The sequence below is a fragment of the Sciurus carolinensis genome, chromosome 10 (genome assembly GCF_902686445.1).
Source record: "Sciurus carolinensis chromosome 10, mSciCar1.2, whole genome shotgun sequence".
Taxonomy (NCBI): Eukaryota; Metazoa; Chordata; class Mammalia; order Rodentia; family Sciuridae; genus Sciurus; species Sciurus carolinensis.
Window position 1 is genome coordinate 126326951 of NC_062222.1, and position 144179 is coordinate 126471129.

Here is a 144179-nt window from a genome sequence, read left to right on the forward strand (position 1 = left end):
TTACCACTCCTTAAAGCATTTAATATTTATATTGTTATCACTTTTCTATAAATGACAACACTGAGCCTTATAGAGATTAAGAATTTATTCATTATCACACAGTTATAAGGTGGGATAGTTGGGAATCACGCCCTTTTATTCTAATCATAAAAAGCAGATACTTCGCCGGGCAAAACAGTTACCTAGGAGAAAAATATCTGTAAGTATTGTTCACATTGTTATTATGCAGATTTGTAGAATTCTCAGAAAATTCAAACAGGCATCTGATTTGCTAATAAGGAAGACTATGGCATTCTTTTTGATTTTTATTCCTGAAAAGGGAAAAATAATTTCAAGAGAAAATAAATAGAGGTGGTGCACGCCTGCAGTCCTAGCTACTCGGGAGGCTAAGGCAGGAGGATCCTGAGTTCGAAGTCACTCTGGGCAATTTAGTCAGGCCCTTTCTCAAAATAAAACGTAAAAAGGACTGGGAAGATAGCTCATGGTACAATTCCCCTGAGTTCAAGCCCCAGTAGAAAACCAAACTAAAACAAAGAAGAATGGAGAAACTGCAGCTTTACCATTTTATTAGGGACACCATATGTCTTATTTTTAATGACAATGTTTATTTCAGCTACTGCTATGAAATCCTGACAGTCAAAAAATTTCTATGACTTAAGCCTTTCCATTTTCCTTTTCTTTATAAAATGTAAGCAAGCTACAGTTGCTTCCAGCCTCTCCCTTTCCATATTTCATTATATAATTTTTTCATTTGAACCATGATCTCTGTTTCATTTCCCATAAGCACAATTGCAGGCTGTCATGGGTCTGTAGAAAAGAAGGAACACAAACTATTTTAACGAGTTTTTGGTCAAGGGACTGAGTTAATGAAGCTTGGCGTCTTTGGAGCCAAGTCTCAGAACACATCCGATTGTTCCTTCAGAATTGGTTTTATTGGTGGAAAAAAGTCATACTCTATAAACAGTCTTCCTACTGTTATGAAATTTATAAGCCCCCCCCCCCCCCGCTTCACCTCACTTTTCTCTGTCCTCTGTCAAATCTGGATTGAAGCAAGCTGAGTGATTCAAAATTGTCTAAGGAAGTATTGAGATTGGCACACAGAAAAATGCATAAGTTACCATTTTACATTCCATCTAGCTTGTTCATTATTAGTAAGTGAATTGCTCAAATGCAAATTAATGAGCAGTTGCAATCTCCTCCCTCATGAAAGCCTTAAGAAGAGTGAACGACATTTATGAAGGTATTTATGTGTTAATAACTATGAAAAGGGCTTGAATCTACCCCTTTCTTTAAAATCCAAAAATGCATTATACAACAGTTTCTGATCAAATAATACTAACGCAGGGGACGGACTGGCAAGTATAAGAAATGCACAAAAGTTTACATATCCAGCCAGTAACAATAGCATGGTGAGAACTGAAGTCAGAGGCCAAGTCTGAACCATTAGAATTGATGGAGGGGATTTCTGATGTTGGTAATCACATTACTTTTCCGTAAGACTTCCAGAGACGATATCAGCATTTTTATCTTTGGAATTATGCATTCCACCTACTAGTCTATCACAAAATTAACTGTATGACTTAGTAAATTAAAAATTTTTCAATTAATTAATGTTTGAGACACAAAAATTATGTGTACAGGTAAAATTTTAGGCTCCATCAGATCCTGCAAAAACAACATTTTTTTCTTTTACTTTTTCATTTTTTGGTACTTTGAATTTAACCCAGAAGTGCTTTACCCCGAACCACATCCCCAGATCTATCTATCTATCTATCTATCTATCTATCTATCTATCTATCTATCTATTCATTTATTTTGAGACAGGGTCTCACTAATTTTCTGAGGGCCTTACCAAGTTGCTGAAACTGGCCTCCAACTTGCAATCCTGCTTCCTCAGCCTCTCAAATCAATGGGATCATGCACTCCCATGTCTGGCAAGCACAATATTTTTGAACAAATAGATTCAGCTATTATTTGCAATATCTATTAGATCATGACTGGATGTCCAGCACTCTGACCAAGTCAACATTAATAAATACTTATTTATTAGAAACGTGTTCTATATTTCCACTAAAAGGAATAATTCATCAAATAAAATTTTACAGAATTGTTAGAGTGCTAAAAGCTGATGTCATATATATATTTTTTAACCTTCCAAAGAAAGTATTTATTTTTTGAACTATAAACCAGAGAGAGAGAGGAATAATAATTTCTACAAATTTCAAGGCAAAATGCTAACTGAATAACTTTTTAGAACTCAGAAATAAAGGATGTATTATAGGAAGACAAAATTGTTTTTTAAAAATAAGTCATAAAATGATCATTCTTTTCATATTTTGCATGGGTTGTTCAATCAATACCTGCTTCTTTCTCTTTCTCACTTTCTTTCTTTCTCTGTTATTCTCACATTCCACTCTGTCATCATCCCAGAATTTGAGCTACCCTTACAAATAGGAACAACCAGGTAGGATTAGTTGACAATGGCAAAGAAGAATTTTAAGTGCAGTTGATTCTGAAATGCATGGGACTCTGAGAATATGGCACTTGAACCTTGGGTGTTCTGTAGTGGGTTTCCTCCAGCAACCTCTTCCTCAATATCCTGTGTGACCTCTAGAAACCACACAAGGGTGGCTTGTGCTTTGGAAGATTCAGAATCATCTCAAGAGATTTGATCATTGGATCAGAAAATATAAGACAATATGTAACAAGGATAAATGACAATCAAATCACAATTTATTAAAAATGTCAATGGTATACACTGGTGGGGAGGAAATAGATGGGAAGTTATGTGATGATGGGAATTAATTGCCTACAAATTAAGTATGCTGCACTGACTTTATGACATACTGGTCAGAGAGAAAAAAATGTATAATTCATAGATGCATTAACACCAGCAGAGCATCTAGATTAAAGAAACTGGTGGAATTGCTGCCCACTGCACTAGCTGGATTATATTCAGAATCAGATATTTATTTTGGATGATGTACTTACAGGAGGATATTCACAATTTATGTTTGTTTAGTCATTTGGGCATTTACTTAATAGATATAAAGGACCTTATATATCTCAGAAACAGTGCCAAGTGCTGGGTTGCATAATGAAAAATATATTTAAAGCTTTTCTAATTCATAATGTTTAGTATATGAGAAAACTTGACAATAAATATATGAGCAAGGACATCTACACATAAAATGCAACACTTTTTGTGCATATGTTGTGATTTTTTTTTTAAAAGCCTGGAAAATAATGCCAGAAAATGGGAGAATCCATATTTGATGATGCAATTTTAAATTTAAGATATACAGCACATGAAAAATTCGCCTTTTGAGATTGTGTATGTGGTGGTGGAAAACTAAGGCATAGTAAGAAGACTGTACAAGACATTTAACAGATATTCAGATTCCATGAATAAGTAAATGAGAGGCGATTTCTAATGATATCCCCCAAATTCCTACTGGTTGAATTATAAGTACAAATCTTCAGTCACTTATCACACAGGTAACTAACTACACAGCAGGACCAGAATAAAATCCCACCCCAAGGACACAAGTTCGTTTAGTGAATAAATATTTAAGTGCAAAAAGGTAGTTAGAGAATTATACTGGGATTTGACATCGTGGTTGATGAGGGGTTAGATAAAATTTCAGGGACAGAAAAGGGGATACTTGCAAGTAATAGGAGGGAAGGAGGACTAAGTTAAGTCAAAGCCAACATATGCTCTTTATTTCCCCCAAAAATGTTTCATTATTTTTGCTTCATAAGTATTATGGGTGAAAAATCACCTTCTGATTGAGGAAAGTCACTTTTTAGGAAATTGAATTGTATAGAAAGAAGTCAACTTGTACTTAGTAATAACGTACATGTCCTATGCCTTGAAGATAGAATACCAAGTCACACTCTCACCAGTATAGAAATTACCCAGTACATTTTTCCTTGCTGCAAGTTGATTATGTATTTTCTTTCTTTAAATCTGTAGTTTCTCACTCCATTGTTTGTTTTCTTCATTTTACCTTCCAAAAACCAAGGTCCTTTGGCCTGTGGAGTTTCTCACAGTCTGTATTTTGTTGATTGCATGTCTGTGGTGTGGTCCAGCATAGTCCTGTGATCTCTGCATTTACTGTAAAGGAGTTGCTGAGTCCAACAACTGGACTCAAGTTCCATCCTGACAATACAATTTTAGGTGGCTGTGTCCTTTTGTGTCATAATATCTGGGATTTACTAATAATATGTGTTGTTAGCAGCTACTGATATTCAATGCCTAGATTGATTCATTTGTTAGGTATTATAAAATGTTCATATTGTAATTTTTGTGGTTTAATTTTCATTTTAACAGATACTTTTATAGAAAGTAATTTTATTTAGCCACTATTTTGTTATTTAGTTGTGATTTTCACCTAGTAAAAAGGAAAACTGATTTCCTGACTTTCTTTTTATTACCTGTTTCAAGATGATAAATTTGTGTCCTGTCATCTTCATAAATTACCAGTTTTTGTTAAATGTGATTATTTACATGTAAATTTAAACACATTACATGGATTTCTATCCATTGCCATTCTCATTCTATTGAAGTTCAATTTATCCCACATGATCTGGTGTTGACCTTTTCAAGTTTGCTTCTGATCTACTAATAGGAACCTGGTATTCTGACACCCTGTAGTGTGTAAAAATGTTCTGGGTTCATTTGCACATTCCTTGCTCCAGTCTTGGAATTGATTCACTTTTTAAGAAGCATCTAATTCTTTTAACAAAAAACAGTAGTTCAAGATCCAAATAAGAATGCTATTGATAATTGAGTTATTGGTTGTTTATGGATAAGGGATATATACTGGATTCAACAGATACATTTAATTCAAATTCCAGGAACGGTGTTTATTTAATCTCTTCTATGTTACATCTTTAATTCCCTTCTTCCACACTGAGAAATTCTGTTTCACAAGGGTACAGAAATAGTTTTATTAAAAAATTTACATTAGTAATTACAAAAGCAGTTAAAAATTGTTTATGTATCCTATTCCCAATCCCCTTTTTTAGATTTTGCCTCTATCTGTATTGTCAGAAAACAGTCATTGCACAGTGTTCCCTGTTTAATCCTCAATTATTCTCAATTCTATAAAATGTTAAACATTTAATTATCACCAGTAGTCTTAAAATACTTTACCTCTAATCACCTTGCCTTCTTATGCTCAGTCTCTGGTGATTAGGTAATTATTTTTTGTTTGTTTGTTTGTTTGTTTGTTTTCAGTTCACCAAACCTATCACTAATACAGTCTTACCAGACTCAGACTTGACTAGACTTTTGCATGCTGACCACAATTTATTTGTGCTCTTTACATAGTTTTGCTGAATATAAACTATTTGTTTTACTTGCTTTTTCTTTGTCTTGAATATTTTACTCCATTATCTTCTGGCATGTATTTCTGTCAAGCTCTCTTATCTAAATATGATGTTCTTTCCCTTAAATATCATGGGCCATTTTTGTCTCATTCAGAGGATTTTCTTTTTCTTCATCATGAGTGTACTAGACTGTGTCTTGGTAATGATTTTTCTGAGTTGACACATAATGTATGCTTTTGACATACTGTGCTATTCTCTTTCTCCATCTTCAACTTTAGAAAAGATTTTAGAATTGTCACATTTAGTATTTCATGTCTCCTCTTCCCCCATCCATTTTTGTCTTTTTTTGGGAGACTTCTATTGTCTGTAATTTGCATCTTTTTTTTTTCTACTTCCAATATTTTCTCCTTTCTTGAATACTTTTAGTTTCATTTTTTTCTTTTTTTAATTTTCTTTCTTTTCTTTTCTTTTTTTTTTTTTTTTTTACTGTCAATTCTCTGGGGTCATTACGTATGACAAGTTATTTTTTCCCTTAAATTTTTTTCTAGTTTTTTGTTTATGTCTGAAAAGAAAAGTTTTACTTTTAATTCTTTGTGACCCATCAACTCATTTCTAAGGTTCCTTATTGTAAAATTAAGATTTATATTGTTTTATCCTTGTATAAATTCATAATGTATTCTAGCTTGTCTTGACACTATATTTTTATCTGGTATGTTTTCTTGATTTCTAGAGATATTATTTTGCTCTTATTCAGTTTTCCTCCTATAGTGACTTTGAGTTATTGACTTGATAAATTAATGTTCCTTTTTAATGTGATTTTAAATTAAAAAAACTTAGATATTTTTGTCAGGGTTCTCTAGAGGAAAAGACCAATAGGATATATATATATACATACACACACACATATATCCTATATAGGTATATGTATGATTTTTTATATGTATATATATCTTCATATATACATTTATATGATTATAAAAAAGGGATTTATTAGATTGGCTTACCCAACCAGAAGCTGAAAAATTCACAATGACTGTCTGTAGGCTGGAGAGCTGGAGGGACCAGTAGCTCCACAGTCCAAGAACCTGAAGTCTCAGAACAACAGGCATCAATACTGCAGCCGCAGTCTGTTACCATAGGCTGGAAAGCCCCCTGGAGAATCACTGGCAGAGTTGGCTTTAGAAGAGTGAAGGAGCTATTGTCTAATGTCCTTAGACGCTCCCAGCAGCAATCAGGACCCCTTCAAGAGGAATGGAATTTATGTCAGCTGCTACTCCCTTGTCCTTCCAACTTCTGATCCATTCAACTTCCGACCTATTGGACAGTGCTGTCCACACTCAGGGTGGGTCTCCACCTCAGGTTGCTCTCCTACATTCCAGTCATTCCTAGGAACACCAATGTTGGCACACCCAGAAGCCTCTTGATCTTAGGTGTTTCTTAATCCAGATCAAGTTGACAATTCAGATTAACCATTACAGTGGAGTTATAGTTCAGTCAGATTATTCCCTTTTTGTTTGGTTCAGAGTCCTCTAAAATACAATGCCTTGGATTCCTGAAATTTCTTGGCTCCGATCCCTTCTTTCACTCTTACATTGGTCATTTCTATCTATTTTTATCCTGTCCTGCTCATTTGTTTCTCCTCACAGCAAGTTCCTCAGTATGAGACCCTGTCTTCAAACAGCTCCCCAGCTTGTCAGTGTCCAGTGACCATAGGATATAATGACCTCAGTCCCTAAATTCCCTGACCAAGACTCCTGGTGCTCACCCACACCTTGAGTGGGCAAAGTGCCTTATGCACTCAGCTGATATGGTCAAGTGCCCTGACAGTGTATCCAGTGATAATGTGTCTTACCACTAACAACAGTTTCTGGGCATCTTGTCAAATTTTGAGTTGCACGAAAATAACTTATCATGTGTATTATTATTTTTTTACAAACATTGCTAGAGGTTTCTGGATTTTCTATACAGTTGATCTTTTTGTTTTATGTGAGGATTTTTTTGAATTTTTAGTATCTTAGGTATTAGAGAGAGATTCTGGGTTTTCTGATTTAGAACAACCATTTCATGTTGGAGTTTCCAGACCTCCTTTCTGTAGCAAGATGATTGTGTACTATTAGACACCAAATAATGACTTTGACATATGTAAAATGTCAATCCCTCAGTTTCTCCACACAAAGGTTCAATTTAGGAAAATGGTGTTGGTTATTGTAATCATATTACATCCTAACTAAACAGAATGTCTTACTATGAGTTACCAGTCTCTATTATATAAACAAACAATAAATTTCATAGTAATCCAATTATCAAATTTATGTGAACATCTCTCATCTAAAATCATTTATAGCCCATATTCTTATTCTTAGTTCATATTCTTAGACCTAGAGCAATGTATGGTTATGAGTTGTCATTAGTCCTCCCACCGTGAAGGAATATTGTGGGATTTGGGGCACATATGAATGAGGTGAATATCTGATGGGTTCATTTTAGTTATCAGGCTGAATTTTTATAAGAACAGAAGCAGCCAAGTCCCAGAATATTTCCTCAACCCCAGTCAACCTATCCAGTTTCTTTACAAACATGAGTTCCCTGTTTAATATAAGATAGCAGAGAAGGCTTCAGTAGTTCATGTTTTTTTTTTTTTTTTTTTTTTTTTTTTTTTTTTTTTTGTTAGAAACTTCTCTGCTTACCAATGCACTCTTCCAGGTCAGAGTTGTTAAGGAAGAGGTTGTGATTCCAACACCCACAGATGTGGAAGGTACAGGCTACATAAACAAAGTGGAAAAAGATAACAAAAACTTTTTCTATTTTCAGCCCAGACACACTTTGCATATTAAAGACAACAAAATCTCCTCTTCCATGTATAGTGTGCTTTCTCACATTTTGTTTAAATCACAAGTCCTCTTTATCCTCTATGTGTCCACTTTTTATAGAGACACAGGGGAGAATATTTGTCATTCCTCCAAACTCAACCAGTCTGACTAAACAACAATGACCACAACCAATGGTCCTTGACCCCTAACCTTACAAAATACATAAAAGAGACTGTAGAGATATTTAAAACTGTTGGTCTGCATCCCATCCAAAAGGAACACTTCTGCTTGGCTCCAGCTGACTTTTGTCATGCACTCATACAGACCCAATATTGCTAGCTCTTCCATTTTTTCAAAAGTAGCAGGAAATCCAGATTATTGTGTGAAATGTTCCAGGATTTAAATGTTGACAACTAATTCAATTAATTTTTAAACATTGTGTAGGCAAATATGGTGTGGGCCAAACAAAACACATCTGCAGTCCATGGATATAATGCATTACCTCAACTCAAGAAGTCCAAGGAGGTTTCTTTTCTTTCTTCCTATATTTTCATACTCCTGTTTCAAGACCAAGCTCCAGACCTAGCTTCCCTGTGAAGACTTTTTCAAATTCCCTCCAGAGGGCATATGTTTTACTCCTTTTTGTCCCCACTCATCCCTTTGTGGACTGCTGCCCTAGTATATCTATACTTTGTTGGTTCACCTGTATTTGCCTGCTGGTCCTTCATATCACACTGTAAGCATCTTCAGGTGAGGGACTGTCCTGGATTGCTGGTGGCCTTCCCCCAAAGCACACCAATCTTCATATCATGTGAATTGACCTTGTTAGCATAGAAAAGGGTTTTTTACAGATACAATTAAGTCAAGGATCCAAAGATAAGATCATCCTGAATTATCTGAGTGGTCTCTAAATCCAGTGACATATGTCCTTATAACAGACAATGAGAAAGAACACGGAGAAGAAGCCCATTAAAACCAGTGACAGAGGTGAGAGCTATGTGCCCACAGGTCAAGGAAAGATTGGATCCCTAAGAAGCTGGAAGAGGGGAGCAGGGATCTTTCTTCTGTCACTGTCAGTGTATGGTGCAACTTATACATTGATGTCTGATTTATTTCCTGCAAAACTGGGATAAAACATTTCTGTGGTTTTAAGCCATCTCATGTATGATGATTTGTTATACTTGCCCTGGAAAGCTAATGCAGAGTCTTTGTTTATATAATTCTGTAGCCCAAAAACACCTTCCATACAGTCTGGCATATTGAAGGCAAGCAAGAAATGGATGTTAATTCTTTGGAATCAAAAGTGTAATTTGTCACTCTTTTTGAGCTTATGAGTTTCCTTGCACACTCCATACACTGTAGCAAATGATATTATTTCATGCTTCATAAATAAGATTCTTCAATGGGCTTATTTAGGCTCAGTAATCAAACTAGTAGCACTTCGTTAGTGTTAGGAATCTCTAGAACCCATTCCTCTTAGCAGAAGTATAGAAAGTGCACCTCTATAGATAGGAAGAGAAGAAATCACTTCTATCTCAGGTGTTGCTGTGCTGCACCAAAATGCAGAAGGAAAGATTCTTGTCTCTTTTAGAAGTGATCCACTTTCATGGAAGGCAGGATAGTAGGCCAGAGCCAGTGGGCTGGCTGTGATGACCAAGGACTTGGATTTGGACCACAGTGCTACTGACTACAAGCCTTAAGATCTTAGGTAAATGACTTCAGCTCGCTGAGGGGTAGCTGTGGTGGTGGGAGGTCATAAGCACTGTAAGTATTAACAGAATTAAGTCTGTTAAAATTCTTACTGAGTATCTGAACTCAGGAAGAGCTGAAAATATTACCTGCTTCCCACAGATTTCCAGAATGCTGTTTTCTCCTGATTGAGGAATTAAAGTTTGGGAAAATGGATTCACTTAGCCTACTGGTTTGAATTTAAGGGTATTAAGTTGGATTTCCTACTCTTAAAATGCAATCCAGATTTCCCTAATTCCTAAAAAGCTGCTTGGAAAGTGGAACCCTTCGTACCACAGATCTATGAAATCCTGGAATTGTTATTTTCCTTACTGAAAATGAAAAGGAAAATCATGTTCTGCCGTGGCTGTCCATTAAACACCCCTCTTGATGTTGATTACTAATTGATGCTCATCCTTACCATTATGATTTAGACAAAATGTCACAAAGATAAAGTCATGTACCCACAACTAGCGTCATTTCAATGTCAAATGACTTTTGCAAGAAAGCAGGTCTTGCCAATATGTTTAGCCTGATCAACTCAATTTTCTCAGTTGGCACAACATGGTTAGAATAGTGCTAGAGATGTTGGTAATTATTTAGGTTTGCCTATCATTCTTTCTAAAAGAAAACACCCACAACACGACCTGTTGAGATCAATGGCTTTTATTCTACTTCTTGTGAACCAGTTCAAAGGCTTATGCAAGCAGCAAGCTGCTGGCCAAAAGAAAACATCTTTGGGCTTGTCAGTTCTGCCAAATTTGCAAAGAGTAATTAGATTCTGTAAGTAATTTGTTTAAATTGGTAGTTCTCAGTTGGGGGTGATATTCCCAGCTGTTGACAATGTCTGAGGACATTTTTGACTGTCACAACTGGAGAAAGTCTGACGTTTCTGGCATCAAGTTGTTAGAGGTCAGGGGTGTATTTGAACACCTGAAAGTGCATAGGACAGTGTCCTTGATAGCAAATTACATGTCCATAATTTGAGTGGTATTATGGATGAGAAACCAAGGACAGATAAACACCAGAGAAGAGTCAATTAAGAAATGCTCATTTCAATTTGTTGCTAAAATAGGTGTGATACCCATGCCAGACCTAAGAGTAAATCCTAGAGTGAAAGACAAAAGTAACTTTTCTGAAGAGAAGTATCTCAGGTTGCTATTTGGCTTTGGATTGTGGGTGTGGGTACTTGTCAAAGCCTAGAGATAGACTATCTTCCTGCTCTGCCAACGAGAAAGAAGAAACAAGCCCTGGATTTATCATAAACATATTTAAATACCTCTGAGTCTTTCCTACCAACAATAAACAAAAGACATTGGCACATCTAAAAATTGATTTCATGAAAAATATATAGACATAGTCCTCACGCATGATCTATTAACTGTATAAAATATTCATATTAAATGGACATTAGTGAATAATTCTTGAAAGCCTAAATTCTAACATCTGTCTTTCTTTAAATAAAATATGAAAATTATTGTTCACATGAGAGTATTTGGAATATAGATACTGCCTGATATGCAATTTCTTAAGTAAAGGCCTTATAATTTTTTGGAGGGCTTTATAATAGTTTCTGTGCCTATTGAAATGAAAAAAAAATCTATTAGAGGTTAGAAAATTTGTGTTTTTAGGAGTTTCCTGGTTCTAGATAACTACGTAAAATGTGCCTTTATGAAATTAAACTTATCTCAAAATGTTTGAAAATATAGTCTTAAATTTTGAAAGTATAATCAGGGAAAGTTTTCTGGAAAAACTTATGTGCCAAGTGGAACAGTTATGTTCTATGTTATAAAGAATGGGCAGTTGATACAGGTTATTCGGTTTGGTTTTTTTTCCCCTTTTCCTTCACTTTAGTTATTAAGTTTTTTTTTCATACTTTCTGCTATCAACCATATTGACCCATGAGACTACCTTTTGATTACAGCACTTTGGATACCCAATATGTAGAATTATGAAATTCACATACAGGATGAGGATTCACAGAATATATAAGATATCTTTTAGTTTTAACATTAGGGAATTGGAATAAAAAGTGCAGTTTGTTATGTACTAAATCCTTGGATACTTATGAAATTCCTGGTTTAACCTCTAATTCCCTGCTTGGGGATATTTGGAGATAGGCCTCTGGGAGTTGAGTAGTATGAGATGAGTCTGTGAGAGAGGGGAAGTCATGATAGGATCAGTGTTCTTATAACAGACATGAGACAGCTTGCCCCCTCTCTGCCATCTGAGTACACACAAGGTGGCAACCTGCCAGCCAGGAAGAAAGCCCTCACCAGAAAACAACTCTGCTGATGCCTTGATCTCAAACCAGCAGCCTTCAGAACTGGAGGAGATAAGTTTAAGTTGCTTAAATCTATGATGCTTTGTTATGGCATCCTGAGCAAACCAACACGAATTTCAATGTAATTGAACCATGGAGCTATTCAGGAGACTTGGGAATAATAAAAATGAAATATGCAGTCTGGTTTTGAATCTGGACCTCAGTGATATCAGCAGGTAAGACTGATATCACACACTAGACCCACGCAAAAAATCTATAGATCACTGAATTGGAAGAAGGGTTGAGTGGGAGTGAAGGGAGGGGAAGGGGTATGGGGGAAGGAATGATAGGAGAAACAGACATTATTACCTCATGTACATGTATGACTGCATGACTGATGAATTGCAATATGTATAATCAGGAAAATGAGAGATTATACTCCTTTATGTGATTTATCAAAAGGCATAAATGCATTCTTCTGTCATATACAACTAATTAGAACAAATAAAATTAAATAATTTTTTTTTTAAAAATCACATCTGAGACTCTGGAGAGTATAGTTAAACAAATATGGAGATAGATATATAAATGAATGGGCAGGTAAGTGGATGGATGGATGGACCCCATTGAAGTCCAAATAGATTAGAATCTCTGGGGGAGGGTTCTATTCATGTGTTGTACATGCATTTGTTTTCATGTTGTTAAGTTCCTTGGGAAATTATCATGTCCATCCAGTGTTGGAAAGAAGCATTGTGCGGAATGAATCCAATTCATCTCCTCTGGTGTTATCATAGCCAAATACCTGATAAATAAACACAACCTTGACCTTGACAAAAAGAAAAAGAAGTGGACTTACTATAGATATCAGACCCAGAATTAGAAGAAAGTAGAGTTAATATGTGAATAGAAGTTAATACAGCTAATAAGAAAATAGAAGAAAAGATAAAGAATTTTTTCTTATTATGAAATCTATAATAAATAAACAAAACCAAATTCCAGATCTGAAAATATAATTAAGATTAAAAACTCAATTGAGAAGATTTGCCTGAGTGGAAGAAAAGACAAAAAGATTTGTGAAAAGAAAGACAGCTCAGGAAAATCAAAAACAAATCAGTAACAACCAGATAGACTGAAGCACAGAAGAAAAATATAGAAAATGAATATTGATTTTTGGGTCATGGTGAAAGAATCTAACATTAAAGTAATTCATAAATATTGTTAAAAGCAGAGACTGTAGCAGAAGAAACTTTTGAAAACATAATAGCTAAGATGTTTGCAAAGTTTACAGAGATATAAACCTATTGATCCACAGAGTTCTGTGAACTCCTTGTAGTGTAAAGCATATTTAGATATCTCTTAGTAAATTTTATGGATAAGAAAAGCACAACATAAACAAAAGAAAAGAGATGTTTCTTTCAAAGGAGCACCAAAAACTGAAACCAAACCAATTACTTATCTGATGGTCCACCACAAAGTGTCAAAATCCAGAAGCAGTGGCATGATAGCGTCAATGAACAGCAGAACACAGTGGTAATGTCTGGTTTCCGAGTTAAAGAATACTGTCTTTCTGTCTTCACGTGAAAGCTGGTCTGCTTGCTAGTTGAATGATATTCAACAAAATTTCAAAAATCTTTGAATCACAGTTGCAGGTGTGTAACATGACCAAAGTATTGACACCTTCTCTAAGGTATTTTCTTAGTGCAGATTCATTTCACAGAATAATGGGATTTGTTTTGGTATATTCATATATGAATAGAACATACTCTGATACCTGCTATATTGTCCTTCCCTCTTTCTTTTCTCTTTTCTAATATTCTCTCCTTAGGGTTATATTAGGACCAAATGAGATGGCATGTGAAACATACTTAGTACTGTACATACAATATCTTGTATTTTTAAGTGTGCATCACTTAAATGTATATGTACATTCTCATTGTTATGAAACCCATCTCATGAACTGTTCTTCTTCCCAAACTGGGGCTCCATACCCACACATCACAAATTCCCCTCCCTCTCACCTTCCTGCCTCTCAAAGACACTATTCTAGTTTCAGTGTTCAGGTACCTGACTACTCAGGAAAGTCATAGCAGTGTGTGAGGTCCATGCAATGTCTGCATTTTTGTGACCAGATTTATTTAATTTAGTGTAATGTCTTCAGGTTCATCTGTGTCGTGGCATGTGAGAGGATTCCTTTCCTTAGGTTGAGTAATATTTCATTGTATGTATATACCACATTTTATTTATCCATTCATCTGTTGATGAGCAATTGGGTTGTTTCTACATTTGGACCATTGTGGATAATGCTGCTATGAACATTTGTGGACAAATGTGCGAGTTGCTTATTTGAACTCTTTGAGTGCATACCCAAAAATGGAATTGAGAGAGTTAAGGCAGGCCTGTTATTTTTTGAGGAATTATTATTATTAGATTTTCAGTTGTTATTTATAGATGTCATTTTTTTTACCAATTAGATTGAAAAGATCATGATGAAAAGTGTAAGGTATGCCACCATATAGTGAAATCCTCTGCACCTGGCCCATACTGTGTATCCAACAAATATATGTGGATTGGTCAATGTTCTTGAGGGTCAATAGACTATGCAATGAAAGTATGTTAGAACATGGACATTCAAATCCAACCAATAACCCAACCCATTCATTGGACCGGTTAGGCACATTCGTTTTTTAATTTCCTGAACCTCATTCTACTTTCATTTATAAAAAGAAAGAGTAAAAGCTCTGTTGTGGCAAATAAATATATGATTTATGTGAAGACAATTCAAAGTACTTTTAACAAACTATGATACTTCAGCCAATTTTTACTATTATTCATCTGAAAACAGCTATTTCAGCATTTTTCCAAAATACATGCATCAATGGTGTGACATTCATTACACATTATTTTTGTAAAGTGTATTTTTAAATTACTCCCTTGTAAAAATAATGAATCCTGGTTCTATTCACTTACACAACTAAGCACATTAAAGTGCTCTTAAAGAATCAAAATATTATTTTTTAGTTGCAAATTTTTCTGAACATCAGGGTTGAGGTTACACTAATTATGTGAGAATGCTGGAGAAAATCTACATAATAATACAGCCTGAAAAATATATGAGAAGAGGAATAATGAGGGAAGATAATTTCTTGCAACTGCATGAGTACTACAAGATGCTTTTAAAACCATATAACTTATCTCCTCATTGTTAGGTTTGGCAACCCTCTAATAAAAAGATAATCATTTAAAAATAAAAGATAAAAGAAGGGACACACATACTCCATATTCAGCTGACTTAATCCTTGACGAGGACATTCAAGGAGATTTAAAGACCAAAGCTTTATTGCATCCATTTTTCTATCTATATGCAGAAGAGAATCTACGAACCTTATCAATACATAACAGAAACAAAACTTTTGAAATCAGTAGGCGACACCTTTCAATATTTATGAATGATCTTTTGCAGAAATCTGGCATTTTTCTAACACTGATGCCAAGACATCAAAGATTGAAAACCCAGGGGAAAACCACATTGAAACAATTATCCAACACCTTGACTTGGGAGAACTGCTTCAGATACTGGAACCAGGCATCTGGACCTTTTTAGAAACAGAACACAGAAAAGTGAATGACTTGTTGGAGTTTACGTCTGAGAAAAAGTCCATGTGCAATTAGGGCCACTTCCAAACCTTGGCAACATCTTTGCCCTCTATCCCCATGTGTCATGCACAAAATCTTGGCAGCTATTTAATTTTTTTAATGCATCCTAAACGTTCTTTACCCTGAAATTTCTCTCATATTTGGTTTTATGTGATTTATGAATGTTCAAATGTTAAAGGTGTGCTGCCCTTCATTTTCTATCAGGGACTATGGCAAGATTAAAACTTAATTAACATCAACAAGATAGTAGGTGGCACACTGGTGCTCAATTGCCTGCCTGAATCAGGGATTCAAGAAGAAAGAATCTGCTAAATAAGAACAAGGCATTGTGCAATCTCAAGCAGTATCAGCACTTTTATCTGTGGGTCAAAAATATTTAATTTTAAATGATGTTAGTAGGGAAATTGAGGGAGAGAGGACTAGTATTCTGACTGCCAGAATCTTAGTAAGGGTGGAACAATGAAACTACTGAGAAGTCAGAAATAAATCTGGACATTAAAAAGCAACTGGAACCAGAGACTCAAATGCCACACATCAACCTCTCTGTTGCTCATGACTTTTATTTTCAGAGATCCACTGTCTTCAATTTCTTTCATATTGGTTTTTCCTTATGTCCCAAAAGGGACGTAAGTCTGCCAAAAGCATATTCCACAGCCTCTCCCCCAAGAGACGGTTGATTTTATTGTTTAAATTAATAGACTTTCTTTATTGTGCAGTTTTAAGTTCAAAGAAAAGGGATCAAAACTTTCAAAGTTCCATATACCCCACAGGAAGATGCCTTCCCATTGTCCCTATTGTTAGTATCTTCAAGTAGTATGGTATATTGTGATAACTAATACACTGATATTCACTAAAATTCAGATTACGTTTGGATTTCTTCTTGGTGGTGTGGGTTTTGACAGATGTTTAATGACCTATATTTACCATATTGACCTATATATACTACATTATAATGTACAGAGTTTTTTCTGTGTTCTTAAAACCTACAGGACTCCACATAATCTTCATTCCTCCCAAATCTTGGACAAATTCTGGTAAGGAAACACTGATATTTTTATTGTCTCCATAGTCTCACCTTTTCTAAAATGTCACAGGGTAGAATCATGCAGGTATAGTGTTTTTGTGTTGGCTCTGATACTCGTCAATATGCATGTAAGACTCCTTCAGATCTTTGCATACTTCAAAGGCTCATTCTCTTTATTGATGAATTATATTACAACAATAGTTGTGATATATGAATTATAAACAACCATAGTTGTCATACAGGAAAGTACATGCCAATTCCTGCTGCACCTGGGTCATGTATCCAGGTCTGTTATCAAATCCCATATTCTATACTTCACTTTATAAATTTGTGTGTATGTGTGTGTGTGTGTGTGTGTGTGTGTGTGTGTGTGTGCAGTGTGTGAATTCACATACAAAAAGGGTTACACATGTGAGCTACTAGGGTTTGAAACCCCCTATACAGTGAGAACTATAGGCAATATAGTTTTATTGCCTACAGTTCTCACCAACCTCCTACCTCAAAATCCTACTACTGAAGTAAAACATCAACCCCTCTCACTGACAAAATAGTGTCCATCCAAAAAGAGAAAAAATAAAATATAATGAGCTTGCGGGTCTTTAGACAGAGCTCCCCATCTTTACACTATGCTTCTTCAAATATATATGCAAAGGAATTGTGAATTTTAAGACTCACAAATAATTTTTCCTTATAAATTTGTGAGGACTTAGACCTTCATGACATCATGGCTGCCTAGAAATAATATTATGTGACTCAATGTTCTAGTTATCTGTGCCACTGACATCAAGGGAGCCTTAGATAAAGTGTAATGCGGTGTTGGGGTAAGGGGAGAAGGAACCACTCCTTAGCCAACCAAAGGCCATGAATATTGGTCTCTGCAGTCTACCTTGGTCCAGTCTTAACTTGGACTAAGCTTGGAGACTACTGTATTTTACCTCAATATCATTTGAATATCCTTTCTTTATTAGGTCTCAAAAATTCTATCCACAGAAATGACCATCATATTGTTTAATCTATGCCATCTCTGCATGTTTAATGACTAACATTTCTACATTATACACTACACTATTTATAATTTTCTACTCAACCCACAGTTTGGAACTGCCAAGCTAAACTGAATGACATTGACAGTATCTCATACATAAAAAAATTTTAATGACCTGTTTAATAAAATTTAAAAATTTATTATTAAAATGTTGCATACTCTAAAGATATGTGAAACATGTCCATATTGAATCTATTTCGTATAATTCTCACTATTAGTTTAATTCAAATTCCTATCATCCCTATTATCCAAAGAATGCTTGGATGTCTTAATTTCTTCTCTGAAAATTATCCTATTGCTCACATACTATAGAAACAGCAAAATTAAAAAAAATATAACTGGCTAGACAACAAAGTAATAATTTTTTATTGTCATTATGCCCTGCTAAACTTGTAAATAGTAATAATAGTATTAATGTTTATTACATTAACACCCCTGAAACAGATATTATTACTACTACTAAAACCATCATTAAAGAAAGCAACTGTATTGAGTTAATTACTCAAAATTTGTTGAAACCATGTTTCATGTGATTACATGTATTTCAACAATTTTAACGACAGAGTATTGAGTAAAGGTTATTATGTTAGTGTACTTGATTGGCTTTATATTTTAAAGTTATGAAAATAGCTCAAAGGCCTTTTCACTTCCATTGTTTCCTAGTTAACAAATGAAAGTTGAGGATTTGTCAAAGCAAGAGTTTCCAGGAAGAGAAATACTCTTAGGAAACCAGAGCCCTAGCCTCCTCTGAAAACACAGGCCCAGAAGCAACTTTAACTCCATCAATAAAAGTGCAGCCAGGGTCAGATGTGGTAAGCAGTGTTTCCTTGATCAGTGTTTGGTACTGTGACTGGTTTCCAAAGAGAAGGAAAATGATTTTTAAGAGCACCATTTTTGTTTATTTGCTTAACCTATTATCAACAATACGAAACAGTGATTAGAAGTTGATAACACTGCTAGAAAACAACAAAGTAATATTCTTCATTCAACCAATTTATGTTTTATGGGTTTCCTTACTTGTTATTTATTGTAATCATCACCATCAGAACTTAAGTGTTTTTTACTACATTCTAGTAAGACTTGAAATTTCCATGATGGGTCATGTTGTAGCAAGACTTGGTGAAGAGGAAAATAATAAACCAGAGGTAATAGGAATATTTGTATAGGGGGGATAAAGGGGTGAAGGAAGTGTCACTATGGAATCATGTAACTAAAACATAAACAATACCTTAAATTTATGCATACATGACTGTTTATACAAGGTATATTTGTCCCCTTTGCATTACTACCATGAAATTCCTGAGACAGGTTACTATTTAAATAAAGAGATGTTCATTTGGGCTCATGGTTCTGAAAGTTCAAGCCCAAGATTAGGTAGCCCCTTACTTTGTCCCATTGGCGAGAGCATCTAATCATCATAGGAGCTCATGTTGGAACACATACCCATATCTTGAGCTAGAAAGAAAGAGAGAGAGAGAAAGAGTAAGAGAGAGAGGGAGAGATAACATCAGTGAATGGGGTCCCACAGTCCCTTCCAGGGCACTCCTAAAGTCCTTCCATTTTATGCCACCTCTTAAAGATTTGCAGTACCTGATCCCACCACCCTGGGGACCAAGTCTGTACATATGGACCCTTGGCAGACACTGCTTATGTTCAAACCACAACACATGTTTATTGGCATTGTAAATTCAAGAATGCAGGAGTATTGGGGTTGTAGGGTGTACCTCTGGTAATACCAATTTAATGAATTGAGAACTTCAATTGCATAATGCGATGCATTCTTTCTACTTTGCCTAAGAAAACTCTGGGCTGGTGAAAGGGGAAGATCTCAGTCTACCTGCATTGGAGCTACCTCCAGAAGGTAAAATAATGGTGTTGATCTGAATACTTGTGACCCCCCCAAAAAAAACATGTGAAATTCTGACTCCCATGGTGAAGGTAGTAGGAGGGCAGGTCATTTGGGCTGCCATTATATGGTAAAGGGTCCTGATACATGAATGAACTTAGTGCCTGCAAAAAAGAGACAGAAGAGAACTAGCTAGACCTTTTGACCATGTGAGGATGCAGTGAGAAAGAAACACCTATGAGACAATAAATGGGCCTCACCAGAAACAGCATTTGGTGTTGTCTTGAACTTGAATGCCCCATCCTCTGGATCTGTGAGAAGTCAGTTTCTATTGTCTATGAGCTACTCAGTCAGTAGTATTTTGTTGTACTAATCAAAACAAGAAAGGCTTATTGTTTTGGGTTTTAAATATTCCTCAAAAAGTCACTTAACTTCATATTTTAACCTTTATCAGCCAGGGTGAATATACCTTCTTTATATGATTGTGTTGATAATTCAGCAATGATATAAGTAAGGACCCTTCACATTTCAGTCATTTATTTACTCTCTTAATTGAGAGCATAGTTCTCAATTTTTTAATTTTTAACTGATTCTTTCTTAGGGGTTATGGGGCAAACAGAATGTAATTTATGGTAAGCTCAGGAGAAAATTTTCCTGAGGAGGCAAGAAATGTTAAACAACTTTATTTAAGTTAACACAAGCTTTATGATGGCCCAGTTGGCAGTGTGTTGGGGGTGGGTGTGCAGGGAAGCAAAAGAATAAAGCTAAAGCCCTTTAGCTTATTTATTCTCCAGAGAAATTAGCATGGTTCTTTGTATATGGAATTTAATTAGTATTTACCCATTGATTGGACTTCATGTTACCATTAGAGACTGAATTTGTCCCCCTTCCCCCAAATCTTCAATGTAACTATACTTGGAGATAGAGTCTTTAAAGAAGAAACTGATATTAAATAAAATCTTAAGAATGGGAACCTAATAAAATCAGACTGGGGTCCTCATAAGAAGAGAAAAAGATATCAGAAATGTATGCAGAGATAAAAGTCAGGTGAGGTCATAAAAAGATTATAAGCTAAGAACAGAGGTCCCAAGAAAAATTAACCCTACCAGACCCTGGATTATGGACTCTCAACCTTTAAATTTTTGAAAAACTAAATTTATATTGTTTAAGTCACACAGTATTATGGTTTAAATCTGAGATGTCCCCCAAAAGCTCATGTGAGATATGATGCTTCAAGAATGCTCAGAGTTGAAAGATCAGATTATGAGAGTTGTAATCTAATCAGTGGACTAATCTACTGATTGGGGTTAACTGAGTGGTAACTATAGGCAGGTAGGATGTGACTGGAGGAGGAGGTCACTGGGGTGTGCCTTTGGGGTTTATATTTGGTCCCTGATAAGTGAAGCTCTCTCTTTCTCTGTGTGCTTTCTGATTGCTATGTTCTGAACTGCCTTCCTCCACCAGCCCTTTCCGCCATGATGTTTTGGCTCATGTCAGGCCCAGAACAACGGAGTCAGTCATCTATGAGCTGAAATCTTTGAAACCATGACCCCAAATAAACTTTTCCTCTTCTATATTGTTCTTGCCAAGTCTTTTGGTCACAGCAACAAAAAAGTTGACTGAAATGCCCAGTCTGTGGTAATCTGCATGGTAGTGCACAGCAGACTAATACTCCCACCCAAATCATCAACTACTATAGATGTTGAAAATCAAGGCCTGCATGCTTTATCTCTATAATTTTCTTTTCCTTGTGGAAGGCCAGGAAATGAGGAATTCAAGTCACTGGGAGCAACCAAATAGGAGGAGGTACTTGGATCAATAGAAAATCTCTCAATTGTGTCTGTTTGCATCAGAAGAAACTGTATCAAGTTATGAACCTCTCTTCCTACAGAGTTTGTAGAAGAATCCTTGCTTTGATTTTACTCTCACTATTGACCTTCCCAGGGGGTTAGGAATTGACATGACTAAAAACACCTCTACTTCATAGCCAAACCTTTCCTATAATATGCTTGAAGAAACCACAACCCTGGGATTCCAGGTTTCAAAGGTTTTGTATCCTCTGTCATGGTCTTTCCCATCTTCTAAGATCAGTCCCAAGACAAGCCCCTTTGCTAATACATGCAACCATGAGCCACAGAAGAGACCAAGAGTGGAATGGACTCTTTTGCTGTGAATTGTTAATGAAGAGTTTGGCATGGTAGTTAGAATGACAACTTCTGTGTATGCATGACCTAATAAGCTAGGATAAACTTGGGGATGGGAAGAAGAAGACAATTTGAGGAGAACTCAGAATTCCAAGGAGTCAGTATTTTTTTTTTAATGTGGCTTTTGAAGGCATGTGAGTCAATATAAGAGGGAAGATATATTAAATTATGGTCTCAACTTTTGAATTATGAGAAATATATATATATATATATATATATATATATATATATATATTCATACTGGATATTGAACCCAAGAGCATTCTACCATTGAGCTACATCTCTAACTTTTTTTTTTTTTTTAATTTTGAGACAGGGTCTTGCTAAGTTGCCCAGGCTGGCTTTGAACTTATGATCCTCCTGCTTCGTCTTCCCGAGTAGCTGGAATCACAGGTATATGTGCCCAGCTCAAGACCATAAAAATTTGAATTTGGTCAACTCTTTGAATAGATGTATTGGACAGTTACCTTTCCCCATTGGGTGGGGTGATTTTTTTAAAATAAAAAATGTAGATGGTTAAAAAAAAAAAAAAGAACCGTTTAAATATTAAAGAAAGATGTCTTCCACTTCCTTAACTTCTAGTCCCTGTCCTTAAATGTAATTAGTGTTAATAAATATTTATCCCTCGAGAAATTGTTATAGAAATATTGGAATATATGTGTATAGTCTAGAAATGTACTAATTACCTCCTATTAATATTGAAAATGTTTTGGATTTTTTCCACTTAATAACATTTCTTACAGATCTTTCATATGCAATAAATATTAGCTTACATTCTAACTATTTAGACATATGATACATTGGCCTCCATTTGTTCTATACCTCTGGCCCCTGGAATGGGAAGAGAAACCTCTAATCAAATTGATACCCTTTGCATAGAGAAAGAGGAATTGAAACAGTCATTTTTTTGTACAGATGATATAGTGTGTGTTTATAATTTTACTTCCATCAATATCTGGGTTTCTATACAGTTGCCAAATGTTGGAACAGTAGTAATGAATAAGGAAAGAGAATGTATTTTGGGCATCTGACTGTTGTCCAAGATCCCTCACCCAATAATTTAGGGAGAGCCGATAAATCAATCATACGTTAAGGACTGGATTTCCATAACTTCATCTGTCACTCAGTTTATGCTGTATTTACAAGTTTTCTATAAGAAAACTTGCAATTCAAATGTGCGTGCACACACATGAAGAGACACACACACACACACACACATATATTAACTGACAGATCTTAATATTTTGAAAAACCTAACACAACTAGACTCTTTAAATACATGCAAATTATTATTCAGTTGATTATGCAATCTATCCAGAAAGTGGTAGTTGCACCATACCTTATAATTAATATCAGACTGCCTACACAGAATCAAATTAACTAAGTTTGTACTCTGAGTAATTTTCATCACAGCAGTGTCACTAAGGAATTTAAATAACTGCAACAGTAGGTTCTTTGTAATATTCCTCTATTGCAAGAGTTTGAAGGAAGCATCTGGTTTTTGTAGTATTTTCACTGGACTTAGGGAAAATAAATATTAAAATATTCTGAAATAATAACTTAAAATGCTATAATAGCAGAAATAACTCCTTAACATTAATCGATTTGTCCTCTTTATTGGATTATCTTTACAAACATATTACTATTTTGCAAGTTTTCCTCATATTAGTATTGGATGTGTAAGAAATTATGTTAAAGTTCCTAAGCCACAAGAAGCCATTATTCATAAAGTAAGCAAAAAAGCACTTTCTGTTACAAACAAAATTTTCAATTTAGATAAAATTTAAAATATTGAAACGAGTCCTGGTGAATATTTATTATTCTGTGGTGGGACCATAGAATGTCTCGAACATGGATTTTTGAGCAGTAGATTCACATGGCAGAGTTTGGCTCTAATAATCAGAAATTTATGATGATTTTCTGTGGAAACTGTTAGTAGTGGCTAAGTAGTTTGAGTATGAAACTTGGAACAGCATTGTAAAAATACAATGAAAAACAAATTATTCAGTAATAAAGGTGAAGTTTGAATGACCCTGGACTCTAATGAAGTGAATAAAGTTAAGTCTAGTTCATTTATAAAACAAAATGCTCCCTCCTCCAATAGCAGTTTACACAGAGAAATATCCTAGAAGTCAGTGATTGGCAGTGGTGAGCACTTTGATATACAGAATTATATACAGTGTATTTTAGAGGTTCCACAAATAAAAGCTGTGTGATATTTTCATAAATTTATCTAATGTAGAAGACCACATAAAAGTCACCTAAAGGTGTCAGTTCCTGATTCCTAGAACTTGTGCATGTTATTAATAAGGGAAAAAGAATCCTTGCAGATATGGTTAAGGACCTTGAGTAGAGAGTTTCATCTGGCATTTCCAGGTAGGCAGTAGGTGTAATCAAAGTGTCCTCATAACAGAAAGGCAGAGGGAGGTTTGGTAAAGATGGAAGAGGAGTAAACCTGCACACACAGAGCAGGCCAGGTGAAAGAGGAAGGGACTGGAGCAAGGCAGACACAGAAGGGAGTGCTGGAATAGCCACCCAGAACTGGAAAGAGGGAGGGACCATGTGCCCCTAAAACCCAGAGAGAGAGAGAGAGCAAACCTGAGGACACCTTTATTCATCTACATGATCCTGAATTTGAACTTCTGGCCTCCATAACTGTGAGACAATAAACTGCTGATGTTTTAAATCAATAACTTTGTAGTTTTTTGGTGCAGCAAACAAAAGCAACTAATATAGTTATCTTTGCTTTGGATTCTTCAACTATAACACTAGGGTAATAACATTACTATTTTCACAGATTTATTAGGAGAATTAAGGAGCTCATTCACAGACAATAAGGCCCTAAGTATTGGGCACTGTGTAAACGTCGTTGGTATTTCTCTCTCTTTCCATTTCTACATGTATTTTTTATTAATTTTCTGTTTCTTTATCTATAATTTATATCTATATATCATCTATATCTATACATATGTATTTCATCTGTACTCTATTCACATCTTTATCTTCTATATCTATACTACACCTAGGGTTGTAGCTATACTTATATCTAGTAGGTATAGTTGTACCAATACATATGACTATACCTGCATTATCTGCCTATTTTACCTGGAATTTCTAATTATTCATTCAGGATAAGATTATGAATTTTTTTAACTATTAGAAATTAGAAGATATTTTCATCAAATTACATTAAATATGAATAAAAATCAAACCTATGAAATTTACATTATTCAAAAGCATTTCTCCTTTAATTATTCTATGAATAATACTATGAAACAACACATGACAGGACATGAATTTGCCAATGTTTTCAATAAAAAAGATAGCTTGGAAAGACAAAGAAATTTCTAAGCTTGCAATCGTTTCCATTAAGAGATCATGTCTAAAGTTTAACTGAATAGCAATCCTTCATATGTTACTTTCTAATCAAGAAATAACCCTGGGGGACCATATTTTGGTGAGAAAGAAGGGGTGTTCAACATTATTTCACTCTGGAGCTCACATAATAGGGACAGAAGACTGGGATGAAACCTAGGAAGACCTTTCTTCTTTGACTGTACCCCCAAAAAACTTGATTTTAAGGTTTAAATTCCATTCAACTTAGTTCTTAATTCCATTCACACAACTTTACCTGATAACCCCAGAATGACATTCTCATCCTACTTTTAAGCTTCCATCAATCAATCTATTAAGCTTATTATTTTACACTTTCTTATGATATAATTATTCATTTCTAATGTATCCACTCAACTGTAAGTTCCTAGGAGATAGACGTCATAAATAACATTTTGAATTTGCCCTTCTCTCCATCAGTGCATAAAGCCCCAGCTTGTTCTTCAAATCCTAAATGCTAAGAATGCCTAGGAATGTTCTTGGTACATTTGCACACCTACCTGTAAACACTCATGCGCACACACAGACACTTTTTTTTTCCTTTCCTTGACTTAGTAAATAAACGTTCTTAAAATGGGTTAGATAAAATGGTCCCTAAATCCCTCAAAATTCCAGCTAAAATTCTTAATCATTTTAGATCTTTCTTATTTTCTACATAGAAAGTTCTACTTTGTCGTTCATGTACTTAGGAATATAGTACACAAAAGAGCTGATGGGGTGAATTAGCATATCACAGAGATAACAATTTAAGATAAATGTGTTAACTTTTTTATTTAGGGACAATACTAAAACCATTTTTTTAAATTGTTTTTTTATTTAGCTTTTAATTTTTTACAGACTGCATTTTGATTCATTGTACACAAATGGGGCACATCATTTCATTTCTATGGTTGTGCACGATGTAGATTCATACCATTTGTGTAATCATACGAGTACATAAGGTAATAATGTCTGTCTCATTCAACCATTTTTAATACCCCCTCCCTCTTATTTCCTTCTACATATTCTAAAGTTCCCCCATTATTCTCTCATTCCCCACCCTCCACCCCCATTATATAACATTTTCCACTTATCAGGGAAACCATTTGGCCTTTGAAAAACAATTTTTTTATTAAGAGGTGTGCTTGTGGTCAGTCAACTATGAGGAGATTTGCAACATTCTAATGCTCTAGTTCTGTTATTCAGTGGTTTGGACAGCCCATCACGACTCTTCTTATGTTTACTTCTCTTTTGTCAGAACTAATATTATTTGTATTTTCCAAAAGATAATTTTTGTGAGAGACACATATCTGTCATCATACTGTAATCACCTGTTTCCTTAACGCTTTCCCCTAAGGTCAATCTATTGATGATAATGACTGGGCTTTCCTCTCCTAGGATCTGGAAGGATTCTCAGGAAGGAATAGGCTCATGTAAACTCTATTTCTGAAATATATGAATGAATGAAACACAGACTTCAATATAAAATTAAGGACAGTTTCCTCTAGAGAAATTGTGTGTGATAGGATGCTGCATTAAAGTTATTTTGAAGGGCTTTATTACAAATACCTTCCATGACCTTTGGGTCCAAAGACTTTATGATTGGATTTTCTATATGTAAATATCTCCCCACATAATTACAGTGATTATTGAGAACTTCAGAAGCAACGATGCTAGCATATCATTGTATATCCATAGTATCTCCGTCATTACAGAAAACTTGGTAGAAGAGAATATCATATATTTGTGTAGAATAAAAATCCCATCTCAAATGCTATCATAAACATTTCACTTCAAAATTAAATCTTTTATGCTAACTGTTCACTGTGGGCTTGTGTTCAGATTTTACTTTTAAAAGACTAGAGAAAAATTGAAGCTAAATTTTATAAAGGCAAGTTTCAGCATGTCTCAGCATAAATATTTGAGCAAGAGAAAGCTCTGCAAGGTAAGGCTAAATTTTTTCAACCAAGTATGCACATGGCATTTTTGTATACTCCAAATCAGATTAAAAATTTAATTAAAAATAATTAAATTTCCAATGAAATTAGAAAATAGAGAGGAGATAAAATATATATAATTCTGACATCCAAGCAAACACCATTTATCATGAGAAAGCAATGTACAAGTGGGAAGTATTTGGAGTTCTTACAGAACGCAATTTTGTTTTCTTTTCTAGCTATTAACACTGGGTACATCATCCATTATTTAATATTCACTCTCTTCCTACATATACACATGTGTATATATGTGCTTGATCTGCATATCTGCATTATATTGATACTTATATGAAATAATATAAATAAAAGGTTTTGGGAAGTGCCAAACATATAGCAGTTATGAAGGTTTTGGGAAGTGCCAAACATATAGCAGTTATGCAATCAATAGAATTCTTTATAGGTTTTACAGTTTGCTATTTCTTCCCTCACCTTCATTCCCACACCAATATACTTTTAGAAATTATAATGAAAATTCATGTATGTCTTTGAATTTGGTTATGATTTTTTTATTTATTATTAAATGACACACAATCATTTTTTAACAAAATGTAGCCAATTTTTTGTAATAATTTCAAACACTGCCTCTCCTGATGGACAAGGAGGCTGCTAAATCAGATCTTTAGAAGAGAGTTCTCCAATAAAGGACACTAACCCTTAACCGGGAAGAGCTGGTTGTTATTTCCAGCTGCACTTGACGAGGAAGTTGTGGTCTCTTTTTTCACTGATGTGGATTTTACCATCATTATCCACGCCTCTAACCTGTGCCCTTGATTACTATAATACTTCTGACTCTGGGTTACTTTTGAGTTTCAGCTGGTGAGGAATGCAACAATCTGTTTGCTTGTGGGTAGCCACTGCAGGAAGCATATTGTACCAATGTTCCATCATGAAATGCAGTGGAGCTGCACTTTAATGAAGCCACAGCAAGGCTGAGGATATTTGAAGAATCACTTGAATATTTAATAAGTCTAAATGGAAAGGTGATATTCTTTTTTTCCCTTTATACTATTTTGCTATCAGTGGTTGAACAAAAGGCATTTAATGAAAACATTTTAGTTGAATGTTATCATTTCCAACACCATAGGCATTATGTAGCAGAAAAGTTAGATTCACAGTAGGATTTAGCAGCCCTTGTGTTCAAACGCATTGCAAATGATTCCTAAGAAAGCAAGTCCACTCTAAACATAAATTTCTGCCTTCAGTCAATGGAATCATTTTCATGGAGACCGAAGAAGCCCCGGAGGTGGGGCGGGGGCAGATGATTTGCTATGTAATCAGGCAAAGAAAAACAAACAGGCAAAAATCATATCCTGGCATTACAATATATAACTCTATGCAAAGTGTGAGAAAAGTTGTCCTTGGTGATGCCATACAAAGGAAAAGAATAAATAATCACCTCACTTCAAGTTCTCTTCAGATACACATATGTGACAGATATTTCCAGAGTACATATACTATACATAGTTTATCAGTTTTAATTTTATACAATTACATACACATGCACAGAGAAATATTATATACTTGATTTCTCTCAATTGACACTGTCTTCTTTAAGATATGCCCTTAGCCACCATTGTAAGTATTATTGTTATTGTAATTATTATATTATCATTGCCTTTATAAACCGGAAACAGTTCATTAAACCTCATTTTGAATGTATATTTTTATTAATAAAATGGAAATATTCTGACTCTATCAACCACAATTGTTTCTGCATTTTCTTCTGCAGTGCTCAGGGCTCTACTATTGTTTGGGTCTGAAAGCATGGAGGAGAAAACGTGTAGATTTAATGTATCTGCTGGCTCATTAACTTACAAGTACCAAGGACAAGTTTTGCTGAGTTAACTTCAATTCACTTTCAAAATGCTGTGGGCAGGTCACCCTGATTAAAGTTAGTTGTGAGCAGCTCCTGCTTTCCTGAAGATTGGGAGAAAGTGCTGGAAGTAGTGGAGGTTGAAGTCTGAGTCCTTGCTCCGGTATTTGTTGGTTTCAGAGCTGAGGCCGGGAGGCTGAATTACCCAGTGATTAAACAATAGTTTTGGTGTCAGATTGGTCACAAATTAGACCTCATTGCTCACTCTCTGTGAGAGTCAAAAAAAGTTCCAAACTCTAAAACTCAGTTTTCTGGTCTGTAAAATGGTGATATTAATTATACCCAGAGTACTCTGCATACTAAATGACATAATTTTATTCTCGGTGTCTAGTCTAAGCAATAATTATAGTTATCATTATTTTTTATCCTGTGTGAAATGAGAACTCCCTTAATTTTTAGACCTCTCGAATATTAATATTGGACTTAAAAGATGAGGGAAAAAACTAGTTCCACCACTGCTTGACAGTGTTATTTTATGGTTGGTGCTGTTAAGCCTCTCATTTCTCTCTTTCTTGATTAATTCAACTGATGACTACTGAGCACCTACTATGGGCGGGACACAAAGAACTGATGTTCTAATGATGAACAAGGCAAAATCTTTGTAGAAAACAAGTCTATGGAAGTATCTGTAAGTGAACAGAAATTTCAAAAATGCATCTTGATAGAGGAATACCTTATCTCAGTCTTGAGCGTGAAGGGGTAGGGCACTTGGAAAGGAGGTGAAACCTCATCTAATTTTAAGATGAAAAAGGTAAGTTATAACTAAAAGAGTCATTGCATGATAACTAGTCCATGGAGGCTTTCTTCAGAGTTGAGGTTGAAAGAGATTAGATGACGTGCCCACAGTCTAAGGGCTGGGCAGGCCCAGCCTTTGGTCCTACTCCAGAGCTCTTGCACAAAACCATGTTTTCCCAGCCGTGGACTGTTGGTTTCTATAGTTCTCAGGGATAGGAGTTGGGTCATGACCTTCAAACTTACATTCTGGAAAACATGGTCCCTATGTCAAGCAGTCAGCCCATCTGGGGAATGTTGAAACCCTATAATTTCCACCCATCCCTACAGCAATATTTCCCTTTCATTTGATAGTAAGGTGGCAATTAAAACAAAATGTAATGCAGTGCACAAGAAGAGGGCAAAGGAAGAACATGAGAGACTCCCAGTGAAAGGGGGAGGAAGCATATGGTCAAGGTAATAAGCTTCTCTCTGTTACAGGCGGGCACATCATTGAGAGCTGCATATAACAATCTATATTTCTGAATTTTATGAGAAACTCGCCTTATAGCCAGCACTAGCTTTCAGTGTGAATGTCATAAATACTATAGCTCCTTTTCCCACCCTGCTTTAGCTAGGACAGTTTCTTCAGCCTGATTTTGTGGCAAACTCAACAAATTTACATATATCCATCACAAGTGTACTTGGGCATCATTGTCAGGCAAAATTTAATTTCTTTCTTTAATGGTAAGAAATTATTTTTTTCAGTGTATACTTATTTTCCAAGTCCATACTAGCTAACCTTATATCCATCAAACACATCTAACTCACATTTGTTTGTTTGTTTGTTGAATCAAATCCTTTTTTCTGTTGTTAGGGTTATAAGCAACAGGAGGCATTCTCTGTGAATCAGTGATGCACATATCAAAACATGACTTTATTCTGAGAAATCCCAACTTTTTGATGATGATCTCAATCAAACTGGAGCCAAAAGAAGAGGAGGAAAAAGTCCAATTCATTACTCTCCTAGGTAGGGAAGAATGAGGATGCTATTGTGCACGCTCAGGACAACAGAGACTGTTGTGAATTTTGAGTTGCCCCAATGTAATAAAAATTTAGTGAGGCTTTGTCTTACATTGTCAATTAAATAAACTTCTGGCCTACTGACTACAATTTGATTTATGTTCCCTTCCTCTTACTTTTACAAAAGTGAGAAATTACAGAGGTATCTTAATGTTTCAAAAGATTAATTATCCATAACGCCAATTTGGTTTGCATGAAGTCAGAACTGCTGTAATTATGCTCACCTTCCCCAGTGAATACAGTTAAGAAAATATTCCTAGGCTACAAGTTCCATCATGTTACATTTAAGAGGCCAAACTAAATACAATGAAACCTGCTTATTTCACTCTTTTCCTGGATGCTCACCTATAGTTTATGTTCAAATTTCAAAGTCTTTGCAAAGTTCCCGAACTGCTGGGTTGCCAACATTTAACCTCTTTTTCCTTCTTTTATCCTCTTTGAAAATGATAAAAAAAAAGTTTGTTTTTTTTTTCTGTCCAGACAATTACTTTTTGATTGATATTATCCTTTCTACTTCCATAGAGTGAGCTAATGAAAAGGCAAGGAAAAGTAAGATAAATTTGAGTTTCAAGTTCTCCTTTTAGTCACAGCCTTTGAACTGATCTCAGTGATATGATATGGAGGTTTTCCATTTTGTCACAAAAATTGTAATTATAATTATAATCATCCTAAAGTAGCACCAATGGAAATACTAGCTCAAAGTCAAGGCTAAGAGGACAGTTTTCATCCTAATTCATCAGCAAATACTTTTCTCTCTTTTTTGTACTACTTTTTAAAAAAATATTACATATGTATTTAATTTTAAATACATATATTTAATTAGTAAGTGAAAATTGTATATATGTATATATATATATATATATATTCATTAGGTACCATGTGATTGTTTTAGACTTTTACAGATTGCACTTTGATTCATTGTACACAAATGAGGTACAACTTTTCATTTCTATGGTTGAACATGATGTAGATTCACACCATGTGATATTTTCATATATGATTATACTGTGATTCTTTAATAGCCATATAGATATCACTCTTTAGTTGAAAAACTTATTTTAAATTGCTTTTAAACATTATAGAAGGAACTATTTTTTTTTAAAATTTTATTCTAATATCTGTAATAATTTGGAGTAAATGCCAAAATGCTAAACATTGTGTTCCAGAGGCGGCTGCACTCAAAATTTAATTCAAAAGTATGAAGAGTTTCTACTACCTAATATTCTTAAAATCACTGTCTTCTTGGGGCTATGTTCTATGAAGTAGGTTCCATTCAGCTCTGTGGATGCAAGAGGAAGAAGTAAAGATTTGAAAAGAACAAGTGAAAACCTAGATTTCAGAATGTATCTAGCTTGATAGAACAAACTCAGGCATCAGCCAGAGCGAGCCAGAAAGTTGAATGGTACCTTTGAGATTAATACAGAAAAATGAAGAAAACAGAGGTCCTAGCATCACTAAATGGGAGATGATCTCAGAGGCAAGTGTACATGCAGAGTCAGAAAGACTGGATGCCCTGGATTTCACTTGTTACTCATTCTGTGATTTTAAGCAAGTTCCTTAACCCCCCTAACATCATTCATCTTATTCTCAAAAGAGATTATTATAATATTGCAATAAATTCTGATGAAATAATCTCCAGTCCACAGCGATATAATTTCTCCTAGAACTACCTGTTCCTCCACCCACGTCCGTTTGGAACTTGGCATTTATGTTTGTATAATTGCCTTCCTGGGAACACAGAGAGATGCACTTGTTCCAGGTGAGGCCAATCCACTTTCATTCTTAAGAGGCTGAAATTTAGTCTAAGGCACTGCAGTCAGTTTGGCTGGACGGTTGGACTGATGCAGTACAAGCTGCCATTTTTGCCATTTGTACAGGTAGGCAGAGGAAGTCACCAACAGGCAGGAAAAATCAAGCAGAACTCTATGGAACAGTTTGAGAACTTTAGAGAATGAGAACACCGGCTGCTTGGGTCCTGGATGCTTTCGTGTTTCCTATTTCCGATCCTTTGTTTGTGTTGCTGTCCAGGCACACTTGACCAGGATACACGTTTGTTTTCGTGTAATAAATTCTTCCTTTACCTTGTTAGTACAAATTGATTTTATTTCCCAGTAAACAAAAAGAGTTTGGATTATGAAAAATACCAACCTCTTGTGATAACTGAGACATTTAAATTAGACAATTATAAAGTATGATGGGGTCCAATGTCTGGAGTGGAGTTTTAAGAGTCACTTGTTTTTTGATTGCTTACTAGAGCCAGGTATTTATATAAATTTTCTAATCCATTCCACACTCTTTGCTTGCAGATTGGGTGTTTATGTTTCCATTTTATAGATGGTGAAACTAAGGCGTGGAATGATTTAACAAGTTGTTCATAGGCATAAATCATATTTTCACTACATACTTATATGCTGCTAAGATAAGGCAAATATATGTCAATCACTTAAGAAACTATAGCAAAATAGAAAGCACCTCTAACTTCAAAGTTATAATAAAGTATGGGCATCATAGATTTTAAATAAGTGTTTTTCAACACCCAAACTTTGTTCCTTTAAGACAATCAAAATTTCCTATTTCCCTTTGATGAAGCTCCTACTTAGAACACAATTCTTTTGAATTCTGAGATTTCCATATTAATAACACATGAAAAAGTATTTCAATCATTTATTTAACTGCAGTAAATTTTTTTGGTTGGTGATTTTTCTAAGCTGAAAAGTTTATAATGAAATGTTATAGTTGATTTTCACTATTCCAGATAAGTTTTATTAAAAAAATATACTTTTCATTTCCCTATGCTAGCAAGAGCTAAAATTCACTGAATTATTTCTAGGTGATAAACTTTATTAGAAGCAATTCATACACAGTTTCTATTTAATTTTCTTAGCACTTTGATAGATAAATTTTCAATTTTCTTGTGTTTCATTAGAGAAAATGATACCACAGAGAGCTCGTGGTTTAGTCAAAATCAGAAAGTTAGTGGGAGAGTCAAAATCTTCAACCAGGTAGTACTGAGAGCAAAGCCTGCCCTTTAATCACTAGTCTGAAATCCCTTGAAAAATGTCTCACTGACAATACTGTATACAGCAGATATTGGATGTGGCAAACTTACCATGTGGCAAGTTATTGCTATGCTTTTATTTGTTATTGTACCCAGGTTCCACTAATTTAACAGAAGTCAACCTCTGTCACTATAAGTTATTTTGAAATAAATCTCATATAGTAAAACTAACCTTAGACCTTGCCACTGCTCCACTATATCAAGTTGTATTTGACATATAAATGGGACCTTTATTTTAGTAAAACGTGACTTATTTTCTATTTTTGGCAACAACTCAAAAGAAAAACCAAAAAATAAAAAACGTGTCTTTAATAAAGATCCCAACTACAGATTAGATAATATTCCAACATATTTTAAACTAAAAGGTTATCGAAAATTTTAAACAACAAATTTCACATACTCCTTGGTGTGGTATTTTCAGCTCACTACCATGAACAACAATCTCTAATATCTATGTTCAACTGTCATGTTGCAGGTGATTTAGGTCAGATTTCATAGTCTCTTCAAGTCTCTATTCCATCATCTACACACTGAGAAGGTTAATATAGTGACCAGCAGTTTTCACTTTGTATCATTGACTCTCTGCAATACTGGATTTTGAAGAATTTTGAGCTATATTTAGACTTGGAAGAATAAAGTGGCATGATAAATAATAAGGCAAAGTGAGAAGACTGACTGTACAATTGCAAGGCTTTTGTAGAAAATTTGTTTTCCTCTAAGTAGGCAAACTGATATTGAAAAAAAAGAAAAAGAAAAACAGACTCCAATATATCTACTGGCTTATACAATTAAAATTTGTTTCTCAATCTCACCAAAATATCAAGCAAGTAGACAGGACAGTGTCCTGGCCCTTCTCATGCAGTCACTTGATGACTCAGCCTAGTGTATATGATTTCATTTCTGGAGGGAATAGAAAAGCAACTTTGAGCAACATCACATGATAAATTTTGATGAGTCAGTTGCAAAATGTGGTTCCATCACTTCTACTCACATTCTACTGGTTAGGTTTCATGGTACATGGCCAAATCTTACTGAAAGGGAGGCTGGACTTATTTCTCTGGGTTCATAGGAAGCCATGAAAATATGGATTTTGGTGATCAACGGTCAGTCTGTTTCCCAATATCTAAGAAACCTTTGAACTCTCATCTGCCACTTATGAAATGTTCATTTATCTTGTTGTGTTATAGATTTAAACTTAAGCTCTACTTGCTCATTTTGCCAATTAATTTCTTTATCTCTCTCTACTATTTTGGTACACAGGTTTGAAATCAGAGGTGTTAACAACTGTGCCATATCCTGGCCTTTTTTTTTTTTTTTTTTTTTTTTTCTTTTTGAGACAGGCTCTCTCTAAGTTTCTTAGGTCCTCACTAAGTTACTGAGGCAGGCTTTGAACTTGGATCCTTCTGCCTCAGCCTCCTGAGCATCTGGGATTATAGGCATATACCACTACTTGGCTTATTTCTTTATTTCCCAAGTGCCAAGTTCAGCACAATTGTTTAGCGTGGGGCATTAATCAGTCATGGATAAATGTTTCAATACTGGTGCCAATTGATTAATTTTGTCTTTGTGAATTGTTTCCTGATTTTTCATTGGAGTGCAAACTTCAGAAAGTAGGAATCTTATGTGTTTTGGGTTCAGTATGTACTCAGCCACTATGATCGTGCCTGGTACATAGAAGAGACACAACACATATTTATTGGAGAGATGCACATTTAGATCATTTGACTATTGTCATATGTAGTGAGTTCATGGAGAGTTCCTTTTAAGACTATTACTCATAAAGAAAAACAATACAATATCTTTATTAAGTTCAATAAGCTAAAAATATCTCTAACACTTCATATTTCCATTATCACATTTAAGATTCCACTGTTATGTCTATGAGGCAATTTAATGCAAACCAAAAAAAATCACTGAGGGCTCACAATGGGATTAATAATGATAACCATTTAAGTTGAGCAATAAGAAGGAGAACATACATTGCCCTGTACCTGTGACAGCCATATATTCTGGTGGTTCACTCATAATATCATCTCCATGTGGCCTTGCTTTCACAAGTGTTCTAGTTTCAATGGTTAACTATGTGATTAAGTTAGTTATAATTGTTTGTTTTGTCTTACTTTGGATTAAATCCTTCCTGATTTCTCTTGCAGGGTTCCAATTTCATTGACTCTATGATAATTTGAATGACCAGAGGTAATAAATCCCTAGCTATGTTCTGGCTATGTTTTATACAGAATTGTGGTATTTTCAAGCATTTGTTAACAGGCTAAATCAGCTTTTCTCATTCAGAAGTGAAATTCATTTGAATACACCACTAAGAAGTATGTTCCTATTTACATGGCAACAGATTTCTCAAGCATAATTGTATCTGATAGCAGCTACAGCTGAAATTTCAAATTAAAATCATAGTAACCAATGAACTAGCAATGGCTTTCCCAAGCATAATTGGGAATAACCAGTAATAACTAATGAATTGGCAATAAATTTCCCAAGCATAATTGGGAATAATGAGTAACAGCTAATGACTTGGCAATGGATTTCTTAAGCACAAGTGTATCTAGCACCAGCTATAGCTGTCAGAGTTGACATTTCAAACATGATTCATATCTATAACATTTTAGATCATCTCAGCTGAATCCTTTCTACCTTGAACATTTTTTGGAAAACTTTAAAAGATAATCAACTCCGAATTGTAATTATTCAAGAAGTTACGGTTTTTTACTAGGATTTCTCTAGTCTTTCAGTCTATTATCCATTCTTTCTATTTCACTGAATAGAAATTACTATTTTTACTGCTATTGCACTCTTTCTTCTCTTCCTCCTGCTACTCAAATGCAGGCTTTCTCTGACTCCAGAATTTTAAAACTTACCTACTAGTGCAATAGCTCTCTTGTTTTCCAAGGAAAGTTTATGTAAGCTTCACTTCTTCTAAAATAACTTTTGTATTTGTATAGTTTTTATCAATTTTTCCTTTCTTAACCTTTTGTCTAAAGAGGAAGTAGCACATCACTCAATTTAAACAAAATGATTTTATTTAAATACATTAGGAACTATTATATGTTATGCTGCTAAATGTTTTCATATATATTTGTGAAACGAGTATTTTGCTAAATGTTTTCATATACATTTGTGAGACAGGTATTTTGCTTTTCACTGAGTTATACACATCTGGTCTTTTCCAAAAGAACAAACATCATTGAAATCAATGACTTAATGATTTCCCTTAGAAAAAGATTGGTATATGGTAGTTGCTTTATAAATAACTATTGTATAAAATTTGCACTCAAGATATGATGTGTGCTAATTATCAATGGCTACCTCACACTACTACCACACTTTTGTGACTTAAAATAGCACAATGTCACTGTCTCATTTTTTCTGAGTTAGGAGCACAGTCAACTCTTTGCATCCTTGGGTTCTACATCCAGAGACTCAACCAAACTTTTATCAGTTTTTTAAGATCATCTCTGCATAGGTTATGAGAATTTTCTATGTCATTTTATGCAAGAGACTTTAGCATTTGTTGATTTTGGCATTTCATAAAGGGTTCTGTAGTAAGTCACAGGTCATGCACACACTCTGGAGGAAGATTGTGCAGGTTATGAATACCAGAAAGTCAGAATCAGACAGGACATCCCAAGGGATTTCCATTATGCAATTCACCTGCAAGTTTTCTAAAAAGCAACCTTTTAAATAACAACAGTGTATTATAAGGAAGGGGCTAGGAATGTTGCTCAGTGGTAGACTGCTTGCCTAGCATGTGGGAAACCCTGGGTTCAATTCCCAGGAATGCGAAAAAAACAAAACAAAAAAACCAACAAAAATAGTAACAACCAAGAAGTATTAAAATCTGGTCATGAGAATTTAGTATATGGTTAGTTTAAGTAGTAGGGAAGGACTGACTTGAGGTTAAGTTTACTATACAAAAATTGGCTATTTTCTCTTTATACTCCTTATAGTACATGTGTACCCTATTAAAATATTTATACATCTTGCATAACTGCATCTAAAAATTATATATTTGATGTAATCTGTTCAACCACATTTTATTTTTACCTTTTATTTTAAAAGCATTTTTGGCAACTCAGGCTCACCTGCCTATCAAGCTCCCAAGCAGACTAGCACTGTGGCCTGCCAGGTAGTAGTCTAGATGCCAAGTTTGTTTTAAATTATAGCAAGGTAAGTTCAGGGGAGTACATGTCATTGAGAGGAAATCAAATGATTATGACTTAATCTTTATGTGCATTCTCAATTGGTTTCATGTTTTAAATTCCATCTAATGAAACTTCTCATGGGGTAATATTAAGAATCATGAAATAACACATAGAGATGCATATAAATTCTCATTTATGATCCTGTATTCTCCCAAATATGGCATTTCCAAGTTAAGTAAATATCATTGCATGTTTAGGCACAGTTTTACTGAAGAAGAAAATTCATTTGAAGTTCCAGTAAATTTTTTCTCTATCTCTCTTCATATCTTCTTTTCAATATTGCTAACAGCAAGATATTTATAGTTAAATAAATGTGACTGCCAATTGTCGATTCCAGCTCCTTTACTTACCAGTTGTCAGATCTTGAAAATTCACATGATTATTTGAGCATGTATTTCCTCATCTGTTAAAAAAATAAGAAGAAAGAAAGAAAAGAAAAAGGATAATTATACTTGCCTTACAGGGTGGGTGAGGATTAAAGAAGATTGAGTATCTAAAGTGCTTAATGCAGTTCCCAGCAAGAAGTTGGCATAAAGTCCATGTTAATTTCTTCTTTCCAACTTACATTTATATTTAACATTTGCAATTTAAAAATGGTGATTCCATTTGAGATTTTTCCATCAAAAGAAATCCAAGCATCCATAGAGGAATAGCTCTTCTTGAACCTGAGTCGGTTATCATGACTACCACCATTCAGGTACATTGGCTATAAGTTCTATTAAATGCTTTTCAATGTGGTTTTGATAAATCAATTCTAAAGTTTCAAAAGACTTATTGCAGGATTTTATTTTCATTTTATTTAGTAATTTCCTTTCTGCCTAAATGAAATTTGAGTGATTGGTTGCCTTTATTTAAAGAGGTTTGTGCAGTTATAGATTTCTTCCATTACACTTATATAAGAGGAAGCCCTTGAACCATAATATTGAAGTATTTGGTAAAGTATTTTGGGTCAAACAATCATCAAATACTTTTTCTGAAAATCTGCTATGTTCAAGGCACTGTGGATTCTACAAAGGGAAAATCAATGTTAACAACAATATCGTTATTAAACATGGAATATTTACTGTGTTCACCACTCTTTGAGATAATGCATCTATTAATTCACATCTTACATCGTTCTTTAAGGTAACTATTGTCATCCTTTATGTGTGAAAAAAACAAGGTTCAGAGGGGTTAGAGAAGTTGCTTTCAGCAACATAAAAATATTGGACAAAGCCACAGTTCAAACCAAACATGTTTAGAGTTATCAGTAGACCAAGGCTTACATCTAGGAATGCATGATCTAATACTATATTTGAAATGTATTGACTAGTGTATCATTAGTTCAATAAGCCATTTGTTTTAATGCATGTCAGTTTCCAAGCCTCCACTCCCTGAAATATAGAAGAGATTTTACAAAGATTTCATTAGAAAGGCATGCTGGATGCAGTGTGAATTGGTGAGGTCCTTTTCCAGCATGCAACAATGCAGACTTGCTCTGAGAGGCGGCTGTTATCAAGGGGCTGACAGTGGCATGATTGAGTGACAGCCATTGCTCCACATTTCTCAGTCATGGTGAACAAATATATCAAAGGCTCTGATTGTGGAGTGAGCATGGGAGGTGGCTTTGGTCCTTTGCTTCATCAACACTGATGGGAGATATACACCTGGTATTTGGGCATACTCTGCAGACTCAATCTTTCTTTGGGAGCATCATTCCAAGGTGATGCCTGGAATAGGGAGCTTGGATTATGTCCACCTCCCTCTACAAGGCCAACTCATTTGGGTTACATTACAATTGGTTCCAAACATTTATGAAGGAAAGGGGTGCTATTTATTTGCCTTTTGCCTTTTAAAAATTCTGTGTCTTAGTCTACCAGGACTGATATATCAAAATACCACAGACAGCAGGTCTTAGATAACAAAAAAACTATTTCCTCTTAGTTCTATAGGCTGGAAACCCCAGATCACACTACTGGTAGTTTTGGCTTCTTCCGAAGTCCCTCTTCTTGGATTCCAGATGGTCTACCACTTTCTATGTCCTCAAATGGTCTTTCCTCTATGCACAGGCATTTCTAGCATATATTTTTCTTACAAAGACACCAGTAGTATGACTTAGGACCCCTTATGTTCCTGTTTAACTTTAATTAATTCTTTGAAGCTTATGTTTTCAAATACAGTTACATTAGGAATTAGAGATTCAACTAATAAACATGGGGAAGAACACAGTTAAGTCCATAACACCTCATCTGCAAGCTCTGGTTGAACTCATGTTAAAAATGAATCATTGTGAAAAAATTATATAGTCAGTCATTGCTGAAAAGGACAACTTTACCTGATTTATGGCCAATAAAAATAAACCTCACATCTTCTAAACTTTCTTTTACAATAAATAGTTATTAAAATAATAATTAACACCTATTTATATACCTACTTATATAGGAGGAATGCATTAAATCAGTGAATTTTTATGGCTACTTTCTTTTTGAGTCTTCTTTTGAACCCCAAGAGTAAAGGTATAACAACCTCAAGTATTTTGTCCACATTCTCACACCTAATGACAGAGTCAAAACTTGAACTCAGACTTGGTCTCTGGATACATTTGTGTAATATGATAGTAAATGTTTTCATACTTTCCTGACCTGTACTATATGATTTGTAATGATATGATGGAATAGAGGGGAACTGATATGTTTATGAAATAACCATTTATGTAATTTAGTTTTGTTGAACAACTTACTGAAAGCAGAGATTCTTAATCCAGTTAAACAGCTTCCCTTGCCTAGACTGGTAGAGTCCTGTCATCAGATCCTCTTCCATGCTTCTTATTTACCAGCCAAGAAGGTCTGCCATGCAAGCTCTTTGGGTGGAACCCAGGATTACAGTTGTAGACTCACTGGTAATAAAAGTCCTTACTAAGTGAAAAGAGAAGCTCTAGCCATCTAGAGAGCTCAAGAACAACTGCAGAAGGAAAGGGTGAGCCAAGGTGAGCAGATGATGCAATCTGAGCTATGGTAAAATATCTTCATTCCAGGCTGCTTCTGACCAGTTGTGAGAAGTCATAGATTCAAATTCACTCCCAGAGAAATGGGCAGCAATGCTAGAATGTTTTGAGAAATAAATTGATGAAAAAATATTGAATTCAATTGATCAAGGACTAATAAAAGATCTTTCATTTATTTGGCAAAATTACAGTTTTCTTACATTTAATGTCTCATATTTTCTAAAAGCACTGTATGATTGTATTGTAAGAAAGATACTATCTCAAACTTTAAGTAATGACTAGAGTGTGGTCCGATTCTACATAGTAATCAAATTCTTAATAACCTATATCCCAAGCCTGGCTGTAGGGCAGTTTACTTGGTTAGTCAGTTCTCTTTCCTATTTTAATTTCATAAATACTTGAATAAGAACTGCTTTAGACTCTTCTGTATTTGAATTTCTATTCTGAAAGTGTTTGAAATTTTGTTGGTAGGACAATAATAAAAATAGTTACGATTTTTTGAGGGCTTACTTGGTACCACACAATGTTTACATACTTGAATTTATTAAATCAATTAATTCTAAAAACAGCTAGACTGAAATTTTCTCCCCCATTTTATAGATAAGAAAACCAAGTTCCAGAGAGTTATAATACTGTGCTCTTGATTACATGATCAGAAAATTTGTAAATTAGATTGCAAATTCAGGTATATTAGTTTCCTGGGGCTACTATAAAAATTACCATAAATTATGTGACTTAAAATGAAAGAAACACATTTGTTTATAGTTCTGGAAGCCAGAAGTCTGAAATTAAGGTGTTGGCAGAGCTAAACTCCCTCTGGAGGCTCTAGGAGAGAATCCTCACTTACCTCTTCTAGCTTCTGGTAAGTCAGCAATGTTTCCCCCTTTGGCAGTATCAGCCCAATCTCTTCCTTGTCTTCCCTTCTCCTTCCCACCCCTGTCTTCCCTTCTTTCTCTTGTAAGGAGACACATCATTGGATTTAGGGCCCATCCAGAAAAGGACAATGGCATCTTAAGACCTCTAATTTGATTACATGTGCTAAGACCCTTTTTCATATATGGTCACATTCATAGCTTTGTGGTCATACCTTATCAGGAGCCACCATTTAGTCCACTACACCAAGCCTTCTGGCTGCAATATCCTTTCTGTCATTCTCTGTATGTAAGTAAATATATTTAAAGGCATAGTAATATACCTCTCAGTGGAATGGAGCAGTAGAGAGACCCCAGCCATTATGACAGGCAGAAAGGAGTTTGAAATTTGAATTTACTATAATCACAGTTAAGTTTTCCTTAAGCTAAAGGAAAGCTACCTTGTAGGTCCAACTCCCAGTTGCCCTGTATAAAATGTAAATATAAAAAGACAACATCATGCGTCTACATAGATAACTCCCAATACCTAGCAAGGAGAAGCACGTCGCTAATGAATACACACAGCGTAATTCTGCTGATACAAATACCAACTGCAGGAAAACTAACCCATATCTTTTTAGGATGGTTTCATAAATGAGAAAAATACAAATACAAATAATGAATCCAAAAGTCTTTAAACCCGATTTCAGGATATTTGCTCCATGTAGGAGAGAGAAAATGGGGAACACCTGGGATCAGGCACCTGTGATGTTCAAGTTACTGGCAATTTCTTAATTTTTTTTTTTCTAAAATCTTAGTAGTGCTCTTGACATGTGTACTCTACCTACCCATTAAACTAACTCTCTCTCTCTGTCTTTGAAGGTGTGAGTCTATGTCTGTTTTATAAATTCTTCTTTATGTATGATATATCTCACAATTTTTAAATCAGAAAAAAATATTTAGTCAGTTGGATAGCTTAGTATTGTGGAATTTTAGAGTTAAACATAAGCAGACCCTCTTTTTTCACTCAGTGATTGAGTTCAATAAGAAGTGTAATGACTTTCTTAATGTCACATAAGAAGGAATCTCTCTGGATGTGGAGCTACAGCTCTGTAATTCCAGTGACTCAGGAGGCTGAGAAAGGAGGATCTCCAGTTCAAGGTCAGCCTTGGCAATTCAGGAGGAATCTGTCTCAAAAAAAAAATTTTAAAGTGGCTGGGGGGTGCAGATCAGTGGAAGAAGACCCTTGTTAAATCCTTAGTGTCTGTCCGTCTCTTTGTTTCTCTCTCTCTCTCTCTCTCTCACATACACACACACACACACACACACACACACACACACACACAGAATTAGACTTTCATCATATGTGCTTTGTATTTATCAATTTGAAATATTACAAAACTTATTTGGATATTCATTTTTATGCATTTGTTTCCTTCATAAAATAAAATGAAAACATTTTTGTATGTATAGTGAAAAATTTGTTCTCCTCCACCTCCTTATTTCCTTTGATTAATTATATATACTTGACCTTTGTCTTCCTATGGTATGAAGAAAGGAGGAAAGAAAGAGAGAAAGAAGGAAAGAGAGAGAGACAGAAAGAAAGTGTGGGGCGGGGGGGAAGGTCTCTACTTTCTTCCACACAAGCTTAAAGGAAATCAAATCAAATCAACTTGTTCTATAACCAGCAGGGCATTTGTTCATGAGGGTGTATATTTGAGGAAATGAATGAAAGTTCCTGGAATTTTATAAGGTGTGATTCAGATTCAGGAAAATTATTTAAATAACTCTTAAACTACTTAAGTCTTGCTAAGCATGGAATACTTCACAAAAACCTTTCAATATTACAATTCTAACATCATACCTGTTAGCATGATTAGATTTTACTTCATCATTCTAGAATTTGCTTTCTGTGGTATGTCTGGTTATGTGTTTGACAAGATTTTTTTGGCAGCATATAGAAAGTTTCATAGCCAAGCATGTGGGAGAGAGATTTTCCGTCTGTTAATTGAGGAGAGCCAAAGGGAGGAACTGCCATTGCGCAAGCACAGAACATGTGGATCATGCAGAATATTTCATGAGGTGGCTCCGGTCATATTTGATATACAAAAAATTGAATGCATTCATATCTAGTAAAACTACACTTCCTTTCTTTTAAAGAAAGGATTCTTTTATTGTAGTTTTCTGCAAGTGAAGTTATTCATTACTCTTGCAGCTATCAGAGAAGTAAACAGGCAATGTTCACATGATGAGCATTGGCTGGGATATAAGATTTGCAGGGTGGGGGTGTAGAATGTGGTCCAACTGTGGGGAGAGGAATGAATGCTCAGGGTTTTCCAGTGAAGACTACAATCTGAAGAACAAGTAGTTCTGCATCTCCTGTCTGCAGTTGCCCAGTAAGAAAAGTAAGATCTATGTTACAAACAAAGAATGCTTCAAAAGCTTTAAAGACTAATTCACCTCAAATTTGTCTTGAGTCAATATATATACACAGCTAGGGGGAGGTGACTTTAGCTTTTTATTTATAACCAAAGGAGTTGCATCCCATGACATTAATGTATGCCCCTCAAGTTACAAATCACTGTGTTTCTACTCTCTATGTGGTTTAACATCTAACACTTTTTTTTATTCCCCCCATAAATATTGTTATAAATTATAGGTACTCCTACAACACAAAATAAACAGAAATTATTTGTAATTGTCTATATTGAGAAATTATTGGAAGAAGTGAATCTCAAAAGTAACTTCCAAAAAGCAAACTTCAAATCACATTCCAAAAGACTCGAAATATACAATTTTAATATTTATAATATGACATTGCTCCAGAATGAATTCCCCAAACAATTAGGAGATATGATAAGGAAGTTTAGAAAGATAGGTGAACTTATGAAAAATTATATTCAAGGCAATATCTGTAGAACAATAAGAGTACACACATTTAATACATGAAATATTTCTAACATAGCCAAGCAGGATCTGAAATGTGTTTTGTGAATTATGAAAAATAGAAGAAAATTAGAGATTCTTATATGAGCATCTCGGGCCCAAAGGGTCTACTCTTAAAGGAAACTATTCAGGAATGTGAGAAGAAGAAAACTTGGAAACAGTAAAGGTACAATGGTCAGAAGACAAGAGTTTGAATCCTAATGTTGCTTTAGTGAATAAATGTGGACCTGGACAGATCCACCCTTCCCTCCCTCCCTTCCTTCCTTCCTTCTTCCTCCCTCCCTCCCTCCCTTCCTTCCTTCCTTCTTCCTCCCTCCCTTCCTTTCTCCCTTCCTTCCTTCCTTCCTTTCTTCCTTCCTTCCTTCCTTCCTTCTCCTTCTCTTCCTCTCTACTTTCCTTTCTTCCTTCCCAGAATTCTACCCCTGAACCTGACTTAAGTCTGGGTGACCTTTTGTGGAGCTGCAGCTTCTTGCTGACTGTGTTTGTAGGTGAGCCTGATTCTGAGATGACATCTTCTACCAGGACTGTAGAGGAATTAGAAGACATTTCTCTCTGTCCTGTCATGACCAGCAGCAGTCAGAGAACCAAGGAGAAAGGCTAACCAAGAACTTTGAACTTGAGAAAATTAACACAGAATCCTGAAATGGGAAGAGACATTACAGGGCTCAAAAGACATGATATACATGAACATGGAATAAAATACTGGGCATTAATTATTCTTCAAAACTTATTGCATGCATCTCTTTTTCTTTGAAGTTTGACACACTTCATGTGCACACTTAATGGAAGTAAAATAAATTATGGACGTTCAAATCACTGACATGGGAAGGGATAGAAAAAATTGAAGTATTGGCTCAATTTCACTGAAGTTGGTTTCTACACTGTCATGGTCATTTGTATTAAGAAATAGATATTAAAATGGTTCAATTCTGGAATTAAGAGAGCTGTATTATCTTGAAAACATATGAACTACTTTGAAAACTACCCTTCATGGTATTCACTCGTATTTTCAGAAAGGTTATCAGAAATATGCTCCTTGTTATGATCATTTATCAGAGGATTATTATAATTTAGCTTCAATTCACAGTGTAACTGTTCTCTTTTCTAACTTACTATTATATCCCTTGCTTCTATGAATGACTCATGTTAGTGTAAAATATGAAATTTTCATCTAAACTGACCTGAATACAATTGCCAGTCGTGTTCTTTTATGATTCTACTAGTATTTGTAATTCTTTTTGTAACACATCAAAAACTTTACACAACCTCATCTGAAACTCTGAGTAACAAATAGATGCTTCCAAGATAAACACTATCTTTGAAGGGGTGAATTTTCTCAGTTGGTTTTGATCAACAAATTCAGCCCTTCTTTTCTGTCATCATTCATTGGCCTCATAAATATCAACACATTCTCTCATATTCAGGTCATTAGCCATCAAACATTCACTTAATGTATTTCTCAGACTGAACCTGATTATCACTCCTGCTTTTGGATTTCAGGAAGGTATGGTTTTCCTTACCAGGGTCTGGAACAATTGCAGAGTTAGGACAGGTTGAACCCCAGCTGTGAATGAGCAGTCTGCTCTTTCCTATCTCTCCTGTTCTGATTGTCAAACAAATAAGCAGGTGTGAATTCTTCCTCTTCACCTTTAAGGAGACCAAGTTGGAAGCAGTCCTCAGCAGGGGGCAAAACTGTAGGCAATGGAGCATGCCATCTGGTAGGAATATGCTGGAAACCCTCAACCTTCTCATTTCAACAAAAGTAAGAGTAAAAGTCTATTAATTCAGCTTCTAGCTTGGCTGAGAAATAAATTCCATGAGTCTCAAATTGCATCTGGTTTACTACATGTCTGGCTCTAATATGTACAATAAAAGCCAGACAATTTGGATGAAAATATTGTTTCTCTCTGAGCCTTTAGCAATTGGAGGGAATAAGAGTGTTATTCATTTCTTAAATTTAGAGTCCCTTCCTCTTACGGATCCCTGATACTGATCTGAAATGCACAGTCTGTTTCTTTAGGCTGTTCCTTGGGTGGTAGAATAAGGACCAACATTTCTTCATAAGGAGGAGAAGATAATGTTTGGAAAAATAGTTCCCCAAATCAACACACTCGTCAGTGAGACCCCTGCCAAGCTCCTCATGATACTAACTCCCTGTGTCTTACCTTGGCAAGATATCTGAATTTTTGTTTTGGTATACAATCACCTTTGGAAGATATCATGGTAAATAAGTATGGTATAATTTTGACCAAGTTCTACTTCATAATCTCTTGTTTCTCTACACATAAAAATATATTATACTTGTTTTAGGCCACTAGTCATACTAACACTCGCCCTCCCTATAATACCTTTTACTGTGTTGAATGCACACGTAGAATTCTACAGATGTTCTGTGAATTAACACGTATGTATTTCTCTTTGTCTTTCCCTCTTGTCACAAGATGGCTGCCACACATCTAGACATCAGATTCACATTCAAAACAGGGAAAAGGGTGAATAGTTGGCCATGACAACCTCATCCATCCTTTTCATCAGGAATAGCTAAAGCCTTTCTGGAAGCTCCCCACTGATCAATGTATATCTAGCTATCATTAGCCAGAACTATGCTGTGTCACAATCCACCTTGCAAAGGAGGATAGGAATGTGTTTATAATTCCAACTTATAGGCTGGAGATAGAAAAGCAAGTTTAGGAATAAGCAGTGGATGTTTGTTAATTAGGTTTAGGTCTTGCCACATACATGAAAAACACTTAACGGGGAGTAAGGGTTCAATAAATTGCAGGTACAGCCAGTTACTAATTTGTGGGGAGAAGTTTTCTTGGTCCATGGAAAATAAAAATACACATGATTTCATGTCTGTAAAGAGATAGAAAAATGTAAATAAATCATCCATCAGGAAGTTCTTAAAGAACTTAAATTATGCAGTTCTTACTTATTATTTTCAGAGGCTAAAAATATTAAGCAACAACTCTTGTATGTGTGTCATAATGTAACATTCGTTAGGGTTTCTAAAAATTAAAATGCCTCAAGAGTATTAATTCAGCAACATCATTTATATCTTAAATTATAATTTAAAAATATCTAAAGAGATATATCTAAAAATTGCTTATGATCTTTATAGGAACTGATCTGATGCTCATCAGAGAAAACCAGGTCATCTTTTTACAAGACTAGCACTTCTAAAGCCAAGCTTTGTCTTAACTGAAATGACACATGCCCCACTGTCTAAACCACATCATGCTGTAGAGTGAGGTCTTCTCTGGGAATGTGTGCCATTCTGCTCAGGGGTTAGACACATCCCAGGGAGGAATCCATCAAGACTGAACACAAGAAAAAGTCAATACCCAGGTCAGCATAGGAAACCTGTGGCTAAAATGCCTGACCAAAAAGTGGATTCAATACATCTGTGGCCACACTAGACTGTAGAGAGAAAACATACTTCATTGCGATTAGCCACCTGTGTGCATAAGGCTGGCATCCTCCCCTGCTAGCTATGGGACTTGGGACAACTAGCTAAGTTTCTCCAGATCCAATTGTTCATAATGTATAATGGAAGAAAGTAAGATAATTTTAGAATGTATTGAGAATTAGAGAAAAAATGGTTAAACATTTTGCAGATTACTTATATAATTGATTTCCTTAATTTGCAATTATGCTCAAGCAACAAATTATATTCAGATTGCTCACCTGGGAGATGGATCCAGAGGGAAAAGCAGGAATGTGGATGGATGAAAGGATGAGGGAGAAAAAAGAAAATCTCATACAAAGATGAATAGAACTTCTTCCACTGAAGGCCATAAGGACCAGTTCATGCTGCCTAGAGAATGGATGGAATAACTCCCCAGGACAGGGGTCCTAAGGGCAGAAGGGTGGAGCGCATCAACCAGTGTGAGTCTCCATTGACTGAGAGTTGCCCATCGCCCCTTGCCTTTCCAACTGCGCCTGTGCTTAGATACTCTGAGCTGAACAGGCAGAGAGACATTTTTTAAGGAGGACTTCAAGGTTTATGCTGGAGGCTATATGTGTAGGGCCCCCTAGAAATCTAAGCTCCTTAGACTCTGCACCTCAATTCAGAGGCTGGCTATGGGGGGATGTGAGTGGTGTCAGAGGGATCCGCTACAGTTTCCATAAAGATAAGCTTCCGTTTTCAATAAAGTTAGTTATTATAATTGTGAAACAGGAGGACATAGATTTCTGCATTCATATCATAATGGTACAACTTAGAAATTATGAGAAGAATTGAAATGAATAGCAAATGTTAAGATGCTCAGGAAACCAAAACTGTGGAGTAGATCCCACACATTTTCACTGCTATGCTACTCTGCCTCTGTTATGACAATGTCCTCCTCTCCATAAGCAGCAGTTTGAGTGAGCTGTCACTCAGTGGCCACTTCCTGGTAGTGGTATGGGAAGCACCATTCTTCCTGGGCCCCAGTCCAATTTTATTTGGGAGTGTTAATGGTTCCATTTCTCTTGGAGAGAGAAGTATAACAACATGATTCAATTGTCCTCACCTCCTTTCTCACATGCTCAGCAAGTAGATGTGCCCCCAGCCACACCCAGTATCTCTACTTTGTTCCATGACCAGTGTCACCATCAAGGTCCCAAACCTCTGGTAAGGGTCTGCTTTCCTCAGGGGCAACCAACAGTGCTCTCCACAGGAATACCAGGGGGATTTTAAAGCATTCAGATAGCGCAAACCCTTCCAAGTCTCAGGGGAGTTTAGTAAATTCCATTTCTCCTTTACTCTCTATTATTTCCCCCAGATCACCTGTAAGTTTATTTTTTACCACACTCCCTGTCACTTACAACAATTCAATCCCAAAAGCCTCTCTGATCTTCTAACTCCCCGAAGTCATTACAAGTTCAGTATTCTTTGTCCAAAATGCTTGAGACTAGAAGAGTTTCAGATATTTTTTTGACTTTTCAAATATTTGCCTATGATGCACAATGAAATTATCTCAGCAGTGGCACCCAAGTCTACACATGAAATTTATTTCCATTTCTTATATACCTTGAAAGGCATTTTATATAACCTTTTTAAAAGTAGCTATGTTTTTATTACAACCTGTCACTTGAGATCAGTTACAGAATTTTCAACTTATGGTGCCCTATTGGCACTCAAAAAGTTTAGAGCTCTGGAAAATTTTTATTTTGGAATTTCACCATAGGGATGCTCAATCTATGCCACTTTGGGAATTTTTCACTTCCTGGCCTTTCTTTCTGGAATTCTTTATCTGGTAAGATTGGCTCCTTCTTATTATATCTATTTCAGCTTAAAAATAGATTTACAACAAGGAAATTTCAACTACCAAACAAAAGTTACCACTCTGTCACTATCTATAAATGACATTATTTTATTTCCCTGCATTGTACCAACCACTATCCTAATTTTTTTCTTTCTTATTTACATGTTTATTTTCCAATTTCCTTTACTATGCTGTAAGCTATATAAGAACAGGGACTTTTATATCATTTAAGGAACTATTCTTAGTAACTAGAACAGTTTCTGGAACATCACATCTGTACAATAGCTGCTAAATTAATGATTGAATAAGTGAATATAGTGACCTGTGACTGCACTTGGAAAGGACACTGATGAGGTGTGGCCCTCACTGTTCATAGCCTCCATGCAGCAGAGATTGAAGGGTATGGAAGATGTTCTCCAAGGAATAGGGGTGCTGCTCTTTCTCCAGCTCACTGTAGGAATCCAAATGACCTTTAAATTTAAGGACAATTCCTCTCCCTGTTCTTTTTCCAGTGACCCCTAAGCCCCATGCTGCAGTGCAGTGTTACAGTTGTCCATCAACCGGTGTGTTATGGTTTGGATGTGAGGTGTCCCCAAAAAGCTCACATGTGAGACAATGCAGGAAGGTTCAGAGGAGAAATGGTTGGGTTGTAAGAGTCTTAACCCAATCAGTGAATTAATCCCTAATGGGATTAATTGAAGTGGTAGGGTGTGGCTGGAGGAGATTGGAACTGGGTTGTGGTTTGGTGATATACATTTTGTACCTGGAGAGTGGAGACTGTCTCTCTCTGCTTCCTGATGATGTGAGCTGCTTCCCTCTGCCACACTCTTCCACCATGATGTTCAGCCTCACCTCCAACCCTGAGGAATGGAGCTGGCCTTCTATGGATTAAGACTTCCGAAATCATGAGCCCTCAAATAAACCTTTCCTTTTCTGTTTGTGCTGGTCAGATCATTTGGCCACAACAGCAAAAAAACTGACTAAAACATGGTGCCTGAACGCTTATTGTTTCTGCTGGTCTCTCATGAGATGAGATCAGAATTTGAGAGGACACATTTAGAAACTTTTGTAACAATTTGACATGACTGCAACATCCAAGTTCGTGACCATTTTTCTAATAATCATTTTATCGATTGTTTTTAAAGAGTAGCAGTTTGATGTATTAGGGAAGAATCAAAACCAGTCTTTCATATCAAATAGTTGGACTAGCTGCTATAGAGACAGAGTAAAGATGAAGCCTAGAAAGGATTCATGAAGCCCAGTGCCTGCTTATAGCTATGAGGATCAGAATCCTTCGAGAATTATCTAATGTAAGATTCTCAAATTTAAGAACTTAAAACTCTGTAAAAGAAAGCAAAATGACTTAAAATTATAATGTGTTCTTAAATTATTTACAATATTTGAATTTGAAAACAAAATTACACAGATGCCACATGTGTTATGTTTCTTATGCACCTCTAGAACCAAACTACCTTAAAATACAAATCTGAAAAATTAAAAAAAAAATTGAGCAATTACCATTCCATTTATAGGATCGTTTCACTGAAATTAAACTGATATTTTTGGGTAGAATATAAATCAAATTGCTAAGATGCTGATTTTAGCAGGTGCAGAAATTTCCAGAGAAAAGCTCCGCAAACTTTTCCTATAAAGGGCCAAACAGAAAATATGCTAGATTTGTTGGCCATATGGCCTCTTGCAACTGCTCCTCTCTGCTCTTACAGTGTGAAAATGGCCATAGTCCCAATCAAAATAAATGGATGTGACTGGGTTCAATAAAACTTTAATTATAAAATTAGCTGATGGCATGCCATACTTCATTTGCCCTGCTTCTAGAGTACATTGGGAAGATCACACCTTATTAGGGAGATAATGACACTGAATCTGAAAGAAACACCCTAGTATTTAGAACTGCCTCTGGATTTTGTATTGGGGAACAAGAAATCTGAGTATAGCAAGAAGTATCTTGAACAAGGAAGCAGCATCCAGATTAAAGGATGTGAAAGAAAACTTGGGTCTCTTGAAAAAACACCAGAGTAACAGCTGCACAATAAAAAGAGATATTTAGGTAGCTCTAGGGAGCTGTTCTTCATTATATCTGGCTATAGTTTTTCACCAAGTTCTTAGTATAGTGAGACGGGAAGTTTGCATTAGACTTAATAGCCCCTCAGAAATAGTAAGAAATGACAATGATTAGCATGACTTGAGAGTTTACTTGGTGACAGATGCTCTTCCGGTTTGTGCCCTTGGTGGGGAACACTGAGAATTTCGTGAAGTTAAGATGTCAGTCAGGAGTTTCTGGAACAGCTCTTGGCTATAGTTATAGGTTTGGGAGGCACACAAACATAAAGTCAGCCCTGCATATCTGCAAGTTCCACACGCACAGATTCAACCAACCCTGGATTGGAAATATTCGAAAAATAATTTATCTGTGCTGAACATGTACAGACAGTTTTGTCACTATTCCCAGAAAATGTAATGTAATGGCTATTTATGTACCCCTTACCTTGTATTAGTTATTAAAATTAATTTAGAATAATTAAATGCATAGGAAGATTGTGTAGGATGTATGTAAATACCATGTCACTTTATATAAGGAACTTGAACATCCACAGATTTTGGTATCCCTGGGGTTTCTGGAACCAATCGCTCATGGACACCAAGGGACAACTGTAGATGGTACTATTAACATGCAACATGTAGAAAAACGCTATAGTATTTTTTTCATGTTTTAAAGCGCTCAGAACAAAGCTCTGGGACACTAATACTATTATAGTTACAGGATCTGAGTACAAGTTATGGGGTCACCTAACTTTGCTTTATGTGCCACAAAGAATGATAACACTGCACAAGAAGAGAGCATTTGGATAACTGTGTACTTTGCAGAGAATGCAAAAATAAAGTTTTTCTGAATTTTCATGGAAAAAAATGATTATCACTGATGACCACAGGATACTATCAATCCAATCATGTTAGAGATTCACACTCATATAAATTATAAAATGAGAAATTGTAGGGTTTGGACTAAGGACATTTTTGGAAAAAAAATTCTTTTTGCAAAAATTCTATCTGTATTAAGGGAAGTAATCTTGGAGCATCTGTATCATCATCATATAATTAGCACCCCAGGTTATATTTATTTAAATCTCCTGAAAGCCTGAAGCAGCACAGCTCTATCTGGCAATGCGATGATGAATAATACTCCTAATGGAGTTATAAATTGAAACTAATTGGTTTATGTGATTGTTATTAGGTCTAATTTAAGTTAGTTAATGGAATTTTGTTTGGCAGGGGAATAGAGTTGATCTTTGCAGATGATATTTTTACTTTTGAAATAAGTTGCTTTATTATCTTATTTGATCCATAGATATAAATAAACATAAATGACACTGTTCTCCTACACTCCTTGAGTCAAGGGTTAATTTTAGTGAAATGTTGCAAGAAAATTCATAATACACTGATTATAATAGTGTTTCTATCTAGAGAATTTTCACAGCCAGTCTTCATTTTGAGCAACCTCCATGTAGGACCAAAGCATTTTAATCAGTGTGACACTTCAGTGGAGTTTAAATCCAAATCACAGCTGCTTAAATGGATTCCAATACCATCTAATGAAGAAATAAATGATCTTTCATGAGAAACAGATTTAGGAGGAATACCAGGAAAGCTAGTTAAATAAACAGTGCACAACTTAGGCAGTCTTTTACCCTATTTGCCATTCTTTAAGTACAATTGCTTCTTAGCCAGCCTGCAAAATTTTGCCTACACAAGTTTGGAAATCAGAATTCACATATGTGGTCTATGAGTTGTTAATTCATTTAACCTGTGTAAAATGTCGATCTTCCAATTTTCCACAATACACTTCTACTCATAATTTTTGTATGTTATCATTTCTCCTAAATGATGAAAAGGGTTTGAGAAAACTCTGAATGACAATCAAGCTCGCTTCCTGCTGCTTGCTGTTTGGCTCATAGCTTTGTAGACTCTTTAAAGAAAACAAGGGTAAAGAAATGGAAATGGAAAATAAAAGTCCTCCCATTTCTTAATTAGCTTCTGGATGAGTCTTTTCTTGAAAATAACTCCCTCCCAAATATTCTAAATTGCAGCTCTGGGATGCACAGTCTTCAGCCAGATTGACAGGAATGAGTCTGTGAAAGTGAGTCACGTAAAGTTTCATTTGCATGTGTGAATTTGCCATATATGAACAACAGTATCCACAAAAAAATAGTCTCAAAAGAGCAAAGGTTTTGCATTATGAGGTCATCTTCTTTAAAGAGGAGGGCTTTCCTCACTCTTGAAGAAGTGAGGAGTTAGTTCTTAGACATCCTGCGGACAAGATTTTATAACCATTTGGGCAGCAGCATTAAATGATTTCACACCCCTGCTAAAAATAATCACTCTTTACAGCAACTTTACACAATATTTATCTCACAGATTTCAGTAGTGGAAGAAACATAAGACATGTAACAGATAAGGCCCCTAATTATTTACATGCCTGCATAGTGTTGCACTGTGACATTAAAAAGAAATTTCAACTTCCTGGATTTTAAGACCAGTAACAAAGGGAGGGGAAATGGAACTGATTAACATTCATTACACATACACAATATGCCTACATGTTAATTTTTACCATAACCAAACAGGTAACTCACTGTCCTAGAGGCTAACTCTCATAGCAAAGATTACATAACTATTGTGTTCTGAGATTTAATCCATGTTCTTTTCAACATACCATGTTAACTGTCAAGTTGTGGAAAACAGAACTTTCCCATTTCTAAAAGGGGTTAGAATTTGAAAATGATTGATTTAGTCGATATTCTCAGTCATTAGAGGAAAAGGGACCATTTTTCTTAGTGCTTTACTTAATAGAGTAGAATTCAGGAAACCAGAATTCATGATGATTAGCATAATTGAATTTTCTTGATTTCTAAGAGTTAGCCTTGTGGTTTCTAACCATTTTGACAATCTGTCTAGACCAATGCACTTATTGCTTTACCTTACTAACCCTGATCGTATTTGTACTCACAAAACAATATGATACTGTAAATAGAGAATGGGGTTGGTATTCAGTGATCTGGTCCAAGACCAAGGTCTCACATATGATATCTATTTAAAACATGTCTACTAGTGCTGAAAATCATTTCAGGACATCATTTGAAAGTCATGCATTTATTTTCTCTTTAAAGAAGAAAAACAAAAATTTGGTCAATAGTCTGATTCAAATTCAAGGCATTTCAGACACTGTAGAAACTCTTGCTGTAGTCTTCTAAGTAGTGAGTTCAAAACTAGACACCTTAAAATGCACTTCCATTTTGGGAAGTTTCTGTGGTCTCATATCTCTGAGTGGATAAAATATAAGAGATGCACAAAAGTTTTCACAAATTTGTAGCAATCCTTCATCTGCCATTTCCTTCTCCATCCTAGCCACTGATGTCACCCTGACAAACCTTACACTGTCCAGAATGACCAAACAACTTGTGTCTCAGGTTTTTGTTGATACTGGCCCTATGGCTCAACCTACCCTCTCTCTATTACTGTATGTCCACATTTTATTCTCATTTCTCTCTACACTCAAAGCTACTACTGTGAAGAACTATCAGGCCACCCAGCTGCACCTGTGCTAATCTTCCCTTTTCTCAAACCTGCATAGTGTTAGGAGTGTATTTTGTTACCTCACATTTAATTTTAATACTTACCCCCCTTATTCAATTAAACATGCTTGATAAAAGAAACTTATTAACACCTCACACTTTCTTTCAAAATGTCTATAAAGATTTGTAAATACAAAGCAATATTCCGTCTACTATAATCATGCTACTCTTTCATTGTTCGAATTTTGCTAATAGCCCAAATTAGAATTAAAATCACATAAAATGTTTTTCATTAATTTAACTAGTTAATTTAGGTATAGTATATTACTTACTATCCAATTTATTCATTTATTTATTTCCTCCTTTCTAGTTCTTTAATTGACAAGTAAAAATGTACATATCCTCAGTGAATAATGCAGTGTTGGAAATATGTAATTGTTTGCAATTTCTTTCTCTTGGGTCTTCATAGAAGATGCATTATCTTTCAGCATTGAATGTTCCTACCAAGAGAATTCTGAAACCAGTCTGATCATACCTACCTTTATGCAAGTTGCTTTTGTTGTTTTCTCTGTTCAAGTGCTTAGAGAAAACTTCCTTTGCACTTGAAGTTCAATCACTTAAACATGATGCCCATAGGTGCCTCTTGTTCCATAATATATTTCACTGAAATGTTGTCTAAGTTTGACATCTGCCAAATTCATTTCATATTTCTTTCAAGGAAATGTTGCTTTTTAATTTTTTCTCTACTTCAATTACATTAATTTTTCTTCTCGTCTAATAGGTTCAATATTATTTGACTTTTCTCTCCAGCAATTATTTCTGATTGTCTTGAGACCTATTTGTATTGTAATTTCTTTTTTTAGCTTGCTCTGTTTCTTTCCTTGTTGATTTCAATTTATATATCAATTTAGTAATGATGCTGTTTTCTTCCAGTTTTCAATATATCTTTTTGTTTTCTGTTCTTAGTTTATCTTTATGATAAACTAAGTTTATCATAGGTTGTTTGTTTTTCTTCCTGACTTTGAGACTGGTTTATCGAATACATAAAGTAACTATATTTGTTGTATTGTGTAAGCCCTATGGAGAATTGACTTATTTCACTTCACACAATACTCTCTAGTCTATCATTTTCCTGCAAATGCCATAATTTCATTTTTCTTTAAAGCTGAGTAATATTCCACTGTTTATATGTACTGATGCTATGTGGTTGCTATTCTTTCATCTTTTTTGTTGATGTTTGAGTATTTGCTAAGCTATTGGTATTTGCAATCCTGCTCACTCTGGGCAGCTCTGACTGGATCTTGAATAATCTTTGCTGTACTGAGGGAGACTACTCAAATAGTGAATTATTTCCTTACTTATCCACGGCTAGTTTGTTTTTCCTATTGAAGAGTGATTTGGAGGTTAGATATGTGTGGTTCTGTCCTCTCCTCTGTGACTTGGTGGTGTGAGGAAAGCCAGAACCAGGAAGGTATAAAATTTGTCATAGCCAGGATAGGAAACACTGATGGAAAGGGCAGTGGTCTTTGAAAAAGTAAAGAAGACTTCAAGGAGGAATTGTAATTTACAATTTGTAAGTGGAAAATGTTCAATTGGAGTTCATTGGTCGTTTTTTAAAGATGAGGAATTTAAAGGAGTGGTGGTATGTGGAGTTTTGAAGACTGAAGAACTGGTAATTGTGGAAATAGATACATAGCTAGCAAAAGAGAGAGGAAAAAAGTCATGAATTGTCTGGGGAACAGTAAATTCACCAGTCTTACTCTATTTTGACTCATAAGAAAAGAGAGAATGTGCAATTGTGTTAAAAGTAAGAGTGAAATCATGGGAATACTGAGAGAACCTTAGAGGCTCATCTTGGGAGCTGGCCCACAGATTGAAAATACCATCCTTGTCACCTTCCAATTCTCTCTGTTTAAACATTTCAATTCCTCCCCTTCTTTTCTGAAATACATAAGCTTTCCCAGCAAGGCAGCCTCAGAATCTTAGTTCAGATTCTAGCAGGCTGACATTAGTAACAAGAGATTAGAGGTGTGAACTTCCTCAATTTATGTTAACAAGGTGCTAAATGGAAGACCAATTATGGTACCCCTAACTTCCTGTCTCCTGAATATCCAGTGAATGAGCTTGATCAGGATAAGGTCCTTATTCTATGGTATTTATGGTATTCTCAGCTGAAACTTATTGGATTCCTGAAGTGTGGGTCGTGGATTCCTCAGGGTATTGGGGAATTTTGTGGGTTCACTATAAATGCCCCAGATGCTTTCCAGAACACCTGGCAATAAATTCCAGCTTCTTCAACTTCCCCTTTCTTCTGATGCAAGGTTATTAAATATGAAATATTGCATGCTGAAATTCACATAAAACAGCCTAATTAGTAAGAGGAGGAAGTGAGAGCAGGGCACACATGGCAAGAAAGGGATCATGAAGGGGCTAAGGACAGGGATCTGTAATTGCAAAAGTACAGGGAGCTCAATCCCCTTGCTGGTCCTGCCTGGCTGGTCCCTCTGTTGACCTTCTTCCCACACTTTTTTTTTTTGTTTGTTTCTTTGTTTGTTTGTTTTCTTTTTTTTTTTTTTTTTGCTCAAAAATTTTTGTATTTTTCCCACTTTAAAAAAATAAGTACTCATTTTTTCACAAAATAGTTTTAGATTTATAATAATTCTGAGCGGATATGACATAGATACTATTCGGGCACCCCCAATACAAATGTTAACTTAAAAGAAAATACCAGAGCACAGACCCAATTTGCTACAGGAAGGAAAGGTTTCTTTTATTTCTTTCTTTTCATTTTCCTTATACTTTCTCCCCTTCCTCATATCCAATTTATACAGTGATTAAATTCTCAAAGCTTCTGATGGAATAAGCTTACTAAGTGTTACTTGAAGAAGGTCGGGAAATATTGTTCTTTGTGCAATAGTTAGTCAAACTCAGAGAATCTCTTCAAGTCTATAGAATGTTCATAACTTGTCCTCAATGCATTAAGCACCTTGAACTCGAATTTAAATTCTCTACATCACTGAATTTCCTGTGGCAAGAATTGATTTGCATTCTGGAGACATTCTCTGACACCTTCTCATTGCTTTGTGTAGGGGAGAAGTAATGTCTTTTGCTAGGTTCATGGCTGAGACCATTAAAATAAAAGACAGATTGAGGAAAGAAAAGCATACAAATATATTTAATATGAGTTTTATGAAACATTGGCGCATATAGAAGAATAACCACAGAAACAGGAAAAATGTGTTTTTTCTTGCACAATCCTATAGAACTGTGATTAGAGGACAAACATGTGATCTAATGATAATAAACTGGGGGAGCTTAGCTAGGGCTGTTCAGATTCTTCTTTGTATCTTTATGTGACATTCTTTTGGTTAGATGGAGGACCCCCTTTGCAATAAAGTGCTATAGAAGAAGGTCACAGTTCTTTTGTGGCCTGATTCAGTGGAGACAGGTGACACGAAAGTAAAACTGACCTACATGGTTCCATTGCTTCCTCAAATGCCGAGAGGCCATATTTAAACGTACGTCTTGAACACCATCATTTCTCTACCTAAAAGATTGCCACTCATTCTTCTAAGAATTCCATTCCCTAAGAGACTTGTACAATCCACAAAATTATTTTTCCATAGTCATGGTGTATCTTTAGATCTCAGAAAAACACCATATATATTTCTTTAGATCTCAGAAAAAATACTTCAATGCAGTCAAGGTCCTAAAATTTATGAAAGAGTTAGGCTCATGGAAGATAATTCATAGTATGCGCTGAATTGCATTAACTTCAGCTACTATAGTGAAATAAGTTTTAAGAGTGTTTTCTATAGCTAGATAATGAGAGAAATAGGTATAATTCACAGTGTGACTTAGGATTTGAAAAATAATAGTAATAAATATTGATGTGTTTGGGAATGAAATGCTAAAGAGCATTGAAAGAGTAGAAAAGTATCTACCTGCACACCTCCTTGGCAGTTTTTAAGGTTGATCTTATATTACCAATTAGTAGTTTTTATTGTCTATTACTTATAATAAACAGTGTTTGATTATTGACTTCTATAATTGTCAGTAAAGAGAAAATCTTTGCTTTCATTTTAATCTGGAAATCCCCCTTTGAAATAAGAGAGCAAGACACTAATGCTAAATAGAGTATATCTCCTATGTTACAGTTGTGTGTGTGTGTGTTATCAGTAACAGTATCACACTAAAAAAAAAAAGTAGTCTTTATTGAATCAGGTCAAATTTGCATTTATCACTATGAGCAGTTAGAGGAACTCTTAAGTTCTAAGCTTAGAGTTAGAGTTTATAGCGCTGGATCTCAACCAAGGATGATTTTTGCCCATAGTTGATATTTGGTGATGTATGGAGATATATGGAGACAATTTTGCTTGTTATAATAAGAGAAAGGGTGTAGGGTGTTGGCATCCAATGCATAAAGAGTGACAATTTTATTAAACCTACTATAAAACACAGAACAATGCTCTCAACAAAGAATTATCTCGTCTAAAACATCAATATTGCCAAATTTTTGTTGGACAATAAATAATAAGTCTATTCACAGGGGCAACTGAAGGCATGAATGTTATATGTGTCAAACAATAAAGAAGAATATGTAATCCAAATTGAGCGTTCATCAAATCATTTTAAAAAAATAACTTGTGAGATAAATCTCAGTAGGGAGTGAAGAATTAATGAGGAAAACAAGGTCAAAGGGCTTTCTAGGAAGGGTGAATAGAATGTACAAATGCATGAATACTTCAAAAGTCTGTTTCTGAAGAAAACTTCACAGTTTGGTATTAAATGAATGTGAAGCCGGTAGAGATGAGGGTGGTAGGTTGTGAGGTGAGTTGTAGGTCATTGATGATGAACTTCTTAGAAGAATTGAATAAGATATTCAGGATGCTCTGGGCTCAGGGGTCTCACAATCTGAAAAATAATAGGTATGTTTGGATTATAAAAAGTATGTAGGACAATAAAAAGTAACACTATGCTGTTAAGTGTTATCATGGAGTTATGCATGGGAAACCCATGCTGCATGGACACAGGGAAATGACCAACATAGAGAGGGACTAGAAAGGTTTTCTGGGTGAGGTGATACAGAGTACATTTAAACTAAATCCTAAGAGATGGATCACAGTAAACAAGATAGCAGTATAAAACAATAAGGAACTGTGCACACCTAAAGTGGTACACACATACAATCCCAGCTACCTGGGAGGAGGAGGATACTTGGATTTTTGACTTCAAGCTTGGCCTGGGCAACTCAGTGAGACCTGACTCAAAATGAAATTAAAATGTCTAGGAATGTAACTCAGTGATAGATGACTCACTGAAGTCAATCCCTAGTACCAAAAAAAAAAAAAAAAAAAAAAAAAAAAGTGAAAAGAAATGGTAAAGAAATTTACTCCACACAAAAACCATTTTTGTGCACTAAATAGGAATGAGAAAGAGTCAGAAAATTTTATGTTTCAAGTATTGCAGTGTAGGAATCATATATTGCACAGGTGAAAATGTGGTGAAGGATAAGATTAGAAAGGACAGAGTAGAAGTAGAAGTTCATGAAGTTTCTTCTATGACGGTGCTGAGGTTAAACTACCAATGGAATGCCAAATGCCATGGGAGATTACAAAATAAGGGAGTGACTCTATTAGACATGCCTTAATAAATTCTCTTTAACCAGGTAGTGTGGATAGACAGACCAGATTGGAGTCAAAGGCCCACGATAAGCAAGAGTAGCAGGTGACCCACTGGAACATTCTAACTTACATGGAAATGTTACTTGCATATAACTTGAATGGTGGAGGAGATCAAATATCCATAGAGCAAATAAATTTAAGTAGTTCCCCTAAATATACCGTCATCCTGGAAAATGTGATATAGAGGTGAATCGATATGGACACTGATCTCTAGACATTATAAGGGAGACAGAACATGTTTATCTATTGAAACCTACATTCACAAGTGAGGTGCTCTGTGAGAAGGAGGCAGGGAACACAGAATAAGCACAGGACAACCTCTGAGTAGAGAATCAAAAGGTAATGAATTACCGTGGGCTATTAATGGCACAATACTCTATGTTAACATAACAGGTGTCGACTGTTAAACTCTCATTATGAGTTAAATACTTTACCTTACTGATATTATCTCCTTTAATCTCTAATGTTAGGTACTGTTATTATTTCCATTTTATAGATGAAGGTCAAAAGATGTGTCCAAGGTCATCCTTTCTTTAATTGGGAAAACTGGAATGAATCCAGGTGTAGATAAGTAAAATATAGAAGAAATCGGCCTTCCCTGTGGAGGAAAGACAATCATTATGGGTACTGAAGTCAGGCATCCTAGGGTATATAAAGAGGAAAGAGAATATTTTTAATATTTTTGTTTTTTGCCAGAAGTATGAACTGAATAAAGGATCGTCAAGTAAGCAGGTTTTTCCAAATGATGTGAAAAAACAAACTCCTAGCAATCTTTCATTGAACACTATATATACCCTAAACTGTACTCCTTAGGTAAAGTATAGGCAGCCATCCATTGCTTCGTTCCAGCTCTGTGAGGTGGGCCATCTTGAATAGTTTAAGGCAATTATTTGATCACACACTTCCTAATTGGCAAAAAAATGTTAATAGTATCTTTGAAATCCCTCACTCCCTAGCTGCCAGTGAAGCATGCATGAAGCAGATGCCAAAGACAGCTTGGAAACCTCCAAAAGGGCTGGAAACAGCAATTACTGTTAGTCCCTCTATCTGCTGCAGCCAGGGTTGGCATCACAAGCTGCCATGGTGCTTGCCAAGGGGCTCAGGTGGATGCTGAAGGGACTTCTTACTTATAAAGCCATGCAGAGATTTTTATTTCCCTAAAAATTCCAAGACAAAAGTACAGACCAAATACATAAGTACTTAACTCCCAAGTGAAGAAAATGAGTTCGCATTTCAAGGTGATGTTGTCTTTAACAATTAAACTGCAAAGTTCATACACAGGATTTGTGTACCAGTGAAAAAGATTCTAGGAACATTTTGTGCAAATTGACCACCCTTCCTCAAATATATCTGCTGAATACCTCCTCTGCCTTAGAAAAAATGACAGCAACAGGATGTCCTGGGAGAAAAATCATCACTGTAGATTCTAGATGTCTTTAGTGCCACACCACACAGTTCCTCACTCCCAGGTCTCTGAAATCTGACTCTGCAAATGGCTCACTTATTTCTGCCTTTCTTTATCTGCCCTGCTTAAGTCCTACTGATTTTTCCTACACAGTGACCTCTGCTCTAAACTCTCCTTCTCAACTCTATTTCAGGCACAATTCCTTAATGTATCCCTTAGTTATTTTGTCAGTGAACTTTTCATTGCTGTGACCAAAATACCTGACAAGAACACCTTAGAGGAGGAACAGTTTATTTCAGCTCATGGTTTCAGAGTTTCAGTTCATGGTTAATTGGCATTATTGTTCTGGACCCAAAGTGAGGCAGAACATCATGGTGGAGGAGTTGCTGCTGCGCTCATGGGAGCCAGGAAGCAGATGGATAAGAGAAGGGACCACAGGGAAGATGAACCCTACAGGGGATGCCCTGGTGATCTGTGTCCTTGCAGCCACTACCCAGTTGCCTACAGTTACCACCCAGTTAGTTTATTCAAACTAGGATGGACTAGTTAGGTTACAACTCTCACATTTAACTTCTGTGTAGTCCTATACACAGGAGGTTTTAAGAGATGCCACATATCCAAACCATATGGTTACCTTTCAAAAACCTCAATTTTAGCTCTTATTCTGAAGTCCAACTTGTAGGAAAACTGCCCAAGTCAGAGAAACAACCACCATGCACACCTAAATTTTAACCCCTACCATATTTTATTTTGGTTATGAATTTGTGGGTCTTAATTTTGAACTCTCCAAAAACTGATATTAGACCATGTATCACTATACTCCTAATACAGGCGCCAGGTCAGACACATAGCAGACAATAAATCAGTTAGGATTAAATAAATGAAAAAAAGATGTCCTCCTTCTTAAAAAAAAAAAAAAAAAAAAAAAGGTTTCTTGATTTCTTAATTTAACAGAGGCTCCCACACTTTGTATGAAAATTTCCATATATTTTAAGCAGAATGTGAGTTGTGGGGTGAAACCTGGGATCAAATCCCTGAGACCTTCACTTTGTATTTGCTTGGCTTTTTTTTTTTTTTTTTTTCCTCTTTTTACAGTTCACAAGCGGTAGGTCACATCAATAGACACATGCCATTCATTTACCCCACTTTAAGTGAGGCTAAGATGATCAATGGGTTTAGGTTTTGATTGCTGGATGATGCTATCATAAAGTTCCCCATTGATTTTCATCTAAGGGCTTCATGCACTGACCATGACTGTCTAAATTAATTATTTTGCAGAGAAGCAAATGGTTATTTTTAAATTCTTTTAACTTTATTTATTAACTGGAAATTTGTCTACAGAAAATAAATCCCTATTATTTATATTTTTGGTGAAACTATTACATTTTTAATTAATTAAGAGTACTTAGGTCACAATGGAACATTTTGTAGACTATATAATTAGATGTTAAGGAAAAGGAAATATTTCTTTATATGAGTACCTTATATGGCTTAGTAAAATAAAAATACCTCTTTTAATTTATTTCAACATACTTTGCATATAAATATATTATTTGTGAGATAAGATGAGCAAATTTTTGAAAATAATAAAAATGTTATTTATATGCATGCTTTTGACTGCACTGAAGCAACACATACCATGAGACCTCAATTTTTAAGTGTTCTATACAACACTTGAAAAGAATGTATAAACACAACTGAAAATTTATACACATCAAATAGTGGCCTCTCATAGTTTAAAATGTAGCTAGTAATTTCCACTTTTTATCTTAAAATTATTCAGATTAGTTAGCTATATATAGAATGTAAATATCTCCTTCTTGATTACTTGTTACTTATGCAAAGTGTTAGTTAAGGTTTGTAATAAAATTCACCATAAAGGTAATTATAAGTACTAGAGTTCTTGTTTATGTTATTTCCAAATGAAAGATATACAAAAATATGTAATATTTTTAAGATATTATATAATTCAGTAATGATACTGATAATATGCTAATCTATATTCTACTGATATCTATAAAGTATTCATGTTAATTAAAACTAACTTGTACTGAATGAAAATAACATGCCCATCACCAGAGAAGTACTTTTTGTGCATTTATTCATTTAACTTAACAATCTCCTTACATGAAATATATTACGATTATTGTTCCAATTTTAAAAATGTCACTAAGATTCCCAAACCACAAAGAACTAACTAGTCAAAACTATGTCATTAAGTAGTGAATCTATAATTCTGACCCAAATCTACCTAACAGAAATCATACACTGCTTTCTGTTTTCTCTAATATTTTAGTTGGATTCAGAGAAATTAATCACTTAGACGACAAATATAGGGTTTAACAGTCTGAATTTAATGTGTAATGTTAAAAAATCTATGATCCTTCTATTTTACCATGATGTTGCTACTTGCCACCTTGCCACAGAGACAATAATAAAACATCAAAGGCAACTTTCATTTTTTATAGTCTAGTGATAAAATTCTGGATCAAATTAAACAGGCTTTGATGACCATTCCCTAAAATTATTAATTTTTTTTTTTTTTAGTGAATCAGTCAACAAATATTTTTGAACATGACTATACCAGGCCCATTTCTTCACCTTGAAGATGAACTTAAATTCTTATTTCAAGACAGAATTTGAAAAAATAATCATATAATGTCAAAGAATGATCAGTGAAGGAAAACAAAATGTAGTAACAGACTGGTAATGGCTGTGATATGAGTGATTGAGGAAACAGCATTCAAAAGGGTTTCCTTGAGAATGTGACATGGAGGGGAAAAACAAATACAAAGACTTCAAGTCGAGTTCAGTGTGTGACATTCAGATCCTAAAGTCATCAATGATGATTTCCCACCTCCAAATATCGAGCATTTTCTATAATACTCCTATTGAGTGTATGTGGGACTTATGACAAGCTTCTAATCATTATATATGGCAAATGTGATGGAACTTCACCTTCTTAAGTTGCATTATATAACAGAGATAATAAGGTGTCACTCCTGTGTGAATTACATAATGTAACGTTCCATCTTTACTAGTGGGAGAAAAACACTCCCTCTTGCTGACTTTGAAGAAGCATCTTTTATCCTGTCACTGCCAATGAAAAAGGCCAGGTGGTAAATAACTGTGGGTCTCCTCTAGGAGCTAAGGGTCTTAGTACTGAAGCTTCACAGAACTGACTTCTGCCAGAAACTAGATGAGTTTGAAAGATGGCAAACTCCAGATGTGAACTTAGAATAGTCTTTTGAAACCCTAAGAAGGTAAGTCATACTGTACTTCTCAATCATGCAAATTGTGTGGTAATAAATTTGCATGATTTTAAGTTATGTGTTACACAGTAACATAAAATAAATTGTGTTACATAAAGAAGAAAAAAAAATCCAATATTTGCTATATATAAAGCAGCAATGAAGAGAAGATGAAGGGAGGAAATGGCCTGGAATTGAATTACAAACTACCAATGCTTCACAACTACAAAAATTGAGTGGATTACAGCTTTAGACAGATATATTTGGAAAAGGAAGAATAGTTATTGAAAATGAAATTCAAGAGAGGGTACCTAAGCAAAGACATGAGAAATTTGTACCTCTATTACTTGTGCATCTATTTCTTTTTTAAAAAGAGAGTCCCTGGGCACCATGCCTTTACAGGGCCATCTAGGTATTATTTCACAAGGGATCATTTCAACATGGTCACACATCCAAGCACTTAAGCCAGACATGGTGATGTTTGTCTCTAATTATAGTGTCTCAGGAGCCTGAGGCAGTAAGATTGAAAGTTTGAAGCTGCCTTAAACAACTTCGAAAGACCCTCAGCAAGTTAGGAAGATCCTGTCTCAAAATAAAAAAGAAAAAGAACCAGGGATGTAGCTTATTGTTAAAGTGTCCCTGGGTTTATTGCAGTAGAAAAAATAAAATTCAGACACTCAAAGGTTACTACGGTCATTGTGCAAAGGAGTCCTATTGTAGATCCTGCTGGCAGCAGATCTTGGTTTTGTCCATGTATGCTTGTTTTGAAGACATGCAGAATGCAGGAGTTATGGAGTTATGTAGGTTTCCAAAATTTTTTTCAAAAGTAGGCCCGAGAGGCCAGAAAATGTGCGGCATGGATGAATTCTCTATGGAAAGTCAATCAAAGGACAGTTCATGGAATTGTGAGAGTGAAATTGAAGCTGCAAGGGAGACTCAAAGAAGTAGAGATGACAAGATTTTGGATCATCCACTGAGGAAAGCCGCATGCAGTTAGTATATGTAGCCAAAGAGAGAGGTCCTGTGGTCTGCAACTAGCAAAAGCCATGGGCATGGAGATGCCCAAGTTGTTTGGAGCAACCTCCAATGTGCTCTGGATACCTGACATGGAACTTCAGGGTTTAATGTTTGCCTTGCTGAGTTTCAGTCTTGTTTTGATCCCATTCCTCCTTTGTATATCCCCACTCCTCCGTTTTTGGAATTGGAATGCTTAGCCTGCAACATTTAAGTTGCAAGTACATAATTTGCCTTGTGATTTTTATGGGGCATCATGTCCAGGAGTTGCCTAAGTCTCAGAGTAGACTTTGGACTTGGAATTTTGAGCAGTGCTGTAGATGTTGAAAATTTCTGGAGATGAACTGAAAGAATTTTTCATCTTGAGATGGACATGAGCCATTGGGAACAGGGGAAGAATATTTAAATTAAATTTTGAACATTCCCCTAAGTCTCATGAGTTGATGGCTTGGTCTGCAGTGCACCAATGTTCAGAGGTGGGACTTGGGAGTAGTAATTGGATCATGAGAACTCCGATCTCTTCCACAGATTAAACCATTGATGGGTTCACAACTGAATGGATTACTGGGAAGTGACAGAAACTGTAGGAGGTGAGACCTTACTGGAATAGGCCCTGGAAGATTGCATCCTGGTCCCTGATATTCTGTATTCTGTTCCTTTTCCTTCCTCTCCTTCTCTCCTTCCTTTCTCTCTCTCTCTCTCTCTCTCTCTCTCTCTCTCTCTCTCTCTTTTTCTCTTTTTTCCTGGCTGCAATGAGGTGTGAAATTTTGTTCTACCACACCCTTCTGTCCATGATATGCTGCCTCACTAAAGATCCAGAATCAATTAAGTATAAATATCAATTAGTATAATTAATGAAAAAAAATAATAAGGTGGACTTTTGTAAAATTTCTTATCTGCAAAATGCACTGTTAAAGGGCTGGGGATATGGCTCAATTGGTAAAGTGCTTGCCTCACATGCCCAAGGCCTCAATCCCCAGCACCACAAAAAAAAAAAAAAAAAAAAAAAAAAAAAAAAAAACAACACTGTTAGGAGAATAAAAAGACTAGACAAGAAATATTCACAAAACACAAATCTGATAATGCACTGTATCCAATGTATACAAAAACTTTAAACTCCACATTAGAACATTAGATAACAACCAAATTAAGAAATGTGAAAATAATCCAATTTAAAATTATGTATTAGAATTTAATACAATTCATACCAATTCAGTCAAAATGCACTTACATACATATGTAAGCATATATAAAGTTGCTCAAACTCATTTATCATTAGAGCATTGCATATTGAAATAAAAATGAAATCACTCAAATCTATCAAAATTATCAAGATCCAAAGCACTGAAAATGCCTACTATTGTGTGCTATTGTGGAGGGTATGGAACAACAGAACTCTCACTCGTTGCTAGTGGGAATACAAACCGACCTGGGTATGTTTCAGGGCAATTTGATTATGTATTACAAAATTAAACATAGCATTATCCTACAATCAGTTATTGTTCTAAGAAATTAATTATCTGTTTATACAAAACCTGCAAGTGATTTTTGTAGCAGATTTATTCATAATTTCCCCAAACTGAAAGCAATTAAGATGACTTTTGATTGGAGGATGAATAAACAAAGCATGATATATTCATCCAACTATTTATTATTAAGTGATAAAGAGAAGTTAGTCACCATGCTACCAAAAGATGTAGGTTAGTCTTAGATGCATAATGCTTACTAGTGAAAGAAGCTAGGTTGAAAGCATGCATGTTGTAATTCATAATGATTGAAATTATAAGAAATTCTGGAAATTTTGGAATAATGATATTAAAAAGTTTGGTGACTGCCCAGAGTCTGAGGTGGAAGTAGAATTTTGAACAGATAAAACAGAATTTGTTTTTTTTTTTTTAAGATGGTGAAATTATTCTGTGTAAGGCTATAATTGTGGGTATGAAAGTACTGTGCCTTTCCCAGAGTAAATAGGACTGTACAGTATAAAGAGTGATTTTTAAGTCTGCAAATTAATATATAAATATATGTATTATATATGTGAATATCTGTCCTCCTAAATATATACATATAGACACACATGTGCTTATGTGTGTATGTGTGTATGTGTGTGTATTCATAGTATGGACATTCTAGGTTGGAACACAGTATGTGGCAAAATAACCCAAAGCACTACAAATATATCACACACACTTACTTTAAGGTGGGGAGAGAAAAGTATCTGATCCATGTAACTTTGGAAATCAGTAGAATATTTAAGACTAAAGGCCAAAGAAAACTATATACCATTTACTGTCATTGTTAAAGGTGTTTTTTTTTATGAAAGAATTAGTTATCAGTTCTGATACTACTATACATGCAATCATAATTGAAATATTAAGCTAATGGATGGCAGATGGTGTGAGCCAGGTTTCTCACCGTTGGCATGTGAATTTACAGATAAGCAAGGAGAGAAGGCTAAAATGTCCCATGTGGTAATTAATTAGTTGGAAAAATTAGTATTAACATGTGTCTAGGTTAGTGTAAACACAGATGTTTACATATAGAAGTATTTTTATATGTGTGCATACACTAGTTAGTAGATGTGTGCATGTGTACATAAAAACACACACATATGCATGTTTGCCTACAAGAATTGTCACTCCAGTAGAAATGATCACTCCTAGTACTCCAGCTTTGGATATTGATTTCTAATACACAGGATGAGACTAGACCATCTTGTAGTGCTAGAAAATAATTAAATATTGAGAAACACATGACAATGGGCTGATGGGGGTATATTGAAGGGCACGGAGCAAACAAAAGCACCTCCCAATGGCTACAGCTGGATCAAAACAAATAGGTTATGCACAAATTATGAAAGATCCATGATTCCATGCAGATCTAAATAATGGATGAATAAAGAAAGAAATGGATGAAAAGAGGCAAATATCCTGTGTATTTAAATAAAATTTAAGTACATATTCTAATATGAAAGACACAAGTCATAACTCTCCATTCTTTAAGTGTGTACTATATCTTGTGGCTCATTTTCAAAATATACTGTAAATGGGAGACTAAAAGATTAAATTACTACTGATAATTTACTACTGATAAACACAGCATCAAGTCAGGTAACCAGGGCAGGCTTGAGGGTAGATAAATTACACCGATATGTGTTCTTGATGACAAAGGCATTTTACCCCTGTGGTCCTCTATAAACACATTATCCCAGTCTAATCATAAGAACAACATTATCTAAATCTTAATTAAGGGGCATTCTACAAAATGCCTGATTAGTAATCCTCAAAACCATTGCAATCATCAAAAGAAGGAAATATGAGAAATTGATAAGAAAGATAAACCCCAAAACTATGATTTTTTTTAACTATAATGTGGCATTCTAGGTGGAATTCTGTAAGGAAAAAGGAAATGGTAGAAAAAAATGTAAGAAACTTAGTTAAATAGGGAGTTCAGTAATTCACCATATATCAAAGTTGGTTCATTAACATTGACAAACATACCACAGTAAAGGAAGATGTTCATAATTGGGGAAACTGGTCATTTGGGTTATGGAAATGCTTCATACTATCTCCACAACACTACAAATCTAAAACTGTTCTTAAATAACAAATCATTTTAAAAAACTGTGTCTGGAGTTCAAATACAAAGAAGTCAGAAATTTGAAGCATGATATGCAGTTGATGTATCACTATTGACCTGAAAAAAAGAGGGTATCTCACTGACAGTGGATCCTATATACCAACCAGCATGAAAATGGGGATCTCATTTTTAGTTACCAGGAACTCAATTTTTCCAACCATAAGAATAGGTTTAGTGTGGAAATAAGTTTCTCTCCAAAGCTTTCAGATAAGAGTACAGTCTGTCCAATACCTTTATTTCAGCCTATCACCTTGAGTACAGACCCCAGTCCTTCTGTACCTGGACTTCTGACATACAGAATTTTGGGTTAATAAGTAGGTATAGTTTTAAACTGTTGAATTTGTGGTAATTTCTTATGTCGTGGTGGAACACTAACAGCACTTTAATGGAAAACACACTCAACTTTTTTCTACCCAGGTCTACCTTGTCTGGACTTTCCATAGTGGTGTGAGAGGCAGAAGCAGGTAAACCCAAGTCAACCCATTGTACATTCATTTAGGAAGGTCTCTTGCTGAGAGGGCAAATTGCAGTCTGTTCTTCCTGGTGTGGTGAGTTAAGCAGGACAAGATCTGCCTCTGCAAGGAGTGTCTATATTTCTGGAAGAGGGGAATCAAATTAGAATAAAGGAGAGAGGAACTTTGAATAACCTACATAAAAGCAGTCACATGTCCAGCGGTTCTTCATATCTACAATTTTAGTGGTAAAGTTGGTCTGACGTGAATCACGGTGACTCCCATATTTTAATTCTCAATTCTTTTTGCACTATAGAAGCCAGGAAAGAATTCTAATTCATGAACCCCCTCGAACTTCACTTTGAGTTGTTATTTTCTGGGAGTCAAAAGGTATAAGAGAAAGAAAAACATTCTTTTTTTTAAAAAAGGATATTATTCTCATTAGAACTACAAAGGAAAGTGGGGTCAGGTTATAGAAAACTGTGAATAACAGCATGAAATGTTATGATTTAATGAAATTGAAATTTTTTCTTGAACAAGGGCATGATATGTTGAGAATGAGGTTTCAAACCTATTAGTCTGACAGTGCTATGCAGTCCATGGGGGGTAGTGGGCATGGAGTATGTGGAAACAATTATGCCTATGCAAATACATATAAAATGATTTACCTTTGAGCTTTATATAAAAACTGATCTTGGCTCAAAACAGGACTTGCTTAACAGGCAGGAAGAAAGAATGGTATGAAACATAAAACTGACTCCTTAAAAGCTGGAGACAGGCATATGTGCTTATGAAAGTTGAATTTTTGCCAACAAGCTTATAAAAAATAAAATGTCATCTCATGACTCTTAGGAGTTGCAGCTGTATTTTCATTTCCACTCATGAAATGAATGATTTTCAAGAATTTTTCATAATAGTCAAGTTTGGCAAAATACAGTATCTATGTATCATTTAGAGACTTCAGGTTATTAAATCTGGTGGTCCTATACTTCAAAAAGGTATTTGTGTTGAATATCTGTTCTTTGAATTTAAAGTGTGAAAGTTGGTCTATTATAGTGAACAAAGTGAATTTTTAATCATCATAAGCCATGAAACCTCATTGTGAAATTGTCCTCATCTAAGTTTGCTTGTTTATGGAGATAAAACATTTTAGATGCTATTTGAATTCTGGATCTCCCTTTAGAGCTGTGGTTACTTACAGGTGCCACAAAACTGTAAACACAAATCTTCCTGGAATCAGCTGTCAGGTTCCAGGTTCAAGACAGATAATGGGTGGAGTGAGATGTGTCAGGAAAAGCAAAATATGTTCCATTTCAACCGCATTTCAAAGATTTAAGCCTGTGGGTTCCATGGCTTACTACTGTCTATAATTCTGGGAGGTGCTGTTCCCACACTGCCCTCTGGTAGTGGCCTTGATTGTATTTCACTGTGAGCATCAGTTTTCCAAAATCATCTCAGCTCTAGAACAGCAGCTAATTTCTCTAATATGTAATGTCTAGACAATGTAGGGTGGCAGGTCAATGGGTAAAATAGAACCCCAGGTTTCCAGATTTCTTTCTGTGCTTCTGCCATCTCTGTGACTGTAAGACACATTACTTTGTTCATGGAGGTCCTGATCTTCTCATTTCAAATGCGGTAAATAAAATTGTAAAAAAACAGAGCAATATATTTTATTATGATGAATTATTATTAACAATCAAACACATAAATGATCTATGTATTAGTCTGGCTTCTATAGAGAAACAATCAATAGGATGTACACATAATTTGTTCTATGTATATTCTGTGTGTGTGTGTGTGTGTGTGTGTGTGTGTGTGTGTGTGTTTAGATAGCAAAAGAGAGAGGGAAGGAGAAAAATATTTACTATAAGAAACTGGTTCACATAATTATGGAGGCTGGCACGCCTTAAGTTTTCAGGGTGAGTTCACAAGCTGGGGAATCAAAAAAAGCCAATGGACTTGTTCCAGTTAGAATGTGAAGGCCTGAGAACCAGGAGAACTTATGGTGTATTTCCCATCCAAAAATGACAGGACGAGCCAATGTTTCTATTCAAGTCCAAAGTTAGGGAGAAAAAAGTTGAAGTTCTAGTTTCTAAGACCATCCAGAAGGAAGAATTCTCTCTTACTCAGGGGAAGATCTGCCTTTTCATTCTATCTGGGCAACAACTAATTGTACTGAGGTTCACTCATGTCTGGAAGGACAATCTGCTGTACTCATCTACTGATTTAGATATAAGTTTCATCTGAAGAGAATCTCAGAGAAACAATAAGGTTAATGTTTGACCAGATATCTTGCATCCCGTGACTCAGTCATATCACTACAAAATTAACCATCACAATCAACATAAAATACCCATTCTATTGTTGGGAACATACTTAATAATATTAATCATTTGTTTTCATTAAGCATTAACTGTATGGTATAAATTTATCTCCAATAATTCTCAAGTGAGCATTCACAGTCACACTCCATTGTTGGGAAATAGAGATATTTACAGTGGATAAATATCTTTTCCAAGAATAAAAAGCTACTATGAAGCAGAGCTAGAATTCAGAACCTCTACATTTTGGCTACAAAACCCTGCTTTTACAACTAAGTCACATTGTCATTCTCCTTTTAAATAAAGAACAAACTGAGATGGCAAAAACTAGACTGTGCAAAACTCCTTCGCAATTCTCTAGTTCAGCCCCATGCCAGTGCACACATTTATATATAACCACGTGTGAAACATCGATTCCATTTTTCTGAGAAGTTGAGTAGGTGGCATGTATTTCAACAGCTCATCTCCACCAAATGAGAGCTATAATGTATATTTAAAGATGATGTCAGTCTTTCTAAATATAATTTTCAACTGTGCTGGGAAAAATATAAACTGCAGCTCTGTAATAATCAACATATAAATAGTTCCCACATCTTTGCCATGTAAATTTGGATAATGATATTATGGAATGGGACTATCAAAAGGGGCCTTCTGTTACCACTCTTTCTGCTAACCAGTGAGCAGCTGGGATGGATGACATTTTTAGTTAAAGCCAGTTTGGAAAAAGCTTTTATCCCATGGAGATAAGCTAAAGCCTCAAAATAAAATTATCCAAAACTGCCAATGTTTGATTGGTTTGAATTTGGAACAGTGGAATTAAATGCTTGGTTTTCTCACAGTTTGGGAGAAGAAATACACAGCTTCCCATTGCCCTTTGACTGCTGACAAACTGAACAGCCAGGTCTTTTTTGTGGTCACTTCCTCCATCTGGCAGGACTCAGGATGCCCAGTCCCTTGTCTTCAGGAGAGAGTATATCTTGTGCAGCTTGAGTACACAGCAGGCCTCTTGCATAGACAGTCTAAATGCTGGACATGCCAGATACCATGACCCTCTGAAAGGGTAGCTATCTCACTCCATCCTTTTTCTATGGAAGTAGTTCCCACACATCTCCATCACAGCTGGAGGAGGACAGGATTCTTGGGAAAATGCTTCTGTTGTGATGTTGATTCCAGATATAGGTGGGCAGATATTTATATGGCAGAGGTCACAGCAAGTAGTTCTTGATCATCTCTTCTGGGACAGATTTGTTTGAGGCAGTACAATATGAATGAATGAATGAATGAATGAATGAATGAATGAAAATTTCCTTTAACTTAGGAAATTTTAGGTGGGGAAGGTGCCTCATGTTGCCACAGGCCCTGTATCTCCCTTCTTTATTATATATAGTCAATCTAAGGATTGAGTATGAGTCATTCTTATATAAGACTTCTACTATTGAACACCACAACTGAGGCATTAATACAAGACTATGTCCAACGAGAGATCTATAGGACAGTAGCAAATTTCACACAGAGACTTAAAATGGTTTTGTTCTCCAGGGCTTCCCTCCCTTGCTGTGCTTGATAACTTGAGGCTACAACGTAAATGAACCCCAAGTGAGATTTTCATAGTAGAGGAGAGATAAAGTTCCCTGACCAGAATGCTTCCATCAAGTTGACATAGCAACAAAACTATTGTAGACCGTAAAGCACCAGAAATAACCCCAACTGAGAACAAAAATCAGCTGTACTAACCCAGACCAAAAAAACTACTTATCAGGATCCTCAAAATTCTGAGACATGACAGACGCTTCTTGTTTTAGGTCATCAAGTTTGGGGGTAGTTCCTTACACAGCAAAAGTTAACTGTCACATTTCTAAGCCTCTGTTTTCTCAACTGCAAAACACAATTAATTATACCTAATTTGCCTTTTTACTGTGGGCATTATAAAAACTTGTGTTAAGTGACTACCCCCAGAAAAACTTTTCTAAGAATTAGCACTATATTATTCACTAGTTATCCCTCTAAATAAGCACCTAAGTTTCTTAACATTAACCCAGATTGAGTTCTGATTTTATGTTCCTGGTCTTGAAAATTGATCTTGATTCTTGGTAGTTCCTAAGTCTGATAACCAGTTTTTAGTGCTGCACTTGGATAAATTCTATCATTGTTGAGAGAAGCAGCCTCAAACCACAAGTCTAGCTTTTTGAGAGTCAAATTAATAAGAAATGACAATTTAAGTAGCAGTGATTCTCTTTAAATGATTCTCATTAAGCTGAAACTCAATCTTGAGTGTTAAGGTCCAATAAATTAATTTGTTATAGCAGAAGAAATTTTTTGATAGTGTCCATTTTACTCAAGCTATGCATATGTGTTGCTGTGGATGGATGAATGTGCATAGCCTTTTTGCTCCACATTGTCAGAATTTCCTGGGGAAGGCATGCTTATGCGAACATTGCTATCCTATAAAAATTATATAGGCACTCTAACAGGGAATCCACCTACTCCCATAAGGAAAAAGGACTAGAAATTCAGTAGGAGGAAAGGACCTGGGAAAGCGTCAGAAGACAGGATTGAGTAGGTTTTCCTTAGTCTATTAAGCAAAACACTTTTAATTTCATTTTCAAAAGATCTAAATGAAATTTTTAACACAATAAAACACAAGAGAAACACAAAGAAGAATCAGTATTTCACATTCTTGAAAATTCTAGGTGATTCTCCTTTAAAGAATGGCCAGATCTATAGGCTCAAAAATATTATCAGGTCTCCTCTCTCCCAGTCTGGTTTTGTTTCCATTGTTGGTCCCTTTCAATTCTTAAGTGGTATCTAACAAGATGCTCAACCCTAACTCCATGCTTGTAACACAGAGTAGCTATTTCTTAAAATTCAAGTAAAAGACTTAAGTCTGATTCTCATTAGCCAAAATTGGGTCAACCATTTATTTATGAACAAGTCACTAAAAATGAGAATGGGGTAAGTTCTTCCAAGCCCTAGAGTGACAAAATGGGAGTGTGGAGAATATTCTTACCAGAAGAGAAAGAGGGGAATTCTGTCCTCAACTTCGGGAAAAATAAATTTTGAAAAAGAAAGAATTTTATCTTGGAGCAGTGAAGGTCAGGGAACCAGTAAGGAATGCCCACCCCATTAGCTCAATAGATTGGCACTTTCAGCTAGAAATTGGCATGTCTTTATTGTTTTTCATTATTTCTCTCCAATCTCATTCAACAAGTTGAGGCAGACATTTTGGTGTGTTTGGTTTTGTTTCTGAGAAAGAAAAACGGATTAAAGGACAATTGTACCTGCAGCTAATCCTGTGCATTAGATTCCAGTATTGCATTTCTTCTCTTATTTCACAAAGAAATGACAATCTCTGGCGTTGGAGCAACCCAGTGGTTATACCTACTCAATTAATGTACTTGGCTCTCTTGCAGAATGAAATAACCACATGAAGTTTGGTACAGACCAGCTTAAAGTAGAACAAACATGAGTGAACTCATCCAGCAACATGCCTCAAGGGAAAAAAATACATTTTTTGCTTTCATTGCTAACTTGGAAAGAGCCAGAATTTGAATGGTGTCACATCATATGCCTGAAGAGTTCAAGAGTCAGGGATAAAAGCCACCAAGGTGAAGCAGAATTCAGAAAGTGACGACTGAAATCAGGACTCAAGAATTAAATAGAAATAAAAAGTAGACAACTTTTCTACTTCTGAAAGCAGAGCACTTCTGAAAAGAAGAACTCTACTGCCCAGGAGGCACACACACAGCTACTGGAAATGCAGGCAAAATGTAGAGGATTTGGATAGAACTGAAGTCACAAGGCTCACTAATGGGGAAGCATACAAAATGGGGGGTTGTGGCGCCCAGACAATCTTCTGCTTTGTGTCTATGAATGTGGGGTCAGGGAAGCTCATTAGAGAGGGGTAGACAGAGATGGAATATAGAGGAAACATTTTACTCCACCACCCCCACAGACACCTTACAACATGTCAGACACATACATATACCCAGTTGATGTTACTTGTTAGTCATACCTTAACTTACTAGCTCTTCAAGAGAGCTAGTAACTCCTCCTTATGGCAAAAGATCTCATGATGTCCTACAACATTATTTGCCAATTATATTTTATTTGCCTGTTTCTCTCTTTGTTTTGTTGGCAGGAACCATTATTCAAACTTCTTTGCATTTTCAGAGCTTAGGGGAGTGCTCAACCTGTGCTCTATTTTATGTTTTTCTTTAATATATCAAGAAGCTAAGTTCATGTCAAGCTGCAACTGGGAATGCATAGTGATACCCACTGTGTGAAAACCAGAAAAAGAAATAATGCTACTGTTCTGTATCCTCTTCCTTGTGTCAAATGACGACTATGTCCTTGGAACCTTAGGACATGGATTCCAAAATATTTTGAGGTATAAATTTTATTTATGTGCAGAATTTTAATCATAAATAGGTGTTCAATTGCAAAGCTTGTGTTATAATTAAATATACATTTTATATTGGGCTAATCTTATCTACTGAAGATTATAAAGTAAATTTCCAGGTATCATGTCATTTGTGTTTGGAAACAAAATTATGCAGAGTCAGAGTTCTATGACATTAAACTATTCATCTCATCTCTTGTATAAAATAAGCAGATCTACTTCTGGTTCATATTTCTACAAAACTTCATGAACTTCATGATCCTTCTCAGGCTTAGACACTTGAATATATTGTCTTCACATATTAACCATTACATAACAAATTGCTGCTGGGATAATGTTTTATTCTAAAATTTGTCCTTAATCTCTAATCACATTAGAATCTTCCTAAGGACTATTCAAAATGTTCTTCTTTCCCTATATTCATGGTTTACCAATTTGGATTGAGCCCAAGAATAAGGATTTTTAAAAAACACCCCAGGAGATGTTGCTTCAGGTTGTCTACCAAACCCCATATTGTGGTGTTTTAGTCAGCTTTTTCACTTCTGTGACTAATGACCTGACAAAAACAATTTTAGAGGAGGAAAAGTTGATTGTGGCGCTCACGGTTTCAGAGTTTTCCGTTCATATTTAACAGGCTCCATTCCTTGGGGCTCAAGGTGAGTCTGAATATCATGGTGGAAGAGTGTGGTGGAGAGAAGCAGCTCACATGATGATCAGAGAGCAGAGAGAGACTTCCCTTGCCAGATACAAAATATATACCCCAAAGGCACACCCCGAGGTCCCCCTTCTCCAACAACATCCTACCTGCCTTCAGTTACCCCTCAGTTAATTCTCTCAGGGATTAATTCGCTGATTGGGTTAAGGCTTTCAAATCCAATGATTTCTCCTTTAAACCATCTTGCATGGTCTCCCACATGAGCTTTTAGGGGACACCTCATATCTGAACCCTAACATGTGGGCATCATTCCCTGTTTCCTTTATTGGCTGTTAGATGCACATTTCTCTAATTTTGTTTGTTCTTGACTGCTCTTCAAGCCTGCCAAACATGGTGAATTCAATGGCTGGTATCTAAATAATGCTCAAGAAATATTAACTAGGAAGAATGTGTGAGTTATAAAATGAATGTATGTGCGAATGAGTGAGTGAATGAATGAGTGAAAGAAAGAAATTCTCTACAAGGAGTTCCCAGACAGTTTTGCTATCACTCCACATAGGGGCTGTCCAGCCTCCACGCTCTGCCAGCTTTGGCACAGACTTGCTGCAGAAAACCCCCAGCTGAGAGCGTTCAGTTAATAAGTCCAGGAGGGAAGGAAGCATGATCGGGAAGTAGGTAAGAGAGGGGCCCACAGGAGATTGTTAGCAAAGGCTGACGTCCTCACATATAATAGGGAAAGTTGCCATTCGGAACAAGCCCACAGGAGACAGCAGGTTCTTGCTTCAGCCAATTTAGTTTCCAGTTAAGAAAGTTACTGGCCATAAAGTAAATTATGCTCTGGGTTAAACTGGCTCCATGAAAATGGTAAAGCTCTTTGGGTGAGCTCCTTGTTTACTGGAGAGTCCTGGAATCATGGTGTAGAAACAGAACACAGGCATTAATAATGAGTGTACGCCTAAGTTGATCTTAAAGAAGAAAAATTGGCATTGAAACAAAGAGAAGTTAATATTGAGATTTTTACAGATATTATGACATTTAAAAAGTGGCAATAATAAGACCTTTGTACTTGGAAACAATTCTTCTTGGGAGTGGAACCTTGGGAGTGTGGGTTGGGTGTGGCTACACAGGGCTGAGGGTTCCACCCCCATGCTGTTCCAGACTTACCTGCACTGGTCCTTGGGGACTCTACTGCTGTGCCTGCTGGGCTGACCTTCCCACCTGCTGCCAAAGCAAGTCCCAGATCCATACTGGGGCACCTGATGTCTAAGGTCCTTCAGGCTCTTCCACCAGTGTCAAAGCTGCTTAGGTTCTTTTCAGTTGACCGCTGAACTCAGCTTTTTCCCTTGCCTTTTGATGTGATTACTGCTGCTCCTGTGGCAGCCTCTGTATGTACCTTCCCTCCCCAAGGTGACAAAGCAAGGAGGTCATTTTAACACAACTGAGCGCCTTTCTTCTCCTGGAAACTCTAGCAGGGTCTTCCTGTCCCTTCTTTACCTCGCCTTTATCTACCAAGCCTTTCTTCTTAAAAGTGATGTCTTCCATTTCATTCTCAGGATTTCCACTTTGGTACTGGCCTAGATTAGCCCATATCTAAACAATAGGCAGTCATTTCCTAGTAAGTCTGTCCAGTATCTCCTTCTCCAATTCCAGTATAAATTTTTGTGAACATTATTTTTCTCTTGACAATACCCTCTTTGGAAATTTCAGGCCATTTCAATTAAGATGACTTTGCTAAGTATGTACTGAGCATCTGTATGTTTTAGGCACTCTTTTGGGACACATGGAAGATATGCTGATGGATTATAGGACTACCTGGAGAAACAGACTCATGAAGAGATGATCAATGTGCAATGGATAAATAATGGCAGGAGCAAATTCCAGAGGATTATGGTAGAGGAGAGTAAAGGGGATGGGAAGGGGTATGGGGCTAGGGATGAGAGTAAAGTGAAACAGATATCATTACCTCATGTACGTGTACAGCGGCATGACCTATGTGATCCTGCAATATATATAATCAGAAAAATGAGAGATTATATTCTATTTATGCATGATCTATAAGATATATAAATGCATTCTACTGTCATGTACAACTAATTAGAACAAATACAATTTTTAAAAAAAATTTTAAAAGTCACATATCCCATCTGTGTAAACCAGGGGAAAGAAAAAAATTCCAGAGATTAAGAAAAATGTTCCAGAAAATGAGGCACTGACATGGATCTGGAAGGATGAAAGGAGATGGAACAGTGACAGGAGCACCAGCATTTGGGCAGTGGGTACAATGTAGACAAAGGTACGAGGGAGACAACAGCCAGAGCTCAGGAGCAGTTTGAGGCCAGACTAGATATTTCGGTGCTGGCAAAGGATGGGCAGAAGATCCGACAAGAGAAGGGTCAGCTCATGCCAGATCCTCTCTGTCAGGCTAAGAAGGAAACTTCACATTATCTCAGGCCAAAATCTAAGTAGTTCTCAATTCAGTTCTGATAACCACAGGATGGGACAAGGAAGGTGATACTCATTGTTGTGAACAGAGTACATTAAATCAGAAGGTAAACACGACTTTTCAGATGGAAAATAATTTACAATATGACTTTTATGTTTCCATAAACAGAAAAACATTTATACATTACACAATGTATTTTCATTTTCTTAAGAAACAGAATTTTTTAAAAGTCTGGCTTCCAGGGGATTAATTTAGTTTGTGGCCTGTTTTGCTCTGATCATTTATTGTCTTTTGCTGTTAAAGCTACATAAAAGGCTCAAAGCTACTGGAACCAAAGATTCTCATTGAAATGCTACTTTACCCCTGTTACTCTACCTGGAGGGAGCTAAGCTAATGTAGGTCCAGGAGAAGGACTCAGAGCTGTTCTTGAATTTGCAGCAGCACAAATTTTGTGTATGATTTTATGCTGGCATGTTTTATTTATTGCAGTCATCACATCACCAAACAGTCAGTGATAAGAAAGAAAGACAAGGTAGTTAAACATACAAAGAGATAGATGATCACAGACATAAGGACAAAAGTAAGAGGTGGACAAATAGATAAAAGATGAGAGAGTAGTTCAGACACATGCCACCAACCTCTGCTCTTTTTTCTTATTTAGGTGACTCTGAATCACTCTTCTAGTCTTAGAATGTCCTTCTTTAGCTTTTGGGGGGAGCCTAGGAAAGAGACAAATTCTCATAACTTTCTGGGTTTTTCAGAGAACAAGAAACAATTCCACTTGGGTCTTTATGTTATTTTGTGCATCACAAGTGTGTTTTTCACTGGCAGCTTAATAGCACATCATGTTTCATTCCTCTGAAATGCATTCTTTCACTCTAGTCGAAAGATGATTGAGAGCAGAAATTTCATGTTACCCTTTGGAGCCCGAATATATTCTAGCACTGAATCTTGCCAGAGGCAGTGAGTAGGTTTAAGGTATGAATCGTGTACTGTGTTCAGTTCAGTTTGACAATATGGGTTGAATACACCATGCTTAGTTCAGGGGATATAGATAACTAGGATAGAGTTCTAGATCCTGAGGTGCTTGCTGGTTTCATATGAGAGCAACCTTTAGTAGATTCTGGAATTTCCTTTTGATATTCCTATTAATTATTTTACATTATCTTCTTATGGGAGTCACAATTTCCTTAAGGGACTAGACTTGATGATACTATCCATTTCAGAGTAAAGCTGCTTAATTTTAGCAATGAACTAGAGAAAAATTCAGAAACTTCAAACAGGTAAGAAATTAATAAAATTCACAGTTACTAGATAATTTCTCCTTAATATCTTGAAATACAAATCTTACCTTTAAGTATACAATGTAAAGTGTTCATTGTTGTGTTTTCTTTTGTATACTGGTACAGAACAGTTTGAATTCTTAGAAACCTGATAATAAATATTATAGTCATTGATGCTTGCTCATTAAAAACTATCATCTATATTCTAACCAATGTTGACCCTATATGTTCTGTATTACCAGGCTATATATGAGGAAAAGTGGTGTCAACCTGTATTTTATCCTGAAAAGTTTCTAGGATTATTGAAATAGTTATTCTAATAATGCAATTAGAATGATTAACAATTGTAGCAGTTTCCTTTTTTAACATTTTCAAAGTACACATATATCCGTAACTTAATAGTATTTATAAGAGAATTTATGTTCAACAAAAGTGATACTTCACCAGCAAAATAAGGATTATTTTGATTGATTAGGTGATTTTAATAAATAAGCAAGTGTCAAGAATTACATGCTATGAAAAGATCAGTTGTGGGGAGCCATCCATGTCTAGCAGAATCAGCTTGACTGAGCCATAGGATACAGAGGTCTGACTCCCAGGAACTGAGAGTCATGGGAGACTGTTTCAGACCACTGGGGAGTAAGTAACCCTGTATAGGTTGGCTCGCCACCTGAGGATATGCTAATTCCCTAAGCAAATGGCTTCCCTAATTCCACTCCATCCTTTTCCTCACAGAAGAAGCCCTTTCTGATCAGGATTCCTTTACCTGTGTGACTATAGATAAAGATGAAGGTGGGGTTCTCCATCTTTTTGGAGACCAGATCTGGTGTGAGTCAATCTGCCACACCCCCTTCCATTTGAAAAGAGTATTGGCTCTTGTGTTTATTGATAAGTTTATTAGTAATTGATTTATAGCCAGCACCATCCTCTGACGTTATCCCTTCCCTCATCCACACTGAATGTGGCCAAACTCCCACAATCAGTATACTAGGAAAGAAAGCAGAAATGGATGCCTTGGGCAACTACCTCCAGAGAACGCCAGACATGTTTAGCATCATCACCCAAGACTTCCACTGAATCTGAACTGGACCATCTGATCCCACTCTCTAATCCACCCTCTATCAACTTGACTTAGCCCAGTCATTCACTATTAGTTATTGGGTAGCTTGAATAGTTGAGTTAGGTCATTATTTTTTTTATTAGAATTTCAGAAATTTGAAACTGAAGAACTAAGAGAAAAATGTTTATTAATGTGGATAGTTCATGAAGACTCTAGAGAGAACACTCATTTTACAGCCCTGTGCCCTGAAAACACAAAAACTTATTAAAACTTCCTGGCAACAAAAAGAAATACAGATATTTCTGTGGCCTTTGAGAAAGTGAAAAGCAATGGCAGATTTTGCTGGTTGGGTTTCTAAGCACCTATTTCCCATCTATTTCTCTTTCTATTGGGTTATGGTGCTAGATACTCACTTCCTCAGTCTCCTTTCTAGTTAAAGTTTGGGCATGTGAATTAATAATAGACAATAAACTCCAAGAAGATGGATGGGAAATTCTGGGAATGATTTCCTTCTCAATGAAAAGGAATACAAGAAAAACCAACTGCTCTCCTTGCCCTTGGATGGTGTTAAATAAAGATATGGTGTCTAGAGCCTCAGCAGATATCTTGTAACCGTGGAGTAACAAAAGAACCACAGTCTACACACTGAAGACAGTAGAATGGAAGCAAGAAAAAAGCCTTGATCTCTTGCAATTTTGTTAAGTTTTCAGTTAGTCTACTGTAACTAAAACATCTTTAGATTGTTTTATATGTTATATGAGAGATAGCCTTATTTATTCTAACTTTGGTTTGTGCATTCAATATCTTTATAGCCTCTAGCGTCATAATCAGGAACTCTAGAATCATATCAGGAACTTTTTTCCTGATATTCACATCAATCTCTGTACAGTACAGCTGAGCCTAAATAATTTTTCTGCAATTTTGTTCTCTATTATAAAGTGAGCCTTCCCCACCACCCTTCTAGACATGTGTTTCTGCTCCTTGCAAACAGCTATGACCTTGACAGGGGTTTTAAGTAATGTATTTCTAAAGTTAAGAACTTCGACTAAAATCCCAACAGAGTTCATTTGGTAATGCAACTGTACCTGGAATACAGGTTAGTCACACAGGGTTTTCTGGTTCTGTAGCACATGTTATTTTAAAAACTTTTGGAAAGCAGAGATATCATTCGTGCATAAACTATTCAGGACTAAATAAGGAATGCTACAATGGCCATTTTAAGAATAACTTCAATGCACATGGTGGCATCATTTAACCTACCATAAAATTGCAGCTTAATACCCAGTGAAAAACGGTTCAAGTGTTCAAAGCAGAGATCAGAATGGAACCTGAATATATTCAATCACTATTTGAACTTGTTTGCAGGGAAGTCACTTAATACTTATCCATTTAGATCTATTTAAAAGGAAGCGTCTCTCCCTAAAGCCTCTCTATTATGAAGCTACAGTCCCCAGATTGCCAACTCCATTGTCCAAAGAGCAGAGTCCTTGGAAAAACCTGCCAGATAAACAAGTTCTCACAAGCCTGGGGAGAGGTTAAGTAGCACTACGTGTAGTTACTTCCAAAGATGCCTTTGCTTTTCCCACTTCACTGCTGCTGTGAGGCTGACAATCCTGGAAACGCGTTGAGATTGGAGGCAGGGAGCTTTCAAAGTGACAGGCTTAAAAAATACAATTCACCTTTTGCCCTTCCACTCCCAGCTGCGGAATACTAGGCCTCCTTAGAACTCAGCTTCACACTATGAATGTGCACTGATATCCTTAATGAATAGGCTGAGCTCTCCTGGGCCACAGGTCTCCAATTGTGGTTTCTATTCCAAATTCCCTTTTTAAATGCAGACGATTAAGTGAGGGTATTTATGATTTAGACAACAACAAAAAACATCTTTCATATCTCCTAGTGATACACTCTAATCTTAATTCTCTTGCACATTCAGAGAAATAATTAATAACAAACTCAAGTTGGCTCCAGAATTTCTTCTTACCTCAGCTGTTACTAACGAAGACAGAAAGGACAAGTGGCATAAGATGTATGGAAAGGAAATCTGTCTTGAATGTTTATTCACATCATTTGGGAAGGTGTGGGCAGTTCAGTGCAACAGAAAAAGGCTGGAGACATGAGATCTCCTTCTGCCTCTGACACTAAGCAATTTTGTGATGTTGGTCACTTAAATTCTGTCTCCTCATAAGGGAAACTTCTCCTTCCCATACACTTTATGCCACTTGATTTTCTCTGTTCATTAACAAAAGGATGGGTAAAAAGAAATTCTGGAACCTTTTTGAAAGTGCCAATGATTATTTATTTGAATCTGTAAGAAAACTGAGATTTGTAAAAAGACTGAGAATAGCAAGGAGATATGAAAGATGTAATAGTTAATGTCTCAAATTCCTTCCTTCTATTTGTTAATAAAATTTGTTTTAAGGGAGAGGACAGAATTTGGACCAACAATCCTAGCTTCAAATTTATCATCTTTGTGTCTCTAGATACAAAAGTTAACTGTTCAGAACTTCAAGTTTTCCCATCTGCCAAATGAAATTGGCAATATCACAAGTAATTTAGAAAGGTACCAGGATATGGTAGAGAATAGTATTTGTTAAGTTAAAAATTCATAACAAACATGTTAGCTCATGTTAATTTCCAGCATAATTAGCAATCTTTAAGAAAAAAAAGCATGGCATAAGTGTTTTAAAGTAAATAATAATTATTGATTACTGAGAAAAATATTATCCAAAGGAAGCTGTTTATACAGCTTTTTACCTAACTTGTTTCTTGAAGATGAAATATCTCCATCTTAGTTGCTAATTTTGACTATATAATGAGACACTCGTGCAGGGCTATCATGAAGTCTAACAGAATTGTGACATCTTTAACAGTGTCCTACATTCACCTAAAATAAACATGCGATCTGAGCAGGATGTGTGGAATTGATACAGAAGGAGCTTCAAAAGAAATCCCAGATCATCTTTCCAAGTTATCTTCTGCCTTAAATTCCATGATTCACACAGAAACTATAGGCATTCTGCAGACCTCGTTGTAAGTGGCTATATACATTTTGACAACATAAGGGGTTGTTCCAACTATAAAATAAGACATGTGTAATGGTTTGGATCTAGAATGTCTACAAAAGCTGCATGTGTTGAAGGCTTGTTACCCAGTTCAGCGATGTTTAGAGGTGGGGATTTGGGGAGTAATTGAATCATGAAGGGCCTAACCTCATCAATGGATTAATCAATTAAAGGACACATAATTTGAATAAAATGTTAGGAGGTGGTGGAAGATGTAGGAGGTGGACCTATTGAAGTGTGTGGGTCCTTGGAGGTGTGGCCTTGGGGAATATATAGTATCCTTAGCTCTCCCTGCTCTTTGCTTTCCAGTTGCCATAGCTGAGAATTTTCCTCCACTGCTTCCTTTTACTATGATGCTCTTCCTCAACACAGGCCCATATCAATGCAGCCAGTTGACCCAGGACTGAAATTGTGAGCAAAGTAAAACTTTTCTCTTTTAAGTCACTCAGGTATTTTATGACAGTGACAAAAACAGAGACAAACAACATCCAAAAATATTCTTAGCATTAACAGAAGTAGATTGATGGGTGCCTGCCCAGGTGGCTTGATTTCATGTTCTTTGGAATATATACTTTTTCCCTTCAACCCAATTTCTTTCCTTCACTGGAAGTGAAAGGAGGGCACCTTCCTCTTGTCCTTGAAGCTTTTATGCATAAGTTATTGTAGAGTCATCACAGTACAGTTATCTGTGTAGAAGTAGGAAGTCTCCACTGGGCTTTGGAAGACCTTGGTTTAGTATCCTCTTTGTCAGGGAGCGCCTAGGAAGATGCCTGGCTGCAGCAGATGTTAAGAAACTTTATGGATGGATGGATGAATGAATTAATGGAGTCCCAGTTAAACATTATTTTCTTTAAAGTGTATAAGGAAATTCAAAGTTCAATTTGAAATTCCAAAAGTCTTCCCCTATTTGTGCAAATAAATTTCAGATAATTTTCTGGGCATCTTGTGACAAGGAAGAACTGAGGACTAAGTAGTAAGTTGGAGAAAGGAACCAGCATAGAGAGAGGGGAGATCTCAACAAAACTCACCCACTCCCTTTGTCCCATCTGATTTTCTGAATAGTGGAACTCAGAATAGCAATCAGGCAGGATCACATAGATCCTTCACTGAAAAAGAAGAGAAGGAGGCGCTTCCCCTTCACACAGCTCTCACTAAGTGCAGGGAACTGTCCTTGGAATAGTGCATAGTTTACATAATTTACTCCTCACGATGACCCCAAAATGTTACCACCCTAAAAATTCTGGTTTTGCTCTGTTTTGCTTTGTTTTGTTTCTTCAGAAGAGGAAACTGGGGCATGGGAGAGATTTTCAGAGGTCACTCCTGTACGTGGAAAGATCAGGATTTAAGAACTCAGTGTTGCTAACAAACCTCTTCTTCTGGCACTGAGGGAATGCCTCTGAACACCATGCCCACTGCCCGGTACTCAGTGTTTGGATTTGTGGAACTGGTGCCAGGAATTGTAACTGGAGCTAGTACCAGAACACTCCTCGATAACTCTTGTGTAAAGTTCAGGTGGAGGGCAGATGGCAGCAGGTTGGAGAGGAGACTTGTAGAGCGTGTTTGTGTGTTCCACATGTTTGGCATAGCAGACACCCTCGACTCTCTCAAATTTGGCTGAAAAGACAGAATAGCCTGGTTTGGATAACTCCAAATATGCACTTATTGTTGTTATTGATGTTCTTTTGTCTGGATGGGGATGACAGATATCGTTTGTCCAGATATGGCAGACACAAGAGAGCAGAACTGACTCTCCCTGAATGCAGCATGGCTGCCAACAATACAGACATCCTTAAGCTCTCTTCATAGTACAAATGCCCTCCTTTCCTTGGTCTCCATGATTATTCATAAAAATATCCAATAAACTGAAATATAATGTGATTTATGAAGCAACTGAACTCCAAATAGTTCTGAATCCTCCCATCCTTCACGAAGACAGGAAGAGAGAATATAAGCCAAGTAGGAAAATAGGCAAGCAACAACGGATGTTAAAGTTGGGGTTCCCAGGGGCCCTAAGTACCAGTGCAGTTCAGAGTTGCAAAAGGCAGGACTGAGTCCAAGGTAAAGCCAAACAAGGGAGCTGAGAGTCAAATGCCAGAGATAACAAGTACACCCTGAGTTCAAAGGGAGGAGGAAGAAAAGGCTATTGATTACAAGCACTGCATACCTTATGTTCACCATAGGACATGCTCTGTCCCCAGCATTTTTAGAAGTTACTTCATTTAATCTGGGGTAGGCATCATCATGCTCAGTCAAAGATGAGGAAGCGGTTGTTGTAAGGGTGGAGAGCTCCACCAAGGAGGAGAAGCACCGAGCTGCTTACAGGAAGGCTCAGAGTCACACAATTCTGCTGCCCATAAGGCCAACTGTGGATCCAGCACTGTGTGGGCACAGGCTAGTTTGAAACTAGACTGAGGTCATGGAAAGGAGGGCAAGAAAATCACCAAGGGCAGCCTACCCAGGAATGAAAGAGACCAGCAAGTGTTTTCTTAACCTAGCCTTAGGGCCAAAGCAGAAACCAGATGATGACAATTAAATGTTGTAATCAAACTCAGTCCAATACAAGAAACAGAACTTTAAACACACAAATTCTAGAGATTCATAAACAGTTGTTTTGTTTTGTTTTTTTTTAACTTTGAAATAGATAGCCTTGTCTGCTGGAATGCTTTTCCCATAAGATTATCAGCTCTAAGAGATGATTTTCATATTGTATGTATAGAGGAATACAATAAACGGGATTTGTAGTTCTTTAAGGAAGAACATGTAAATCCTATTTTACTCCTTTAAAATATTTTACAAATTTTAATTTCATGTACTATGCTTTGCAAATATTTGTTTATTTAGGCTCTGCATAAATCATTGGCTAGTAGACATACTAATGGCCCCTAACAATATCCAACTGCTAATTCATGGAACCTAAAAATGTGTTACATTACACAGGAAAGGAGAATTAAAATTTTTTATCAACTGACTTTAAATCAGGGAGATTATCTTGGACCATCTGGGTCTGCTCAGTACAATCACCAGGTCCTTAAAAATGAAAGAGGGAGATAGAAGAAAAGGATCAGAGGAGAGATGATGGTGGAAACAGGGTCAGTGTAATGTGATGTGAGTCCAAGGTTGCCTCTGCAGGCAAAAGAGGGCATGAGCCCTCTTCTACTCAAAGGTGGAAAACAAAAAGAAACGATTCTCCCCCAGCACACCCTAAAAGGACCAGGGCCCTGCTAATGTCTTAATTTTAGCCTGGTAAGACCTGTGTCAGACTTCTGACCTATAGAACTTTAAGATGATATATTTGTGGTGTTTTCTGTATCTGACTTAAGGCAATTTGCTGCAATACGTATAGAAAACTAAAACAAGATAGAATCTTTTCTAAAGACATTTCTTCATTTTTCTTTATAAAATCTCATGATCTAGTAATAAAATTCAGAGGCACTATTTTCATCTCTTTATGACTCAGGGGCCACTAACAACCTGCAGTTTTGTGGCACTGTTGTCTCCCTCTAGAGAGGTTAGGAAGAATAGGAGTACTCACATAGTCTCTTATTTTGAACAAACTACAGACAAATGCAAATAAGTTGTCCTTTTGCATGAACCTCATCCCTGGGTCCCAATTTCAGCCTGCCTAGTTCAAATGTTACAAGTCATTCTAACAATAGTCCCCCACCTGGGATAGCTCATCACTCGTCACCATGGTCTGCCTTCAGAAGAAATCTACTGAGGCCATTAGCAAGAATCCTCCTGCCCGTGATGCTTTCTCATTGAACTTTGCCATCCATTGACCACCAGTCCCACCCCTGATCCCTGATTGTAAATTCCCACTTGTCCTTATTGAATTTGGACTTGAGCTCCATTCCACACGGAAGTCTCTTCAACACTTTGTAATATTTACTGAGTAAAATCTGTCTTTACTGCTTTAGTTATTACTTTTCTATTTTTTCAGTTTTATTGCAGTCTAATAAATAAAAAGTATGTATATTAAAGATGAACAGTGATACCCACACTATGAAATGATCATCAAAATCAAGTCAAATTTAAATGAATTAAATTCTCCAGTTAAAATGTATGCAATGGTTGAATAGATGAGAAAAATAAGACAATACACGATCCATAAAAGACTCACCTCACCTTTGTGAGTACTCATAACAGAAAATAAAGGGATGGAAAATGTATTTCATGCAATTGGAAACCAAAAGATGAATCATATCATCTAAGTAGATTTTAAGTGAAAAATTATTTTTAAAAAAGCAGTAAAGAAGGTAATTATATAATGATAATGATAAAGAAGTCAATTCATTATAAAAATGTATGCACCCAACATTAAAGCACTTAAATATATAAAGCAAATGTAAAATGATCTCAAGAGAGAAATAGACTCCAATACAATAAAGCAGAGATCTTTACTATACCACTTCCAATAATGGACACATTATTTGGATAGAAAATCAGTAAGGAAGCACTGGAATTGAATTTAGGCTAAGTGGACTTAACAGACATAGAACATTCCCTTCAAGAGCAAAATAAATATTCTTATCTTTTCTGCTTTAATTTATGTTCAGTTCTGGTTACTCTGAAAACATTAAGCAATTATATCTGCGATAGAATGCCAGTGAGGTACCTCAGTCAGTCTTTGACTAGATCTATATAACACCAAAGCAATAAGTAGAACGTTAAATGCTGAGGCAATCATGTGTTCATTATTTGGTGTCTACAACTATGCTTTATTTTCAATTAATATTAAATTGACAAATTATTATTGTATATATGTATGTCATACAATGTGATATTTTAATACATATGAGTATGATGTGGAATAATTAAATCAAGGTAATTAACATATACAGCAACTCATTTACCTACCATTCTTTCATTTACTTGAAAGAACCATATAGCATGTCAGCATTATATTTGCTACATGTTAACTATACAGCCATACTATTAAGTTTACTAATTTTTTCATGAACTCAATTGTGAATGAAATTTTAGTTAGTTGGAAAAATGTGAAATAAACAGCTAAATTGGCCTATATCAAAGACAACTTTTCCATGTCACATGAAAATTGATGTGTATTCTGGTTTAAGTTAAAAACTAAGCTGAATATCTTTTTAACTAAACTTAAAAACTAAAATTAATATTACCAAAACTATAGTCATTGGGTTATTTTTGTCAGGAACTTTTCTCCTTCATTTAACAATTCAACAAGTAGGAGTTTTGCCAGGAGCTGCTAATCAGAAAATAATGGAATATTGTGAGTTTCAAGCATGAGAAATACAAATTCAGTTGTAAATAACTTAAATAATTAACTCCAAACTGTGGTAAGATTGTAAGTAGGTGGAATTTCATGGCACTTCAATGTCTGGTGACTATTAGTCCATGGACATTACAAAGGCTTCATAAAGGTGTTAGTGAGTGAGTTTGTCCTGGATGGCATGGGTAATATTTGACAGGCAGAATAAAGAGTGTGGGTCACCAAGTGAGGCAGATGGCACCGCCATAACAGGCACAAGGAAAAGGGAATCGCTGAGTTTCAGTGTATAGTCCAACTTAGCAAAAATTCAGGGCATATATATGACAAGTTCTGCGCCATTAACAGTAAATGTGTTTGGGCTAGACATTAGGAGATAATTTAGCAAGTGATGAAGGTCATTCTAGTTATCTGAGCTTCCCTGAATGAACTGTCAGTGTTAAGTGAGGTGGTTGGGATAACAGAGCATCTATCATTGCAAGGGGTTGTTAGAAAGCTGCTGGAATGATCCACAGGAGAGGCAACCGTGCCTGAGCCTGGACTGAAGCAGAAGAGATGGAATAGATGGCACACATTCCAGAGACATGGCAGCATTCCCAGAACTGGGCTTGCAGTCTCCTGGGTGGACTGAGGGAAAAAAAGGAGTTATTGATAACTCTATGGATTCAACTTTTGGCTCAGAAAAATCATAAGATTCAAAGAAGCAGGAGTGAGGTTGAGGAACAATTCTGAGCATTAGAAAGGAGAGTTTTATTTATTCTGTTTTGAGTCACAGGTATCAGCGGGGTTTGAGGAGATGATCAGCAATGGATGAGAAATGGAGTATGTTGCTTGGCAAAGAAGACATGGGGGATTGACAGTGTGGAAGATGGCAAGAACATGTGGAATGAGATTTCCGAGGGAGAGAGTTTAGACAAAGGTGACAAGAGAAAGTTAAAATAGAACAGAGGGAAAGATTCATAGTAAGGAGTCCACAAATGAAGATTTGGAGAGGAGTGAGTTCCCAAAGAAGAGGAATGGAATGAATGACAGATTCTGGAGTGAGGGAGAAAGCAAATAGACTATCTGAGTCTAGCCATGTTTCACCACTGTAAGTGGAAGTTCTGGGGGAGTCGCAGTGGTGGGATACATATTGTGAGGGACCTGTCAGTGAGGGTGGATGATGGATGATGGTGTCAGGGAAGTGAGGAAAATGCATTTCCAGTGATCTTTACAATTTCTTTCTCAATATTTGTGTGTGTGTGTGTGTGTGTGTGTGTGTGTGTGTGTGTGTGATGCTGGGGATATGAACCCAGGGCCTTCTGCATGTGAGGTGAGCACTTTACCAACTGAGCTATATCCCCAGCCCTGGGCTTTACCATTTAAAAGGACTATATGGAACACAAGCTGGATGAGGTGGTGGAAGGATGGCTGTAAAAGACTTGTGGTAAAATTACGTAATGAATGTTAATTTACAAAGGCATTAATAAACCAGATGCAAATATGAAAATTGAATAATCAATTATATATATATACTTCACATATATTGCATATTTATACATGAGTACATGCATTAACCAATGATGTTAAGTACGTATAACAATTTTTAAAAAGTATATCCAGATTCAAGTTTATATATCTTTAAGTCCATTCAGAATCCTTGTCAATTCTTTTCTTTAAATGGGAGAATTGTGTGTAAATATTTTCCTTGTAAAGTTTTTTAGGCTTTTAATATAACCGGAGTAGCCTTCTGCAAGGTAATATCTGATTTACTAATCTATCATTTCGAGGGTGGGTAGAACCTCTGCTTATCTACATTAAGACCAGAAATTTTTCCTTATGAAGAAAACAAACCTACCTCTTAGAGCTTAGTGAGACTCTATGTCAAAATGAAAAATAAAAAGTGGTGGGGATGTGGCTCAGTGGTTAAGTGCCCTTTCATTCAATTACTGCTACAAAAAAAAAAAATTAATGAGAGTAAAAATGTGAGTGAATTATCTGAAGCTCCTTATGCCAACTCGAGTAATGCAGATACTTAATGTTAATATGTTAGCATAAAAGGGAGTCAATGGCCTGTAATGCCCATGTATAGTTTGGTATTAAAAAAAAAAAAAAAAAACAAAGCAACCAAAAAGTGACTCCTTGCACTACAAATTCTAAATTTTATCATTAATTAAGTCTCAAATCTGGTCCAACAATTTGTTCTTTATTCAATATTTTTTGATCTCGTGCTATGACATTTTCTAATCCATTAGGTTTTTCTGCTTTCATTTTTTTTTCCACAAAGACACAATGACTTAGCCTATCATAACTGTGTCTCTGCTTTATTATAAGACACTGTAAATTCTTGCCTTTTTTTTTTAACCATTTCTGTCCCTGTGCAAAACTGTGGACTCTTCTAGAGGATGGACCAAGCCTCCAGCACAGAGAAGTTAAACACACATGGACAGAATTAACTGAATATACCCAAAGAGCAACTTCTCAAAGCAGTTTCTATGCACAGAAAAAGTTGTGTTTCCCCCCCTTGACTTTGACAAAAATAAAGGGCTAATATCACCAGCAGGCAAAATTTGTAAAATTACTCTCCAAGTATTTGAACAAAACCTGCCAACACAACTCAAACCCAAACTTCCCCCTTCCCTGCGTTGTGGCAAAGGGCCTCACTGGGACAGGCTGCCAGTCACACAGATGAGAGCCAAATTGTTTAGTGGATTTGAGGAGTGGACAGATGTTCTCCTGGGATGGTGGAGACAGGCACCACCACATACATTTTCACTTGACGTGTTAACCAATATTCCCAGCCAATTATTCAGAGGCGACCAGCAGTTAATGCATGCAAAGGCAGGAGCTGGAATCATCACTCACGGCTCCCACACAGCCCCAAACTCCTGCCAAAGTACTAAATTCCTCTTGGGCTCCGAAAGACACGGAGTTCATTTTGTGGACCCTTGGATGTGTTCCTTGAGGCTTATATGAGAACATCTAAAACTGATTATGAAATGGTCATTGTGGATGAATAAATACGAGAAAATATAGCAAACTCTGAGGATATATACTTCAAAATACCAAACATAAAAGAATGATTTTTACATACAAGAATGCATTTGAGATCTCAAAGGTAATTACCCTGAGGCACTAGAATAGTGCAATAAAAACAATAGCAGCTGGGCCACACCAGTGATAAACCGTGCTAACTGCTATTAAGCTAATTTACAGCAGAAATGTGATGTAATAAGATCTATCATTTGAACAGAAAATAGAAAAACACAAAAAGCCTATGTTCTCTACTTTCTTTAAAAGGATTGCAGCCAACAAAAGTCAACAATTGGAATCTTTACTTCCATGCATCCGTATGCACAATGCCACAGCTCATCTGACACTTGACATTTTCTTCTTGTGCTGCACTTTAAGCAGTGCAGATTTGAAGCTGGCACTTGTCTTAAAGATCCTTCTTTTTTTTTTTTTTGGCCAGACATGACTTTATGTTTGCCATGTAGACACAAAGAAGATAAAGGGATGTAAACCTTTTTTCTAAAAGTTTGCCTCATTTCTGAACTCTCATTTTATTCATAAGAAAAACTGTGCAACGTTTATACATAACAAAGATTTTTAAAAAAGATATTGAGGTGGCAGAATATGTAAAACTGTATCTGTCAGTTTCCAGTCAGTAAAATAGAAATGCTCTCAATTTTTCAAAAATAGGTGTCATAGTAGAGGTTATTGATTAATCAGGTGATAGAAAGCTGAGAAACTGGAGGTTATCCTCTGTGGAGGTTATCAACCTTACCGTGTAGGGAGAATGGAGATATGCCCTCCCATGGGAGGGCAAACCTGGGAGTTGGATTCATGACAGATGACTGTCCAAGGAAGCTGGGACCTTGGAAGGAGGTGCTCTGTTTGCGAGAGCTGAACATGCAGAGGAGTCACAGCACTGCATTAAGAGGAATTAGCAGGAAGAAGAGGGATGGCACCTTGGTTTTTCCTCCCTGTACCCTCCAGTCTCCTGCCAGTGCTTTTCATTGACTCTCTCACTCAGAACCTGACTAGCAAGGGAGACTGAATGTTTGTGTCCACCCAAAATTCATAGGTTGAAACCTGATCTCCAGTGGCATGGTATTTGGAAGTCTTTGGGATGTGGGACTCTACCCTCAAGAACTGGATCAAAGTCCTCTTATATGAAATCTGAGAGAGCTCCCTCACCCCTTCCTCCTTGTCATGATCAGTAAAAGATGACCATCTGCACCTTGGAAAAGGCCCTTCACAGACCCTAACCATGCCAACACTCGGACCTCAGACTTCCAGCCCTCCCAACCATGAGAAACACCTTTCTATTGTTCGTAAGTTGCCCAGTCTATGATAATTTGTTATAGTGCCCTGAACAGACTGAGACAATGAGACGTGGATGCTAAACACCAGCTCTGCTCCATACAGAGCAGAGCAGAGGGAGTGAGGGAGACATGGAGATTGGTCAGTGCTGTTCCTGAAGCAGTGATTTGATCTTCCCTCCCCACTTACGTGATCATCGACGCACTTCTAAATGACCAAAATAGTCTACCATAGTTCTTACTCACTAAACGGTAGTATCTCTTTGATCCACTTCCCAAGGAGGATAGAGGATGATTTCTTTAAAAGTCTTATCTGATTGTAAGGCACTCTGGCCCCATTAAACCCCTCCAATGTCTTCCAGTCTTCTTAGGAGAAAGACAAAACTCTTCATGTAACCTGTGAGCTCTTGGTGAATCAGCTGTGTCCCCCTCTTGAGGTTCATGTAAGTTATTACCGCTTATTCTCTACACGACTCTGGCCCTGGTCTTCTTGACATGCATTCATTGATTCATTCCATCATTCAGCAATACTTGAGTAACAGGGGTTTATTCTTTCCTACACATTTTTTCCTTGTTCTAGGGAAAGAACAGTTGATAAATTAAAGGAGATACTGGCCTGGAATATATTTTTTAGTGTATCAATGTGGAAGGGCAGACAGTAAAGACATAAATTCAGAGCACCAAATTAGTTAACAATGCAGGAAAGCACATTTTACAGAACATCAGAAAGTCCTTTCCAGTTGTGCAGTGTTTGTGCAGAGATCTAAAGAAAGTGAGGGAGAAACTGCTGATATAAAACTGCATGCACATTATACAGGGGAAGAGCATACCAGGTAGAAGACACAGAAAAAGCAAAGTCCCTTAGAAATAAATATCAAATTCTAGAACTTTCTATGGCACTACTTCAGAAGAGAATTTCTTACCTTACTCCAACTCTCCATTGGTCATATTCATTTGTTAAAAAAACATTGTCTATAAAATTCCTGCATATATTCCAATTAAAGTTATATATTCCTTGGTATAATATGTTGATAAACAGTAACCTCAGCAGATTGACTGTGTCTCTATGAGGGCAGTAACTGGATTTCCCTAAGGAAATAGATATTAGTGCATAAAGGAGAACCCCAAAATAAAGTGACTTTAAGACAGAAGTGAAGTTTTCTTGCACATGCAAATCATGCCTGTCTGGAAGTTCTGTGATGTTAGGAATCTAGAGTCTATCTTATTTTCCCAGTATCCCTAGAATATTTTGAGTGTTGTACAAAACATTTCATCATTACATTTATTATCCAGGAAGCAAAATAGAGGAAGATGATTGAAGAAACCAGGACAACTTCTCATATGTGATTATGGATGTACATATTGCTTCCCCGACATTCCATTAGACAATACTTGACCACTTGACCACACAAAGCCACAAGAGAGGCTAAATTGGCCTACACACTGTTAAAAATGTTATTTCTATGAATAAAGGAAAGGGCAGATATCATGAGAACCTGGAAACATCTGCTAAACCAAGCAAGAAGATGAAGAGGGCATCCTTCATGTTTAGATGCATGTGGGTTAGTGGTTAAATGGCAGAACTGAACATAAACCAACAAACAGAAACTTTGCAGACTATCTAAAGAGAAACCCAAATGGATTTTGTGAAGTCCAATACTGAACAGTAAAATTCCAAGTTAATCTGGTGCTAAGGGACGTGGGTAACCTTCAAGCTATCAGTGCCTAAAGTGAAAATCATGATGGTGTTGAAATTATCACTGTATTTCCTCAGAGATATAGCATTCTACAGACCAGCAAACCATCTCTCAACACTATGAGCACTCAGTTTCTTATTATGTATGAACAGGTTGCTGTTTCCTTAGTTGCACCTTGGGTTTAATGGTCAGCCTGTAGGAAAACCCTTTACCTTACTTTTAAACATGGTAGTACATCTTAGCCCCCACATGATGAAACTGAAACCAACTGAAGGTATTGCAGATTCACCCAATTTTTAGACTTACCCTGGGACATTCACTTGCAAATTGGAATCTGCAAACTTTCTGCAAAGAGCCGGGCAGCAACTATTTTAGATTCTGTAGGTTTTATGATCTTCGTTGCAACCATTCCACTCCACTGCTCTCATACCAAAAAGACCACCAATGACATGGAAATGAATGGACATGGCTGCTTTCTAATGAAGCTTTTTCTATCAAAACAGCTGTTGGATTCGGTTGGAGATCTCTACTTGACTGACCCACATCTGAAGTGTTAGTTTAATCTGTTTTTATTGGGGTTAGGACATATTCCCTTTTCTACTTCTCCAAATTTAGATGAATATGTATGCTTCTACCCTCCATAGCATAGACTCATAGGCCATGGCCTTGAGTTTATTCCATTTACATTTATGTGGCACACTGTAGAGAGTGGTGACAGAGGATGGGAGGGCAGTGATTGAGATTGGGGGTCTCTGATGACCCCATGGCTGTGGCATGCCTCGTTCCTGGGAATGTTTCTGTGCAAGGGTACAAGATGCTTAACTGCTGTGGCAATGCCCTGCATGAGGAGGCTCTGTACAAGAGTCCTATCAGCTCTGACCTTGATCTCAGGCACATGGCTCCTGGGAAGGAAGGAATCCTTATGCATGACAACAACAATATTTCACAAGCTCAACTTCTCCCAACCCTGCCTGCTTTACAGTAACTTTTAACAAAAGACTTTCTTGAGAGCTATACAAAGTTCCTAACATTGCACTTTGTAACTGTGAATTGCAGCTGAGAAAAAGTTACATAGATGTCCTGGTAACTTTCCTGAATACAAGAATAATGCTTACATAGACATTAAGCTGATAATGGGACATATATAAACAAAGATTGTTGGCATAATTCTTTAAATCTCCATCTCCATCAGAGAGCAGAGCTCCACTTGATCCCAGCTTAATCTTCAAAATCTATGTTTGTGAGTCTTTATTTTTCTAATTCACCCTTGATCCTCACTGGAACCATGAATTTGGCCGTGTTGGTCACAGCAGCACACATAATTCATGAGGCAGAAGTGGAGGAAGGAATGGTCATAGGTGGAAGGAATGCTCAGTGAGGACTTCACAGAAGAAGCAGATTTGTGCTTACTTTGATTTGACTTTGATGTGTCCCCCATAGCTCCTGTGATAATGCAGGAATATTCTGAGGTAAAGTGATTGGGCTGTGAGAGTTCTAACTTAATCAGTCAGTCCTAGTTTGAATGGATTGACTATGTGGTAACTGGAGGTAGGTGGGGCATAACTGCAGAAGATGGGTCACTGAGATCATGCCCTGGAAGACAACTTCTGCTTCTCTTTTTCTCTGCTTCCCAGTCTCCTTAACCTGAGCAGCTTTCCTGTGTGCCGTGCTTTGTCCATGATACTCCACCTCATTCTGGACCCAGAGTGATGGAATCAGCCAACCATGGACTGAACCTCTGAAGCTGTGAGCTCAAAATAAACTTTTTCTGCTCTAAGTCATTCTTATAGATATTTTGGTCACAGAATTGAAAAGCTGACTACCACAGAGCTAAACCACTAAGTGTGCATATTACCTATTACCATATCATATCTTTATTTATGACCTGTCATATCATTCCATGCACTAACAAATCTATATAGTTCCATAGTCACAGACAAATTAAGAAACTACTGAGAGAGAGTGAAAGAAGATTTCAACTCAGGTTACAGTTATCATTCTGAATTTGAGTGACCTGGGAGGTCATTACCCCTAATCAATGGATTGTCACCCTTCTGATTTTGGGAATTCCAATTGCCTCAACTTCAATCCATCCCAGTGACACTCAGGTCATTTTTAGGGATGGCGTGTGATCATAAATTTAATAAGGAAATAAAAGATTTCAATAACTTTTATAGCTTTATGTTGGGGAAAACACCAGCAGGTTTGGGGAAAGAATAAAATCATGATGTAGTAGACCTGCAACAGCTCCACAACTAGGTCAAACTTCTACCAATTTATTTCAAATTTAATGACTTTCTGAAATATGAGTTCTACAATTTCAAATACTTACCACCAGGCAGAAAGAAATTAACATTTTTTCTTTGCATTATGTTCCCCTCTCTGAACAGCTCTAGTGGCTCACTAATCATTAGAGGATCCGGCCTCTGTGGCAGCACCCACCACATTAAAGGCTGGTCTAAATAGCAAACTTTAATTAGAGTTTGGAAAGAGCATTTCTGTTTAAATAAAATGAAAACACAGGTGGTTTAGTGAGTTCACTCTGAGTCTAAACCCCAAAATGCTATTTAAAGTACAGAGTGGTTAAAGGATTTTATTTTTCTGGTCAATTCTACCCCAGGTAGAAACAACAACCCTGCCATTCCTGACAGCATGGGGTGTTCATGTGTGTTTGGCTCTGGGCCAGCTCCTGCATGTGTTAGCATTCTCTAACTGGAGAAAAAAAGCCTACCATTAAAATACCAGGCAGTTTTCAAGCATATTATTGCACATACCTTAATTTTTTAGTAGTTACCTTAAAATTTGCTTAGGATCAGAATATTGTAATGCAGCTCTACCTCCCTTCCACCACAGCCACCTCCATAGGAACAATATCATTCTCTCTTTGAATACCACTTCTTAGAGTTTATTATATCACCTTGAATTTCTAGCTCTTTGTTATCTGTTAACAAGAATCTACCAAGGCAATTGCTATCTTTGCAACATGCATCTGGATAGAATATCACCCAAACTCAAAATAGTGACAATTTACTAACAATAACTCACCCTTATCACTATCAAATATCTAATTTGCTCTCATTTTTAATGCTGAGTGGACAACTAATACATAATGAGTTAAAATCTAGAAAGTTACATTCTGCTTATAACTTCCTAAGGGTTAAGTCAAGAGGTATTTGTCAATGGCAAACAATTACTAAAAGCACAGGAACTTTCACATCAGGTTGCTTACTTTCTAGTTATGGGAACTTAAAAAGTCTGCTTAGACATTCAGTTGTTCATTTCCTCAACTGTAAAAGGAGAGTGATAACACAGTGTCTACATCCAAGAAGCATTTCAAGAACTGAGTTAACATATAAACCACTTAGCATGGAAGCCAGCAGGTGGTAAGTTCGACAAGACTGTGCTGTTATTATTTTGATGATATTGGCGCAAGTTAAGAGTCTGTGCTATATTAAGTATTTACCACACATGATCTCATTTATTCTTCAGTCCACACTGGAGAGGGGTGTATTTGAGAAAACAGATCTGTGGCATTTTTAGCTTAGAGTTTTACTGTGGTCTAGTAGAAAAGCCTGTCTGACTCCTAATTTATAATATAATAGCAGGTTGAAAAGATGGAGGCTACTTTTCTCATTGATTAGGCATAAATAAAGGGGATGCCTTCTAATGCACATAAATCTACAAACATTACAATATATATTTGCATATGGATATGCTTCTGAAGCACAATAAATGTTTGCAAAAAATATTTATATTTAAATGTGCTGTCTCCCTTAAAATCATTAAGGATACTTTATGTCTTAGTGCAGATGGTAACTGGGGTTAGAAGCACATTTCAGTAGCATCGATCTTGTGGTCTGCATCTTCTCATTATCCTTGCCCAGTTATATGATCAGTTTTGCAAAATTAAAGGTGTAGCTGCATTAGCCATGCTTTTATTTTTCCTCAGAATTATCTCTAACATTTCTCAGAATACTCTTAAATTAGAGATATGGCATGTTATGGGAGTTGAGTTTGGCTTCTTTGTGACATTTTATCTTATTTAACTTCCTTTCCAGATTATTGATTTCTTAGTGCATTTTACTGCATTATTGCTAGCTTTTACACAGCACTGTTATTTTCAAAAGGTCTTAAATTATAACAACAGTGACTAAGGTAAGTGCAGAATCTGAGTCACCAAAGCCTCTGCAGAAGTTCCAGTTCAGGTAATTACCTGAAATCAAACAATAACCACAAAAATTGTTGGCATTTCTGTTTGACATGTAAGTGGTAATTACTTATGATGTATTAAAATACAGTATATAGCTTACTTAAATTGTAAGCTTGAAAATTCTTTGATTTTTGATGAATTTTGAAGATTTTAGGGAGGGAAACACAATTTCAAATTGGGCATGTTCAGTTGTATCTTAAGTTTACATTGTAAGATTACATTTCCAATCCACATCAAATGCCCCCACACTGTAAATCTGAGTACAGCTTACAGGGCCCTCTATCCTTGGGTCTTCATACCCTTACCAAGGTAGCCTTATAGTTCTTCTGATGTGTTGCTCATTGCATGGATTTCACTTGAGCATTATAGCGTTTAAGGTCAAAGGTCATGTTCATAGCAAGGCATGTAGACTTTTTGGCTTCTAGACGAAAATTCTGGTAGCAACCACAGTGTGAGCAGTGAAAGGCTCCCAGTCATTTCACACAAACTGGAAAAATTCTTAAAATCACTGAGTATCAAAATGCCTGCTGTCTCCACAAGCCCATGGACCACTCTGTACAATTCCTGTTTGCTGATCATGCTAATGCTAGTCTACTGTGCACACAGAACAATAAAGATAAAAGAAAGGGAAGGTGCCCAAAAAAATGATAATTACCTAAACGATGAATTCAGGGACCTGGACTAAAATTGAGAGAGGAATCAGAAGAACAGATCATGTCACATCAATAGTAATAGAAAATTGTCAGTAACTCCTAATGAATGTTTTCTGCATAGCAGGCATTATATTCGGTAGCTTATATGAATTATTTTGTACTTTTGTCTTGACAATAATGCTATGTATTGAACAAAAGTAATTCCCTAATTATGCAGATCAAGGAATGACCACATAGTATTTGGTGTTAGTCATTGCACAATTTTACTAACTTGAAAAATAAGTAGCAACTTAGGAGGGAAAGAAATGCATTTAAAGGATAAAAGAGAAAGATAGAGGGCTTTATTCTTCAAAGGTTCATATACAATATGGGATGTCAAAATATGATAAGTTGTTTTTGATTCTCTAGGTAGTAAATACTAATAAAAGTGTATTTATAATTCTTAAATACTTTACAAAAGGAAATCAAAGAGTTCAGCCAAGAAACAGGAACATCAAGCTAGAAAATGATGTTCTCATGGCTGTTGAGAACTGCTTAAAGTAACTTTACTTGGAAAGCAGAACCCATTTTAGTAGGTTTAATAGACATAAAGACCTCCTAACAAGTAGCCAGACTAGTTATGGCACTGAAAATATTAGGAGGCTGAAACGATGGATTAGACAAACACATGAAAAGATAAAGTGCCAAACTTTTGCTGGCATGTGTTTAAATGCACACTTTGCCTTTTACTGGTTTACTGTTCTTTGCAAGTTACTTAGCTTCTAGAATCCTCAATTTTCTTAGCTATAAAATGGGAACAATAGAATCTCTCACAGGGTTAATTTAAGAAGTCCTTTGTTTTGCTTCAGAAATTCAACTGTTAAAGTATCAAATGAAGAAGTCCTTGTTTGCAACCAGAATACACTGAACAATCTTGGTAATTAATTTGTGACTGCAAGAAACAAACCAAAAAATAAAAAACAAACAAAAAGAAAGAAAGAAAGAAAGAAAAACTTAGACAGATTTAAGATGCAGAAGTAAAGAACCCAGACCACAGAAGAAATATTTTTACTATACTCTTCTATTGACCACATAAAACAATCAGAATGGTAGAAACTTTATGGGTTTTTGGATAACCACTAAATATCATATAAGATGGGTGATGATAACTACACATATAATAAATGTTTTAAATTATGTCTGTAACATTGATGTGCAGTATATGTGTTTACACCCCTTGACTAGAATTCATGAAATAAATAGGTGATTGGTAAAGTTCTCAAGCCCACTGAGTTCATATGACACTTGGAAGTTTTCTTGAGTCAGTTTCTTCAAATATCCACTACCGATTGATTGGATCTTCATGAAATATGACACATTTTCACACCCATGTGTTAGATAAAACCATAAAATAACTTTATTAGTTATTAATTGGGTTGGAGATTTCTTAGACATTTTAATAATTATTATGACTATATTATGACTTGATTGCTCGAACATTCTAAAAATATTATAATCATGGCTATTTTGCTTTTCTAAAAAAAATCACATGACATTCATTATTCCTCTTTAATCATGAAGTTCCTAGGTGGGGACAGTCCAATTCCACCAGACTGCTCCCTGCAACTTGTCCAAAACCTGGCTTAGGAGTGTGCTCAGTTCTATGTTAAAAAAATGCCAGAGTCTCCTGCAGCTCATCTGTGCCATGAAGGCTGGTGACCTTGCTACACAGATGTGGGTATCTGATGGTCTTTGATCTCCTCCACTGGATCTTCCCATTGTACAGTTCTTGTCCTTTTGGCAATATAGATGAACATGGAGAACAGTATGTTGCATGAAATAAGCCAATCACAGAAAGACAAGTACTGCATGGGCTTATTCATACGTGGAATTGAAAAAAAATGATCTCACAGAAGTTGAGAATAGATTGGTGGTTATCAGAGACTGGGGTAATTAGGGAGAAGAAGACATGGAAGAGATGTTGGTCGGTAGTATATAATTACAGTGAAATTGGAGAAATAAATTTCAAGAGATTTATTTTATGGTAAGGTGATTTTAGTTAATGACACAGCATATTGTGTTCTTGAAAAATGTAGAGTGGAAAAAATGTAGAGAGACTGAAAATTCTCCCTGGACTAGGGTAACCCTCTAAACCTGGGCAACAACTACCAGATGATGAGTATGTTTATGTGTGAGTATAAAGAGGGGTGTTTGGAAAGTGTTTGAATTCATCTCCAGGAAGAACGGTGACATCCCTTAGCTCTCGGTTAAGTTACGTGATTGCATCAATTAGGATACGTATTTTCTTATTTTCTGATGTTAAGGGCAGTTAATTAAGTTCTGTTTGATATTTTTTTTCTTTCTTTAATTCTTTGCTTTCCCTTCCCCACCCCGATCCATGTAAATGTCAACACAATCTGCTTAAGATTATAGAAAGAACACTTTCAGAAAGAGCAGGGCCTGAATCTTGCCTTTGATATACCCTGACCCTGCACCATTGTAGAAATTCAATGTCCCTACAGTACCTCAGACACATCATCTAGGAAAGGGTGAAATCTCATATCCTTTGTTTGTCAGAATATTCTGAGTCTTATGAAACATTGAAAGCAGAAATTGAATTAACCTCCTCCCAGTCCAAAATAGGGCAAAACGAAAATCACAAGTTACCTGAGTGGAAAATACAAATCAATTCTCTGACTGATTTACAAAAATGCCTTTATTTTTTGAGAAGCACTTACTGTATCATCTTACTGTTAAGGCACCAAGGATGCAGAGAAAATAGATATGCCATCGGATAATAACAGCAATGTAGGAGTCATAAGACTAGAATAAAAATAAGCAGGGAAAAAAATCTCTCATACATGGATGGGGAAGACACCAAGGAAATATCAAGGAGACAGCAGTTTTGTCTAGCAGATAAGGAGACAGACTTGACTTCAGTTAATATTAGAAAACAACTGGACTTAATGAGGAAATTTGCTTCTGTACCCTTGTATTTTTTTTTTGGTTTATTAATAACAAAAATATAGTTTATTGGGATTTTTTTCTGCATGTCAGGGACCCTTCTAAGTGCTTTACAAGATTACTATTTTAATCCTTAAAACTCCCTTGAACATTTAGGTCAGACTAAATTGCTAAGAAAGCTTTATCCAAAGGAGATTTTCTAGGATACAGATTTGCTTGCACTAATAAGTTACATGCAAATACTCAAATGATCTTTGCTAACAAAACAGCTAAAAAAAAATAGCAGATGAAATATATGCAGACTTTGGTTAGAATTTTCAAATTCTATCTGGATGTAGTTATCATGATTTTTGTACTGGAGAAAATGGCTTCCACATTTGCTCATATAGGTATGATTTATTTAGATGGGTGTCAGAACTTTTATATACCTTTCTCAAATCTGGCTTTCCCCAGTAAGACGACAACTAATGATAAAATCTTTGCTCCGATGGAAACTTTCCATGTGGTAAGAATTAGTATCTGGTCAGTAATAAAGTCATAGCAGTGCCACTTTTAGGAGCTATTCACCGCTCATGTGCGCAAAGATCATCTTGCTGAAAAAATGAAAATGTCACAGCCTCCACACGCACACTTGAGCACACAATATAAATTAACAACTGTTCCTAAAAAATAAAACTGTGGATTGAAACAATTTCATAATGGACTGAAATATAAATATCTTCTATTACAATATGAAGAGCATAGCACAGACTGAAAACTGTGTTATAGATGATTATGTTATGAAAAAGCCGAAAGTTTATAATTCATAAGATTCATAATTGTAAAACTCATTAAACTGTTTGTTATTGAATTTATTTAGCACTCGTTTTGAGTATATAATATAAATACTTATATAAGATTTAATTGCCATAATGCTTCATTAGAATTATTTATATAAACATTTTTATAATTAACCATACATAATATGTATGTATGAGCATTATTTGGATATATTATATATAATTTTATTAGTTGATTATGACTGTGATATCAATATTAATGTGCTTTACATCATTATCTTATTTTTTAAGATGAAAAATTTGACATTCAAATAAGGATAGATGGCTTCCCAGTTAAAAGTAGAGCAAACTCACAAAATTAGGATTATTATGGCCCAATTGCTTGTCAGCTACATAGAAAGCTCAAATATGGCATTTTATAACAGTGTGTATTCTTTTTTTTTTTTTTTTTTTTGGTATTTGTTTTTTTTTTTTTTTTTTTTTTTTTTTTTTTTACGTTTACATAGGGTAATGATGTTTATTATATTTTTCCCCTCCCCCCCACCCCTCCCACCCCTCCCACCCCTCTTTTCCCTCTACACAGTCCTTCTTTCCTTCATTCTTACTGCTCTCCTTAGCCTAACTCTAAACCTAACCCTAAACCTAATGCTAGCCCCTCCCACCCCCCATTATATGTCCTCATCCGCTTATCAGCGAGATCATTCGTCCTTTAGTTTTTTGAGATTGGCTTATCTCACTTAGCATGATATTCTCCAATTTCGACCATTTGCCTACAAATGCCATAATTTTATCATTCTTTATGGCTGAATAATATTCCATTGTATAAATATGCCACAGTTTCTTTATCCATTCATCAACTGAAGGGCATCTAGGTTGGTTCCACAATCTGGCTATGGTGAATTGAGCAGCAATGAACATTGATGTGGCTGTATCTCTGTAGTATGCTGATTTTAAGTCCTTTGGGTATAGGCCAAGGAGTGGGATAGCTGGGTCAAATGGTGTTTCCATTCCAAGCTTTCTGAGGAATCTCCACACTGCTTTCCAGAGTGGTTGCACTAATTTGCAACCCCACCAGCAATGTATGAGTGTTCCTTTCTCCCCACATCCTCGCCAACACCTATTGTTGCTTGTATTCTTGATAATCGCCATTCTAATTGGGGTGAGATGAAATCTTAGGGTAGTTTTGATTTGCATTTCCCTTATTACTAGGGATGTTGAACATTTTTTCATATATCTGGTGATTACTTGTACATCTTCTTCTGTGAAGTGTCTGTTCATTTCTTTAGCCCATTTGTTGATTGGATTATTTGTATTCTTCGTGTAGAGTTTTTTGAGTTCTTTATAGATTCTGGAAATTAGCGCTCTATCTGAGGTATGGTTGGCAAAGATATTCTCCCACTCTGTAGGCTCTCTCTTCACATTTCTGATAGTTTCCTTTGCTGAGAGAAAGCTTTTTAGTTTGAATCTATCCCAGTTGTTTATTCTTGCTTTTATTTCTTGTGCTATGGGAGTCCTGTTAAGGAAATCTGATCCTGAGCCAACAAGTTGAAGATTTGGACCTACTTTTTCTTCTATAAGATGCAGGGTCTCTGGTCTGATTCCGAGGTCCTTGATCCATTTTGAGTTGAGTTTTGTGTAGGGTGAGAGATAGGGGTTTAGTTTCATTCTATTGCATATAGTTTTCCAGTTTTCCCAGCACCATTTGTTGAAGAGGCTATCTTTTCTCCATTGCATATTGTTGGAACCTTTGTCTAGTATGAGAAAATTGTATTTATTTGGGTTTGTGTCCATGTCCTCTATTCTGTACCATTGATCTACCTGTCTATTTTGGTACCAATACCATGCCGTTTTTGTTACTATTGCTTTGTAGTAGAGTTGAAGATCTGGTATTGCGATACCCCCTGCTTCACTCTTTCTGCCAAGGATTGCTTTAGCTATTCTGGGTTTTTTATTCTTCCAGATGAATTTCATAATTGCTTGCTCTATTTCTGTGAGGTACATCATTGGGATTTTAATTGGAATTGCATTGAATCTGTATAGAACTTTAGGTAGTATAGCCATTTTGACGATATTAATTCTGCCTATCCAGGAACATGGGAGATCTTTCCATCTTCTAAGGTTTTCTTGAATTTCTTTCTTTAGTGTTCTGTAGTTCTCATTGTAGAGGTCTTTCACCTCTTTTGTGAGATTGATTCCCAAGTATTTTATTTTTTTCGATGCTATTGTGAATGGAGTAGTTTTCCTAATTTCTCTTTCTGAAGATTCATCACTTATGTATAAAAATGCATTGGATTTATGAGCATTGATCTTGTAACCTGCTACTTTACTGAATTCACTTATGAGTTCTAAAAGTTTTCTGGTAGAATTTCCAGGTTCCTCTAAATATATAATCATGTCATCAGCGAACAGGGATAGTTTGAGTTCTTCTTTTCCTATTCGTATCCCTTTAATTTCTTTGGTTTGTCTAATTGCTCTGGCTAGAGTCTCAAGGACATCGATGCAAAAATTCTCAACAAAATTTTAGCAAATCGCATACAAATATATATTAAAAAGATAGTGCACCACGATCAAGTGGGTTTTATCCCAGGGATGCAAGGTTGGTTCAACATTCGGAAATCAATAAATGTCATTCACCATATCAACAGACTTAAAGTTAAGAATCACATGATTATTTCAATAGATGCAGAAAAAGCATTTGATAAAATACAGCATCCCTTCATGCTCAAAACACTAGAAAAAATTGGGGTAATGGGAACATTCCTAAACATTATAAAGGCCATCTACGCTAAGCCCATGGCTAATATCATTCTAAATGGTGAAAAACTGAAAGCGTTCCCCCTAAAAACTGGAACAAGGCAGGGATGCCCTCTTTCACCGCTTCTATTCAACAGTGTGTATTCTTCAAGAGAATTAGAAGGTATGCATTTAGACTGAAGCCTATGGTGCTCATATCATGGATCTGTTTCCACATGTGGTACCCATGATATTACCAGATGCCTTAGGTAAAACACCTCCTTTTTCTTCCATTTTGAGATAAAATGACATTTTTTCTTTTCCAAAAGAGAAGTAATAATAGTAATGATATCAAAAAGAGCAGCAATATCATGGACAATGACCAATGCCTCCCCAACACTGTTAATGAAGTAAGTCATTTTTCCTGTATTACTTCTAATCTTATCATCATATCACAAAGCAAACTAAGGATGAGACTGGGATGAATCTATCTCACTTCAACACCCACATTCCTTCCTTCTATCACAACTAACCAAATTTTTCACAGAGTAGAAAATAGTATTAGAGTCTATGTTTTTGTTTTCCACTTTGTAAGATACAATTTATAAAAAATGGTACTAGCTGAAAAACCACAAAACACATATTTTCTAATTCTATTTAAAAAAGTGTGGAGAAAAATTGCTTTCCTTCCAAGGGAAATGCTGCAACATATACATGGAGGCAATTTTCCTGTAGTGTGTTTTCATATTGCAAATAGGATAATTGGCACTTGATTAATAAGAAAACATTATTTGCATTACACAGACTATTACCAGTTGCAGTACAATCAAGTTCAGGATCCTGGAACACGGGGAGTGATATTTTTGTTTTCCTGTGAGGAAAAAACAGGAACACAGAGGTATTTTTTGGATTCATTGTTCTGAGAGCATCTTTTTCTTTTTATTTCTCTCTTTTTAAAATTTGTAATGCAGTTTAACTTTTGTGTTGATGATTGTGGACAGTGCTAAAATAAAAATGATAAGGCCAATTAAAATATGAAGATAGAAATACAAAACCTAAAAGATTAAAGGATGAAGGAAATAACTATTGGATGAATTTTGCACAATTCAAATTATTATTTTATATTACATAACAAAACACAGTTAAAGATACAACATATGTCTTTGTTATTAAGATTCCAAAACTCCCTAAACAATTTCCATTTTTCTACCATAAAATTCATGTAATTTCACTTACAATGTAGCAATCCTATTATGAAAGAACAAACTTCGTTTAAAAATGTAAGTTGTCTAATGTGCACTTATATATATACATATAGTTCATTTATTTTGTTGCTGTTTTCTTTCAATTTTCCATGAATATGATATTTTAGCATCATATAAAATATATAACGATCTAGATGAAAGATTGGGTTTGGATTTAGTGAGTGTCAGGCAGGCTCTCAGTGTGCTGCAATATATCCACATTAGGCAGATCCTGCTCTATGGTTTATTCTTCATTGCTTTTACATATCTTTAGAAAAAGTGTCTTAAACTGAGTTTCTAAAATAGCTCTCCAAATCACAGATTTCACATCCACCCATCATCTGTATATAATGTGTATATATATTCACATATATACATACAGAGTCATTCTCAGAAATGTGTGTTTAGGTGATTTCATCATTGTGTGAACATCATACAGCATACTCACACAACCTAGATGATATAGCCTACTACACTCAGAGTATACAGTATGCATGTATAATGCAGCCTATGGCTCTTAGGGTCACAGAGAAGAAAACAGCATAGAGTTAAATCAACACCAGAGAGCAGGAGATGTGATATGCATGAGATGTGCAGAGCTAATGTTGACGTATTTTACAGGAAACTCTGGGCCTTTTTAATACATAGAAGGACCACAATCTAAAATAAAGATGAAAGTATTTTATAGTAAGTGCATAAACCAGTAATATATTTATTCTTATCAAGTATTCTGTAGACAATGTGTGTGCTAAAATTGTATATGACTGGTGGCATAGCTGTTCATTGCCACAAGCATCACCACAAACATATGAGTAATGCCTTTCATTATGATCTTATGTCATCTATGTCACCACTATTCAATAAGAATTTTTTCATTATAATCTTAGGTGACTACCAATGTATATGTTGTCTGTCAATGACCAAAACATAAAATGCATGACTACATACATGTTGTATGGTGTGTGTATAGATACGTATGTGTGTATTGTGTGTGGAAGCAGTTCTACTCCCTGCAGTCTTGGGCCAGGTCACTCACATAGCTGCATATGAGTGTGGGAGGTCAGATAAGGGTCAGAATGTGCAAGACCATCTCAAGGGCCTACCTGTCAGTGGGTATGGTTGCATTCAAGATGCTTCAATTGTCATTCCTGTGCCAAGTCTTCCATTTGGAGTCCCAACCCAGCTCCAGTTTAAAGCACTGGAGATTGAGTTCCCAAAAAGAAAATTGGAAACTGTCATATCTTTTGTAGGCTAGTCTTCCTGTAGGTTTGCTTTCACCTAATTCTCCTGTTCAAAGCAGGTCAAAGGAGTAGTTTAGATACAAAGGCAAATAGACTCTGTCTCATGATGGGAAGAGTGGCATGCCCCTATGGGGAAGAAAGGGATTGTGGATAGCCATATTTAAGGACATTTTTCCACACCATCTAATGTACTTGTATTGGTTTGCTGGGTTGCTGTGGCAAAGTACCACAAAGAGGTGACTTAAAAACAGAAATTTCTCTTTTCAATTCTGGGGCCAATAGTCTAAGATCAAATTGTTGGTAGGTTGGCTCCTGAGAGTGGTGAGAGAGAATTTTCCCATGCCTCTCTCCTGGCTGCTGGTGATTGGCAGCCTTTAGTGTTGCTTGGCATGTAGCATCTTCACTCTGATCTTCACCTTCATCACCACGTGGCACTCTTTCTGCATTTATTCTGTCTCCAAATTTCTCCCTTAAAAAAAAAAAAGCAGATCATTTTATATGAGGGCCCATCCTAATGGGCCTGTAAATAGTGGGCCTCTAAACCAGGTCATAGTCTGAGGTAATGGGACTTAGGATTTTAACCTATAAGTTATAAAGGTACATGATTCAGCTCCTAACTGTAATTTGCTTTGTCTATTACAGTTTATGTCTAGAGTTCTTTGCAAGTCTCTCTTACCTTGATGCTCCATGCTACCGAGAGCCTGTTTTTTTTTTGTTTACTGATGTATCCCAAGTTTCCAAAACAGTACTTGACATAGATTGAACATTCAATACATTATTTATTGAAAGAGAAAATTAGTGAAGTTTATCAAAATGTTAGCATATTGCCCTGTTCATGAAAAGTGCTAACAATATTACCTCTGAGTTTTATATTTACTGATACTGAGAAGACATTGTCTATTGTTCTTTTCCAAAACATTCAGGGGCAACTCTTTATTACTGTGACATTATTAAACAAGACAGAGTATGCAAATGTATGTGAAAATATCACTTCAAAGTAGATTCATTAGGAAAGTGTTTATTCAAAGTATTATGATACTATTTAACAAATTTTAGAGAACACTCCTTTAAATTTTTTTAAATATACTTATTCATTCATATCTGTCACTTACAGTCACCACTTGCTGATTTAGCAAACCTAATTCATAATGCCTTTGATTGTTTCCTATATTCAAATAAGCCCATAAAATACAGAATGGTGGTGATATTTCCAAAAGTATTATGTCTCATATATAATTTCAAGAAATGAGTTTGTTACATACCTTTATCCTGTTTGTCTTACAAAATGAGAGAATTATTTGGGGAAAAAAAAAGTGGTCACTAAGAGGTCAAAAGTCCCTGTTATATGATCTTACATTTCTCTTCCTCCTTCCTCTCAATGTCAAAATTGCAATAAAAACATTTTAGGACACCTAATTCTAAAATTGTAATCTGGAAGAAATTCTGTCTTCATGTTCTTCTACATGTATGTAACAGCCAACCTAAGTTGGTATTCAAGAATTAGGTACTCTCATTTTAGTAATATTTGGGTCGCTGATTTACAGAATAGTAGCAAAGGTAAAATTCCTCCAGATTAACACCATATGCCACCACTCAGAACCATGAATGCTTGTAATGAATTTTCAGTATAGATTAATGTTGCCCTCTGTGAAAGAAAGGTAAGCAATTCTATTGGCTTCTGAGCTCAAGAGGTCCTCTTCAGATCTGCCTACAATCTAGGCATTCAAGGTCCCAGGAGATTGCCAATTCATAGGGTGTGCAGAATGAATCAAAGTTAAAATATTGTCCAAAGGGACCATATGTTTGAGCAGACTGCATTTGCCTTGATGGAGAAGGTAAGTGTTAAGACAAATCATGTCCAACTTGTCAGAAAATTGAATTAGGACTGGAAAGAAGGTAGAAATTTTAGTCAAGGGAACTAAGCTTAATAGATATTCTAAAATTAAGAAATGTAAGACTAAGACCAAACACTCTTAATCATTCTCTTTTACACCCTGAGAGATAGACACCAAAAACTCTTAAATGTTGGAATATGAGCACTTTCTAGTTTTTTCATAAACATATGATATTTTAAAACATATATATCTAACTGACTGTATTCTAGAATCTAGGTGAAAAATATTATCAGCAAACAAAGATTATTCTAAATTAGAAAACTATTTATATTTATTTGACTTTTACTCTGTACCAAGTAATAAATAAAGCAGAAAAAGAGTGCTAGAAAACATACAATCTTGTGTAGACATAGGGAATAACAATAGAAAATGTTTAAGATATAGCATATTAGGATGTGAGTGGTATTAGGGAGAAGAATCAGGTAAGAAATGGAATAAGGATTACTAGAGATATAGGTTGAATGGTAAAGACTTCCATAAGAAGACAAATAGGGGAATGTATGAACTATATGTATGGTAGAGAGGGTTTGTTCTAAAGAAAAAAGCCAGCAAAAAGGTGATTGCAATAACCCGGGAGGATGGTGTTTGAGAGTGGTAGCAATAGAAGTGTTAAGAAAACAGTTCACATGCAGAGCTGCAAGAATTGTGGATGGATGACTTATAGGTTGAAAGAGGAGAATTAAGATTGAATCCAAATTTTGGCTTATGGTCTAATCATCAACTGAGATGGAGAAGAATCAGAGAAAATCCAGTGTCTGAAGCAAAATTTGTGAACTCATTTGTATAAGTCAGGTGTCAAGTGTCCATTAGGTATTCACAGGAAGAAATGTTAGCAAGTGGGTAGAAATGGAAAATTTGGGAATCTAGAGAGATAGACATATGATAAGTAGAAAGGAATATAGAGATACATAGATGGATACAAATACAGTAAGTAAATACAAAGAGAGACAGATGATATTAAAGCAAAGAAACTGGAGATTTTCACAGAGGCAAATGTGTAAAACTTAGAGCACACACATTCAAGGCTAAATTCCTGAAGAACTAACGGCTAGAACTGTAGGAGAGACACCAAACAGGTGAAGTCCTGAACATTCGGTGAAGAAATGGTCCTGCTGTGTCAAATGCTTGTGATAGAACAAGGTAAATGATTACTAAAACCTGATCACCAGCTTTAGATGATGACTTCTCTTCGGATAGTTTTGGAGGAATGATGGAGAAAAAGGCTTGTTTAAAGTGGTTTCAAGGTAAAATACGAAAGGCAAGTTCGAAGTGTCAGTGTAACTAATTTTTCCTGGAAAGGGAAGAAGCAATAACTCCGCTAGTGATTAAGAACAAGAAATGTATCAAGAGATGAAAGAAGAGGCTTTCTTCACGGAGTGATCCAAATGGCGGCCTAGAGGGTGACTGCACCCCCAGTCGCTCCAGAACCCAGGAGTTAAGAAGGGGAGGCATTGAGAGACTCGGATTGAAATAGAGCCACAGGTGAGTCTACCCACTGGGTAAAGCTCGGCCCGGGTGGCAGGCCCAGATAGAGGTGGCTTATCGGAGCCGGGCAGGGCAGCTAGAGTCTTCCCAAGGTAGCCTTCCACACTCTGGCAGTGGGCTCCTCCCACACGGCCAGCTGCACGGTGCAGGCCCACAGTGAGAGCATTTCCGCACAGAGCCAGTTCCAAACCGTGGAACCAGTAGGGGGCTAGGCGCAGTTTTCTTTGGATGCGCTGCTTTACCAGATTCCTCCAAGACATCAGGCTACTGAAGGCTCGGAGGTGATACACTGGAAATCTACCGGGACACTATAAGCCAATAACGGAAAACTGCAATATCTCAGGGTCCCACTGACAGCTGACCAATATGAGAAAACAAGGGAAGAAAATGTCCCAAACAAACCTAGATACTACATCAATAAAACCCAATGACAGCACAGCAGAAGAAATGTCAGAAAGGGAGTTCAGAATGTACGTAATTAAAACGATCAGGGAAGCTAATGAGGAGATGAAAGAGCAATTGCAGGCATTGAAGGAGGAGATGAAAGAGCAAATGCAGGCATTAAATTATCGCACCAATCAACAGGTAAAAGACCAAATACGGGAAGCAAGAGATCATTTCAATAAAGAGTTACAGATACTGAAAAAAAAGGAAACTGAAATACTTGAAATGAAGGAAACAATTAACCAAGTGAAAAACTCCATAGAAAGCATAACCAATAGGATAGAACACCTGGAAGACAGAACCTCAGACATTCAAGACAAATTATTTAATCTTGAAAGCAAAGTTGGCCAAACAGAAAAGATGGTAAGAAATCATGAACAGAATCTACAAGAATTATGGGATATCATGAAAAGGCCAAATTTAAGAATTATTGGGATTGAGGAAGGCTTAGAGAAGCAAACCAAAGGAATGAACAATCTATTCAATGAAATAATAACAGAAACTTTCCCAAATCTGAAGAATGAAATGGAAAACCAAGTACAAGAGGCTTATAGAACTCCAAACATACAAAATTACAAAGGACCCACACCAAGGCACATTATTATGAAAATACCTAACATACAAAATAAAGACAGAATTTTAAAGGCCGCGAGGGAAAAGAATCAAATTACATTCAGAGGGAAACCAATAAGAATATCAGCAGATTTTTCAACCCAGACCCTAAAAGCTAGAAGGGCCTGGAACAACATATACCAAGCCCTGAAAGAAAACGGATGCCAACCAAGAATCTTATACCCAGCAAAATTTACCTTCAAATTTGACGATGAAATAAGATCCTTCCATGATAAACAAAAGCTAAAGGAATTTACAAAAAGAAAGCCAGCATTACAGAATATTCTCAGCAAAATATTCCATGAGGAAGAGATGAAAAACAACGATGCAAATCAGCAACAGGAGGCGCTAGCCTAAAGGAATAGCCAAATAAAGGAGAAACCAAATCATGTCAAAAACAAATATGAGTCAATTGACTGGGCATACAAATCATATCACAATAATAACCCTGAATGTTAATGGCCTGAATTCATTAATCAAAAGACACAGACTGGCAGATTGGATTAAAAAGAAAAATCCAACAATATGCTGCCTGCAAGAGACTCATCTCATAGAAAGAGACACCCATAGACTAAAGGTGAAAGGATGGGGAAAAACATACCATGCACACGGACACAGCCAAAAAGCTGGAGTATCCATCCTCATTTCAGATAATGTGGACTTCAAACCAAAACTAGTCAGAAGGGATAAAGAAGGACATTACATGCTGCTTAAGGGAAGCATAAATCAACAACACATAACAATCATAAATATCTATTCCCCGAACATTGGCTCATCCACGTACGTCAAACAAATCCTTCTCAATTCCAGAAATCAAATAGACCACAACACAATAATACTAGGCAATTTTAACACACCTCTCTCACCACTGGATAGATCATTCAAACAAAAATTGAATAAAGAAACTATAGATCTCAACAACACAATCAACAATTTAGACTTAACGGACATATATAGAATATACCATCCAACAAAGAACGAATACACTTTCTTCTCAGCAGCACATGGATCCTTCTCTAAAATAGACCATATTTTATGCCACAAAGCTACTGTTAGCAAATACAAGAAGATAGAGATACTACCTTGTACTCTATCAGATCATAATGGATTGAAATTAGAAATAAATGACAGAATAAAAAACAGAAACTTCTCCAATACCTGGAGATTAAATAATACACTATTATATGATGAATGGATAACAGAAGACATCAGGAGGGAAATAAAAAAATTCTTAGAAGTAAACGAGAACAAAGACACATCATATCAAAATCTCTGGGACACTATGAAAGCAGTACTTAGAGGAAGATTTATTTCATGGGGCGCATTCAAAAAAAGAAGTAGAAATCAACAAATAAACGACTTAACACTACAGCTCAAAGCCCTAGAAAAAGAAGAGCAGACCAATACAAAAAGTAGTAGAAGACAGGAAATAGTTAAAATCAGAGCCGAAATCAACGAAATCGAAACAAAAGAAACAATTGGAAAAATTAACAAAATAAATAGTTGGTTCTCTGAAAAAATAAATATAATTGATAAACCCTTAGCCACACTAACAAAGAGAAAGAGGGAGAAAACTCAAATTACTAAAATTTGGAATGAACAAGGAAACATCACAACAGACACGAGTGAAATACAAAACATAATTAGAAGCTATTTTGAAAATCTACACTCCAACAAAACAGAAAACCTCGAAGACATCAACAAATTTCTAGAGACATATGAATTACCTAAACTGAACGAGGAGGACATACACAACTTAAATAAATCAATTTCAAGCAATGAAATAGAAGAGGTCATCAAAAGCCTACCAACAAAAAAAGTCCGGGACCAGATGGGTTCTCAGCCGAGTTCTACAAAACCTTTAAAGAAGAGCTCATTCCAATACTCCTCAAACTATTCCATGAAATAGAAGAGGAGGGAACCCTCCCAAACTCGTTCTATGAAGCCAATATCACCCTGATACCTAAACCAGACAGAGACACATCGAGGAAAGAAAATTTCAGACCAATATCCTTAATGAACATCGACGCAAAAATTCTCAACAAAATTTTAGCAAATCGCATACAAATATATATTAAAAAGATAGTGCACCACGATCAAGTGGGTTTTATCCCAGGGATGCAAGGTTGGTTCAACATTCGGAAATCAATAAATGTCATTCACCATATCAACAGACTTAAAGTTAAGAATCACATGATTATTTCAATAATGCAGAAAAAGCATTCGATAAAATACAGCATCCCTTCATGCTCAAAACACTAGAAAAAATTCGGGTAGTGGGAACATTCCTTAACATTATAAAGGCAATCAACGCTAAGCCCATGGCTAATATCATTCTAAATGGTGAAAAACTGAAAGTGTTCCCCCTAAAAACTGGAACAAGGCAGGGATGCCCTCTTTCACCGCTTCTATTCAACATCGTCCTTGAGACTCTAGCCAGAGCAATCAGACAAACCAAAGAAATTAAAGGGATACAAATAGGAAAAAAGAACTCAAACTATCCCTGTTCGCTGATGACATGATTATATATTTAGAGGATCCTGGAAATTCCACCAGAAAACTTTTAGAACTCATTTGTGAATTCAGTAAAGTAGCAGGTTACAAGATCAATGCTCATAAATCCAATGCATTTTTATACATAAGTGATGAAACTTCAGAAAGAGAAATTAGGAAAACTACCCCATTCACAATAGCATCGAAAAAAATAAAATACTTGGGAATCAATCTCACAAAAGAGGTGAAAGACCTCTACAATGAGAACTACAGAACACTAAAGAAAGAAATTCAAGAAAACCTTAGAAGATGGAAAGATCTCCCATGTTCCTGGATATGCAGAATTAATATTGTCAAAATGGCTACACTACCTAAAGTGCTATACCGATTCAATGCAATTCCAATTAAAATCCCAATGATGTACCTTGCAGAAATAGAGCAAGCAATTATGAAATTCATCTGGAAGAATAAAAAACCTAGAATAGCTAAAGCAATCCTCAGTAGCAAGAGCGAAGCAGGGGGTATTGCAATACCAGATCTTCAACTCTACTACAAAGCAATAGTAACAAAAACAGCATGGTATTGGGACCAAAATAGACAGGTAGATCAGTGGTACAGAATAGAGGACATGGACACAAACCCAAATAAATACAATTTTCTCATACTAGACAAAGGTTCCAAAAATATGCAATGGAGAAAAGATAGCCTCTTCAACAAATGGTGCTGGGAAAACTGGAAAACCATATGCAATAGAATGAAATTAAACCCCTATCTCTCACCCTACACAAAACTCAACTCAAAATGGATCAAGGACCTCGGAATCAGACCAGAGACCCTGCATCTTATAGAAGAAAAAGTAGGTCCAAATCTTCAACTTGTTGGCTTAGGATCAGACTTCCTTAACAGGACTCCCATAGCACAAGAAATAAAAGCAAGAATCAACAACTGGGATAGATTCAAACTTAAAAGCTTTCTCTCAGCAAAGGAAACTATCAGAAATGTGAAGAGAGAGCCTACAGAGTGGGAGAATATCTTTGCCAACCATACCTCAGATAGAGCACTAATTTCCAGAATCTATAAAGTACTCAAAAACTCTACATGAAGAATACAAATAATCCAATCAACAAATGGGCTAAGGAAATGAACAGACACTTCACAGAAGAAGATGTACAAGTAATCAACAGATATATGAAAAAATGTTCAACATCCCTAGTAATAAGGGAAATGCAAATCAAAACTACCCTAAGATTTCATCTCACCCCAATTAGAATGGCGATTATCAAGAATACAAGCAACAATAGGTGTTGGCGAGGATGTGGTGAAAAAGGAACACTCATACATAGCTGGTGGGGTTGCAAATTAGTGCAGCCACTCTGGAAAGCAGTGTGGAGATTCCTCAGAAAGCTTGGAATGGAAATACCATTTGACCCAGCTATCCCACTCCTTGGCCTATACCCAAAGGACTTAAAATCAGCATACTACAGAGATACAGCCACATCAATGTTCATTGCTGCTCAATTCACCATAGCCAGATTGTGGAACCAACCTAGATGCCCTTCAGTTGATGAATGGATAAAGAAACTGTGGCATATATATACAATGGAATATTACTCCGCAATGAAGAATGATAAAATTATGGCATTTGTAGGCAAATGGACAAAATTGGAGAATATCATGCTAAGTGAGATAAGCCAATCTCAAAAAACTAAAGGACGAATGATCTCGCTGATAAGCGGATGAGGACATATAATGGGGGTGGGAGGGGTTAGCATTAGGTTTAGGGTTAGTTTTAGGGTTAGGGATAAGGAGAGCGGTAAGAATGAAGGAAAGAAGGACTGTATAGAGGGAATAGAGGGGTGGGAGGGGTGGGGGGGAAGGGAAAAAAAATAAACATCATTGCCCTATGTAAACAAAAAAAAAAAAAAGAGATGAAAGAAATTATAGTGTATTTGGAGTCAAACCCAGCAAAGAATTAATTTACTACAGGGGAACTTCAAACATATGTATTTGTGTGTCAATAGCAGTCTTCTGTGGTAGTCTACTGTGAAACTGGGTAATATTAATCCATAATCACATGCAATGAAGGATGGCACCTGGATAGTTAGTGGGTCAACACAGAGGTGGTGGTAGAAGCTTGCAGATATTCTTTTTTTGTGTGTATAAACATTCTTTTTTAAAAGATTTTTAAAATTTGTTCTAATTAGTTATATATGACAGTAGAATGCATTTTGATACACCATACATAAATGAAGTATAACTTCTCATTCTTTTTTATTTATCTTTTATTCTCTTTGTATGTGATGTAGAATCACACCAGTTGTATAGTCATATATACACATAGGGTAATAATGTTCCATTTATTCTATTATCCTTCCTACCTCCAATACCCCCCATACTACCTCCTCTCCTTTCACTCTCCTCTACCTAATTCAAAGTATCTCGACTTTTACCTAGACCTTCCCCAACTCCCATTATTGTGAATTAGCATCCACATATCAGAGAAAACATTCAACCTTTGGTTTTTTGGGATTGACTTATTTCACTTAGCATGATATTGTCTTTTGATTCTTACAGTCTTGTTAGTGACATAAAAGCAAATTCATGATCTGTGAGTGATAATGGGAGTTCATGTATTGGAGAAATAAAAGGTAGGAAATGCTGTCTAAAAGAATTCAGCCAAGCACAGACTTTGGAAACATGACTGCCGTATAGAGATTATGACTAAGATCTAGGACCATAAATGTACAATGAGACCAGTTATTATGCTCTGGTGCTTCCTTCAGTCTTATTCATCGACATGCAGAGTAGGTGTTAAGAGTTATTTCAAAGTGATTATTTTACAAAGCAAGAAAAAAGAGAGTGATGATATAAGGTCCTTGAGAACACATAAAGAGACTGTAATGAACAATCTTTGGACTTTCAAAATGTCCACTAAGCCCTTGTTTTAATTAGAATGACTCAATCAAGATCTGATTAGCTGATCCCTCTGGGCCAAGACACAATATACCCAACCATTTCTCTGAAATAAAGATACCTGCAATTCAGTCCAGGTCACCTATAATGGAGTGGGTTCTGATAGACAACCATTGATAAAAGTAAAAAATATCAATAAATAAATGGTAGAGTACCTAGGGTTTAATTACTATATGGAATATTATTACAGTAAGTGCCATTTTCTGAAGTTACAAGAAAAGAATTATAAATATTCCTTGAAAAAAATAATACTGCATGGTCCTATCTTAGATGTTCCTTTTTGTCATAAGCATATCCCAAAGGTGACCAAGGTTCATTACCTGGAGATGACAGGAACCTTCTGCTTTTAGTCCTCTTCCTTCTACTTAGATCTACGTAACTTAATGTAATTCCTGACAATTTAATACCCTCATTCCTGGAATCAGGGATACAGAGAGATAGGATCATTCTGATTTGCTTTTGGCACAATCAACTTTGAAATATCTAATGATTTTTCGCAGCCATTAAATATGTTACGTATAAGTCCTCATAAGAGTTGAGTGACATAGAATGTTTAGAAATAACACATTCCAGCAAATCAGGATGCTGTCTAAAGATTTTGACACTGAGAATTAGGTCCAATACATATAAAGATCACCTTGGATAAAGGACATTCTGGTTCTATGATGACACCACTTACTTTACCTTTCCCAGTGCTTAGCCTCAGGGCCATTTGAAAGGACAACTTAGACAAAAATAAACGGCAACCAAAAGTGAGGAAAGTAAATTCAAATAAATAAATATTACAAGACAAAGCAGATATTTACAGATTAAAATGGAAAAAATGTTTATTAAGAGAAGAGAAAATTAAAGAAAGAGAAAAAAACATTTTGGACTGGGTTTTTTCTTGAGGGATCCTTTGTTGAAGAGTTGTCACCTCATGGTTGTTACCAGGTCTTGAGTAGACAAGAACAGTACAATGCCCTTGTCTCATTATTGATCACCTTCATTTATATACTTAAAGATGAAAATCTGTCTCTGGTTGAGTCTTCAAATTCAAAAAGTAGAGAGCAGTATACAGGTTAGTAATAGATACATAGCTTAAAAATCATAGATAAAACTACCTCCTTCTTCATATACAGGAACTAAATACCATCAAATCTGTTGGGAACATCCACAACCATAATGTTAGGTCTTAAAGGAGAATCAGTAATTATCCAACCATATCTCTACTTCACAGAAGTAACTGACACCAAGAGAATTGAACTTACTCATGTTCCCATAATTAATTTGGAACAGAACCAGAATCGTACCACAATTTATTCCATTAGGTCACAATAATCATGTTTATCAGCTAAACCTGTTATTAATATTTAAGCTAGTGGAAACTCTAATTTTTTACTTCAAAAGTATACTCCATAAATATGAACAAATATTACATGTTAATCAAAATTCTTTTTGAAATGTACAGGAAATGAAAATGGTATCATATGTGATTTATTTTATCATTACATCATATGCATGTATGAAATTATCACAATGTACCCCATGATAATATATAATGAAAATAATAATAATTAATAAACAAACTAACACATATGGAAACAGATATAGGAACTGTGTCCAATAATGAGTGATTGGTTTGGTAAAAGTATGTATCCAAATAACAGAATCTAAAATGTCATCAAACGCCCACATTGTAGATGAATATTTAATCTCTTAAAATTATTGTTAAGTGAAAATAATATATTCCATTTACAACACGTAAATACAATAAAATAATGACTTATAAATTGATAGCTAACTGTGGTACAGTTTATCCAAATGTCAAAAGTTGGATTTACCTGGGCATCTCTTTCTTTCTTCTTATGTCATTTTATTCTCCTCTACCTTTTAAAGATGAGCATGTATTTACATTGTTTACATTATCAGAATGGACTTTTTTGGGGAGAGGGGATACCAAGGATTGAACTGAGGGGCACTCAGTCACTGAGCCACATCCCCAGCCCAATTTTGTATTTTTATTTAAAGAGAGGGTCTCACTGAGTTGCTTAGCACCTTGCTTTTGCTGAATCTGGCTTTGAACTCGAGATCCTCCTGCCTCAGCTGCAGGGATTACATGCGTGCATCACTGAGCAGACCAAGAATGTACTTTTAAATTTTGATTTTGAAATGTAATTATGTAAAACACTGATGAAATTCTTCTTTTCTGCTAGTTCTAAAAGCTATTTGCAATTCATTATTGGGCAATCTCCTGTCAGATATTGTTTCCTAAATCTGAAAATGTGAAAGTGATCATCTTCATTCCTGGCTTTCCCTCAATAGCCTCCACTGATCAGGCAAAGGAAGAGTAAAATACTCAGTCACAGAGTTTGTGGAGGAGATCCATCCCTGTGACTGTCTAGTCCTCAAAAAGTGACCAAGAAAGAAGTCAGCTGACTCTTTACTGTGGATATCTGATTTTGGAAACCACTACAATCACACATTACTCACCTGAGTGAGTGAAAGGTGTCGAAGAAAAGCCTAAGATAAGGAAATAACATATGTTATCCAAGAAAAACCTATTAAAAAATAGAAGAGTCAGCAATTCTGATTTCTAATAATACTATAGAAAATAAAAGACTTAAAGAAAAAGCAAAAATGGCAAAGTGCATTTCTTAAACAGGTAAAGAAACAGCACTTTGCTAAAGTGACAGAGGGGAATTTGGGGGGTTAATGCTTTTCTCACAGATCTTGTTCCATTACTGTGGAAGATAAAGAGTGATTGCATCTCACGGAAGGCCCCAGAAGCTATGAAAATCATTTGAATGGGAAATGTGCTCACATAAAATTCGCCCAGTATTTATGCAAACCTTTGAGTTCCCAAATTGTAACCCAACATGCATTATTAAAAGATATAAAAACAAGTTTATGCTTTACAGAATATCTGAAGTAAAATGATAAAGCACCTAAACAAATCTATGAAGCTAAAAAAGAACTCTTTAATTTCTTGCAAAATGATATATATCAATTGTACATATTCAGCAAGTCACATGGCCCCTTAAAATGTCAATTTTTATGAAGACACAAATAGTATTCTCATAAACATTCATCGTTCTTCAATTATTGTACCCTGACAGTCATATTCCTTCATTCAACAAATATTCATTGAGTTTTTATCATGTGCCAAACATTGTTCTAAACACCAGGGAAACAAAAGTGAACAGGATATAGTGTTTGTCCTCACAGAATTTCATTCTATTAAAAGGCAAACATAGTTAATTGACTAGCTAATATTCTTAATTTATCTGAATAGAATAAAGAGTGTATCTATATGTATATCTACATCTACACCTAACCAAGTGGGTACTGGTTATTCATATAGATTTATTTGTGGAGTTTATAGATTTGAGGGGAAAATCAGTTTTTAATTGGTTGGTCTGTCTTGATATTGAGCTGTAAAAGGAATCCATTGGGAGTCCTTGACCAAACCTATTCTGCATTCTGTGCATCTATGCCATTCCTATTATTTTTCTTAATGATATCATTTTCTGAGACAACATTTAAAACTTTTAATTTTGAATAAGTTCTATTTGTTTCCTTATTCATATTTTTGAGGATTAGACTCACACAGAGAAGAATCTCACTTCTAAAACTCAAGAATTTTGCAAAAATTCTACATAGTGTATAAATAAAAAATAACCTAACTATGACTTATGATAACTTACCTGGAGAATTTTAATTCTACCTGCACATACTTTGCGACATGCACCAGAATATATAAAATCTCAAATACAGCACACACCAAAGGCTTATACATGGTTTTGTAATTGGCATGGCCTTCAGAATTAAATTAATGTGTTAAATCTAACACCACTACTACTAGAAAGCTTTTGCTTGATGTGCATAAAACATTTGTAGTATTACAGAAGCAAGACCTTTTTCATTTCTTTTTCTAATACAGAACACATTTCTGGACAAAAGTATAATGAAAATTAAATTACCAAGCCTGTTTCTAACATAGTTTGCATCATTTTGCATTTCTCTCAACAATGTATGAGAAAAACAATTGATCTAATTACTCTCAACATTATGATCGTTGAGGAGTTTCTCATTGAATTCTCAATTGCCATTGCCCAGAAAACAGAGATAGTAAATGTATTTCCAAGTGTGTGTTGGTTATTCTTATAGATTTTTTTTGTAGAGTTTTCAATTTGGTGGGGGGAGAAAACATCAATGTTTAATTGGTTTACCTTTTTTAACATTGTGCCATAAAAGTTTTGTAAATAACAGGTGGGAGTCCTTAGTCAAACCTATTCTGAAAGTACCTTTTCTGGATCTATGATATTTCTATTATTTTCTTCATGATATCATTTTCTGTGAAAACATTTTAAAATCTGATTTTAATTTTGAATGAAGTCTGATCTGTCAACCTGATCTTTGGTTGTTATTGCTTTTTGTTTCTACTCTAAGAAATCTTTGCATATTTATCCTCACAAATATTCTCTGGTGTTTTCCTGCAAAAGCTTTAAGGTTTTAGCTTTCAGGCATAAATCAATAGTGCAGGTTGAATTGTTTTTTGTATATATTATAATGCAAATATCATCAAATTATAGTATCAATTTGTTCCAGGATTTGTCGAAAAGACAAAATGAAATCAGATATTTTTGAAGCTTTTGTGGAAGATTGAAAGATTGTGTAAGTGTGGACTGCTTACTGGTTTTCTATTCTGACCCATGCATCTATTTGCTGATTCTTCCACCACCACCATGCTTTTTGATTATGTAGTTTTACAGGAACTCTCAAAGACATGTAGTGTAAGTTCTCCAAATTTGTTCTCCTACAAAATTGCTTTGGATAGTCTATACGTTTTGCATTATCATATGAACTTTGGGAATCAACTTGCCAATTTCTAAAACTATCCTGATATCTTAATTGTGATTCATGTAATCTGTAAGTCAATTGGTGGAGGATTAATATATTAATTGTATTATGACTTCTATTCCATGAAGTTGTATATCTCTCAATCTAATTTCAACATGTCAAATTTCTGTAAGAATATTAATAATAATATTATCAGCTATTCCTTGCCAGCACCATATCTGGTTAGATTCATCCTTACATTTTGAAAGAGGGGTCATTAAAATCAAAACTAAATCTGCATTCATACTTGTTTTACTTGGCCTTTGAGGTGCCCTTTCCAATCTGTCTCAGGCCCCATTGCTCTGAAATTTCTTATGACCATTTGCTCCGCACATAGACACTACCACCATTGAAAACTGAAATTGTGAGATCCTGAGTTTCAGTTTTGCAGAGGAGCTCACCGTTCTATGAAATGATCGCTGTTTCTAGTTTCTTATAGTTCTTTCAACTTACAATGCAATTCTGCCACATTCAAATTTGCAAAATCCCATATATCCTGTAAGATGAAACAGAAATACTCTATGTGATTTACCCTATCTTAAAGAATTCCCAAAAAATTAATTATAAAGTTTATGGTTATTTTTATATCTATAACTTATAGCTATTAGATGATGTAGAAACATGTATCTTGTTGGCTCAGGCATCATTTTTCTATAAAAATTCAGTATGCCAGACTAATATATTTTTTCATATTTTATGATAATATATGAAAAATATTTCCAATACAAGAATAAAGAGAAGAACATAATAAGTAAATGAATACTCTGTCCCAATGATTTTGAAGCAGAGTTGACTTTCACCCCCAAAGTGAAATAGTTGGCCATAGTTTTGGTTGTCCTAACTGGGGATGATGGGGAGGTTTGCTACTGGCATCTAGTGGACAGAAGTCATGGAGGCTGTTAAATATCTAAACATCTTGCAATGCACAGGACCATGCAGACAACAAACATTGCCCCACAGGCCAGCAGTGCAGAAGTTGAAAAGCTCATTGCTCATCACTCATCACATTTATTCTGAAATCCTTCCTTATAAATAATAAAAAATTACAAACGTGACTAAACTCATAACTAATTCATTTATCCTTTATATTCTTTTCCTTCCTTCCTTTATTTTGGTATTGCATTGTAGGTATACATACTATTTGGGGTTCATTTTGACATAGTCATATATGCATAGGATATAATTGGTCCACTTCAGCAAATACTTCTTCTTTTTACTCTCCTCCTCCCTCTCCTGGTTCCCTTTCCTCTACTCCACTAGTCTTTTTTCTATTTATTTATGATTTTTAAAGCATTCATTTATTCTTGATCTCATTCTCTACCTTCCCTGCTTAGAGATAATTGCTATCCTAAATCTGATGTTCTTATAACCCTGCAGATTTATATATTTTAGATGGGTTAGAAAGTATGATGCTTTTTGTGTATTTATCATCCTCACATGTCAAATATCTTACAACTTTCTTTTTTCACTTAATATGTTCTTAAAATTTATCAGTTTTGATATTTATGTCTAGATCACTGGTTTTTAACAGGTATAAAACCTCATTGGGTCTATGTCACTATTAATTATCCACTGATGGACATTTTGTTACTTTAAATTTTTCTAAATAATGAACAATATAGTGATGAAATTTCTTGTTATACATTCTTCCTTATGTATACTGAGTCGAATAATGCCTTCCCTGCAGGTGTCATGTACCCCTAAAAGCTTAGAATGGGACTTTGTTGGGAAATAAATGTAATCAAGTTGAGGTGGGGTCATTCAGGTTGGGGTAGGCCCCTTCCCATAATGATCCACGTGAGTTGAAAAAGTCAGTCCCACATAGGAAGAGAGCCATGTGATGACAAAGATTGAAGTAATATATCCATAATCCAAGAATGCAGAACTTCCCACAGTCACAAGCAGGTGGGAGGGAGGCATGGAACTGAGACTCCCTTTGGGTATTTCAAAGAACTCTCCTGGCCACCATCTTGATTTTAGGCTGGGGACTCCAGAATTGTGAGACGATAATTTTCCTTTGTTGTAAACTACCCAGTTTGTGGTGATTTATTAGGAAGTCTTGGTTTAATATTGATTGCAAAGGTATTCTCAGAGTCTATGGTTTATCTATTAAATTTGTGTATATTGTCTTTTCAGTAAGAATTGTTTGTTGTATATATCAGTTTAATTTTGTGACTTGTTCTTAGTTTCTGTGAAGTAATTCATTTCATTACTATCATAAAGATATTGCGCTACATGTTAACCTAAAAATTTCATAGTTTCATTCAATATTTATTCCTTTAGTACATGTGAAATTTATTTTTGTCCATGGTATGATATAGTTATCTATTTTATCATAGAGAAAAATCAATATTCCTTTTACTATCTATTGAGCAATATATTTTCTCCTTATTTGGTTATAATGTGACCTCTATTCTATAAATATTTTATTTTATTATGACTCCATTTCTGGGTTTTATATTTTATTTCAGTGGCTCACTTGTCTATTACTACCCCTATGCCATATGGTCTTATTGAACATATTTTAAAAATAGTTCTGATATATGAGAGAACCAATTGCCAAACTTTGTTCTTTTTCCAATATACCTATATTTTGAGCCCTTTATCCTTCCAAAAAAATTTAGGCTCAACTTATCATGTTCTACAATAAACCCTAGAAGAATCCTAATTTAAATTATACTGACTTTACAAACTAATTTTTTATTATATGATATGTTTATGGTACTGAGTCCTAATAGTTACCTTTTTAAAAATTCACTTAAGATTCTTATGAGAGTTCTTGCTTTATGAGTTATAATTTATTCCTATTTTCATTGGCAATTGGTGATGTATGGGACTATTTAATTTACACAGTGATTTGACTCAGAATTCTTATTAAACATCTTTCTGCTTTAAAACATTTACAGATGTTCTTGGATTTTTATGAATCAAATCATATTTTCTGATAATAAGGATTTTATTTCTTCCAATTTTCACAAAAACTTTTGCATTGTTTAGGATGTTCAAATGCAAAAGGTACTACTCTTCAGTAGTAATGATGATTATAATCATATTCATGTTTCTTGGAAATCATTTATTTACATAGATAAAGACATTCCTTACAAAAGTAAAGATATTTTATTTCTGATCTGGTAAGTTTTTAAGATGAATTTGTGGTGAACTTTACCAAAAATTTTCCAAATAATGACCAATTAACATACTCCCTGCTAAACCATACCTAAACATTTATAAATGTTATTACCAGCACATAGCAGGTAGTGATCCATTATAAAAAATGTGTTTCTAACATTTATTTACTTAATATTTTCTACATGGAATTTTGAATTATTTCAATTGAACATCAAAATTGTGTTGCCAATAAACTTAATACACTATGTAAGACATAAGAACTGTATGTGTTTATGAATGTTTATGTATTTAATGTATTTACAATCTGTTGAGCAGATATTTAATCAAAGAATTAAATGTTTTGAGAAGTGTAGAGTGATTGAACCATATATAAGACTTTAGAAGTACCCTAAAAAACAAGTGAAGAGAACAGTCCAAGGAAACAAAAATGAAGCTCCATTGCAGCGAACCCTCTGCTGAACTGAGCTGGGAGATGTGCAAGATATTGAGGAACAGAGGTTCATACTTAAATGCAACAATATTTTCATTAAAGCTCTTAAGATGGAGTATAACGGCACAGCTTACGCTGAGAAAAGTTAGGTTCTTTCTGATGCACAACATGCTCTGAGACGCCCTGGAAACTCCAACATCCAACTTTCATTTATAAGCATTGTCTAGAATACCTGACTGTTCTTTTTGAACATTTCTTCTTCTATTAGTCTATATATTTGCATCAGTTCCCCAGGGGGGAAAATATAACGTGATCATGTTGGTGAGATGCTGATATTCTGGAAGTTTAACAGAAGTGTGACTGAAGAACAGCAAATATCATTTTTCATCTCAGAACCAAATGATGGCTTCAGTCATTGGGATGGTGGGTAAAATCCCCATATGATTTCAATTGTTCTTTCTCTACATATGTGTATTTTAACTTTCCAAGTTTTTCTCATTTCTTTCATTTTTCTACCTTTGATTTTCTTTCTCTATGTACCTATCTCTGTTTTCACCTCTCCTGTATGCATACAGATAAATAATATGAATTAATCAGACCTATTTGCTGAAAGGAATATACTTAGCAATAACAGATGGCATGTTTTAAAAGTTCTATGCTTCCAAGGTTATTTAAAATCATTGCAGTGAACAAAATTATATTTGCAAAAAGTCATGTGTAAATTTTTATTTTGCTAAACTGAATTATTAGAAATTACTCAAATATTCAAAAGTAAAAGAGTTCACCATACAAAAAGTAGAAATTCAAACTTTCTTAACTAAGTGGTAGGTTGAAAGAAACCCAAACTCATGCATGTCTGTTTGAAATCATTTATATATCAATTATCTTTACAGTAAAAAATTAAGAATATTTTTCTTATTTGCTAAATCCTTATCTCAATAATTAAAAATAACTTTAGAATTAAGCAATTTGTATATTCCATCATTATATGATAATTGAGCACTGAGTTGATGCTAATAAAAAATATACACAGAACTTCTTGGAAATACAATTTTGTTCCCTGTAATAATTAACGGTTAGAAGAAAAAATGTTATATTCTCAGAATAGAAATATAAGAAATAGAGAACAACTATTCCAAAATCACTTCCTGTTACATTCTGAATTTGAACTCCATGTTTGACATTTACTTTCATGAAGCGTTATTCACTTTTTGTTTTTTATTTGCTTTCTCCAGAGTTAATTTTTTTAATGATATGTGGAAACGAAAGTCATGAAGCAATTAAGAAAGGAAAGTTTGGAAACAGAGATGAGAGGAAGGAGGCAGAGAAGAAGAGATGGAGAGAAGAGAGGAAAAGAAGAGGTGGGCAGGAGGGCAGGAAGCCTGACAGGCGCTACACATGCCTGTGATTCTGCCTGTATTTTCTCACCAAATGCATACAGCGCCACGGAGTATTGCCTGCTATTACTCCCTTTATGAAAATAGGATACATAAAGAAATTTGACCTTGTTCACAAAGCTGACTTTTGACTCACAGTCTAATGTTTTTCCAGTTTCTGTTTTTTTCCTCTGGAAGGATAGGGTCATTTGGACACTCAGACAGACAGAAAATTTATTATATAAAAGGCAAGTTGTTTCTGGGTTATAATCATCCAGTGTAAGATGTTAACACAGTAAGGGAGACTAAAGGGTATTTAAAGTGTGGACTATTTCCCAAGCAATGGGGCAATCTCATATTTCGTTGAAAACTAAAATTTGATGGTGGGGCGTGTAGTGGTGGGTGGTAAAAGTGGGGTGGCAATGGGGACAGATGCTGTGCCTGAAACTTCTGTCAAAAATATATATTAAGCAAAAACTATGAACCAGGCACTAGGATCGACCTTTGTATGTATTCTTTCATCTAGCCATGTGATCCATGTTATTTTTTACATTTAATTAATTAGGATAAGCAAACCATGGTTCAGAGAAGGTAAATACTTTCTTTTGTGGAGATCATAAATCAATACATTTTGAATAAAACATAATTTCAGACTTAAACAGCAGTCCTGAGTGTGTATTCATGTTAATATGCATAAACACACACTTACATAGTCACATATCACATAACATGCCCTATAACAATGAACCATGTATGACAGTGAGCCTTCCACACTGTTGTGCAGTGAGTTCTAATCATCTTACATCAAGTTCGGGTTACTATATTCACACAATGGCACTTTTCCAGAATGTGTTCCCATATAAAACCTCAATGAAAGAATCCAATAATTTTTAATTCAAAATCCTGCTTCCCTACAATTTAAATATTACATATTTTACAAAAATAATATCATAGGTTTTAGTTATTCCCTATTTCATGAAATAATTTTATGTCAAAATTGGTAAACAAGCCCTACCTGGAGTGTCTTCTATTTGCTCACGACAAGTCAGACTATAAAAATATGTAAGTGAAAGAAAAAATGTGTGTAAGGACTCAACTAGTAGATTTACCATCAAAAACCACATCAAAAGGAGAAAAAAAACCAGACACAACAATATCAACACTTTCCTTATTTGTCAAAAAGGAAGCATGAATTAGGGTCACAAACTCCTGAGAAAAAATGCCTTTGTAATGACCAAAGGCGAATTTTTGGCTATGTTATTTTCAACATTAAAAAAAAGGTAATTAAAAATTTAAAAACTTTTAATTCATGGATTTAAAAAAGGGGTAAACAAAATCACAGGAAAGCAAACTAAACACAGTCATTATGGTACAAAGCAAAATGTAAGAATTTGATAAATGAAGTAGAAATTGAAAATAAAACAAAGGCCTACTTCTTTAAAAGGAAATAATTCTATAAAATTGAAAAGTCAGGGAATTCAGGAGACAATGAAAAAAATATTGAAAATTATAATAAGAAAAACAAAGATAAATATGGCCTGTAGACTAGGTTTGAATAAATAATAACAACTGTATACTTTTAAAAAATGTTTATGGGATGAATGTCTTTCATGGAGAAAAAAAACAACTTATTAAAATTGAATTAAAAATAAGTTAAAAGCCTAAATGGATCAATGATCATAGAAGAAGCATGTGGAAGTTATCAAGGAAATAGTTCTCAAATATTAAAATTTAGGGAATTTACAGGTTATTTAAAAATTTCATTTAAAACTTTTCATTTAAATCCTCTTGCTCTATAAACTGTTTCAAGAACAAAACACCATGGAATATTGCATAATTTATTTTATGACTCATTTATATTTGACAAAGGAATAATATCATTTATGGGTATAAATGAAAAAATAAATGAAATATTATCAAATTGATTTCAACAGGATATTAAAAGAATCATCTACCATGGAAAAAGGTCTTTAACCTCAGTCTTTAACCTCAGTATGGACACGAATAATCTGACAAATTATATTAATGTTTTACCAAGAACACAATGGAAATTCCATCAGGGCAGTGTCTCCTGATGATAACACCTAGAAAGCTGTCAAAAAGACAACCATCTTCTTATCATAAAAGAGCAAATGTCAAAATCTTACTTGCTGCTAATCAAAGTTAGGAACAAATTACAGATCACTTTGCATTTGGGGGTAAGTTTCTATAAATACAAGAAAAAATAAACAGGGATCGAGGAAGGAATGGTAATTTTTAATATTTGCAGGTGATGTACTTTTATAAAAGAATATTAAAGAGAATAAAAACAAAAGAACACTCAATAAAATAACTTCAGGAAAGGAAATGAATTATATAAACATAATCTACCATCAAAGAGCAACAAACAAAATTGGAAATTGATGATTGTAATTTACCTTTCATTATATGTTGTCTTGAGTATCTTGAATATATTATGTAATTTCTAGTCATTCTTATTCTTAAAATAAGGAAAACGGAACTCAGAGACAATAATTAAATCAATTTCCTACATGTAGGAGGTTCAAGGGTCAGGATTTGAACTAATTTTTGTTTGACTCCAAAGCCTATTTTACTTATATTTTAATTTATTTTACAGTATGTTATTGTTTCATACATAAAATGTACCATCATAATCATTTTAATGTATGCAGTTCAGAGGTGTTCAAAGCAAACTATATTCAATATGTTAAAAAGACATATAAAATTATATAGTATAAAATGTTCTATGAAATTATTATAGTTGAGCAAATTTGACATTTGCAGAAGATTAGCCATGGAAATAATCGAATAGTAAAATCTCTTGAAACATATCAGATAAAACAACTACCATAGATGGATCATTTATTTTGGAGTAAAATTCTAGTTACAGCCTCCACTCAAAACATGTTGATCAAAAAACTGGTTGCAAACAGAAGTTGCATTAATATTTTTAGACTTGAATACTTTTCTGAGTTCCAATGCTTAAAATTTTAATGATTTAAATCATTGCAAAAATGAATTGATGATTTTTGTTATATACAAATCAAATATCTGACTGCCATAGAAATCAAATGCAATCACATTAACAGGCAAACATTACAGATGGTTAATATCATGCTTATACAAAAATTAAATAAAACCTTAAGATATCTTTAATATCTAGAAGAGTTGACTAGCAAATATAGCATACTGTTTACAGATGACATTAATCATTACTCACAGATTAACATGTTCAAAAATTACTGACATCAACTGTTCCAGAAATTGTATTTAGTGTTTGGTTCAAATAATGTTATGAACCTCATAAAATATAGGGAAAGATCGATTAGATAAATAATCAATTGTAACACCAATCAAGACATGGTAATCACAGGGACAACAGCATGGATTCCATGAATTTTGAAAGTTATCTCTATACAGAATCCTAATGTAAAGACTCACCAAAGGAGATGAGGAGAGACAAAAACGGAGAGAAATTCACTTTTTATGTTCAGAGTATACAAAGTGCCTGTTTGTTCCCAAATGGAGATTTGTAATGATCTCCTATCTAAAAATTGCCAAGACATCAACCTGGAAGGTTGCCTAATGCTTCTAAGGATTAGAGAAAGAAGCAAGAGAAAGATGCTGGTGAATTGCCTGACAGGATAAGAAAGAGGATAAGAAATTCCCTCTATCATCTGGGTTCCAAGAAGAAGAACTGTGCATAAGTCATCAGGCCCTGAGGTTGAGAACCCAGGAGGTTACATGAACATGTGGACTACAGAACTGTCAAAGGGAGCTCTATATCAGCAGTGCTCTGGGTGAGAAACCTTGATGCGACTTCTTCCTGCTGCCATTTAGGAGCTACCATTGAGGAAAATTAGAGGTGCACTATTCCTAACCTGAACAGATCTGCTGAGTTGGCAATGGGGCATTTGTCTGATTGAGCCTAAGTCTTTTACAGGAGTCAAGTATACGTGTTGGCTAACATGTACACTTGACTAATATCTAATTCTTGGGCTTATTTTTTTTTTCTTTAATACATCTGAATACAGAGTATTGGAGGTCAGGTCCTCCAGAAATCTCTGCTCACTTAGCTAAATGAGGTGCCTTCCAAGAGATAACAGATTCCAGTTTTGACTGTTCTCTAGCTTACTTGGTACTCTGTTCAGACTCTGTTTCCATGTCTGTAAGAAGTGGTCATTGACATCAGAAGCAGCATGCTTGCTTCCACCCACCACCCTTTCACACACACATTTTGCCCCTTCTCATTCCATGAGAAATCCCCATGTTTCAACTGGAGTCTTTTGACACTTTGAAAAATGGAAAATGTGAAGCACCTGACTCAAACAGACAAATGTGTTCCATGCCCCAGTGCAAAAAGCACAAGAAATGAGACATTCAATTCTTTTAATTAAAACAACTTTTTATTGGCCTATGAGTACCATGGTGGAGAAGGAAAAATGAAGGACCAAATAGACATTTTTCTCTCCCTTTTTTATTTGCTCTTTTTATAGAGACTAAACTGCATGATATAACTTTTAATAACTACTTTGGGAAAAATCTCAAATGCTCCATGGTATTCATTGGCTTCTATGGGGAGAAACACACTGCTTAACTAATGTAAGCATCTACATTTATACAGTACTATGTGTTTTTCAATGGTGGCTATTTTAGAGAGGGAAATATTATATGTACTTTTATGGTAAATAGATATTTTTATACTGTGTAATTAAGTAAAGCAATTATTTTTCAGCCTATTAAAGACCGTGAGTTACAAGGTAATACCTGTGTACTCAGTGTGCATTTTTCCATAATGAGTTCACAAAATACAAAGCTAATATCTATTCAAATATTTGATTCCCAAATTCCCAAAATACAAGTATGTACATATGCATATAAACCCATATATACATATGCATAACTTGTGAAATGGTTATTTATATATATATATATATACATATATACATATTATTAGATGGATAGATAGGTTGATAGATCAGGTATATTTCAAATGTTTAATTCTATTTTTAGGTATCCTAATAGACATGAGGCTTTAAGAACTTAAATTTAGTTTGGACTGATAAATTTTTAAAATTGAGCCTATTAATGGGTAACATGAGATTTATACGTGTAATGGTTAAATATAACCGTGTCCTCAAACTTTTATCATTTCTTTATGGTGAAAGTATTCAAAGCCTTTCTCTAAGCTTTTTGAAAATTTCAAAAGCCAAACAGAATGTCTTACTTCTAACTGGAACCTAATATCCTTTAACCAAACTTTCTCTTCCCTACTGTCCCTCTACTCTTCACGAGCTCTGGTAATCACCATTCAAATTTCTACAAGATCAACTTTTAAAGATTCCACATGAATGAAATAATGCAGCACTTGACTTTCAGTGTTTGACTTACTTAGCATGATGATATCAGTTTCATCCATGTTGCAAATGACAAAATTTCATTCTTCTTATGGTTTCATAGTATTCCACTGTATATAGGTACCACATTCTTTATCCATTTATTAGTTGATGGATGTTGAGGTTGTTTCCATTTCTTGACTATTTTGACTGGTGTTTCAGTGAATATGAAGAGCAGAAGTCTCAACATACTGATTTAATTTCCTTTGCATAACATACATACACACACACATACATACAACATACATACACATATACATACCCAAGAATGGAATTGTTGGATCATGTGGCAGTTGAATCTTTAAGTTTTTGAGAAAGCCTCATACTGTATTACCTAATAGCTGTACCATTTCACATTCTCATCAACAGTGTACAAGAGTTCCATTTTCTCCATATCCTCTTCAGTACTTGTTATCTTTATTCTGATAATAGATGAGGCATTCTAATGGGGGTGAGATGATATTTCACTTGGTTTTGATTTGCATTTCCCTGATGCTTAGTGATATTAAATATTTTTTTCATATACCTCTTTGTCACTTGTCTTCTTTTTAACAACATCAATTTAGATCTATTGCCAAGTTTTTAGTTGAGTTATTTTTTTCCCTATTGAGTTTTTGAAATTCCTTATATATTCTGGATATTAACCTATGGTAAGATGTATACTTTGAAAATATTTTCTCCCAAAATACTCTTGTCTGATCCTAACATTTTGGGCCAATTGCTTTAGAACTGTGGTTTGATTTTCTGGGTTGATTGTCGCAGAGTTTTTGGGTCAGAGTTCTACTCATATATCTAGTCTGCCCATTTGTATGCTCACTCTTTCATGACTCAGCTGCCTATCAGATGTGAAGTCCTTCTGAGCATTGGATTGTTGCAAGGACTGATGAGAAACTTGAAGTTCGAGGAGAATAAGGTATGAACTTAAATTTACATGTTGAATAAGAAGCAAGAATGTCAGGGTTTTGGGTTTGGTTGTTGTTGTTGTTTCATCAGTAGCAATGAACTGCAATTTTGGGACCAGCAGCATCAGTATTACTTGACAATACATCAATAGTGCTAGTATGGGTCCCCAACCCAGACCTACTGAATCCAATATTCCAAAGATGGGGTTCAGCAGCCTGTGATTTAATAATTTCTCCAGGCAATTTAGATGCTTCTGTTTGTATGATGATTATGAGATCCACTGATCTAGAGCTAGGATTATTATTCTGTGATACTTTAAGCTGGGGAAAAGAATTCCCTGACCCTGAATGTGCTCCTCTAGAAGTCAATGGCATGGTGGTTAGAATGATTTGCTTAACAAGGATTAGGAATAATCACTGTGTTTTAAATGTGAGATGCTCAAGTTCTTGCCAGGGATTTGAATAAATTGAGCTTTATTAGGACTGATGAAACGAGGATACTTACTTCCCCAAAGAACAATTTAAGCCTGAACATGAAATAAATCAAAGGAAATTCTAGGCTTGGAATCTGCAGATGCCATTAATTAGCAAATGAGGCATTTGGCATTCACATTCAGTTAGAATCTTGACTTGGGGAAAGTGGCATTTGATATGCAGAATGCTGGCTTGAAAAAGCAAAAATACTATGCTGAATCTGTGCAGGTCTTACCCATACATATGAAAAAGGCAAGAGGGGCCCAGGCTTATTCTCCTAGACACAGAACCCACACACAGACTCAAAATAGCATAAAAAGACATTGTGTTGCATACTTTAAGTAAAATTTAATCAGAGAATGAAGGCTGTTATTATAAGAAGCTAGAAAATGATTAAATTGATATGCAGATTAAAAATGTATGATTAGAATACACAAAATACTCTAAAATATAACAATAAAATAGAAAAAATCAAATATATTTCCATTTAATTGATAGTGAGACTTTCAGTGAAATCAATCATATCCTATAATCAGGAAAGTAGCAATAAGCAGTAGAATTGTGTCATATATATATTCATATATATATATATATACATATATACACACACACATATACACACACATGCATAAACATATACATACATACACAAATATATATATACATACATTAAATATATTTATGTAAATGTGTGGGTTTATACATATTATGACATTTATAAATGTGTGTGTGTGTGTGTGTGTGTGTGTGTGTGTGTGTGTGTATCTATGGTTACTGAATTAAAATTATTTTCCCAAAAGATATTAGCATGATTTCAGGCAGAGAAAGGAGCCTACATGCCTTCATCTTCAATGTGCGTCATTATACCTTCTTCTTATGTGGTCACTAATCTCAGGGCAGGGATCGCAGGTCTCACAGGGATTTTCAGATGGTTCCATCCTTCCAGTCTTCATCATTCCTCTTAAACTCTGGTAAACTACACAATGGGGTGAGGAAGAGGATGATGAAAACACGTCACCCCCATGTACTACCTGACCTCACCCTCTTTTGCACACTCCTAGATGCTCTGCTCCCCTGAGCACAGCACCCATGTCTCACCCCTTCACCACTCATGCTCACTCACACATTTCCTTGCTGATATAGCACAGTTCTTAGAGTAGTGTTTTGGTTTAGAGTCAAATGTTGAGTTTCGTGCAACACATTTCTCCAATATTCCAAATATGAAATTTAATCAAGGGAGTCCCTTGCTTAGAGAGGTAGAGAAAAAGAGAATGAGCACATGAATATATGCTTTCATAAATATTTATATTTATGTGTCATATCTGTATGTATGTGGGTACGTGCATGCACACATGTCACTGTATTTATGTGTTACAGTAGTGATTCCTATTTTTATGTTATATAATGAAGTAGGTAAGTAGTAAATAAATAAGTGGCTGTACATTCTCTCCACAAAGAATCCCCTTTAAGGTGCTAGATAAAGTAAGGAGTCAGTGGGAAAAAAAATTCCCTTACAAAGCTAACATCTTAATAGGTGGAGAGAGCATATAAACAGACAATATGACTGACATGAACATTTCATTACCTGTTAAATAAATAAATACACAGTATCAATCCATTAAAATAAATCTTAAAAAGCAATGCTGAAAAGGCAGTAATAGATGTATAGGTGTCATACTGTAGTATTGTGGACACACAAAGAGGGTTCCTCTACACAGAAGATGCAGGCATTGGCTCCTCTACACAGAAGCTGCAGGCATTAGTGAAGGCCATGTGCAAACACAGTCAGAGGAGGCAGGTGGAGATGATGAAGAAACCTTCTCTAACAGAGGTCAGCATACAGAAAGGTTCCCGATGACAGAGAGCTTAGAGAACTGAGGAAAATCAGGCCATTCTGGGTCTTGAATGTATACCATGAGGCAGGAAATAGGAAAGGATGAGCCTGCAGAAGTAGAAAGGCGTCCCTTCATTGTGGATCTTGCATGAAGCCTAACAAGTTTTGACTGACTCTGTGACATTAATCTTTGGAGAGAAGGAGACGAGCTGAGGAGACTGTACATTGATTCCTGTGAGAAGCCACACAGTTCAGAACTAGATCTAATGGAAGGAAGGGCATTGGGTAGGGGTACAAAGGCAAGGAAAGTTTAGGAGGAAAATCATGAGGACTTACAAGCATCTATCTGTGGGTGCAAGGGGAAGGGGTAGGGCAGAGTTAAAGCTCACAGATTTCCAGGAGAATGTTGACAATACAAGAGAAAAACATGTTTGAGAGGGAAAGAATAAGTTGATTTTTTTAAACAAGACAAAATAAAACATATTCTAGTGTCAAAAAAGCAATAGGTGAACATGTGAAGAATATGTCTACTGTCCCAAAGTTCAGTTTGAGAGTTGAATTATTTTAGTAATGAGATACAGAAAGCCAGAGGGAAAACACAGTTGTGCACTCACTTGTGCAAGTCATTTAGTTTCTTTGAGCCTTAGTTAGATTTTCCCCTGTAAAATAAAGTACAATTTGCTGTGCTCTTGTAAAGATCAAATGAGATCATTTCTGTGAAAGTGTTCTTTAAACTCTATGTTTTTCCAAGAGTAAGGCCATGTTATTATCAGATTAAACATAGACCTGGCAGAGCTAGGTTCCAAATTAACTTTGTTGGTCCAGCTACTCTGAGTCAATATATCTATATTATATCAATAATACATGAATACTTAAAATAGTTCTAGAAGGCAGCAATGATTTTGAGGGTAGTTATGTTCTTCTAAAGAGAGAAGGCAGGTAAAGTTGCAAAAAAGGAAATATGGAAAAGATTATGGAAAACCCACTTTGAGAATACTAGAATATCCTTGTGAACCTGTTGTCCTCTCCTTGCAGGAAGAACAGGTCCTACTATAAAAAAAAATAGTGAAAGAAAAATGGGCTTTATAATTAGGCACTGAAAAATTAAGATTATGAAACAAAAGAAAGGCACCCATGCTTATAGCAGATATTCAGAAATTGCAGATACCACGCACATGGCAGGAATTCAAAAAATACTTCCATATGGCAATTGCTGGCAAAGTGCCTAAGCTACTCCTGTAAAACCAATTTCGTGTTGTGGAAAAGGAAGACTTTTGATTGTAAGCTGTCATTTTATTGTTTTCTGCCACTGCTCCAGAGCAAAACAGTAAATTTCTTGATAGAAGAGGTTATAAAATGCAGGAAGATACAGCATGTCCTTTGGGAAAGGAGCAAAGAGTGAGTCACTTAGTCACCAGAGGAGAGGAACCTCCATTCCAGGCTAAGGGCTTGACTGTGTTAGAAACAATGAGAAGATCAGTGGCAGTAGTGAATGGAGTAAGAGCAAGAGATACATCTTGAGGCATTCAGCAGCAGCAGAAAAATGACAAGACACACTAGAAAAAGAAAAACAGCAAACAGAATAAGGAGTAAGGGAATAAGGGAAAAGAACTAGGTGTTCAAATGACTTAGGACACAGATGCTTAGAGTTACACTATGATCCACACTCTTGACCACACTCTTTCCTTTCTCAAGAGGCTCTATAACGTATATGTTGTCAATTGTTCATGAAATATTGAAGATGGGTAGCTATCAACCATTTTGAAAGCACATGACACAAAAATGATTGAATAAGAGATGAGAGCTGAGATCTTTCAGTTCTAAAGAATGAAAAGTTCAAAATATCTTCCATAGAAGCTTACTGAGTTTGGTTGAACTCTTGTTAGAAGTAAGGATTGACTCATTACCTGGTTTCCAACTCCTTCAGGAATTAACTTTCTCTAGAAGAACAAATATTTATTAACTATATAAAAGTTACTATGCGGGCTCCATTAGTGACAGAAATATGAAATTTTCTGATTATTTCTCCTCACTACATATTTGACCTACCCCCAATATCATGTTTCACTATTACATTGAATGATACTCAAAAGGAAATGCTTCCTGCTAGAAATGTGATCCTTGCATTTAAATGTGTCTAGTCTATTTTGACCTTTATGCACTTGTAAAAAAGAAGTTAGAGGCCTTAGTCTATGTCCAGTTCAAAATTAATAAGGTATTGGCACCAAAATAGACATGAAGACCAAGGGAGTAGAAGACACAAAGACAAAACCACATGGATATTTGATGAAGGTAGAAAAACATACTTTGGACAGAGAGTATTTTTAACAAAAGGCACTGGAAAAACTGGATATCTTATGTGTAGATGAATGAAACTTGATCCCTTTCTCTTGCCTTGCACAAAAAGCGAATCAAAGACCTAGGAATCAAACAGAGAAACAAGATGCATCCCATTTGTTTACAATAAATATGAATTAAAAAAAAAACATAACCTCTGATAATTCATGGCCAGAAATGGGCTCCTTTTACACCTTGATAAATAGTGGAAGAGAAACTAATAAATGTAAAAGAAAAAAAAAAAAAAAAGACCTAGGAATTAGACCAGAAACTTTGCAACTTCCAGATTAAAATGTAAGCTCAATACTCCTACATATTGGCATGTGCATCAACTTCCTTCATAAGACCCCTAAAGTTCAAGAAATAAACACAAGAATCAATAAGTGGGATAGTAACAATTTAAAAAGTTCCTGTGTAGCAAATTAAAAATCTTCTACCCAGGAAAGGAAACAAAAGTGTGAATAAAGAGCTTACAGAATGGGAGAAAATAATTGCCATCTGTTTCTCAGATAAAGGATTAATATTCAGAATGTATAAAGAATTCAAAAAGTATAATACCAAAAAAATTACTAAATGGGCAAAAGAATAAATGGACACTTGTCGAAAGAATAAATATAAATGACCAATAAATATGTGAAAAAATGTTCAACATCTCTAGCAATCAAGGAGATGAAAATTAAAACCATGTTGAGATTTCATCTCACTCCACTCAGAATGGCAATTATCAAGAATATAAATAGTAATAAATGTTGGAGATAATGTGGGGGAAAAGGTGCATACATTGTTGGTGGGACTGCAAATGAGTATAACCACTCTGGAAAGCAATATGATGATTGCTCAAAACACTAGAAATGAAACCAGCTATCTCACTTCTTGGTATATATACAAAAGATCTAAAATCTTTTAGGGTTATAAGCATTGGTAGGATTGCATCGCATCGATGGTTATAGAAGTACAATTCACAACAGTCAAGCTATGGAAACAACCCAGGTGCCCATCAACAGAAGAATGGATAAGTAAAATGTTGTATATATACACAATGGAGTACTTCTCAATCATAAAGAAAATGAAATCATGGCATTTGCTGGTAAATGAATGGAACTGCAAAATAGAATGCTAAATGAAATAAGCAAGGCTCAAAAAACCAAGGATCAAATGTTTTCTCTGATATGTGGAAACTAGACCAAAATAAGTTTAAAGAAAAGAGAAAGAAGGAAAAAATCAGGGAAGGATTTCCATGAAAATAGAAGAGAGATCAGTGGAGTAGAAAAGGGGATTGAGCAAGGGTGGGGGTGGGGGGCAGAAAAAAGAGAGGAATAGTGGGATGAATTTTACCCAATTTTCCTATATACATATATGAATATACCACAATTAATTTCACCTTTATGTATGCCTATAATGCACTAATTTTAAAAAAATGTAAATAAATAGAAGAAAGAGCATTGGAGGAAAAGGAACAGGGAGACGGGGTGTAGGAAGGAAAGAAAAATTACTGGAGACTGAATTGGAGCAAATTATAATCCACACTTACATAATAATGTCAAAATTATCCCTAATATTATTTATAACTAAAATGAAGTAATAAAATATATAAATAACCAATTTTTTAAAACACTGCAGAAGGCCAAATGGAAAACAACTTGTAATCAATGAAACACTGGAAGAAAAACATTTTGAATCAAATTTGAAATCCAGTTACCAGAAATATATATCCTCTTCTGCAAAGAATAAAACTAAATATAAATTTGTTTTGATAAATTCAAATATTTTCATACTATTAAATACCACCTGTAAAAAATCTGTATTAAAATAAGGATAAGAAGATAATTTCTTCTCAATATTAGAGAAAAAATAATCTTAAATCTGGAACCAAGATGGAACTTAATTGTGGAACACTAAAAAATATCAATCAATTAAAATAAAAGAATAAAAGAAAGACTATACTCACCACTCATACTGAAA